General features: G+C 40.9%; 2 protein-coding genes across 4 annotated transcripts in view; one reads left to right on the top strand and one right to left on the bottom strand.

Moving 5' to 3' along the window:
* rac3a (Rac family small GTPase 3a) overlaps nt 1–9,221 on the bottom strand; it is a 12,039-nt gene extending 2,818 nt beyond the window's left edge. The window contains exons 1-5 of the mRNA XM_010905678.5: nt 8,994–9,221; nt 6,496–6,567; nt 5,280–5,397; nt 2,994–3,056; nt 2,645–2,804 (exon numbers count right to left, since the gene is read on the bottom strand). Of these exons, the coding sequence (XP_010903980.1) occupies nt 2,645–2,804; nt 2,994–3,056; nt 5,280–5,397; nt 6,496–6,567; nt 8,994–9,028 (448 nt within the window). The 5' untranslated portion in view covers nt 9,029–9,221. The remainder of the gene's footprint in view (nt 1–2,644; nt 2,805–2,993; nt 3,057–5,279; nt 5,398–6,495; nt 6,568–8,993) is intronic.
* Nucleotides 9,222–28,374: 19,153 nt separating this feature from the next.
* LOC114840343 (gastrula zinc finger protein XlCGF28.1-like) lies at nt 28,375–89,804 on the top strand. Of its 3 annotated transcripts, XM_034295475.1 has the most exons (4): nt 28,375–28,520; nt 37,314–37,539; nt 59,150–59,217; nt 88,246–89,804. In XM_034295475.1, the coding sequence occupies exons 1-4, from the start codon at nt 28,518–28,520 to the stop codon at nt 89,773–89,775; spliced, it is 1,827 nt and encodes a 608-aa protein (XP_034151366.1). In that variant the 5' UTR covers nt 28,375–28,517; the 3' UTR covers nt 89,776–89,804. The 3 variants fall into 3 exon arrangements, with proteins under 3 accessions (XP_034151366.1, XP_034151367.1, XP_028979322.2); XM_034295476.1 differs by lacking the exons at nt 59,150–59,217; nt 88,246–89,804 and adding an exon at nt 40,611–41,915 and having other exon boundaries at nt 28,376–28,520; XM_029123489.2 differs by lacking the exons at nt 28,375–28,520; nt 37,314–37,539; nt 59,150–59,217 and adding exons at nt 73,398–73,490; nt 82,309–82,540 and having other exon boundaries at nt 88,178–89,804.
* Nucleotides 89,805–144,179: the final 54,375 nt, after the last annotated feature.

A 144,179-nucleotide genomic window follows, 5' to 3' on the forward strand; every position in this document is an offset into this window, starting at 1 on the left:
TGTTACCTCCAATTTAGTATTAAGGCCCTGCTTTATCACTGCAACTACTAGAGGACTCTGTAGAGATATGTCTCTTGAAACACATACAATGCCATTCTTTAAAGTATCTTGCTGCTTGCTCAACCAGGTAATCTAGACTGGAATCGATACGTGACGGAAATAACTTACTTTCTGGCCTTCTACAACGAGTTAGTAGAGCGTAATAGAGTCAAGGCAATCCAATTCAGTTACTAACCCCCCAAACTCTGACAGTGCTGAGCAATTACCATTGGGCTACTCAGTATGCCGAAGCTGAACCCTGGTCTCAGTGACACAGCTAACTGTGAGGCTGTGACCTTTATGTCATTCACTGGGCCCAATCAGAGCCATGTGTGGACCCAAGTGCCCAACACAGGATGCAGGAACTACTGTTCAGGTGTTTCATTAAATTGAAACGACAGGCAAGGTTCAGGAAGTGGGCAGGCAAGGGTTCGGTACACAGGACTAAAAGGCGAAGGTACAGACTGACGGTGAGCAGGGAATCAGGTCGTTAAACAGAGAGGGGTTCAGCACCCAGGTACAGACTGACGGTGAGCAGGGAATCAGGTCGTTAAACAGAGAGGGGTTCAGCACCCAGGTACAGACTGACGGTGAGCAGGGAATCAGGTTGTTAAACAGAGAGGGGTTCAGCACACAGGAACTCTGGAACAGGCACTGGGAACACTGAGAATACCAAGAAATGTGGGGACAACTTGGAAGAAACACACAAGACGAACTGGCAACTAGAACAAACAGAAGACAGGTAGGCAGGAATAACGAGGGGACACCTGGTGGTGGGGGGGGGGGGACAGCACAGGTGAACAGAATCAATGTGTTTTCATTTCTAAAAGGTGAAGACGACAGGAACACAAAACCTCAAAACAAAATCTGACAATCTATGATTTAAACACTCAAAGGTTTGCATAACCTTGGAGAATTGGTAATGTATGTACCATTTGTAAAGAAAACATGAATCTTATGGGATTCATATTCAACTGTAGGTTATTATAGAATGGCAAAACCGTTAAACAAAACATGGCAACAAAGACAAAAATGAACTGACCCCTGTTCAAAAGTCTGCATACCCTTAGTTCTTAATACTGTGTATTGCCCCCTTTAGCATCAATGACAGTGTGCAGTCTTTTGTAATAGTTGTCTATGAGGCCCCGCATTCTTGCAGGTGGTATAGCTGCCCATTCTTCTTTGCAAAATGCCTCCAGGTCATGCAAAGTCTTTGGTCGTCTTCTTTCTGGCAACTCGATCATGCAGCTCATTTTTGTTCAAGTACCGTCGTATCCTGCTCCTTAAAACAACCTCAAGGTATTTTTCCAGAGCAGCCTGTATTTCTCCTGAGGTTACCTGTGGGTTTTATTTGTCCACTTCTTAATAAGTGATTGAACAGTACTTACTGGCATTTGCAAGGCTTTTGGATATCTTTTTATATCCCATTCCATCTTTATAAAGTTCCATTACCTTGTTACGCAGGTCTTTTGACAGTTATTTTCTGCTCCCCATGGCTCAGTATCCAGCCTGCTCAGTGCATGCACGTGAGAGCTAACAAACTCATTGACTATTTATACACAGACACTAATTGCAATTTAAAAAGCCACATGTGGGAAATTCATCTTTAATTGCCATTTTAACCTGTGTGTGTCACCTTGTGTGTCTGTAACAAGGACAAACATTCAAGGGTAAACGATGCCCAATTGCCACTAAGGGGCCTAAAGTGTGCCAAGAAAACATCCCCCACACTATTACACCACCACCACCAGCAAGCACAGTGGTAACAAGGCATGATGGATCCATGTTCTCATTCTGTTTACGCCAAATTCTGACTCTACCATCTGAATGTCTCAACAGAAATCGAGACTCCTCAGACCAGCCAACATTCTTCCAGTCTTCAACTGTCCAATTTTGGTGAGCTCATGCAAATTGTAGCCTATTTTTCCTATTTGTATTGGAGATGAGTGGTACCCGGTGGGGTCTTCTGCTGTTGTAACCCATCTGCCTCAAGGTTGTGCGTGTTGTGGCTTCACAAATGCTTTGCTGCATACCTCGGTTGTAACAAGTGGTTATTTCAGTCAAAGTTGCTCCTCTATCAGCTTGAATCAGTCGGCCCATTCTCCTCTGACCTCTAGCATCAACAAGGCATTTTCGCCCACAGGACTGCGTCATACTGGATGTTTTTCCCTTTTCACACCATTCTTTCTAAACCCTAGAAATGGTTGTACGTGAAAATCCCAGTAACTGAGCAGATTGTGAAATACTCAGACCGGCCCGTCTGGCACCAACAACCATGCCACGCTCAAAATTGCTTAAATCACCTTTCTTTCCAATTCTGATATTCAGTTTGGAGTTCAGGAGATTGTCTTGACCAGGACCACACCCCTAAATGCATTGAAGCAACTGCCATGTGATTGGTTGATTAGATCATTGCATTAATGAGAAATTGAACAGGTGTTCCTAATAATCCTTTAGGTGAGTGTATATATACCTTTAATTTGAAACTTTGGGAGTCAAAAGAATGAAAATGTCTTTACTGTCCCAATACTTGTAGGTAGGTGGTACATAAAACACGGTAAGTTATTAGTAAGTGCCCTGGTCCCCTCCCTCCACAGACACCCACCGATCTCCCGCGCCATGGCCAGACCCTGGGGGTAGGTGATGGGGGACAGCTTCTTGTCCCTCAGTCGCTCCACAGTGTCCTTGTCATCCCTCAGGTCCAGCTTGGTGCCCACCAGGATGATGGGGGTGTTGGGGCAGTGGTGGCGTACCTCTGGGTACCACTGTTAAAGGTCACAGAGGGTACAAGGTCATGATGGCCAATGGAGTGTGGTCAACAGAGAGATGCCACAGGAATTTCTTTGTGAACTTGTTTTCAACGTAGTGTGTCATTTGTGTGTGCAATAATATTTGGCCTTAACTCCCCCTCTGCAACAAGTATCGTAGTTCAGTACAGGCTGGGAGACACTCACCTTAGCTCTGACATTCTCAAAGGACGCGGGGCTCACCAATGAGAAACATATCAGGAACACATCCTGAAAGGAAGAACACAAAGAAAACACACCATGCTAAGAAATTACTTACCCACAGCACTCTGTGACACTCACTCTTGTTCAAACACACTGCCTTCTGACACTTGCATTTAAACACACTACACTCAGAAACTCTTTTAAACACACTACACTCAGACACTCTTTTAAACACACTACACTCAGACACTCTTTTAAACACACTACACTCAGACACTCTTTTAAACACACTACACTCAGACACTCTTTTAAACACACTACACTCAGACACTCTTTTAAACACACTACACTCAGTCACTTTAGTTTAAACACACTACACTCAGACACTCTTTTAAACACACTACACTCAGACACTCTTTTAAACACACTACACTCAGACACTATTTTAAACACACTACACTCAGACACTCTTTTAAACACACTACACTCAGACACTCTTTTAAACACACTACACTCAGTCACTTTAGTTTAAACACACTACACTCAGACACTCTTTTAAACACACTACACTCAGACACTCTTTTAAACACACTACACTCAGACACTCTTTTAAACACACTACACTCAGTCACTTTAGTTTAAACACACTACACTCAGACACCCTTAAAACCCTGACTGCACCTATGCTTTGAAACACAATAATTAAAATATGTCCCACTGACCCAAAAGAAAGCTGGACAGTTAGCTGTGAATGCATTATGATTGAGTCATCGCAAGTGTGTGAGAATGTACATTTTTGCACATCACACTTATATTTATCAAACTATATAATTCTACTAACTCTTATACTATGAGGCTTGGAGCCTGCTGGTTCTGTTCTACTTCATCATTAGTATCACCCACCTGCTGTCCCAGGTCTAAATAAGTCCCTGAGGGAAAACTTGGATTGGAACTGGCCTTGAGGTTCAGAGTTTGAGGGCTCCAGGGTGTGATTAGTGATATACACTGGCCTTGTCTCAAGCCTAGTGAAAGCCTCAAAACTATAGGATCACTTGGGGCTAATCTTACCTGCGGTCACTAACTCACCTCAAGCTGTGCTCATGCTGTGTCTTGTTGACCGCCCACGGCTAGTGCTTAGTCTTTAGCGATTGGCCTTGCTCAATCGCTAGACGCTATTCGTGACGTCTGAGCCAATCAGAAAGTTTAAGAAACTGTTAGCAAAAGTCAGCAAGGGAGTCGACAAGGAAAGGGGACTTTGTATTTCATGTGTGCACACATACTACCTATTACAAAGTAATTGCTGCTAAAAATGGCCAGTGGGAATTCGATGATCGTTAATCAGGACTCGTGTGAGAGAGGCGACAATTGCTCTAGTGTCTTGGAGGTCTCAGAGTTCATTAAGATTATGAGGCCTTGAGGCCTGGGGAATCACAATGCATCTCCTGTGCGTGTGGTATGTGCTTACAGCTACAGTCATTTCTATAGACCACCTGACTGTTCCCATCCACTGGCAGTGACGTGTGTGACAATAAAATAGCGCCCCCCCCCCCAACCATTTCCTTTTAGGCCGCAGGCAGAAGTTGTATGTCTAGCCGAGCGTTGCCGCGGAGATAACGACGAAAACACATTGGAATAACAGGAAACTGTGTGGTGAATGACTGAGGCAGAGGGACAGAGAGGGACAGAGAGGGACAGAGAGGGACAGAGAGGGACAGAGAGGGACAGAGAGCACAAGATGGAGGATTTGGATAGACTGGGAATATGATAGAGTGATAGAGTATGACACATTGGAGTGCATTGTGTGTGTGTCTGTATGCAGGGGAATGAAAAGGCAGCTCGTATACACTTCTCAGACATACAACACTGCTCCAGTAATTTGACAAATTCAAAGAAAAGGAGACAGTGAAGAGGTGACATAGTAAAGAGGTGACATAGTAAAGAGGTGACATAGTGAAGAGGGGGAGACAGAGAGAAGAGGAGGTGACAGAGAGAAGAGGTCCCAGAGAACTGAGGAGGGGATAGAGGAGGTGAAAGTGTAAGGAGGAGGTAGAACAACGTGGACACAGAACAATGAGGAGGAGACAGAACAATGAGGAGGAGACAGAACAATGAGGAGGAGACCGAACAATGAGGAGGAGACCAAACAATGAGGAGGAGACCGAACAATGAGGAGGAGACAGCGAGAAGATGAGAAAAAAAGAGAAGCAGAACAATATAAATTAGGAGCAGTAAAGAACACTGTATCCAAGCTCTGTATGTGCCCATAGCCTCAATATCTGTGTCTGTTACCGTCTGAGGATAAGACAGAGGTCTGAGCCGGTCGTAGTCCTCCTGCCCAGCTGTGTCCCACAGGCCCAGGTTCACTGGTTTCCCGTCTACCATCACATTGGCTGAGTAGTTGTCAAACCTGAGAGAACCGGAAGGAGAGGGAATAGACAGGACCTACGTTCAATGATTGGTTGGGGAGTGATACTCAGATAGCTAGCAGCATAAGGTCTGTAACACACAGACTTGTATTAACACTTTTTGAGTCCAAATTTTACTACCCCTAAACCATAATCCTAAAAGTGGCCTTAACCCAATCCTAACCATAAATCTAAACCTAACCTGTAATATTAGCTTTAATTCTAACCATAAATCTCAAAATCACCTTAACCTTATCCCTAAACAAGTAAAGTACTAAACTTAACTGCACTGTTTAGTCTTACAGCTTTTATAGCTTCCTATGATTTTCTATTTCTATTTTCTTATTATATGTTTTATTATTATGCTGCTATTTCATTTCTCTTTTTGATTTATTTTATTATTACATTACTATTTTGATATCTTTTACCAATCGTAATGCAAGTTCTGGTGCTATCAGAGGAATAACCTCTGTGTAAATGTAACAGTCTGCTGATGACGGATAATGCAGGTTCTTGTTCTGCTGTTTAGACATCGATGTAGGTCATTATCTCACAAAAGGACTGACGAGTTTATCCAAGCGCTGGAGCGTTAGGATTAAGATACCAGGGTGGTACAGTAAACAGTTATGGTAACTGTAACTCATTGAGGATGAATATTAAATGCATGTACAGACATGGCATAAATGTCCCCCTGCAGAGAGCCAAGTTAGACATTGATGCAATGATTATCTCACAAAGGGACTGACAGGTTCATCCCAGCATTGGAATGTGAGGATTGAGATACCGGGGTGTTGAAGTTCATGCAGTCCCCCTGGAGACAGCTGAGCTAGAGAATTGTAACAATCTGACTGTTTTAATTCCATAGCATTTTTTATTTTTTTATTTTCACTGTAAAGCACATTGAATTGCTTCTATGTATGAACTGGGCTATATAAACAAACATGCTTGCTTGCCAAGCCTAACATACACCTTTTTCTATGTGAGGATGGATACACAGGTCCTCACCCTCCCTATGGGATGCCCTCCCTTTTTATAACTTCTGGTCTACACCAGTATGGTGATACTTGTATACACAGACACAGTGTTGACATTTTACTCACACTGTAGGGATGTATTCTCCAGGAAAGGCATTGGTCGTGTAGCTGATGAGTAGACATGTCTTACCCACCGCTCTGGAACAGACAAATGAAAAGCATCAGCAGCACTACATCCCAGCAATGGCTGTGAACCAAAACCAATGTGTAGTAGCCAGGACCAATGATGATAAATTCACTTTGGTAACAATCTAGTATGACCTCATTCATGGACAAGGAGACTCTGAGGAACGTGTCTGTGTGTGGCTGGTTCTGTCAGAACCCCTTAGATTTGACAGTACCAGAAAGTAATTCTGACTGGTGAAGAAGGAACATCATTTATTTATTTTTCAACAGATCATGTGCATTTCTTTCTCTTATGTAAATGGCAATAAAAAAGGAAACATTTGTTGTTGTTTATGTTAATTCCATTGCTGTAGAGTCACTAAGTCAAATTTATTTGGCAGCAACCCCCCCAAACCCCCCCCCCACCCGCGGCACAGTGTGTACGTGTGAGTGTGTGCGTTTATGTGTGAGTGTGTGCGTTTATGTGTGAGTGTGTGTGTTTATGTGTGGGAACAGCCGCTTCCCAAGACTTCTGGTGCACTGCCCCCCTAACAATCAGATCCACTCCTATCTTCCATCCTACTGCCTCCCAGAAAGAAGCAGTACAAATATACAGTACGAGCTTAAAAAGGAGAGGAAAAAACATACAGTCCCACACACACAAACTCACACACACACACACACACACACACACACACACACACACACACACACACACACACACACACACACACACACACACTATAGCAGCTGAGATGAGAGTAGGAAGTGTGGATACAGAGATAATGGCTTAAATGTATAGGGGGGTGATAGTAAGACAGGAAAAAGATGAGAGAACATTCTGACAAGCTCAAAAAGACAGGGAAGAAAGAGAAAAAAATTAAGAAAAATAACTATTTGAAGCCCATTTTGTCCTCAACTTTCCCTTAACATATAATGCTGTGGTACAAACAGCTCTTTACTGTTTCAATCTTTAACAAGACCAAGAAACAAGTAGAGTACTCATTACATATAAATGTCCATTGTGGATCATTGAGCAGTATGCTACACAACCTCCCCTCCTCTCAAATAACCCGTTAAGGCCAACACTGGACATAAACAACAGGCTGGCCCAAAACAACTCATCTTTCAAACATGAACATGAACAGTAACAGAATTAAGAGCCACAGAACATGCTGGGATACCCATAATTTAAAGGAATGCTTATTTTTTTACAGTTTTTCTTATTTTTTTTACAGTCTTTTGGAAAACAGACAATTCTTGTGTTTTCTCATTACAAATACTAACTGTAAGTTAATTTATTTGTAATTTCAGCACCATCTTATTTTAATTCTGAAATACAGGAAATAATACGTAAAATGAAAAGCATTTAAATAAACTTTTTTACAGTACATATTTTCTTTAGACCGACAAAGAATTTAAAATCAAACATTGATAAACATCCATATCTGTGTGCCAAAATTCCCCAATGGGTAACAAGATAAGTAGCTTGTTGCCCTGAAAAAAGGAAAACCAGTGGAGCAAAGAAAACAATATAGAGTCAACAATATTTATCTGAGACACATTGTTACACTGTACACAGTTAATAACAAATGTAAATGCCTTCATCAACTGGAATGTTTTGAGTCTTTATTTCTGTAGATTTAGACTGCTGGACCAAGCTAGGAAACCTTGGGTATTAAATGTGATGTAATTTCTGATAGTTTTTTCTTTCCACTTTCGTTTTGCAATCAATAAAATTGACAATAACATTGAAAAATCCCAGTGTTATTACACACACAGAGCAATTAAAGTGTTGTTACACATTTGGAGGAATTTAGTCCGTGACTGATGACGTTGTGTCGAGGGATGTGTGGCAGCGTTTCTACCTCCCTGTTATGGTGGCAGATTGCTGATGTAATATGCACTGGATAAATTACTAGATTTACTAAATGTCCACATCCCTCAGCCATCTGCAGCCTATCTAAAAAGGCTGCAGCACTAAAATAAACATGTATGGTAGGCCCTTATGAAGGGTGTCTTGCAAACCCCTCCACACGCCCCCGTAGGATCTGTGTGTAGGTGTGGAAGCATTACATCATGAAGTGTGTTTATCAGCCAAGATCTCCCAGCTTTATTCCTGCATTAAGAATCCCCAAAACCAATAGTCATTAGCTTATTAAATCACGTTAGTAAGTGAATGCTTTAAATCTAAAAAAAAAAAACTACATAAAAAACCTCCCGTATATGTATTCAAAAGCCGGGGAATCGTATAGGCCTCATTTATGAACTATTGGGAAATTAAAACATGTAATCACAAATTCTAACACAATTAGTTAGTTAAATATTGCCACAGATAAATTAACAAAAACTGACATTAGATAACTGAAAGCCAACCTATTCAGCCGAGACATATTTGCACCAATTGCCCTTTTACAGCGAAAAGCATTTCTAACTTTCAAATACACAAAATGTCTTACCCATCTCCCACCACGACGCATTTGATAGCCTGCATAATGTAGAAAGGTCGGTGTCAAACGGTTGTCTTGATGTAGCAACGCTTAAATATGACAAACCGTTTTTTTATTTCTGATATCGTTAATAGAAGTGGGCTGGTACAGTACAGCCAGCCAGCTTGCAACGAGGCTGTAGCGAGCAAATGTAGTGCCGAATCATGACGGAAGGTCCCGGGAAAAAACGAAAGTTTTTAAAGGAAAAGTCGTCACTTTCTCTAGAAGCGCCGTTGTGAACTTCATCCAAAATAAGCACGCTATTTCCTGTGACTCGTAGGATACGCGAATTTTATCTAAGGGACAAAATAGGCTGCTGGTAGTGCACGATTTGGAAATACCATTCTATATTCATTTTGCATGGCGGGTTGGACGGTTGTCCCATTCTGCCAGATATCTATGTTCATACAAACGACAATGCCAGTGTGTGGACACTGAGACACACAACCTAAATGCTTGAGTTTCATAGATAACAGAAAGGTAAACAGGCTGATGTCATAGAGCCAGTATACATCAGATTGGAGCAATTTGGCAGCCAATTTACCTGGGATCTATCCTAAACCAGCTACAATAGAAACACATCGTAGAAGTTGCATTTTAAGTTTCCTTAATACTATATACATAACGACTGATGCATAGCATAATGCATACAATGACTGCACCTATAAGAATATGTTAACAGAGAAATCCATTTGAAGTGACTGTCAGCTCATGTATTTTTCATGCGAAACATATACCACCATTCCAATACTGCATCAAACACTAAATCCAAAGAAGATGCACGTGTGTGTGAGAATTGAAATCGAGCTGGATGTACTGTAAATGGGCAGACGGTATGTATTCATTTGTCTTGTTATTAATTTCCTATTACTGTCATTTGTGTTGTGGGGTTCATAAAAGGAGGTCATCATCTTCAGGAGAAATTGGTACATATAAACATGTGATACAGCTTGTTTCATAGTAACGATGTATGCAATGTTGTTTTACTGTACATGCTGTTTTTTTTTAATATAAATTACCTGAAGTTTCGTAACATGCACTATAGTCTCTACATCAACTATATATTGGATGAGGGCAAGCCAAATTCATAATTAAAGACAGTCAAACATACCTTCTAACCTTGGGACTGCAGCGTGAGATGGGCTCTAAGGTAAGTTACTCCTTAGATGAGTCCTTTCTAGATTTGAGTAAGAGTATAATAATAATAATATTGTAATAAAATATTGGTCTGACTAGAGTCTGGTTTAGAGGTTGGGATGCTTCAGAATTATGAGAGAGTTTTTAGGTCCCACCTACAAGTCTCCCTCAGCAGTTGTGATCCACTAGTCTCTTTTCCAGTAAGTAATAATATAGGTAATAAGTAATACGTTCTGTTCTTTATTGTGTTAGGAAGAGGTAATGTATTACATCCCTTGTTTTAGGCAGATGCTGCATCAAAATATGGTTTAATTATCCTGCTGTGGTCTCCAGGGTATTACCTGCTACTGTATTTGCAAGTGTTGTACTGTTACTGTCAGAGTATACAGTTAGGTCCGGAGATATTTGGACACTGACACAATTATCATAATTTTGTCTTTGTACACCACCACAATGGATTTGAAATGAAACAACCGAGATGCTATTGAAGTGCAGACTTTCAGCTTAACTTTTGTCTTTAGCAAGTAAAATGCATGCTTGATCAGGTTGAGATCATGTGATTGACTATGTCATTGCATAATATTCCACTTCTTTGCCTTCAAAAGCCCCTTGGTTTCTTTCGCAGTGCTTTGGGTCATTGCCCATCTGTAAAGTGAAGCACTGTCCAATCAACTTAGCTGAATTTCATTGAATCTGAGCAGACAATATATCCCTATACACTCTAGCTGCTTCTGTCTTCTGTTACATCATCAATAAACACTAGTGACTCAGTGCCATTGGAATCCATGCATGTCCATACCATCACACTGCCTCCACCGTGTTTTACAGACGATGTGGTATGAGCCATTCCAAGCCATCTCCATACTTTTTTCTTAGTTTCATACAGGTTGATCTTAGTTTCATCTGTCCAAAGAAGGCTGTTCCAGAACCGGGCTGCCTTTTTTAGGTCTAAGTCTAATCTGGCCTTTCTATTCTTGAGGCTAATGAATGGTTTGCACATTGTGGTGAACCCTCTGTATTTGCTCTTGTGAAGCCTTCTCTTTATGGTAAACTTGGATAAGGAGAGTGTTCTTCACTTGGCTGGATGTTGTGAAGGGATTTTTCTTTACCTTGTAAAGGATCCAACGATCATCCACCACTTGTCTTCTGTGGACGTCCAGGCCTTTGTGTTGCAGAGCACACCAGTGTGTTCTTTTTTTGGTTGCAAAGCACACTCCTAATGTTCCTGCTATCTCTCTGATTTGGATGGCCTGTTTCACTTGCATTGAGAGCTCCTTTGACTGCACATTGTGGGTTCACAGCAACAGCTTCTAAACACGAATGCCACACCTGGAATCAGCTCTAGACTTTTTAATTGCTTAATTGATGATGAAATAACCAAGGAATAGTCCACACTTGTCCATGAAACAGATTTTGAGTTAATTGTCCAATTACGTTTGGTCTTGATAGGAAATGGCCATGAGAAACTTAACACAACACAGATGTGCTGACTAGGATAGATAGGGAGTGATGCCTGTTACTGTAGGGCCCCATTCATTCTGTCCATACATTCTGTCCATACCTCCTGCAAGGAGTTGCCCATGTGACTGACATAGGCTCTATGGATAGGCCCATTGACCATAGGTTGGAACATACTAGTGTCTGTTGTAGGATAAACCTTTCTTATTGGAGGGTATTGGAATGTGTAATGGTTGGTTATGACCACTGGCCACCTTCTATGTATCCTGGTATAAAAGACTGTGTTGCCTCTGTAATTATTGGAGAGAACAATGAAAAAGATGGAAGGTTAACATCATAGCCTCATGCTGAATAAAGATGTCTCTCCCCTGACTTCCGGATACATTTATTTTGCTCATGGATCAAACTTGGACAGAATCAAGAAGTCTCTTGAAAAATAGGGGGCTGCATATTAAAGAACTGTAATTCCTAAATCCTTCTTCCACTTTGGTTGTGAATAGCCCCAAATTAAAGCAGAGAGACTGCACTTATATTCACTATTTAACTGAAACTTGACATTATTTAACTGCAACTATATTTTGGTAAACAGCCAATAAATTATTTCCAGACCTAAACGTATACCCAACTACAGGAGTTATTATGAAAGGCTGGTTGTTTAGCCAGGCATGTCAATGACTAGCCCATTCAAACATTGCTATATCTATGCTGATCTCTCCATCCTTGGTGTCTCTCTCCTGGCCCGCCTCTCCCGGCCCGCCTCTCCCGGCCCGCCTCTCCCGGCTCGCCTTCGGTGTCCAGGAAGACTCCAGTTACGAAGGGACTTGAACTGTGCATACTACACACCTGCTTCCAATTTGATTTAGTTGGGTATTTAGCCAGTAGTTGTGGCAAAGGGTTTTGTCATCGATTCAGTGTTTGTTCTAGGTATCCTCACACTTAACACTAGCGTCTTTAAGGTTTTCAAAGGACAATTTCTCTTTTAACGGTCACATTAGCATTACCATAATTATGATAATGATTCTTAAAATCACAGTGGTCCCATTCCACTGGCCGCTTGCATTGTTTGTTCTAGTTCACGGTCATATTCCTTTGACCGTATTCAATGTTGAGCTTTTTTGTTTGTTGTCTATGCACAGCGGAATCGCACATGTTCAACATTGTGATAATTCCTTTTCGGCTGAAGACTTCTTTTTTTATTTGGACTAATTCATGGATCTTCAACCTTCTCCTCAAGACTATGGGGTGCCGAATGTAAAAGTTTGGTTACACTTTTTAGCTGATACATTTTCAACATTATATCTAAATGTGTCACCAAGTGTAAAGCTAAATATTTAGAAAATATTCAAATTCCCAAGGAAACCACGCCCACTGCAGTGGCTTCAAATCGTGCTGCACCACCCCCACCCCCTCCCTCGCTCCAGAATGCATAAAGAACTAAAATTAAAACAACTTAACTTACCGTTGATGTTGTGGACTGGACCGGGGGAGGTACACCATGGAGTGCAGCCCGCACACCTGCAATGACCACCCGTTCAGTGTCTCCTAGACCTAGAGAAACGGCCATGCCTGCCTTTCACCTAAGTCCTTTGCTTTCACCACAGCGTCCTAGTTGTCAGGGTTCCGCCATCCACCACGCCTCAATCACCCTCATCGGTAACACCGCCCACTCGTTCCTCATCACCAGAATTCTAATCATCCCCACCTGGATCCCATCACCAGCTCACCCTTGATAAACCCCCCTCACCTTTCAGTCATCATCTGGTCTCGTCTCTACATAGACTCTCAGACTCACCTCTTACCTTCCGGACACTTACTGAGATTTCCCGTTCTGATATAGCCTGCTTCCTGATCTTCTTCAACCTTGCTACCGTATGCTTCTGTTCACCATCCGCTTCCCTTGCAAGAAAGGCTTTGATTATCAACCAGCTAAGTCATTTACAACTGTCATCGTTCTGTCTACTCACCATTATCTCTGGTTCCCGATCCATTCTGCAAATAAAACATTTAGCCTCATTTACCTGTCTGATTCCTGTTTCAAACGTGACACTAGTGTGGGGTGGGAGCGGGGGAGGGGGTGCAGTGGGCGTGGTTTCCTTGGGGATTTGAATATTTTCTAAATATTTAGCTTTACACTTGGCGACACATTTAGATATAACATTTAGATTTAACATTTAGATATATATTTAAGATTTAGATTTAATATTTACATTTAACATTGAGATATAAATTTAACATTTAGATTCAACATTTAGATTCAACATTTAGATTTAACATTTAGATTTAACATTTAGATATAACATTTAGATATAAATTCAACATTTCGATTTCGATTTAACATTTCAATATATATTTAACATTTAGATTCAACATTTAGATTTAGATATAACATTTAGATTTAACATTTAACATTTAGATATAATATACACTCACCTAAAGGATTATTAGGAACACCTGTTCAATTTCTCATTAATGCAATTATCAAATCAACCAATCACATGGCAGTTTCTTCAATGCATTTAGGGGTATGGTCCTGGTCAAGACAATCTCCTGAACTCCAAACTGAATGTCAGAATGGGAAAGAAAGGTGATTTAAGCAATTTTGAGCGTGGCATGGTTGTTGGTGCCAGACGGGCCGGTCTGAGTATTTCACAATCTGCTCAGTTACTGGGATTTTCACGTACAACCATTTCTAGGGTTTAGAAAGAATGGTGTGAAAAGGGAAAAACATCCAGTATGCGGCAGTCCTGTGGGCGAAAATGCCTTGTTGATGCTAGAGGTCAGAGGAGAATGGGCTGACTGATTCAAGCTGATAGAAGAGCAACTTTGACTGAAATAACCACTCGTTACAAACAGTTTCTGCTGTTGGTGATTGGATGCTCACTGAAGCCATTTATTCTTTTTTTTTACTTATAGAAGCTGATGTGATTGTCTGCTCTGCTAAAATCATCCAACACTTAATATTTGCTTTCTATCATAACATTTGCAACTGGGTTGCAACACACTTACAGGTAGTTTGAAGAGAGAACATGGGAGTATGGGAGGAGCCAAACTGCAAGGGGTTGAAAGAAAGCCTTTTTGATTATTGTTCAACTTACCCTTTGCCCAAAGTTTAGATCTGTAAAGTATTGGGAATAAAAACAGATTTTCTTTTCAATAATAAGCATTGCTTTGGGACTACTGATTATTACATACCACCATCAGACCAGGATCAAACCAGGATCAAACCAGGCTTAACAAGTTGTGATATATTTTTTAGCTTCAGCTGAATAGGCAATACGCATTTTAATAGGCAAGGAAAATGTATATACAGTGGGGAGAACAAGTATTTGATAACCTGAAAAATAGGCAGTGTTTCCAGAAAATCACATTGTAAGATTTTTTAAATAATGAATTAGAATTTTATTGCATGACATAAGTATTTGATCACCTACCAACCAGTAAGAATTCCAGCTCTCACAGACCTGTTAGTTTTTCTTTAAGAAGCCCTCCTGTTCTCCACTCATTAACTGTATTAACTGCACCTGTTTGAACTTGTTACCTGTATAAAAGACACCTGTCCACACACTCAATCAAACAGACTCCAACCTCTCCACAATGGCAAAGACCAGAGAGCTGTGTAAGGATATCAGGGATAAAATTGTAGACCTGCACAAGGCTGGGATGGGCTACAAGACAATAGGCAAGCAGCTTGGTGAGAAGGCAACAACTGTTGGTGCAATTATTAGAAAATGGAAGAAGGTCAAACCTTGTTATATTATGGGGGACAGGACGACTGCACCGTATTGAGGGGAGGATGGATGGGGCCATGTATCACGAGATCTTGGCCAACAACCTCCTTCCCTCAGTAAGAGCATTGAAGATGGATCGTGGCTGGGTCTTCCAGCATGACAATGACCCGAAACACACAGCCAGGGCAACTAAGGAGTGGCTCCGTAAGAAGCATCTCAAGGTCCTGGAGCGCCCTAGCCAGTCTTCAGATCTGAACCCAATAGAAAATCTTTGGAGAGAGTGTATGGAATGTTGAAAAATGTGCATTGTGTTAAACTGACTGTTTCTTATCAAGTTTACTTCCACCACAAATAGCATCTATGAACTGTATGGCTTTTTCCACTGGCAGTTTGAGCAGCTTATTAGCCAGCTTATTACTAGTATCTGCTAACTTACTAATTGGAATAATCAGAAGAATTTAGCAATTGCTAGCGAGACAGAAGATTAACTTTACACTTCCAAAGCTATTTCATGGAACAACACCGTTTTTCTTTCACTCGTGAATGATATTGATAAAATAAATATCAATATAGGTGACGATAACTGACTTTTTTGTTGAGTGAAAGGACAAGAGAATATTTGAAAATCCCAACACTTTTATTGCCCAAGGGGGAGATCTATACTATATTACCCTAAAAAGCTTACTATAACATTGCAGTCCCCAGGGCAACGACGATGGAGGACGTCCCTCACCGGAACCCAGCTCCGCTCCTCCGGGCCATACCCCTCCCACTCCACGAGGTACTGGAGGCCCCCCGCCCGGCGCCTCGAGTCGATGATGGAACGGCCTCATCTCCTTTTGGAGGCACTCCACACCTGTCTTCCCCGATCTCTGCCATGGGGACGGCGGTGTCTGGTTGGTAAGGCTGAATGGGCGGGCCTCTACCGGGACGTCCTCGGGCAGCCAGCAGGTTGTTGAGATGGATGGATAGGTCTACCAGCTGGACAAAGGAGAGGGTCACGTCCCGACAAGCCAGCTCCCTCCGGACGTCCTCGCGAAGGCTACACCGGTAGTGGTCGATCAGAGCCCGCTCGTTCCACCCCGATCCCGCTGCCAGGGTCCAGAACTCCAGAGCGAAGTCCTGCGCCGATCTCGTCCCCTGCCGTAGGTGGAACAGCCGTTCACCCGCCTCTCTCCCTTCGTGTGGAGAGTCAAACACGGCTCGGAAGCGGCGGATGAAATCGGCGTAGCTGCCCTGGGTGGGTCCCTCAGTGTTCCATTCCAGGCTCACTCCAGGGCTTTCCCGACAGGCAGGAGGAGAACGTGCACAAAGAAGAAGAGGACCAAACTTATCAAATGATATTCGTGCAACACTAGTGGACCATGTTGTGAACCACGGATTGATGCTGAGGGAGGCTGGACTGAGAGTTCAGCCAAATCTTAGTAGATATACAGTGGCATCTGTCATAAGGACTTTTCGACAGGAAAACAGGTAAAAGAAGATCTGTCTACAGTTACAGTAATCAGTCGCTTATTGTTAGCACCATATCAGTACTTGTGACACCCCTTCCTGTGACATTGTACAGTAAGTTACATGTATTATTCTCTACATAGGATTGAGGGTCGGGAACGGCAAGGAGGAAGGGGGCCCATATTCACGCAAGAACAAGAGAGAGAGAGATAATACATATGGTTTTGGCCAATAATGCTATCAGGCTCAGAGAACTACAAGCAAACATTATCGGTGACCAGGCCATTTTCAGTAATGTCCAACAGGTCTCTCAGTCAACACTGGCACGCATCCTGAAAATACATAAGGTTCAAATGAAACAACTTTATCGAGTGCCTTCTGAGCGGAATTCAGAGAGGGTCAAACGGCTGCGGCATGAGTATGTGGAGGTTTGTATTGTTCACTCTAGCACTGTATAATAGACCTATCCTGAACTATACAATCTTGTCTTTCACTGTATTTCAGAGAGTTTTGCAGATGGATGCTAAAGAAATCATATATATTAATGAGGCAGGGTTCAACCTCACAAAAGCAAGAAGGAGAGGCAGAAATATCATTGGCCACGGGCTATAATCAATGTCCCAGGGCAACGTGGGGGTAACATCACCATTTGCACTGTCATTTCACAGCATTGAGTTCTCCTCCGTCATGCCAAAATGGGCCCTTACAACACACCTCACATTCTCGCACCACATCATCACAGCAGGTAATGAAATGCACCAGATACAATACACTGTCATCTGGGACAATGTGTCATTCCACCGCTCTGCTTTGGTCCAGACCTGGTTTCAACACCATCCACAGTTGACAGTACTATACCTTCCACCATACTCTCCATTTCTAAACCCTATCAAAGAGTTTTTCTCTGCATGGCGGTGGAAGGTTTACGATCTCCAGGCTCAGGTACAATATTGTAATTTTTTTCAGATTATTTTTTTATGGATGTTGTTATTTACTGTAATTGTAACCTGTACTGGATACAGTATTTTACGTTTGTCTGTTTGCAGAGCTAACAGTGTTATGCACAGTACTGTAGTAGCATGACAACTGGAACATGTTTTGTTGGGATTCTCCATGTTGACTAATTTGAGTATATGGAGAGAAATAAATGAGATTTTCCTCAGTCTGCAGCATTGGTCTTGTGTAGTGTTTGGTGAACTATTGTATAGTTGCACTTTCTGTGTACTTCATTTACAGTAATCTAATCACTGAGAATTAGACTTGCTAAAAGTGTTTTAGGTTAGCAACAGCAGTGTGTAACTGGTTCAAAAAGTCATATGAAATGTGGGTTTCGTATGGTAACAAAATATTGTTTTTATGAAGTTGTGTATAGTTTTGACAAAGGTGTTCCATTTTGCAAATTATCTGAAGTGTTGTGCTACTTTGGTGTATGGTTGTGCTAATTGTGTGTAGTGTTTTGACAAACCGGGCCCTGTTTTCAAAATTGTGCTTAAGCAATTGAGAAAAACAGTAATGTTGGCGCCGAATGAAGGGATGAGGTCTAGCAAGCTTCTTCTATGGGAGGTCCGTCTAGCAAGCTAGTGTGAGAGTACTCATTTCCTGTTAAAAGACCTCCTGTCCAATCAGGAGGTTCCGTCCTCTGCTAGATAGCTACCTTTTCCGTTAGAAGTTAATGTCAGTGGCCCTCATTTATCATTCTTGCGTAGAAACGGGCGTATATGTTGGCGTAGGATTTTGCTTACACTCCTCTCACCGCCTGATTTATGAAGTTGTGCGTACCTTTAAAATCCAGGTGTACGCAAAACCTGCCCTTGATAAAATGCCACGGCTGAAAAGGATCGTCATTAGAATAACACGCCCCTATATATTCAAGTCTCCGCTTCCCCCACGCCCTCATTTTACGCCATGGACACACAGAAGACGGCAAAAAAGAGAAACTTCTCTGACGTGGAGATTGAGACGATCACCAGGGAGGTAGAAAGAAATAAAATTGTTTTATTTGGCAGTTTAAAAAGCGGAATAAAAGATGATGATGTGATGTGGAGTACCATTCATTCACATTAATAATTGCATGACAATTTGTAATATTTGTCTTATTATTTTATGATATTTATTATTAATAACGTTTATTGTTATTTAGAAGAAGAATGTCGTTATTATTATTATTTCTATTATTATTATTATTACTATTTAAAAGAAGAAGAATGTCATTTTTATTATTTTGTCAGTCTGAATTATATTTTGGTCATTAAAAGCCTTTTATTACTGAACCCAGTCTGTGCGCAACTGCCGGGCCTAACCCTGAAACGTCATGTAAAGCGCACAGGCTCGCATCTGAAGGAATACATATAAATCAAATGCTTTGGTAAAGTCACACAAATTAAACATTGAAGTCCATGTTTTACAAAAATAAACACTGAAGTTTGTAATTATTATGTTGTTGTTTTTTTTACAGTGGGTCATAATATATCATATCTTTTAGTTTGTCAGTGCGTTAGGATTTTTTTTTCTGCGCATTTCCGCACTACCTCAAAACGTGCGTACACAAACCTCCTGAGCTGGCGTAGGATTTGAGAGTGCCGTACGCCAACGTCCATATTGCTAAATCTCAAAGTCACCGTGGTTATGGGTGTACGCCAGGTGTACGCTGGAAATTTAGTGTACGCACTTTTGATAAATGAGGGCCATTGGGTTTCATGATTTGTTGAAGTGTTTTCCTATTTGCCGTTGTGTTTCATGATTTGTTGTTGTGTTTCATGATTTGTCTTTGTGTTTCATGGTTTGTCGTTGTGTTTCATGATTTGTCTTTGTGTTTCATGATTTGTCGTTGTGTTTCATGATTTGTCGTTGTGTTTTACGATTTGTTGAAGTGTTTCATGATTTGTCGTTGTGTTTTATGATTTGTCGTAGTGTTTTATGATTTGTTGTTGTGTTTTATGATTTGTCGTTGTGTTTCATGATTTGTCGTTGTGTTTCATGATTTGTTGTTGTGTTTTATGATTTGTCGTTGTGTTTTATGATTTGTTGTTGTGTTTTATGATTTGTTGTTGTGTTTTATGATTTGTCGTTGTGATTTATGATTTGTTGTTCTGTTTTATGATTTGTCGTTGTGATTTATGATTTGTTGTTGTGTTTTATGATTTGTTGTTGTGATTTATGATTTGTTGTTGTGATTTATGATTTGTTGTTGTGTTTTATGATTTGTTGTTGTGATTTGCACCCCCACCCATAGGCGAAAAATCGAGTTAGAATTTCAAGTTATGTTACAAGTTTAGTTATTTTTAAAATGCACAGAGCAACACTGTGTCATTCTGAACAATTAAATGATTTTGACATGGCACCCGACAACTACGTAGGCTATTGAGAGTTAAGAATATATAAGAAAAACTATAGCCAGACTATACATAACACTGCACACTAGCAGCAGTTTAAAAGAATGTACTGTAAACTAACAGCATTCTGGATACTAGCCTATTATTAAAGATACAGTAGGGATAACAAGTATTTGATACACTGCTGATTTTGCAGGTTTTCCCACTTACAAAGCATGTAGAAGTCTGTAATTTTTATCATAAGTACTCTTCAAATGTCAGTGGCGGAATCTAAAACAAAAATCCAAAAAATCACATTGTATGATTAAGTTATTATTTTGTATTTTATTGCATGACATAAGTATTTGATACATCAGAAAAGCAGAACTTAATATTTGGTACAGAAACCTTTGTTGCAATTACAGAGATCATACGTTTCCTGTAGTTCTTGACCAGGTTTGCACACACTGCAGCAGGGATTTTGGCCCACTCCTCCTTACAGACCTTCGCCAGATCCTTCAGGTTTCGGGGCTGTCACTGGGCAGTACGGACCTTCAGCTCCCTCCAAAGATTTTCTATTGGGTTCAGGTCTGGAGACTGGCTAGGCCACTCCAGAAACTTGAAATGCTTCTTACGGAGCCACTCCTTAGTTGCCCTGGCTGTGTGTTTCGGGTTGTTGTCATGCTGGAAGACCCAGCTACGACCTATCTTCAATACTCTTAATGAGGGAAGGAGGTTGTTGGCCAAGATCTCGCGATACATGGCCCCATCCATCCTCCCCTCAATACGGTGCAGTCGTCCTGTCCCCTTTGCAGAAAAGCATCCCCAAAGAATTATGTTTCCAACTTCATGCTTCACGGTTGGGATGGTGTTCTTGGGGTTGTACTCATCCTTCTTCTTCCTCCAAACACGGCGAGTGGAGTTTAGACCAAAAAGTTCTATTTTTGTCTAATCAGACCACATGACCTTCTCCCATTCCTCCCCTGGATCATCCAGATGGTCATTGTCAAACTTTAGACAGGCCTGGACATGCGCTGCCTTGAGAAGGGCGACCTTGCGTGCGCTGCAAGATTTTAATCCATGACGGCCTAGTGTGTTACTAATGGTTTTCTTTGAGACTTTGGTCCCAGCTCTATTCAGGTCATTGACCAGGTCCTGCAATTCTGGGCTGATCCTTCCTCATGATCATTGATGCCCCACGAGTTGAGATCTTGCATGGAGCCCAAGACCGAGGGAGATTGATCGTCATCTTGAACTTCTTCCATTTTCTAATAATTGCACCAACAGTTGTTGCCTTCTCAACAAGCTGCTTGCCTGTTGTCCTATAGCCCATCAATATTGGTGGTGGTATTGAAATTATAGATAGGCCTATGGCAGTAAGTATGGCAATAATATACATAACAATGTAAACTAGTAGCAACTTTTGAAAGAGTAGGATGGGAAGTATGAACAGTATGGTAGAAGTATTGAATATTATAGACACTTCGTACAGCAGTGATGATGAGTCATCATTCATGATATTAAATGGCACAGTACTAGATACATTTCCACAAATGATGCCACCAACAAAATGGTCCAAGTATGTCAAAAAGTACAACAAAGACTGTACATCAAGTGGTCTGTGATGATGGTAAAGCACTGTGCAGATTCTGAAAAGCAGAATCTATTAGTATCGTTTATAACAAAAAACAAGCATACCATAGCCTACTCTTATATATATAGCCTACTAATAGCAGATACGTATGGTACTAATGTATTTTATGCTCCCCCTTAGTGCTCTTGTCCCCTCGTTTTCCATTTCTCTCATTATCTGCTCCCAGGTGATCAGAGATGAGTGGATGGTGCCTGCCCGGCAACACTGATTGGTTGAATATAACGGTTTCCCTCAACCTAAATTCCACTATTTCTTCCTTTTGACGTCTATGTAGTGGTAGAATGCATTGCCAGTGATATTATATGATTTTGATAAGTAATCAAGCTCTATCGAATCTCAGTGGGCTATTTTCAAAACGTATTCATGGCCTAATTCCATTTCAAACCCCAAATATGCCCCAATTCCATTCAAACTGCCATAATGTAGCACTTACGATGCACTATATAAAGAGCCACGGACGTGGTGTTTTGGGAAATGTAAGTCTGTGGTAACAAAGTCCATCTTATGGCTATGTGGATCGTTAACCGTCGTACGTGATTCTCACTCCTCTCCAGTTGGTAGCGGTAATGCACATTACAATTTTGTTGCGAACTGCAATTTCAAATAGGCTCTGTGCTTTGTATGGACAAACTTCCGCTTTAGCCAGAAGTCGGCATATCAGTTTCAGGTTTACTTAAGGCGATCACCCGTGTTGCCCAAAATGTACGTTTTTAGTAGATGTCTCTAAGACCTGCCTAAAATAAGCATTAGTGATCGAATTGTTGATGCCTGGTCCAACAAGCAAGCGGAACAAGGGATTCAAACTGCTGGCCGGCTATCGGCTAAGCTAGTTAGCGACGTGTTTCTTTTTTAGTGTAGTATTAGGCAGGACAATAGAACACATACAAAGAACACTGGCTGAGCTGGAACGCTAGCGTGTCCCCATAGCAAGTGAATTGAAACAAACCTTCGTTCAGCCTCTTCTAACCTGAATGAAGCTTAAAATTCCATTGCCTCAAAAAAGCACCAAAACAGGTCTCCTCTTTTATTTTACTACTGTAACCTCATTTCAAAACAACTGAAAAATAACAACTGGCATAGGAAGTAAACATCTGGTCCTATATGGTATTAATTGCGCTTAAACCTGCGTAACGCAGTGGAAGTATATAAAAAAATAACGCCTTTTCTGACTATTTCTAGTCTAGCGTTTGAAGTCATTGAATGGAGCAAGCCATACTTTATTAAAAAGAGGACATTCTCCTGATTAAAATGATGCCCCACTTGTACCTTGTACGTACATTATATTTATTTTTTCTCTCCGTGCAACAGCATCACTCATCTTGTTGTGAGTTTAGGTGTTTACTAATGCGGATGAGGACAGGAAGTAAACCGGAAACTGCAATGCCGACTTCTAGACAAAAGCGGAAGTTCGTCACTACGCTGGTGCACAGAGTCTATAATCTCCTGCTCAGACCTGTAGCCCTGCGAAATCGACTTACAGCGTTAGCGAATCTAGGCGTATGTGAACCGCAGAGACGCACAAGTGATGATTGGTTGGACGGTGGGTTTTACAGAGAGTACGGAATTCCGGCCAAATGTGACTTCCTGTATCAACAAAGACGAAACAACACTGGAGACTGGAGGCATGGTTCAAATCGAGTAACATTTATAGTATAGGAGAAATTCTGGGCAAAGAGCCAGCTACTTGCCAGAAAAGGTGGAAGCTGATGAGGGACAAATATGTAAGACTAAAGAAGAAATTGAAGAGTAAAAGTGGAGATGCAGGAGGGGAAAAAAGCACCTTTGTTTTATAATGCTTTCTTGGCTGTCGGAGCACATAAAACACAGTGAAACATTTATTAATTGGCAAATTCATTCTTGATTACTTCTACTACAAAGTTGGCTAACTGGCCAGTAAATATTAAAGATTCGTATTAGCACCACAGGAAACCAAAACAAAACTCGGTACACTTGAGTTATCCCCATGGGGGAACATTTTAGTCACGTTGTCTGAGAAACTAAACTGCAAGTACTAAAAGTGTATACTCCAGTGATTCTGTTGCGTTCATTTTACCAGTTGTTTGTTTGCATGGCTGCGTTAATTAGCTAACTACTCAGTTTAATGTAGTTATATTTAGATCTAGCTATCAATATTGCTGCCAGACATTTTGTGTAAAGCAAGTTTGGCTAGCTAACAATAATAGTGCTATTTCGGCATGCTAGCTAGTTATTCATCCAACATTAAATGCTTAGTAAATGTGTCAACGTGATTTTTCTTCTGATGAGTAAATAGTTTTAGCCGAAAGTGAAATGTGGAGCAGGGACAAGTGCCAGGCAACTTTTAAGCAACTTTTAAGTTATCATCATCTCTTAAAAGTTATACTTTGTTTAGGGACAAGAGTCTTAATAGTGAGGGACAGAATGGTACAGAGAGCCATCAGGGGACATGGAAGAGGAGAGAGTAGACCATAGTGGAACAGAGGATAGGAGACAGCAGAGAGAAGAGATGGAGACAATGATTAAATAAAAAGATTACTTTTATACAACAGTGATATTGTGGCATAGGTTTTAGGTTACTTGAAAGCAGGCATAAACCTGTTTATTTTCAGTAGACATGTACTGCAAGCTTATGTTATGCCCCCTTTCCCCCTTCAGGTTGAGTAGCCCTGTTGAATAGTAACATGTGTTGTCATTGCAGATGGAGTACACCAGCAGCTCATCAATCCTACAGTCATCTGAAACTGACCTGGCCTCAAATGTAACTTCACCTGCTGCATCAGTTGACCCTGAGGCTGAGAACAGACAACCTTTAGAACCTGCCGTGTCTACATACCCAAGACCTGTCCACCAAAAACAACCTAGGGGACTGTTGAGATAAATGTAGTTTAAATAATGCTGATTTAATAACCATGTATTCTTATGTTTTTGTTTTATTAAATTGTATGCTGCAGCCAGGTTAGGGAAATATGATTGAATACAATAACCATAAAAAGTTTACATTACACTCAGCCACACTCACTCAGACTTTACACCTGGCTCAGATAGAGAGACAGGATTAAAACCCCACAATTAACATACAAATGAAACTGCCTCCTATACAGCACAAAGAGACCTTCTGTCTCCAGCCCCCTGATGTTCTAGTCTAGGTTAGGACAATAGAATGTAAATTACTGTAACCTGGTTAAGATTTCACACCTGTATGCAAATAACCTGTTGATCTATGACCGAGAGTGAGAGCATGTCCTTCCTCATTGGATGGCGAAAACCAAGAGATTCGTCCAACATGTCACCATGCCAACGAAGAGCCAACAAGGATGGGTTTTACTCACAAGAGTGAAAAGTATTAAAACCAATGTTCGATCTTTATTCGGGGCGAATATTTTGTGGATGCTCGAGGGTTGAGCAAATATTTGACCGCTGCAGTGTATTTCATATATTTTGACTTATCAATTCATATTAATAAATCTTTGTGCTAAATTTCCATTTGGACCGGATCCTCGTCCTTCTTCAGAAATTCTGGTACACGTAAAATTCTTAACAGGACTCTCCAGATACATCCAGCCTTGACTCCTCTTCATCCTCCTAGAGAGCACCAAAGAAAATGAGGAAGAACAATGACTACGGCCCGACTTAACCTTCTGGATCAGCACAGAAAAGAGGGAAGAGAGACATGCCATGTTCACTTCAGAGTTTGATGATGATATTGCCAGATTTTGTCACACCATAGGTGAACTGATCCGTGAACTGCCACCACATAAAAGGTCTAGCCAAGTTCAAAATCCATCAGATCCATCAAAATCCCTGATGTGGCTAAAGTAATCCTTTTCAAAGTGACTAAATAACTTTTGTGATTTGAGTCAAAATAATTTTCATACTTCATGGATGTTGACTTGAGTTATTTGATTCAATATTGTTTAATTTTATTTATTCTTTGATTTAAAATGCAAAGTAAGTGCTTGTTTGAACAAAATACTGGAGTGCACTTTCTCTGCATTTTAAGTAAGTTATATGTAGTCTGCTCTTTTCACTGTTTGCAATACTTTGTTACACTTACAATTGTAAATACAAATATTTAACAAAATATGTATGTCCATAATTCACTGAGAGCCTTCAGCACCGTATCCTGCCATGACACATGAAAAACCTCCTCAGGTCATTGTGGACTCCCACAGCAGCCTGAGAGGCTCCTCCTGCATCAGCCAAGGTGCCTCCCTCTGTGACTTGTCTTGTACAATCCCTGGCTGTGCCTCGCCCTTGTTCAAAAGAGTCTTTGAAACTAGGTGGTATATTCTTTGTTGCAGGTGTGTTGGCAGCATCTGTATAGGCCAGATAGTTGTCCAGTACATCACAGGCCTTCACAACATGTGTACATTTGTCTGGTAGGAATTCTGACGGTCTGCCTAGAATTCTCCACCTTGTGACCGTCATACCAAATGAGTTCTCAATCACACGTCTGGCCCGTGATTGTACAAAAGAAATGCAGTTTGCGTCTAACCAGAAGTGCAAATAGAGGACAAACTATTTACAAGTATTAAGTATATGTATGTACAAGTAGTATGTATGGATGCGCAATTAATGCAAATGCATTACATATGGCAATTCTAAATGTGCAATTGAAGCAAATAGAAGGCAGAACGTTTTTGAGTATTAAGTATATATTATGTATATAACCCTATTATTAATCTAATATCTGCTTATGATTTAACCTTTAAGATTTAAACCAGAATATCAATTAACAATTGCTAACTTTGAAAGGGCTTCATCAGATTTACATGCAATGGAAAAGCCGCATCTCCAAAGATGACATGGGGATGGTGACTCCTATCTCAGGAATGTTTGCAGGTGGAGGGATAGTGTGGAGAATTTACGTGTATCAGAATCTCTGAAGGAGAGGCTTTGGTCCAAATGAAGATTTAACACAAAGATTTATTAAAATTAGTCAAAATACATGAATTACTCTGCAGCGGGCCTGTAAATAGTTGTTTTAACCCTTAAGTCTTCACATCTATTCACCCAGATCCCCGCTGCTTTATTCCTCTAGCCCCAGGGGCGGTTACTTTTCACTCTCGTGAGTAAAACCCCTCCTTATTGGCTCTTCTTTGGCATGGTGACATGTTGGACGAATCTCGTTGGTTTCTTCGCTGTCCAATGAGGAAGGACATGCTCTAAACTCTGATCCCCTTGGGGTCATTTTTGGTTACAGATCAACAGATTCTTTCATACGATGTGAAATCTTTTACATGGTTACAGGAATTAGCATTCTATTGTCCTAACCTAGTCTAGGACACCAGGGAGTTGGAGACAGAAGGGTTCTTCCTGCTGTATAGGAGGCGGTTTCTTTTGCATGTTAATTGTTGGGTTTTAATCCTATCTCTCTTGAAAAGACAGGTGAAAAGTCAGAGTGAGTGTGAGACAAAAGGCTGTCTTGACCTATTCTTCACAGAGACAAGGTGTGAAAATTACAACAGCATGATGGAGTTTTAAACCTTGATATTCATTGTATTTAATCATAGAAATACATGGTTATTTAATCAGCAGTATTTAAACTTTATTTATCTCAACAATAGCAAATGTCCCCTGAAGCAGGATTGCGTGAAGTGGGTGGCTTTTTGTGTTGTAATAAAGGGTTTCAAGTGATGGAGAAGATTGCTGGAACGATTAACTGACATGCTAAAATATTTTAAACACGTTCGTCCATACTACGCATCTGCTGAACAAGCACACTGTATTCTAGCTAGATAACTATTGTATTGTTTACCGACGATACAGATACTTCTTCTGTGACGTTTTCCTGCTCTACAAGCGAACAAACCAGGTGCCAAGCGTCTTCTCTTTTTCCTTATTCATTTAATTTTACTAGTTCTCTCAAACACGCCATTACAGAAACCGTCTTCCCCGATCTAGCTAGATAGCTACCTATTATATTGTTTACCAACTATACAGTTGCTCTACAAGCGAACAAACCAATAATTTGCCTAGTGCAAAGAAATGTAAAGGCTGTCTACGCAACAACGACGCACAACTATAAATGCTGAGCACGTCTGCGTACAGGGGCACATGCATAGACATATTGGCCCTCATTTATCATTCTTGCGTAGAAACGGGCGTATATGTTGGCGTAAGATTTTGCTTGCACTCCTCTCACCGTTTGATTTATGAAACTGTGCGTACCTTTAGAATCCAGGTGTACGCAATACCTGCCCTTGATAAATGCCGCGGCTGAAAACGATCGTCATTAGAATAACACGCCCCTATATATTCCACGCCCTCAATTTACGCCATGGACACACGGAAGACGGCAAAAAAGAGAAACTTCTCTGACGTGGAGATTGAGACGATCACCATGGAGGTAGAAAGAAACAAAATAGTTTCATTTGGCTGTTTAAAAAGTGGAATAAAAGATGATGTGATGTGGAGTACCATTCATTCACATTAATAATTGCATGACAATTTGTAATATTCGTCTTGCCGTGGCATTTTATCAAGGGCAGGTTTTGCGTACACCTGGATTTTAAAGGTACGCACAGTTTCATAAATCAGGCGATGAGAGGAGTGTAAGCAAAATCTTACGCCAACATATACGCCCGTTTCTACGCAAGAATTATAAATGAGGGCCCAAGAGAGGGAGAGGTTGTATGAAAAGGTTAGAAGGGAGGAAGTGGGATCAGACAATAATTTAAGCAGCAGCAGCAGCAGAGGAATTTGCACGTCTCGGAGCAGTTGGTTTAATAGTTCTCAAGACATCAGTCACTTTTCGTGAATTACGAACGCTATAATGGTAAGTAGTTAAAGAACAGTATTTTTCTTTGTTACTCTGCGTTGTAACCCTTACGTGCACCTCCGTCTTGCTAAAATATTGTTTTTAAGATCAACTTATTTTACAACTTTGATTTATGGAATGTTCCTGTTCTGTGGAGTTAGATATCCGCCAAAAGATTAAGCGTACGTATTGTTAGGATCGTAAGAAAATACATTCGGAAATTTTGTATGGTCGTAATAATGGTCATACGTAAAAGATCAACCGTAAGCGTGAAATTAGATCTGTAAACGCACAAACACCCTTTAGCGACGTTACATTATTACTTTTCGTCTCAATGTATTTCCTTAGAAGTCGTTTTTCTAGGTAGAAACTTTTCTCAATAATCTGGCATCTGCAAAGATATGACCCGAGAGTAGCTCTTCGAAACTGTAAAGCTAGCAACAATAAGTTTGACCGCCTGGCCCAATGCTCTACCAAAGCGTTGTCAACCCTGATTTAAAAGCTTTCGAAAAGCTTTCGATGGTCCGCCGATTTGAGCAGGAGTATGCTGCACAGTGCTCTGGCGTCGTTGCTTCTGCTGCTACGCTACTAGGAGTACGACCGGTCCAAGATGGCGGCCGTATTTCTCGGGCCCAGCATCCAATGCGGCGTCTATTCTTTATAATGTCTATCTTGTCAACCCTGATTTAATGTTCCAAATAAAAGTCCATAGCTGTTTTTTAAGGACTGCATAACGATATTACACCAGTAGTCTAATATTGGTTTAGGCGTTAGGTAAAAATACTTGTGAGAATGACAAAAACACAGTATACCAGTGCATAGGATATCCTTCTGAGCTGCAAAATATAATGAAGTAATGTAGGTCCATATATTCCTTTTTAATATTACACTCTGGCATGTGCTATTTATAATATTCATGGTGGCTATATGTGGCCGGGAACTTCTGTAGTGATTGCATAATATTTTAACACATTCTCATTTTGTAGCAACAAACTAGAGGGATAAAAACAAATTCCCATATAGCAACGCTGTTTGAGTATTTGGGACCACAACAAGTGTGTAGGCCTACACAATAATACCATTTCTATAAGTTTGAGTGATTATTATTACACGTGAAACGTATGCACAAACGAAGAAAAGTTACATGAAAATCAGCTGTTTTTCACACTGCCTCTGTCTTTGAAAATTTCTTTCATACAAAATTAGAACCATATTTAGGTATTAGGAGCACAAACTCTATGGCCAGTCAGGCAAACAATTATTCCATGTCGTTGACGATCGGCAACGTTATATAGAGAACTAATGAAATAGGGGTTAAGTGTCCATTGTCTGTCTCCATCAAAGTATATGAACGACCCAACCCAGTGGCCGGAGGTGTTATTTCCTGATATTTACAACCACCTTACTGAATCTTCAGTTAATGTATTTATGACATCTATCATTTTGTTTTGCTGTATTGGTAGTCTGTCCAATGTGACATTACTGTAAACTAATTAAATCGCTAACATGTTTAGCAAGCTAACTAGCTAGCACCCTGCAACTATAAGGTAGGCTATAACGTAGAGTAGACAATTCTATCCTCACCCCTGTCACATACAGTTCACAAACACATGCAAAAATGTACTGATTATTGATGCATCACGCCAAATATTTCAAGGGAACGCCATGCACCAACCTGACATATATTTTCATCATTTTAATCCCTCTTATGTAGGGATTTACACAGTTAGCAAATTGAGGAATTACAAATTATGATAATTATGGCATAAAACCTCTTCAGGGAAGTGCATTTTCAGAATGTTCTATGTACGGCCTTTTCAATGCAGCATCATGCACTTCTTTGACTTAACATTATAACTGTGTTTGTCACAGACATCAATGTGTTGACTGGACGGGTCCCTTAGTTGACCATTTTCACCCTCTCTGCGGATTACCTGAAGCCACAGATCTCTTCTTTTGCTGTCCTTCACGTCTTTGGGAAGTAAAGGAAAGCGTGAACAGTTTTTTTTCTCTTTCTCTTATTCAACATGCAAAACACAACGCAGCAGCTTTAAGGCATGGTACCAGTAACATTTCCAATTCTGCACCATTGACTTCTACACTTTTACAGTGCTAACTTTCCTCAAAAAGGGGAGTGGTTGTTCGGACAAGAGAAAAGTGACATATAGCTGCTCTCATCTATATGCAGCTGTCCTTAAAAGTTTGCATACCCTGCAGAAATAGTGAGATTCTGGCAGTGATTTTGAAATCACAATCATTCAAAGTTTTTTTTTATTTTACTTAAGGATAGTAATCATATGAAGCCATTTATTATCACAGCTGTGTGGCTCCTTTTTAAATCATAATGATAACAGTAATCACCCAAATTGCCCTGATCAAAAGTTGACATAACCTTGATTTGGCCTTGTTACAGACAAACAAGGTGACACACACAGTTTAAAATAGCTATTAAGTGTGAATTTCCCACACCTGTGGCTTTTTAAATTGCAATTTGTGTTGGTATAAATAATCAGTGAGTTTGTTAGCTCTCACGTTGATGCACTGAGCAGGCGAGATACGGAGCCATGGGGAGCAGAAAAGAACTGTCCAAAGACCTGCGTAACAAGGTAATGGAACTTTATAAAGATGGAAAAGGATGTAAAAAGAGATTCAAATCCGTGCAAATACCAGTCAGTTCTGGCCAAGTTTACCCTCCAGTGGTTACAGCAGAAAAAGGTAAAGGTTCTGGAGTGGCCATCAATCTCCCGACCTTAATATCATCAAGGGAGATCTCAAACGTGCGGTTCATGCTAGACGACCAAAGACTTTGCCTGACCTGGAGGCATTTTGCCAAGACTAATGGGCAGCTATACCACCTGCAAGAATTCAAAGCCTCATAGACAACTATTACAAAAAACGGTGTTAACTTTATAATTATTGGAGAATATGGAAGAACTATGGAAGATCAACATCATGGACTCATGCCAATAAAGATTCTCCCCTGACTACCGGTTTCATGAATTTTGTTCATGGATCAAAAGTGGACAGAATCTAACACATGGTTGGTCTTCATTAATTAATGTAGTAGTTAATGGTAATGATAAACACAGATGAAATCATAGCCTACTGTCCTTCCAATGGCTATGGGCAATACTGACTCCAATGAACGAAATGTCCTTAAATGTAACTCTTCACTGAATGACTCGAAAAGATCATTTGAAATTCCCATCACTATTCCATATATCCAATCGACCCCCACCCTTAAACAAATATTCTTGTCCAGTACTTTATTGTACCTTTCAATACATGAAGGCAGCTATGCATCACTTTCCTCTCGCCTGAACAGCCACGCCCCCTTTTGGGGGAATGCGAGCACTGTAAAAGTCCCATTGCGGGTATAGATGACACTTGGAAATATTCCTGGCACCCTCCATGAGGACCTGCTGTGTTTTGCACATCAAACAAGAAAGAACTCTAGTTTATGCTTTTCTTTTCTTTCCCAATGAGTGACGAACACTAAAATAAATTGTTTATTTTAGTATTTTTTGTCCTTCATAACCACAATTTTTAATAGCTCACTATCGATATGAGCTAAAAAAAGTGTTCCTTTACCTTTCCTCTATTATACAATTATCTGTATAACATTTGCTAACTACAATTTTGTTATTAAAACTCAATTACCTGATTTACATGAACTTTTTTTAATAGCTTCCAATCCAGATGACATGGACTTCTAAAACCACTTGCATTTTGTTCACTGATCTTCCTTGTCAAGGGTATGCCCCTTAGTTTTGCCATTTTCGATTTCAGTAAATTTACAGGTATTGATCTTTCTAAACGCCTTTTTAAAAGCTCACTATCCATATGAGTTAGAGATCTAATAACAAATGTGTAGTGTTCCATTACCTCTCTTCTGGTAGATACACATCTTTTTTTCCAAATTATATATCTGCATTTCATTTTAAAATGACATGCATTATTACCACTCTCACATGAACTATTTTGAATAGCTTCCAATCCTGATGACATGCACCCCTAAAACCACTTGCATTTCTTTACTGACCTTCTTTATATATATATATTCCTTGTCAATAGTATGACACTAAGGTCATAATTGACCTTAGGTCACTAATTGGTTAGTTTCTACCCTCACCTGGTTGTTTTGATCTGAACTGGGAACCAATTTAAAGGAATAACCTGCAGACACTCCACCCTCTGAGGAACCAGTTTGACACCGCTGCTTTAGTGTATTCAGGATATACTTGCACTGAAACCAGACATTTATTTAATTTCATCCATTTATTTGCGTAGTTGGAGCCATTGATCACAGTGCCTCTTACTCTGTGGACCTACTTGCAATGGTTATTTTGCTCCAGTGGTTATTGATAGAATTTGTAAAACACAATTATGTTAACATTCCTCACCTACACATTATTTTCCTGTTGCAGCTTTTGTTAATATTTAATTGTCATATTTGACTTAGTAGTTATAAATGTGAAACTCTGCTCTGGCCGTGGGTTCGAGCCTCGGTCATGCCACTGTCGATTGTGGCCGGGGTGTCTGGTAGGGTGGTGCATATTGGGCTGGTGTCACCTTGGGGGAGGTAATTGGTATAGAGGATTTCCTTGTGCCATCGTGTACCAGCAACGTCTCTGGCGGGGCGCATGCCTCTGACCTGACCATCCATATAAGGTCATGTGAGCGTGCGTTTCCTCCAATGTGTTGGCTCATATTGACTTCATGTTTAAGGGAGGGGGTGTAAAGAACCGGCTGATCAGACAGGTTTCAGAGGAAGCCTGTAGCGATCTACGACTCCACTGACTCTGCAGGGACAGTTCTAGTGGTGGCACATGGTTGTACAGTGGGGTTGGGAGAAAGTGTGAAAATTAAAAAAAAATAATAATTATGTGAAACTCATAACATTATTCTTATTATCAAATCAATCAATCAATCAAAATTTATTTATAAAGCGCTTTTTACAACAGCAGTTGTCACAAAGTGCTTTACAGAGACACCCGGCCTTAAACCCCAAGGAGCAAACAACAGTAGTGTTGAATTTCAGTGGCTAGGAAAAACTCCCTAAGAAGGTCGAATTTTAGGAAGAAACCTAGAGAGGACCCAGGCTCAGAGGGGTGACCAGTCCTCTTCTGGCTGTGCCGGGTGAGATATTAAGAGTCCAATTGGAATAATAAATAAATTTCTCTTGGCTAAATCCAGAGTATATTTGATTTTAGACTAGGTCAGAAGTATGACCAGGTGGACAAGGACAGGAACAGCAACGGTCCCCCCAAACCAGGTAATCCGCAGGTGTGGACCAGGACCTCATCTCCTTCTAAAATTTAAAATTGGAGGAAACTGAGAAAAGTTAGTAGTACATCCCTCATGTCCCCCAGCACAATAATATAGCAGCGTAACACCTTGGAAACTGAGACGGGGGGGTCCGGTGACACTGTGGCCCTACCCGGGGGAGGCCCCGGACAGGGCCCAACAGGCAGGAAATCAATCCAACCACATTGCCAGGCATCAACCAAAGGGACACCCACCAACCGCAACCCCCCTGAATGAGGGCCGAGTATTGCTAGTAGCGTACAGCCCAACTGCACAAGTGCGCAATAGAGAGTCAACAACAAGCCATTGACTCTTCCCCCGAAGGGCATTGGAGGGAGGGCATCCCAGTGGCGACGAGAGCCCACCTGGCAAGACAGCAAGGGTGGACAGTATCAAGCCTACTGGTCACCTTCACGCCCCCGGGCCAGGCTACACCTAATTATAAACCGTGCTGTAGAGATGAGTTTTTAGTAGACACTTGAAAGTTTGCACTGAGTTTGCATTTCTAACCTTAATTGGCAGATCATTCCACAGGAGTGGAGCTCTATGAGAAAAGGCCCTGCCGCCAATTGTTTGTTTAGAAATTCTAGGTACAATTAAAAGGCCTGCGTCTTGCGATCTAAGGTTACGTGTAGGTATATATGGCTGGATCATTTCAGCAAGGTAAGTAGGAGCAAGTCCATGTATTGATTTATAGGTTAAGAGTAAAACCTTAAAATCAGCCCTAACCCTAACAGGCAGCCAATGTAAGGACGCCAGGACAGGAGTAATGTGTTCAAATTTTTTAGTTCTAGTTAGGATTCTAGCAGCTGTGTGCAGCACTAATTTAAGTTTATTTATTAATTTGTCTGGATAACCAGAGATAAGAGCATTGCAGTAATCTAATCTAGAAGTAACGAAAGCATGGATTAATTTTTCTGCATCAGTTTTTGATAGGAAGTTTCAAATTTTTCTAATTCTAGTTTCGAAGATGAAAATAAGCAACTCTTGAGACATATTTTATATGTTCTTCAAAGGAGAGGTCAGGGTCAAGGGTAACGCCAAGGTTTTTTACAGTTTTTTGGGATACGACCATGCAGCCGTATGGTTAGCATATTGTTTATTTCTTTATCCTGATATTTGTCCAGTTACAAACTGTACTGCCTTGCAGTAAAAGTGGGTGACAAGGGTGGTTAATGATATTTATTGTTTTGATTTCTAGCCAAAGATTTATGCAGAGGTCTTAAAGGACAGATGGTTGAATCTGAGGACTTTTACTGTGGACACTACAATGTGTTTCAGTTTACCTCTGCAGTGGGCTGACACAGACCCAATCCAGATGTTTCTGGAGGAAAATGAGAATGGACTCTGTGATTGATGTATAGCGTCAAGTTGGAATTGACTGTGAGGCTTTTAATAGCTCACAGTCCAACTGTTTTCAGATGCTACAACTCTTGCAATTTTGTCCTCTCAGTTGAGATAATGGGAGTTGATGGACCCTAGGAACTTTGTCTAATTCTTCTGTAAGAAATGAATCATCAATGTGAACAGAAGAAGTTGGGAAATGTTCTGATGTCAATATCCACCTCCACTATTTGGTCTGTTTAATTCCAAGTTATTGACTGCAGTAGGTATAAATACCTAATTCTCCAATTGCTTTTCTGTTCAATCAATATTGACACTACAGCTACCTTTGGGGGATTCTATTGTTACGTCGCCTGCACATTATCATTTAAAAATGTTTTAAATTGGGAATGGGAGTATACTGTCACAGTTGAAGGAAGGCAGGACACAAGGAGCAGAGGTATAGCAGGGTAACATCCTTTTAATTGTAACAACAAAACAACAAAAGGAAAGTCAAAGCACAACACAACTGGTCCAAACAACATTTCCTTTTCATCTGGATTGGAAGCTATTAAAAATAGTTAATGTGAATTAGGAAGAAGAGTTGTAATAATGCGTGTAATTGTTAAATAAATTCAAGATCATCAATTAGGAAAATATCAGAGGTGTACCTTTTCAGAACAGAGGTAAAGGAACAGAACACGCTTGTTCTTGGATCTATAACTCATATGGATAGTGAGCTATTAAAAAGAGAGGAATTTACAAAGTGAACAAAATGCAAGTGGTTTTATAGGACAACTTCATCTGGATTGGAAGCTAAAACATTTTATAGAAGGATACATTTATATATAATCACGGAAATGTAAAAGGGTATTAAAAACTTATGTATATGGTTTAACAACCAACATTTAGAAATTGTATAGTTTTGTTTAATTACACAAAACGTGTCTGTACCTATGATTTTCCTTCACATGGGCAGGTATTATTAGGTTGACACCAAATAAAATATATATATTTTCTTTTAGCCACATTGAATCAGTGGTATTGCTGGTCCCTAAAACTACTGATGGTCCCTAAACTTCTGAACAGACATTCGACAGCGTTTTGCAACATTTTGTGCTCTGCTAAACGAAATTTGCTAAACGATAAAATCAAAGGGTGTACCTTACTCTATACTCTAAACCAATTGTATTTAGTCCACTGTGGTCTTTGTATGATTTTTCTGGAAGAGGTATTGACGATCAAACTGTGAATATCAAACATAAAAGCAAATTTACCCCGGAACTTGTAATATTTTGTTGAATTGGTCATTGGTGACTAGTAAACAGTATTCTTGGTATTTCGTTTTGTGAGTAATTATTTAGCATAATACATTTGATGACCATTAGATTTACATTTGATGAATTAGCTTCCACAATAAGCCGAATCTCCTATTGAAAAACGTTCAATAGGAACATTTTAAGTTTTTGAATGGTCATGGAAATCTTGTATTTCATTTGTAAGTTCCTTTGAAATTAAACCAGGGCTCTGATCATTCATCTGGGAATATCGCGCATTCATCCATTGACGTCATACATTCAGTGAGGGGTGATTAGCGCCTGGAAGCTATGGGCTGTTGGCAATTAATGACTTAAAACAGGGTAAAATAACTAACAAAAAACAGGTAAATTGTCTCTAAATAGTTTTCCTTATTTTAGTTTAGAATTCTGACAATGGAAACATTTTATATACATGTATATAAAAGTAATGGAAGGAGGTTTTAGCTTTCAGAATGGATGTTTTACTTTAATTACAAACTCAAACGCCAATTTACATAGACATTTGGCCCTCCTGTTGTTAACTATTGTCAGATTTATCCTAATACATTTCAACTGGGATGCTCTAGCATTCTCTTTTATTTAATTTTATAACAGATAATCAAAAAGGTAAAATTGTCGATTTCTCACAACTGTATTGTTCAATAATGTATATTTGTTGTCACTTTCCAAGGAAATGATCATCTGTGATATAACTGAAAAGTATTTTCCCTTTTCTTGGGTCATGTTAAGGAAAGTGAACCTCATGTAGGACACAGGTCTGTTATGATTGTGATTGTTTGTATTTTTCCCCATTGGGATCATATACATGTTTGTTGGAATAAAATATCAGTCATGGATGGCTCTGATTTTGTCTTTATTATAGCAGAGGGAGGACAAACCCAGCCTGCTGCTCTCCTTCCACACTGAGCCCAAACAAGAGTCACTGGATTCTGATTTCGAAACTCAATGGGCATTGGGGGATTCAGAGATGGCATCAGTAAAGCTGGAGGACAAAAGTCAAAAACTGGGGCTGAATGTTATCATTAAAGATGACAAGGAGAAGAATGTGGTTATCATTAATAATGGAGAGGGAGATTTACTCACTCAAGGTAAGAACTGGTTTAATGATGTCATTGTCAATGTGGTAATTTGTTGTTTTTGGCGGACCACATAAACTGAGCTGGCCTCAAAGAGCGAATGTCACTGCCTGACTGACTGACTACCTCTTGTTAAGTAGGGTAGTGGTTAGAGACGCAGACTCCGGATAAACCCATTCCATCTTCGACTCCTCTCACAGTCAAAACACATTATTCCTTAGGGTTTGTTCAGGACAGCTAAAAATCACTGTGTACAACTTTCAGTAGCTACGTTATAGGAAGCATAAATTAAAACAGTTCTGATGGATATAAAAATGTGTTGAGGATAGTCAAACGCTTCACTGGCAACACAATTTTCTCGTCTTTTCAACAAAACGGTTAGTTCTTGTCACCTATACTGTTGTGCAAAGGCCAAAGCCTGTAACTCTATCTTTGGTTGGGAAGTAGTTATTGTCATATTTGGAACATTTAAAGATCTGCTTCATCTTGTGGACAAATATCTTGAATAAGTTTTTTTTTTGTTGAGAAAATAGTGTGTTGTCTTTGCCGTAACTTCCAAAAGCACTAGAGAATCCAAGGCAGAATCCCGTAACATCAGTTACGGTTCTTTTTCTTTGTCTTGCTGCACTTCGAAACGCTTACATTTAGTTAAAATTTTCTGCCTTTGCTTCGCTGTGCACCAGTGAAGTGAAGTTACTGAGTTACGGTGTCATGCCCAGTATTAATATAAGATTAGGCTACAGCATTAATTGATGGAGGATGGATGGATGGATGGATAGATAGACTGGCAGTGTACAAAAATGTGTTCTTAGTTAACAAGTAACTACTTGACAAAGAAAAACACAGGTCACAATTAAATAGATCACCTATATTTTCTTGTAACCTGCTTAAAATGCATTGCAGTGTTAAATCCACAGCATGGCTTTTGAACATTTCTCGCTGGTGTTCAACACGTTAAATTCATAACATGAGTCGTTCTTGAGTGTCCTAATCTGTCATTCATCCAATTCAGTCCAAAACGAGTGTTGTATCCTTTAATATTTGTTGCGTTAGTAAATCTTGCTCTCGATGAAATGGTTGCAAAACGTTATTTCCCCACATGCAAAACAATTTGGTTTGATCAATGTCATCTGTCTACATTTGTCATTGTAATAAACAATATTTTTTTTTATCATTATACAGATTTAATATAGTGATCCGCAACCAAGTGAGCAATCAAATGGAAGTTGACGCCTTATGCCTTGGCATGACCCCTTTTTTATTTTGCAGACAAGGCAAAGGCAGAGTATATTAACTTGTGAATTAGGGTCAAAGGTCAAATTTGGGCTCAAGATTTTTATGTAGATAAATAACTTTTAATAAAACAGAGAATTGACACATTTTCTGTATTCTGCCTATATTTAATATGCCTGGACAACAAATCAACTTGAAAGTCATTTTTCTCAGTTCTACACTCATTGTAGGGCATTGTATTGATAGATATTGTATCATTGTCATTCATGAATGGCTAATTAGCTGTTATAACGGCCAGTGGCGAAAGAGGATATTTTCAGGATAGACAAACTTTGCTGGCTACAACCGTCAGTAGCTACTTTATTGAGTGTGTTAACATTCGAACGCAAGACCTATTGGTTGCAGGTCCGCATCTCTAACCACTACGCTATTTAACAAGAGGTAGTCAGTCAGTGACAGTCAGTCAGTCAGTGACAGTCAGTCAGTCAGTGACAGTCAGTCAGTCAGTGACATATTTTGAGATACTGGATTTTTGATTTCCATGAGCTACAAGCTGTAATCATCAAGATTGAAACAAAAAAGTATTGAAACGTTTCTGTGTAATTATCCTAGAATATATGAAGTTTGAATTACTGAAAAAATGAACTTTTCCCTTCCATGAACTGCCACCTTAACGTGGTGGAGGGGTTTGAGTACCCGAGTGACCCTAGGAGCTATGTTGTCTGGGACTATATGCCCCTGGTAGGGTCTCCCAAGTCAGTCCGTGACAGTCAGGTCGATATTCCTGTATTTGAACATTTTAATGTTTTGAGATACTGGATTTTTGATTTCCATGAGCTGTAAGCTGTAGTCATCAAGATAAAAAAATAAATAAACAAATAATGAAATGTTTCTTGATGTAACTAATCTAGGATATATTAAGTTGTCACTTTTTCATTTGAATTACTGAAAAAAGTAACTTTTCCACAATATTAAAATTTTGAGATGCACCTGTATATGAAATTGATACAATGTAAATATTTTATCTGCAACTATCTTCCTTGAGCACTAACAAAATGACGTTGGAACCACAATGTACAACGACAGGAGTTAGCACAGGTTTCCCAACCCATTGTGCAGGGCCAATCCCATCAGCCCTTGCCTAAAATTCCTACCAAGTGCAGTACTCTCTAGTGGAACTAAACAAATCTGACTTCAGTACATTACACTCCCGTTTGGCTACATAAGTTGAACGTATAAAAACTGAAGTCTTAGTAATGAAAAGTTTAGCTCTTGGACCTCTCTTCGGTATCAGTATCAGTTATCAGGTATCTGTCATCTTCACTAAATGCATGCCTTGTTTTAATGTTTTTGAGGAAATTATTTTCTACAAATTCAATTCTGGAAAAAATGTCACTGTTTCACTCTAATATTGAGTGTTAGCAGAGGAAGTAGAGGGAAATAATATAGTGGACATGTGTACAACTAGGGGTGCATTCAACAAATTGTCCAGGTTTCTCTTGGCCTCCAGACTGTCAGGGACTCTGAGAAAGCATGTCAATGGCAACATTAAACATATCTATTAAACTTTTTTCTTCCATCAAAATATAACATCCTGGTTTCCACTCTAATCAGCAAATATTTTGCATTTCTTTCTCTAATGGTTGTCATGTCTGCAAGCAGGGCTAATCCCAGGTACACTTAAAGGCTGTCAAAGGGTCTCTTTGCCCCAAAATCACGTAACAATTCAAGTGCCCCAACTGCAATGTTAAGGTCTCTATCACTCCGCTGTGGAATAATGCTAGTTGCTAGAATCCTTGATAATACTGTGTCCCAAAATGTGTCTAAATCCCTTTTCATGTCTGTCACAGATGGGATTCCTGAAGTGGAGACACTTGGAGAGAAACAACAGGAAGACTACAATCATAAGAAGTGTCACCACTGTCCCCACTGTGATAAACATTTCTCATTTCAATCACTGTTAAAAAGACACATTAAGATCCATACTGGAGAGAAGCCTTACTCCTGTTCTGACTGTGGGAAGTGTTTTTCTGTATTAGGTGTCCTTAAAGTTCACCAGCGCATACATACTGGTGATAAGCCTTACTCCTGTTCTGACTGTGGGATGTGTTTTATCTCATCAACTATACTTAATGTACATCAGAGAGTGCATACTGGTGAGAAGCCTTACTCCTGTTCTGACTGTGGGAAGAGTTTCTCTCGACTAGGTGGTCTTAAACTTCACCAGCGCGTACATACTGGTGATAAGCCTTACTCCTGTTCTGACTGTGGGAAGTGTTTTTCTCAAATAGGTAACCTTAACCTTCACCAGCGCATACATACTGGTGAGAAGCCTTACTCCTGTTCTGACTGTGGGAAGAGTTTCTCTCGACTAGGTGGTCTTAAACTTCACCAGCGCGTACATACTGGTGATAAGCCTTACTCCTGTTCTGACTGTGGAAAGTGTTTCTCTCATTTAGGTAGTCTTAAACTTCACCAGCGCGTACATACTGGTGATAAGCCTTACTCCTGTTCTGACTGTGGAAAGTGTTTCTCTCATTTAGGTAGTCTTAAACTTCACCAGCGCGTACATACTGGTGATAAACCTTACTCCTGTTTTGACTGTGGGAAGTGTTACTCTCGATTAAATTACCTTAAAGTTCACCAGCTCATGCATAAAGGTAATAAGCCTTACTCTTGTTCTGACTGTGGGAAGGGTTTTATCTCATCATCAGAACTTACTAGCCATCAGAGAGTGCATACTGGTGAGAAGCCTTACTCATGTTCTGACTGTGGAAAGTTTTTCTCTCAATTAGGTAGTCTTAAAGTTCACCAGCGCATACATACTGGTGATAAGCCTCACTCCTGTTCTGACTGTGGAACGTTTTTCTCTCAATTAGGTAGTCTTAAACGTCACCAGCGCATACATACTGGTGATAAGCCTTACTCCTGTTCTGACTGTGGAAAGTGTTTCTCTCATTTATGTACTCTTAAACGTCATCAGCACATACATACTGGTGATAAGCCTTAATCCTGTTCTGGCTGTGGGAAGTGTTTTATCTCATCATCTAAACTTACTAGACATCAGCGAGTGCACACAGGTGAGAAACCTTTGAGAGAAATTAGTATTTGACTTATTAAAATGCAAATCAATGTATAACTTTTTTGACATGCGTTTTGGGGGATTTTTTTCTCTCACTGTTCAAATAAATCTACCATTAAAATTATAGACTGACCATTTCTTTGTCAGTGGGCAAACGTACAAGAGAAGGGGAAGAAAGGGAAAGAGGAACATAATGGGAGTGGAGAGGAAAGGAAACATGGAGGACATGAAAAGTGGAGAGAGGGAGAGGAAGGGAAGAGCAGAAGGGGAGACAAGGACAGGGAGAGAGGAGGAGTGGAGGGGGGAGGAGAGGGAGGCAGGAGAAGAGTAGAATTTGAAACAAAGAAAGGATCAGGGGAGGTGAAGAAGAGAGGAGAGAGGAGAATATAGAGATGGTGAGAGCAGAGGGTGAGTAAGATGGGAGTTGAGTAGAGGAGGAAAAGAGGAGAGGAGCAAGTATAGAGGAGAGGAGCGAGTATAGAGGAGAGGACAAGAGGAGAGGAGCAAGTATAGAGGAGAGGAAAAGAGGAGAGGAGCAAGTATAGAGGAGAGGAAAAGAGGAGGTGTGTGGAAGAGAATAGGTGACAAAGTAAGGAAGAGAAGAGGAAGAGTAAAGGAGACAGGAGAGGGAGGTAGAGAGGAGAAACTGGATCAGAGGGGACAGAGACACCCTGAAACACAGGAGAAGATGTGTGTGTGTTTTCTGTCCATGTTTCTATCAGTTCCTGTTCACCTCCTGTGCTACATGGTTCTCTTTCTTCATGGTTAGTAGCCAAGTTAACAGGAGGAGGTTCACTAAGTTTCTGTTGTTGGACAGTCAACTGTCACATCAATCCAATGGCTTTGGTGGTCTGTTTAGAAAACTAGTTACCGCACCCTAAGTTATATTATCATTGCTGTTTTAAAACACTTTTATTCTGTCAAATCTGGGACACTGTAATTCAGACTGAGGGAGTAACCTGATGATTAAATAGTCAGTATGAAATCTGATATTGTGATTGGACGGATCCCCAACATCAGCTGATACGTCACTGACCAATGGGGTATGTGAGGAGGTGTTCTTATCGGGTTTCACTCATTTATTGACAGTGTTTACTACAGTGTCCAATTGAACATGACCATGATAAGAGTGAAACATCATGTTGTGTTTGACACAGGGACCATCTGACACAGAGACACTAAGGAGTAATCCTCAACATAAAACCCTGGATAAAGGGGCTCAGTGAATGTGGTGTTGAATGTGTACAGGTGGGTCAGTGTGACAGAGGAGACCCTGTAGAAGGACAGAGTGCCGGCTGGCCAGTCCAGATACACTCCTACTCTGTGGGAATCTGAGGAGGTGACAGGTATGTAAGTTGGCTTATTATTGTGCCTTACAATACGGTAACCATCACAGTTTAGACTCCAGGACTTGTCATTGTGTCCAAGACAACAGTCAAGACCCAAACCTCTCCTGTTGATTCCTTTATATGTCACTCCTATATCAGCCCCTCCCCCACCACACTCTACCTCTCAGTAACAGCGTCCAGACAGACCCTCTCTACACAACACCTGTGGCCACTTCTCAAATCTCTCTGGGTGATCAGGATACGGCTGCTCCTCTCTCCTCCATGTCACCTTTCTGTTCTCCTCAGACAGAGAGAGGAGTCTGTTTACTGTGTTTGGGTCCAGTGTGAGATCACATACATCTGATGGATGAGACCAAGACAATATTACACATCATCATCATTCATATTATACACACACATGCATGTTTTATTTCTTTATTATTAAATACTGGATGTTAAGACACTCAGATAAAACACAGAGAAACACACACAAGCTGTATATGTGTTCTGTATAATAAATCACTTACATTTCTTCAGTCCTGATTTCAACTTCCACTCTCCACCATGATCCATACTGTGGAAGAAACAGAGGAGCAGACTGTCATTCAGTGACACACAATCTGTCTAAAACACACACACACCTGCAACACAAACAGACACACATTATACACCATCTTTGCATCACCTCTCTACCTTGTCTACATACCCCAAACCCTAATTTACAAACAACTGGGTGATGATCACTACCTACTGTAGTCTCCTGATGCACCTCCCACTCTCACCGTCCTGCCAGCACAGCAGACACCAGCTTCAGATCCAGACACGATTCTGTCACAACATCAATCCTAGTACCCCTCCCATCCAAACTCCTTAAACTCCTGCCCATTAGCCACCAAACTCCTTGCATTCCATTGAAGCACCACCAACACCGTCCTAAGCCTGCACACTCACCCTCCCTTCACTTCTTGTCCCTTTCAACACCTCATGAATCATTGCCCCGGTAACTTCAGAAATACAAAGAAACTCCCTAGCAGCACGTACCACTAGATCTATTCACCCAGACTTTTTCTTAACCTGCTCACTAACATTCATTACACTACAGATGAACGCCAAGAAGCCAATCCTGTCCACTACCAACGTATCTTTACCCACCAGACATTCATGCTTACACGTCTCTGACAACACTACCTGACACCTCTCTACCATCACTTCTGACACCAACCCCCCACCGTGTTCCTTCTCCCCACTCTCACCTGACCCCACCCACCCACTCTCACCTGACCCCATCCCACCCACCCACTCACCTGACCCCATCCTACACACCCACTCTCACCTGACCCCACCCACTCTCACCTGACCCCATCCCACCCACCCACTCACCTGACCCCATCCTACACACCCACTCTCACCTGACCCCACCCACCAACCCACTCTCACCTGACCCCATCCCACCCACTCTGACTGCATACGTGACCTTGTTCATGACTCTATACCGCTGAGCCTCTGCTGCCTGCACCTGCACCCTACACCCACCAAATGCAGCACTGTGTTCCCCACTGCAGTTACAACACTTCACTTTATCCCCTTCCCCACATTTTCCATTCTCATGTGGACCCCCGCATCTTGCACATCTACACAGCATCCATATTAGGACCATTATCATTCCTCCCCAGAAACTCTGTTCTTCCTCCTCCTCAGTCATCAGTCCTCCCCCGGTCAAACCTCACCCCTCCCTTGGTCAAGAATCCGCTCTCACCTTATCAAACATCACCCGTTTAAGCTTCAGCCCTCCCTTGTCAATCGTCAGTCCTCCCCTGGTCAATCGTCAGTCCTCCCCTGGTCAATCGTCAGTCCTCCCCTGGTCAATCGTCAGTCCTCCCCTGGTCAATCGTCAGTCCTCCCTTGGTCAATCAGCAGTCCTCCCCTGGTCAATCGTCAGTCCTCCCCTGGTCAATCGTCAGTCCTCCCCTGGTCAATCGTCAGTCCTCCCCTGGTCAATCGTCAGTCCTCCCTTGGTCAATCAGCAGTCCTCCCCTGGTCAATCTTCAGCCCTCCCCTAGTCAATCGTCAGTCCTCCCCTGGTCAATCGTCAGCCCTCCCTTGTCAATCGTCAGTCCTCCCCTGGTCAATCGTCAGTCCTCCCCTGGTCAATCATCAGCCCTCCCCTAGTCAATCGTCAGTCCTCCCTTGGTCAATCGTCAGTCCTCCCCTGGTCAAACATCAGCCCTCCCTTTGTCAATCGTCAATCCTACCGTTGTCAATTGTCAGCCCTCCTCCAGTCAAACATCAGCAATCCCCTTAGTAAAGTACAGAAGAGGTGCTAGCTTGTCTAAGGTAAGATCAATTTGAAAAGTATATTTTTGCGCTTCATAATCACCAAATGTCACCTTTATTGAAATACTGTTATGCACTTGCTTAGCTAGATTCATTATTTTCAGTTAAGCTGTTCTGCTAAATAATTGACTACGCCACTGAATCTAGCTAAGCAAAATGTAAACATGTCTGTATGTTTAAAAGGACATTTGCCCTTCTTGAGAGCCCTAGTCATTGCCAGCCCTAAAGAAAGCAAGTCTGCCTTGGGCCATTGTTCTTCAGATCTTATTTTGGCCCTCTGTGAGATTGCTTTGAACGTTCTCAAAGGGCGCATCCCACTCAGCCAGGAACAATTAAAAAAACTAAAGAGGCAAAAGCCAGTCGTCAAGCTATTTGACCATAAAAGGACCAGTATTAAAAAAAAGAGGCGTGCCATACATCAGACGGGCGGTTTCCTCCTACCCCTACTAAGCGTCGCCCTCCCTTTCCTCAGAAGCCTAATCGCCCCCAGGAGTGCAGCTAATGTCTAACAAAATGAATTCAGTGCCTCAACATCAGCTGGATAAACTTAAGCAACAAGGTCCTGAAACTGTTAGACAAACGGCTGAAAGGGATCTGGATACGGATATGAAGGATGTATTGAACATGAAAGGAATGAACCCTTAAGACAAGGCAAAGAAATACTCTCAACTCTTACAAAGGTATTTGTCTTTGTTGAAACAAGATGAAAATAACACGGGACACATGATCCTCTCCCAATCAGAAACGGAGGCTACAGAACCTCTTGTTCCAGAGAGCTTAGAGGATTAAACCATAGATGAGGATGCTGTTATGAGTGACATGCTCCAGCATACTCCAGCGCGTAGCCAGAAATATGTTTATATACATTATGAATTAAATAAAGGGTTCAAAAGGGTTCATTACTTCTTAAATCATCACAATATTGGGATATGACATCTTCATATGAAAGCCCCCTGGCTCTTCGACAAAGACAGAAAATACAATGATAACCACAGGTTGTAGAAAATTCATCCTGTACTTGTTTAGTGCTGTAATATATCTTGAATCAATTTCTGATTAAAAATTGCTTTATAGATATGGGAAAATGAGAAATTCCCAGTGGAAACACGTTGTGATTTTTCTGCCTTCTTCCTCTTCTAAAGTCACAGTGGGCCAGTGTTCCCCAGACATGTACAGTGAGGAAAAACATGATTTGATCCTCTGCTGATTTTGTACTTTTGCCCACTGACAAAGAAATTTCACTGAAATGTCACTGATAGTTTTAATGGTAGGTTTATTTGAACAGTGAGAGACAGAATAACAACAAAACTATCCAGAATAATGCATGTCAAAAATTGTATAAATTGATTGGCATTTTAATGAGTGAAATAAGTATTCGACTCCTCCGCAAAACATGACTTAGTACTTGGTGGAAAAAACCTTTTTGTCAATCACAGAGGTCAGACGTTTCTTTGTAGTTGCCACCAGGTTTGCACACATCTCAGGAGAGATTTTGTCCCAGTCCTCTTTGCAGATCTTCTCCAAGTCATTAAGGTTTCGAGGCTTACGTTTGGCAACTCAAACCTTCAGCTCCCACCACAGATTTTCTATGGGATTAAGTTCTGGAGACTGGCTAGGCCACTCCAGGACCTTAATGTGCTTCATCTTCAGCCACTCCTTCATTGCCTTGGCCGTGTGTTTTGGCTCATTGCCATGCTGGAATACCCATCCACGACCAATTTTCAATGCCCTGGGAGAGGGAATGAGGTTCTCACCCAAGATTTGACGGTACATGGCCGTTTTGGTCTCATCTGCCCGCAACACTTTCACCCAGTTCTCCTCTGAATCATTCAGATGTTCACTGGCAACCTTCAGACGGGCCTGTACATGTGCTTTCTTGAGCAGGAGGACCTCGCAGGCGCTGCAGGATTTCTCTTTGGACAGCTTCTTGGTCTTGGTCATGGTGGAGAGTTTGGAATCTGTGATGGTAATACCATTGATCAGAACATTTAAAGGAGTCAGTACAGAGACAAAATGCTCTTGGCACATTTAAAAGTGTATTTGTAAATAGGGAGACGTGTCAAACGCTTACAGAATAATCATCTGAGGAGTCTCTAAAGCATTTGGAAATACATTAGATACTTATAGAGGATTGGGTGGGGATAAGAATCTGCATGGTCATACCATAAAAACAACACATGTTCCTTATCCATCCTACCCCCTGTAGTGTATCTTCCTCTATCCCGTCCTAAAACCCATTGTTCTGCATCTACACCCATCCTGCCAAAGATTTACATTTCCTCAGCACCTCATACTCCCTTTACCACAACACAACCCATATTATTTTGCTTATCTAAACATGGGGACTCAATACTTTAATCAATAAGAATACATCAGTTCAAGAAATCTCCCTGACAAATCTGATTTACTGAATGCTTCTGTGGACAGGTTCTTTTTATACAGGAAACACATTGGCCCTCATTTATCAAAAGTGCGTACACCAAATGTCCAGCGTACACCTAGCGTACACCCAAAACCACGGTGACTTTGCGATTTATCAATATAGACGTTGGCGTATGGCACTCTCAAATCCTACGCCAGCTCAGGAGGTGGTGTACGCACGTTTTGAGTTAGTGCGGAAATGCGCAGGAAAAAAATCCTAACGCACTGTCAAACTAAAAGATATGATATATTATGACCCATTGTAAAACAAACAACATAATAATTACAAACTTCAGTGTTTATTTTTGTGCAACATGGACTTCAATGTTTAATTTGTGTGACTTTACCAAAGCATTTGTTTTATATGTATTCCTTCAGATGCGAGCCTGTGCGCTTTACATGACGTTTCAGGGTTAGGCCCGGCAGTTGCGCACGGACTGGGTTCAGTAATAAAAGGCTTTTAATGACCAAAATATAATTCAGACTGACAAAATAATAAAAATGACATTCTTCTTTTAAATAATAATAAGAATATAAATAATAACGACATTCTTCTTCTTCGTATAACAGTAAACGTCACTAATAATAAATATCAAAATAATAAGACGAATATTACAAATTGTCATGCAATTATTAATGTGAATGAATGGTACTCCACATCACATAATCTTTTTTTCCGCTTTTTAAACTGCCAAATAAAACACTTTTAATTATTTCTACCTCCCTGGTGATCGTCTCAATCTCCACGTCAGAAAAGTATCTCTTTTTTGCCGTCTTCCGTGTGTCCATGGCGTAAAATGAGGGCGTGGGGGAAGCGGAGACTTGAATATATAGGGGTGTGTTATTCTAATGACGATCGTTTTCAGCCGCGGCATTTATCAAGGGAAGGTATTGCGTACACCTGGATTCTAAAGGTATGCACATCTTCATAAATCAGACGGTGAGAGGAGTGTAAGCAAAATCTTACGCCAACATATACGCCCGTTTCTACGCAAGAATGATAAATGAGGGCCATTGAGATTAGGAGCACTCCCTTTAAGAGTGTGCTCCTAATCTCAGCTTGTTACCTGTATAAAAGACACCTGGGAGCCAGAAATCTCTTTGATTGAGAGGGGATCAAATACTTATTTCACTCATTAAAATGCAAATCAATTTATAACATTTTTGACATGGAGTTTTCTGGATTTTTTTGTGGTTATTCTATCTCTCACTGTTCAAATTAACCATACCATTAAAATTATAAACTGATCATTTCTTTGTCAGTGGGCAAATGTACAAAATCAGAGGGGGATCAAATAAATGTTTCCCTCGCTGCATGGATCCCCTTTCTAGCTTGAAATATTAAGAGCCTGCACTCGCCATAGCACCATGTTGACAGTCAGTGGTTAATTGCATTCTCTCTCCTTGCCTCAGGAAAACCCATTGGAGATTAGATGTGGCTTGTTTAGGGGCTTTAGGCAATGTGTTTGTAAAGGAATTTTGCTGATATTACAGGTGCTAGTCATAAAATTAGGATATCATCAAAAAGTTGATTTATTTCAGTAATTCCATTCAAAAAGTGAAACTTGTATATTATATTTATTCATTACACACAGACAAATGTATGCAGATGATACGGTTATTTATTTTCATACCAAGACCAAACAACAGGCTGCAACTAAATTAAACAAAGTACTGGTGCATGTCTCTACCTGGCTAAAAATGTCAGATCTACATCTTAACATTACCAAAACAGTCTGTATGTTATTTTCTAAGAGGTCCACAAGTGTACAACAAGTTGGTGTTTTTATAGAAGGAGAAGAAATCATGGTAGTGTCCAATTTTAAATACCTTGGTATTATTCTAGACTCAAATTTAACTTTTAAAAAGCATGTTAAAAAAGTGGCTAATACCATCAGATATAATATGGCTAACTTCAGACACATTAGGCCATATTTAACAACAGAGGCAGCCAAACTATTAATGCATGCCATGATTTTTTCACACATATCATACTGTTTCACAAGCTGGTCCCAAGCAAACATCACAACTCTTAAACAAATAGAAACTCTTTATAAGCAAACTTTAAAAATATTAGATCGAAAACCTATCAGTCATCACCATTGCAATATTATTACTAAATACAACTTATTCAATTTTAACAGTTTTTTTACATTATCTAGAAGCCTGCCTCATTTTTAAAATGTTCCACTGGGTGAATTTGTACAACAGAAGAACAGCAGTGGTAGGGCAACTAGGGCAGCTACCAGGGGAGACTGTGTTGTACAGTATAGGCGAAGTAAGTTTAGCCAAACAGTCTTCTCCGTACCGGCCTCAAATTATTGGAACTGTCTCCCTACTGAACTCAGAGAGATCCCCAGCTACCTATCGTTTAAATTTAAAAACATTAAAATTGCACTCATCAATAGTAGGTACTGCCCATCTTTGTATTCTACTTATTATTAGCTAGCTAGTTTCTTAATTTGTCTGGTGTTTTTCATGTATTTTATTTGTGTATCATGATGTTGTGTTGACCTGCCAAGGGACTACAGATGAAAAATAGCTTCTAAGCTAACTCTGGCGCATTTACATTTAAATAAAAAAATATAAAATAAAAAATATCATGTAAAGGCAAGCAGTCGGTTCATCAGGAGCTGTCTGATGGCTGCGGCATCCGCCTGAGCGTAAACATATTTTTCACTGGTGAAATCCAAAACCTAGAAAAGGTTGAAATTGTAAGTCATGTTAGCCTGGCTTCAGAAAGGCAATAAAAGAATGTGTGTGCCAGAGCCAGACGCGTCTCAAATGTAATGATATGCAAATGAAAGAGAGTAGCGGCACCTTTTTCCCCCCACTTCAAGCATTGATTAAGACCAATACAAAAAAAATATTTGTAGAAATGTTGGCAAACTGAAACGTATGAACATGAAATGTATGAGCATGTACAGCACTCAATACTTTGTTGGGGCTCCTTTTGCCTGAATTACTGCAGCAATGCGGTGTGGCATGCAGTCGATCAGTCTGTGGCACTGCTCAGGTGTTAAGAGAGCCCAGGTTGCTCTGATAGTGGCCTTCAGCTCTTCTGCATTATTGGGTCTGGCGTATCGCATCTTCCTCTTTACAATACCCCATAGATTTTCTATAGGGTTAAGGTCAGGAGAGTTTGCTGGCCAATTAAGAACAGGGATACTGATGGGAAATTGGCATGAGAAACTTAACACAACACAGATGTGCTGACTAACTCTGAAAGAAGGACCATAGACAGGACGTGTTGCCTGTTACTGATGGGCCCCACACATCCTGTCCATACATTCTGTCCATTCCTCCTGCTAGGAGTTGCCCATGTGACTGACATAGGCTATATGGATAGGTCCATTGACCATAGGTTGGAACATACCATACAAGGGTCTGTTGTAGGATAAACCTTTCTTATTGGAGGGTATTGGAATGTGTAATGGTTGGTTATGACCACTGGCCACCTCCTATGTATTCTGGCATAAAGACAGTGTTGCCTCTGTAATTATGGAGAGAGAAATGAGAAATGGAAGGACAACATCATAGACTCATGCTGAATAAAGATGGCTCTCCCCTGACTTCTGGTTGCATTTATTTTGTTCATGGATCAAACTTGGACAGAATCTAACAGCATGGTGCCGTGAGCTGGACAGATGGATTTGCACTCTGAATGGTGAGTCAAACCACTCTAAAAGAACAAGTCAGTTAAATCAGCATGAGTATCCAGATGAACACATCTGGAACAATAAAAAGACCTAGAAATTTTGGTTTTTAGGCAATGGAAACCTGTGGTGAGGACACGCAAGACTTACGTTGACACTGAAAGATGTGTTCTTAGTCTTAGTCCAGAGATACCACAGAAGAAGATAAATCTTCGTTAAGTCATCTATAAGTCCTTGCTAAATCTTCCTTGTTGTGATGGGAAGTACTTACTGGACTGAGTAGTAAGTGACACATGTGTAAAGTCCTAATATAGGCCCCTCCATAGTGCAAAGCTTCGGTATTCATCTAGAAGTCCTTGTTATTTGGATTGCAGGTTGACGCGTATGTAGTAATAATTTAAATCTTGTACAAGTAAGGGGAAGAAAAAGACGTCTTTAAACAACGTGGTAAATACAGGGACTGCAGCCCTCCCGTTGTAATTTAGAAAATGGTGAAATCCTTGGCCTATGAGATCAAAAAGAGTTTGAAAATAGATGGCTGTCACCAAGAGATAATTCAAAAATATGCCATTGTTCCAGAAGAAGATTTTTTTTGATATACAGAACATATGGGAATAAATTCAAAGAATGCCTGATGAATTACAAAAAACACAGTGGTCGTTGATTGTGTTATCAGAAATTGAAAAATGGAATGATAAATTCCTCAAAGATAGAATGAGAAAGAATGTGTTTGGGCGTCGGCTGAACAAATGGCTGAACTGGATAAGTTGGAAAAAGGAACTGGAAACGTTGAAAGCAGGAACAGCATCTAAAGAAACTCAAAGCCCATTGATAAAGAAACCAGGATCATGTCACTATTGTGGAATCATTGGACATTGGCAGGATGAGTGTCGCAAGAAGAAGAAGAACCAAAGGAAAAGGACAGGATGCACAGACAGTTGGAACATGAGACATTCTACCCACATTCTGATCAGCAGCAAGGAAAGATCTCCCATGTATGGAATTCAGGAATCAAAGACAGAAGATTTCCTGGTGATACCGGGAACTGACGTGAGCTTATAATCATTGATTAAGAGTTTTAAATATGTTTACAAAAATGTATCGAAACAAAATATTGAGTAGAGCTGGAACTTATCAAGGAAATCTGATCACTTCCCTTGATAATGACCATGCTTATTCAAGTTAATATTAATTCGAAAGCACTTTGATGGTATATAGCATGTTTTAATAAGCATTGGAAATAGCTTGTTTTGTTCTGTCATGCTGGAACATGTTTTAATAGGTATTCAAGGAATAGCCTGTTTTGTTGTGTTTTGTCATGTTCACTATGTAAATTTAAATCAAACGTATTTATTGCATTGATGATAATGTTTAAAACCGTAAGGATCTCACTACAGGCTTTAACACGTGGGTACATCTAACCCTAGTGATAAATTAGAAATTGGTACAATGATGATTTCGTAATCTGGTAAAATAGTCTCATGGTTTTCTTACAAAAGGTTAAAATATTGTGTGTTCTCTCTCCTTAATATTATATCAGTGATAGAATGAAGAATCCACATGGTGATAATCTTTAACGTTAAGAAGACACGCTGTGTCCCATGAAGACTGAATATGAATCCAAAACAGCCATAGCCTTTATGGGTTTCCACCAAGTTGGAATGTGTGTGTGTTCTCTCTCTCTCTGCCTTGTCAAAGGACAACTGGTGAGAGGGAAACAACACACATAGGGTAATCATTTTTTGAAGTAGACACATGGCTTTCCATGTGCACTGAATTTGATTCTAATGTATGTTAAACATGGTTTTAGACAAAAGATTGAGATTAAAGTCTCAAATTATGACAAAAAGGGTGAAAAACTCCCTTTTGGCAGTTATCCCCTACATTACAATTTTATTTTGAATGTTGAATTGGCTTTGGTTAATTAGGAACATTTTAATTTGTTAGTTTTTTGTGTTTCTCTTACAACTAAGATGACATTTGTGTTTTATAGAACAAGTTAGATACTAAAAAGTTGACTGACTAAAATGGTCCCTTGGTTCAGAGAGCAGCACAGGGGGGAGGAGTGCTTGAGCCAACACCCCCACACACCCCCACACACCCCCCACACACCCCCACACACCCCCACACACCCCCACACACCCCCACACACCCCCACACCCTGGGATAGCGAGAGTAACATAGGCTTACTTGGGTGGTCATGTCTGTTTTTGGTTTAGTCATAATTTTCACCAATGTTTTGGAATGTCCACCAGAATGTTAAGTTATTGTATAGATATGACAAGCATATTTTTACAAACTGCACACAAAACTAGAGATGGGTAGGACAGTAAATCTGAACCTTCACTTAACAAAGGAAGTTGAAAGAATAACATATGTTGCGTCTGAGGACCATGTACGGATTTTTAATATGTGGAAACCAAAATTTCATATACATTTTTAATAATCCATTTGGCCTTTATTTATGGCTAACCATGAGTGGGTGAAGCCAAGGGCTCCAGGAAGGGGGGCAGACCCCTAGGATGACCCCAAACAACCTCTCCCATGTCACGTCCTGGCTGTGCCCCTAGCCATCTCTGCGCTGGGCTCGGGGCATAGCCAGGACAGGACAGGAGGTGGCATCTAGCCACCTCCAATCCTTTTGGTCTCCCCAATTGGAAGCCGGTGTCGGTCGTTGCCTCCAATTGGGGACCCTATTTAAGTTCCCTGTTTGAGCCAGGGTGTGTGGTTCATTTTGGTTTTGTACTGCTGAAGATTACCCACGTCACTGGTTGCTGCGTTGCGTTGCGTTTCGTTTCGTTTCCTTTTTTATTTCATTAAACATGGATTATCTACCTTACCTATACTCTGCGCCTGTGTCCTTCTCCTACCACGACCGTGACAGAATGAACCACCAAAAGGAGACACGGCAGAGATGGACAGTAGGGGAACTCCTCTGTTGGCCGGATAGCAACACAGAGGAGGAGGAGAACCCCTACCGTCCCCCTGCGGCACACCGGGCCAACACAGCGTCCACCCAGGAGGAGACGTCGACGGAAGAGACGAAATCAATCCTCCAGGTGTCCGCCCCAAGAATTTCTTGGGGGGGTGCTGTGGGGGCAAGCTGAGGACCCTGAGGCGTGGCCGCCATCCCCGGAGGGGTGGAAGGAAGAGACCTTGCCACTTATGCCCAAGTGCGGGGTGTCCAGGTGCCCCAGCCCTGTCCGGTGCCAGCCCCTAGACACCGGGTGTTTTCAGCGCCCCCCGCTGCCCAGTGGCCACAGCCGCCAGCTCCTCCCGCTGCCCAGTGGACGCAGTCGACAGCTCCTCCTTTCGGCTCCTGTCCCTCCGCCGGCTCTCCCGTCTCCTGGCCCTCTGCCTCCCCGGCCTGTCCCTGCGGCTCTGCCTCCCCGGCCTGTGCCGGCAGCTCCGGGTGCTGAGCCTCTGCCTGCACGGATTCGTCGTCCGGGTCTTGCGGCCGGGAGCCCGCGCTTTTGGGGAGGGGGGTACTGTCACGTCCTGGGTATGCCCCTAGCCATCTCTGCGCTGGGCTCGGGGCATAGCCAGGACAGGACAGGAGGTGGCATCTAGCCACCTCCAATCCTTTTGGTCTCCCCAATTGGAGGCAGGTGTCGGGTTGTTGCCTCCAATTGGGGACCCTATTTAAGTTCCCTGTTTGAGCCAGGGTGTGTGTTTCATTTTGGTTTTGTACTGCTGAAGATTACCCGCGTCACTGGTTGCTACCTTTTGTTTTGTTTTGTTGGAGTACTTTTTTATTTTGTTAAACATGGATTATCTACCTTACCTATACTCTGCGCCTGTGTCCTTCTCCTACCACGACCGTGACATCCCATTAAATCAAGGTAGCCTATTTCTAGGGGTTAAAGTTGAGTGTTCAGACTGGTCTCAACTGTGGTAATTTCCTCAATGTAAGCAAATTCAGTTTTGGGACGATCAAACATTGAGTAGAGGTTAGAGACATTTTCTACTCAATAGCTTTAACATTGAAATGCATGACTTTTGACCAAAAGTCATCCTCCATTGTTGATGACAGAGTCATTTTAATGTCAATAGAACCACAGACGTGGTCAAATATAAGTTGTGATTTAGTCTTTGGCTGACCACCACTATTTGGAATAAAAATGAATCAAAGTTGGAGAATTTTACTTAAATGCAGAAGGTTAATCAAGACATTGTTTGTCACAAGGTAGTTTGGTCGTTGACTTTGAAAATGCTAAATTTGGGTGCTGTAGATATGCTAATACAATCGCCCTGGTGGTTGCAGTAGGTATACCACTGGAACTTGGGCTGGAGTTTTTCTCTCCAACAACTTAGTTGCACAGCTTATCCCCTAGTGGGCAAACTAATTTAGTTAGGCATTGGCCAAGAAACTTCAGGGTATTCTAAATTCATGATAGCTATTTAAAGAATTTGAGAGCTGTTTAGCTCTGTAAGACAAATGTGTCACTGGGTTACATGGTTTATAATTCCTTCGCACAAGACTGTGTTGCCCATTGATGTCGTTGTGTTAGTGAATGTTTGTGTTTTTAAAATGTTCACCTTGTTGTTTTTGATGAATATACAGTATGCAACTCCATAGTGAATGGATTCTAGATCCATCCCTGTAACCAGTTCTGTATTTTTACATGTCCATCCCAAAATGATGGCCAGTATGGGTTCAGGATGGCGCCTCCTGTGGCCATATTCGCCATGATTCTGCTTTCACTCATGGTGTCGCTTTCCATTGACTTAATGAAGTGAAAGCAGGGGGGATGTATGATATGATAACTGATTATGATTGGAAAGAGTTGAGCTTAGGGCTCAAAGCAAATCAAATTGGTACTTAAAAGGAGTTACATGAACATTTGTTATTTTTTCTGTTTGCATAGTTATAATGGTGCATTTGAATCTGCTATGTTTAACATATTCTATTCTTAGGATTTGTTTTAATTGTTTATTTGGAAACTGTTTGTTTGACGTAAGGTCTAACATTTTTATGGTGGAATAGCATAGATGTAACCATTTTTTATTTTGGCTAAGCATGCGCTGGGACGGTTTGCAGCCGAGTGTGAAGCGGTGGGGATGAGAATCAGTACCTCCAAATCCGAGGCCATGGTCCTCAGTCGGAAAAGGGTGGCTTGCCCACTTCAGGTTGGTGGAGAGTGCCTGCCTCAAGTGGAGGAGTTTAAGTATCTAGGGGTCTTGTTCATGAGTGAGGGAAGGATGGAACGGGAGATTGACAGACGGATCGGTGCAGCTTCTGCAGTAATGCAGTCAATGTATCGGTCTTTCGTGGTGAAGAAAGAGCTGAGCCGCAAGGCGAAGCTCTCGATTTACCGGTCAATCTACGTTCCTACTCTCACCTGTGGTCATGAGCTTTGGGTCATGACCGAAAGGACAAGATCCCGGATACATGCGGAAATACATGCCGAAATGAGCTTTCTCCGCAGGGTGGCTGGGCAATCCCTTAGAGATCACCCGGGAGGAGCTCAGAGTAGAGCCGCCACATCGAGAGGGGTCAGCTGAGGTGGCTTGGGCATCTGTTTCGGATGCCTCTGGTACGCCTTCCTGGGAAGGTTTTCCGGTCCGGTCCCACCGGGAGGAGACCCTGGGGAAGACCTAGGACACGCTGGAGGGACTATGTCTCCCGGCTGGCCTGGGAACGCCTCGGTGTCCCCCCGGAAGAGCTAGAGGAAGTGTCTAGGGAGAGGGAAGTCTGGGCATCCCTGCTTAGACTGCTGCCCCCGCGACCTGGCCCCGGATGAAGCGGAAGATGTATGTATGTATGTATCTAATTTTGAGATGCACCTGTATATGAAATTGATACAATGTAAATATTTTATCTGCAACTACATACTTGAGCCCTAACCTGGGAACTATAATAATTAATAATATTTACCAAACAAAATAGGCGTTGGAACCACAATGTACAATGACAGGAGTTAGCACAGGTTTCCCACCCCATTGTGCAGGGGCAATCCCATCAGCCCTTGCCTAAAATTCCTACCAAGGGCAGTACTCTCTAGTGGAACTAAACAAATCTGACTTCAGTACATTACAGTCCCGTTTGGCTACATAAGTTGAACGGATAAAAACTAAAGCAGTAGTAATGAAAAGTTTAGCTCTTGGACCTCTCTTCGGTATCAGAAACTGGATCCAGAAATGGAAGTGGGTCTACCTTGGAAGACTGAGAATGTGTTGCTTTCTGCTATCTGTTCGTGTGAGAGCAACAAACACACTTTGACCCACAAAAATACAATTAATTGTAAAGTACAAACGGCTGGCGCATTTGCTTAAACAACGTCTGGTCAATTATGGAGAGATCACTGAACAATTATAATTAATCTAGAGATAAAAATAAGTAAACTAATGCATGCCTTGTTTTAATGTTTTTGAGGAAAAAGAAATCTACAAATTTAATTCTGTAAATTATTTCACTGTTTCACTCTAATATTGAGTGTTAGCAGAGGAAGTAGAGGGAAGTAATATAGTGGACATGTGTATATGTGTATAGTGGACAATTCTAGTAGAAGCAATGGTATTAAAGTAGTAAGGGGAGACACTTAATTAGAAATGACAGGAATAGTATTTTATAATGGGAACAGGAGAGAGGAGGAAGTTTAAGATAGGAAAGTAAAGGGTCTGTTTAAGGTGTATGATGAAAGAAAAGGTTCAACATTTTATACAGTCATAGACAGATTATAAAACAATGGGCCCCTGGGCACAGCACCTTCAAAGCCTGAACACCACCAACGGCAAATTAAGCCAATAGCTTAATTATCGCCTTTACTTGCATCCCAACAGGATTTACATTGCATTCACTCTTTTGTAGACAACACGATTTATCTGTATCCAGGAAACGGGATTTACAACATAGAACTTACACACTCAAAGCAAACAGCTCATTCACGAAATCTCAGTTAAATCACAGCTAATACTTCAGCATACATAATTAAATTGTCTTACCTTATGATGCTTTTGTTCCTGGCTTCACTGCTTGCAAAATCATTCATGATGTCAATCATAGTCCAATGTTTTTATAAAAAACTTTCAAGAGCCATAAGAGAAAGTAGCCTGAAGACCATTTTGGCTCGGGGGCCACATCAAGATTGTGAAATTTAATGAAGGGCCACATTTGTTTTGTACTTTGTGGATCATAAATTATTTGCAGGGCAACAAAAAAAAGCAGCATGTCCCTAAAGTCTAAATTATATATATTCAGATTCTGATGTATGAGAATGGGCTGGTTAGTTGTTTTACTTTCCCTCAAAACTTTTTTACTATTTTATCTATTTGAAACTTTTGTCTTCCATCAAAATATAAAATCCTGCTTTCCACTCTAATCAGTAAATATTTTGCATTTAATTCTCTAATGGTTGTCATGTCTGCACGCATGGCTAATCCCAGGTACACTTAAAGGCTTTGTCGCAAAGCTGTCAAATGTTCTCCAAAATCTTGTAACGATTCAAGTGCCCCAACTGCAATGTTAAGGTCTCTATCACTCCGCTGTGGAATAATGCTAGTTGCTAGAATCCTTGATAATACTGTGTCCCAAAATGTGTCTAAATCCCTTTTCATATCTGTCACAGATGGGATTCCTGAAGTGGAGACACTTGGAGAGAAACAACAGGAAGACTACAATCATAAGAAGTCTCACATTTCTATCAATGTTAAAAAACACATTAAGATACATACTGGAGAGAAGCCTTACTCCTGTTCTGACTGTGGAAAGTGTTTCTCTCGATTAGGTCACCTTAAAATTCACCAGTGCATACATACTGGTGATAAGCCTTACTCCTGTTCTGACTGTGGGAAATGTTTCCCTCGAAAGTATTGGCTTAAAGCTCACCAACACACACATACTTTTAGGGAAAAAACTATTTGATCCCCTGCTGATTTTATGTTTTCCCACTGCCAAAGAAATTATCAGTCTATAATTTTAATGGTAGATTTATTTGAACAGTGAGAGACAGAATAACAACAAACAAATGCAGAAAAACGCATGTCCACAGAATTTGGACATGCGTCCAAATGTTTAAATGCATAGAGGAGTGTGGGAGAGGGGATCTGGGTTTTGTCCTAGGGGGCATTCTTGTTTGGCCACGAGTAATTTTAGGGTTAATCATCTACCTATCAGTAGGTTGCTCAGATGCTTTAATTCCCCCTTAAGGGTTAAGAAAGTTAACCACATGAGGGAAGACACCATGTCCCTTGTGTCAAGCCCAGGACATGTGATAGAACACAGGGTGTGTGTTTGGTTGACATGGGACAGAGGGGCAGCATCTTACCACACCCCTTTTTCCCTCCTTATATACTGATGCATTTCCTATACTGATTTAGAGATTATTCATTGTAACTTTGTAACCTGTGTATTCTCTCCTTGCAAGAATAAAACTGTTTATTGTGCATTTGAGTTTTCCTCTGTCTTACCTACCATTTTCGTAAATAGTTTGGACTTTAGAAATTGCCATCACAGTTGGTGACATGAAAGGGGAAAAAGTAGGAGGGGTTGGGTTGTTTGGATCACTTTATACTGCATGTGTGTTTCTTAATTTTTTTAATCCTTCTATATTTGCATAGATTCTATTTGTCGGTATGAACTATTGCCTGAAAGCTTGTGTTAAAAAAATTACTTCTGTGTTCTGTGTTGTTATTGTGTGTTTGTGTGTTCTGATCCAACCTTTTGATACCTAGGGCACGAAATTGGCTTTAATCACTTTGATATTCATTTAATGTATGAACTGCCTAAATAAAGTTTGATACTGTGTTACCAGAATAGACAGCACAATTATCTAAGATCTAGTAGGGCTAAAATATTATGTGGCACAGTGTATTCCATAAATTGTCTAGATGGCATTTCATTATCAGATTGATCAATAATCTGATATTATTAGCTGTGTTACAGCTTTGAAATAGTTTTTTTCTGTTTCACTTGTATTGAATTGTATTTTGTTTTATGTAGAAGATTACTTGAGATTATTGATGAATGTATGCTTTGTTAGATGTTTACACTGCATTCACAATTATTAGGCACATTGTTCAACAATAAAAGAAATCTTGAGAAATACAATCACAATGCTTTATGTCAATTCAAAATATCATTGAACCTCAGTGAGTCATTGAACAGTGAACAGTGAGTTTTGATCTTTTTCAGGGGAATATATAAGGGTGCACAATTATTAGGCAACAAATGGTGGGCATAATTATTAAGCAACTAAATTACAAAAATAACTTCTCCCAACTCACTTCTTTATTGTAAAATGTTAAAGTATAACAAATAAGTAACACAAAATGACAATTAAAATGTGTGTCTTTTCAAAAATAGAACAGTAAACATGCATTTCATGATATGGAAGTTGAATATGATCTCCATTAGCTGATGCACAAACTACACTATCTGTGGTCCACACTAAAAATAACAGCTTGGCAAAACAAGAAAATAGATGAACACAGAATTACAAATAGTAGGACTGTACAGTATTTACACATTCCTATATTGTTACTCTCCTGACAGTGTTAACACATTTACTATCACTACAGTAAATGTCAGCAATGCACATTTAGATTTTGAAATCTGCTTTTTTCTATGTTTTAAAAATATGAGCTGGAAGGGAGTCCAATTCTACCTTTGTACAGCAATGTTTGTTGTTTGGAGTTGGTTCGCATGTCTGGTGGAGTATGTGTATGTTGAAGCTTAACATGAGTTAACTGTGTTTTTCAATACAGGTATGTTTCTTACAATTCCAAGTCATGCTTTTAGCCTGTCCTCAACTTTTCAAATTTCAACATTTGTCCTTTGAAGGGCAAGCTGCCCTGCTCTGACCCCAGCTGTAACTATCCTAGTTTTGTCTTTGTAGCCTGACCAAACCACCGGGCAATAATCCATTTGTGATAATCTTAGTCTGCAGGACCTGTTTGGTCAGGTGTGATGTTGAAAACGGAGAGCGTCTCCTAACTACTGACATGTTCCCTCCATCTTTACAACCAGTGAATTATTAAGTCATGACCAGAACAGTTTAGAGTTCAAGCTTTGTTTCCTATACTTGCTCAACTGTAACATTGATTCAACTGAGGTCTTGAACTCTTGTTCCAAATTCAATGCTCTTAGTCTTACGATATGTTCAGGACAGGTTTGTTATCTTGTACGACATCTGAACTCTATTCAACATAATCCTCAATGAATGATCATTCAAAATACATACTCTTAATTTACAGCATTTGTCTCACTTGGATAACAAAAACAATTCCAAAAGTCATCCATTTAGCAGAGAGATAGCGACCACTTATATTGGTCTGTGATACTGAAGTTCAGAACCCATAACGTCATGTATCGCATGTTATTGTGTAGTCCATCCATCTTCTTCCACTTGACCTCTGTGATTGACAACAAGGGTCTTGCCACCAATCAGTCATGTTTTGCGGAGGGGTCAAATACAAATTTCTCTCAAAGGTTTCTCACCTGTGTGCACTCGCTGATGTCTAGTAAGTTTAGATGATGAGATAAAACACTTCCCACAGTCAGAACAGGAGTAGGTCTTATCACCAGTATGTATGTGCTGGTGAAGTTTAAGACTACTTAAATAAGAGAAACATTTCCCACAGTCAGAACAGGAGTAAGGCTTCACACCAGTATGTATGCGCTGGTGAAGTATAAGACTACGTAATTGAGAGAAACACTTTCCACAGTCAGAACAGGAGTAAGGCTTCTCACCAGTATGTATGTGCTGGTGAAGTTTACGACTACTTAAAAGAGAGAAATATTTTCCACAGTCAGGACAGGAGTAAGGCTTCACACCAGTATGTATGCGCTGGTGAAGTATAAGACTACGTAATTGAGAGAAACACTTTCCACAGTCAGAACAGGAGTAAGGCTTCACACCAGTATGTATGCGCTGGTGAAGTTTAAGGCTACCTAATTGAGAGAAACACTTTCCACAGTCAGAACAGGAGTAAGGCTTCTCTCCAGTATGTATGCGCTGGTGAAGTTTAAGATTACCTAATTTAGAGAAACACTTTCCACAGTCAGGACAGGAGTAAGGCTTATCACCAGTATGTATGCGCTGGTGAAGTTTAAGATTACCTAAATGAGAGAAACACTTTCCACAGTCAGGACAGGAGTAAGGCTTATCACCAGTATGTATGCGCTGGTGAAGATTAAGATGACCTAATTGAGAGAAACACTTTCCACAGTCAGAACAGGAGTAAGGCTTCTCTCCAGTATGGATCTTAATGTGTTTTTTTAACAGTGATAGAGATGAGAACTGTTTTTCACAGTGGGGACAGTGGTGACACTTCTTATAATTGTAGTCTTCCTGTTGTTTCTCTCCAAGTGTCTCCACTTCAGGAATCCCATCTGTGACAGATATGAAAAGGGATTTAGACACATTTTGGGACACAGTATTATCAAGGATTCTAGCAACTAGCATTATTCCACAGCGGAGTGATAGAGACCTTAACATTGCAGTTGGGGCACTTGAATCGTTACGTGATTTTGGGGCAAAGAGACCCTTTGACAGCCTTTAAGTGTACCTGGGATTAGCCCTGCGTGCAGACATGACAACCATTAGAGAAAGTAATGTAAAATATTTGCTGATTAGAGTGGAAAGCAGGGTGTTATATATTTTTTTAAATAGATATGTTTAATGTTGCCATTGACATGCTTTCTCAGAGTCCCTGACAGTCTGGAGGCCAAGAGAAACCTGGACAATTTGTTAAATGCACTCCTAATTGTACACATGTCCATTATATTATTTCCCTCTACTTCCTCTGCTTACACTCAATATTAGAGTTGAATTGAATTTGTAGAAAATAATTTCCTCAAAAACATTAAAACAAGGCATGCATTTAGTGAAGATGACAGATACCTGGTAACTGATACTGATACCGAAGAGAGGTCCAAGAGCTAAACTTTTCATTACTACGACGTCAGTTTTTATACGTTCAACTTATGTAGCCAAACGGGAGTGTAATGTACTGAAGTCAGATTTGTTTAGTTCCACTAGAGAGTACTGCACTTTGTAGGAATTTAAGGCAAGGGCTGATGGGATTGGCCCAGCACAATGGGTTGGGAAACCTGTGCTAACTCCTGTCGTTGTACATTGTGGTTCCAACGTCATTTTGTTAGTGCTCAAGGAAGATAGTTGCAGATCAAATATTTACATTGTATCAATTTCATATACAGGTGCATCTCAAAATTAGAATATTGTGGAAAAGTTCATTTTTTCAGTAATTCAAATGAAAAAGTGACAACTTAATATATTGTAGAATAGTTACACCAAGAAACATTTCATTCCTTTTTTTTTTTAATCTTGATGACTACAGCTTACAGCTCGTGGAAATCAAAAATCCAGAATCTCAAAATATTTAAATGTTCTAATACAGAAATGTCGACCTGACTGTCACTGACTGACTACCCCATGTTAAATAGCGTAGTGGTTAGAGATGCGGAACTGCAACCAATAGGTCTCGCGTTCGAATGTTAACACAGTCAATAAAGTAGCTACTGACGGTTGTAGCCAGCGAAGTTTGTCTATTCTGAAAATATCCTCTTTCGTCACTGGCCGTTATAACAGCTAATTAGCCATTCATGAATGACAATGATACAATATCTATCAATACAATGCCCTACAATGGCAAAAGCCCGTAACTTGCCAGAGTGTAGAACTGAGAAAAATGACTTTCAAGTTGATTTGTTGTCCCGGCATATTAAATATAGGCAGAATATAGAAAATGTGGCAATTCTTTGTTTTTATAAAGTTTTTTATCTACATAAAAATCTTGAGCCCAAACTTTACCTTTGACCCTAATTCATAAGTTAATATACTCTGCCATTGCCTTGTCTGCAAAAGAAATCTGTATAATGATAAAAAATGTATTGTTTATTAAAATGACAAATGTAGACAGATGACATTGATCAAACCAAATTGTTTTGTATGTGGGGAAATAACGTTTTGCATGTGGGAGGATAACGTTTTGCAACCATTTCATCGAGAGCAAGGTTTACTAACACAACAAATATTAAAGGATACAACACTCGTTTTGGACTGAATTGGATGAATAACAGATTAGGACACTTAAGAACGACTCATGTTATGGATTTAACGTGTTGAACACCAGCGAGAAATGTTCAAAAGCCATGCTGTGGATTTAACACTGCAATGCATTTTAAGCAGGTTACAAGAAATCATAGGTGATCTATTTAATTGTGACCTGTGTTTTTCTTTATCAAGTAGTTACTTGTTAGCTAAGAACAAATGTTTGTACATTGCCAGTCTATCCATCCATCCATCCTCCATCAATTAATGCTGTAGCCTAATCTTATATTAATACTGGGCATGACACCGTAACTCAGTAACTACACTTCACTGATGCACAGCGAAACAAAGGCAGAATACTTTAACTCAATTTAAGCGTTTCGGAGTGCAGCAAAACAAAGAAAAAGAACCGTAACTGATGTTAAGGGATTCTGCCTTGGATTCTCTAGCGCTTTTGGAAGTTACAGCAAAGACAACACACTATTTTCTCCGAAAAAACGCAAAATGTACTCAAGATATTTGTCCACATGATGAAGCAGATCTTTAAATGTTCCAAATATGACAATAACTATTTTCCGACCAAAGATAGAGTTACAGGCTTTTGCCTTTGCACAACAGTATAGGTGACAAGAACTAACAGTTTGTTAAAAGACAAGAGAATCGTGTTGCCAGTGAAACGTTTGACTATCCTCAACACATTTTTATATCCATCAGAACTGTTTTAATTTATGCTTCCTATTACGTAGCTACTGAAGGTTGTACACTGTGATTTTTAGCTGTCCTGAACAAACCCTAAAGAATAATGTATTTGACTGTGAGAGGAGTCGAAGATGGAATCGGTTGATCCGGAGTCAGTGTCTCTAACCACTACGCTACTTAACAAGGCGTAGTCAGTCAGTCAGGCAGTGACATTCGCTCTTTGAGGCCAGCTCAGTTTACGTGGTCCGCCAAAAACAACAAATTACCACATTAACAATGACATCATTAAACCAGTTCTTACCTTGAGTGAGTAAATCTCCCTCTCCATTATTAATGATAACCACATTCTTCTCCTTGTCATCTTTAATGATAACATTCAGCCCCAGTTTTTGACTTTTGTCCTCCAGCTTTACTGATGCCATCTCTGAATCCCCCAATGCCCATTGAGTTTCGAAATCAGAATCCAGTGACTCTTGTTTGGGCTCAGTGTGGAAGGAGAGCAGCAGGCTGGGTTTGTCCTCCCTCTGCTATAATAAAGACAAAATCAGAGCCATCCATGACTGATATTTTATTCCAACAAACATGTATATGATCCCAATCGGGAAAAATACAAACAATCGCGATCAAAACAGACTTGGGCCCTACATGAGGTTAACTTTCCTTAACCTGACCCAAGAAAAGGGAAAATACTTTTCAGTTATATCACAGAAGATCATTTCCTTGGAAAGTGACAACAAATACACATTATTGAACAATACAGTTGGGAGAAATCGACAATTTTACCTTTTTGATTATCTGTTACAAAATTAATTAAAAGAGAATGCTAGAGCATCCCAGTTGAAATGTATTAAGATAAATCTGACAATAGTTAACAACAGGAAGGCCAAATGCCTCCAAAAATTGGCGTTTGAGTTTGTAATTAAAGTAAAACATCCATTCTGAAAGCTAAAACCTCCTTCCCTTACTTTTATATAAATGTATATAAAATGTTTCCATTGTCAGAATTCTAAACTAAAAAAAGGAAAACTATTTAGAGACACTATACCTGATTTTTGTTAGTTTTTTTTACCCTGTTTTAAGTCATGAATTGCCAACAGCCCATAGCTTCCAGGCGCTAATCACCCCTCACTGAATGTATAACGTCAATGGATGAATGCGCGATAATCCCAGATGAATGATCAGAGCCCTGGTTTAATTTCAAAGGAACTTACAAATGAAATACAAGATTTCCGTGACCATTCAAAAACTTAAAACGTTCCTATTGAATATTTTTCAATAGGATATTCGGCTTATTGTGGAAGCTGTATGTAAATGTAAATCTAATGTTCATCAAATGTATTATGCTAAATAATTACTCACAAAACGAAATACCAAGGACACTGTTTACTAATCACCAATGACCAATTCAACAAAAATATTACAAGTTCCGGGGTAAATTTGGTTTTATGTTTGATATTCACAGTTTGATTGTCAATACCTCTTCCAAGAAAATCGTACAAAGACCACAGTGGACTATATACAGTTGGTTTAGAGTATAGAGTAAGGTACACCCTTTAGCAGAGCACAAAATGTTGCAAAACGCTGTCGAATGTCTGTTCAGTAGTTTAGGGACCATCATGAATTTCTAAATATATGTTGGTTGTTAAACCATATACATTACAGTTTTTAATACCCTTTTACATTTCCATGATTATATCAGAATTTATCCTTCTATAAAATGTTTTAGCTTCCAATCCAGATGAAGTGGTCCTATAAAACCACTTGCATTTTGTTCACTGACCTTCCTTGTCAACAATACGCCCCTTAGATTTGCCATATCTAATTTCGGTTAATGTATTGGTTTTGAAGGATAAATTCCTCTCTTTTTAAATAGCTCACTATCCATATGAGTTAGTGATCCAAGAACAAGTGTGCTGTGTTCCTTTACCTCCCATCTGAAAAGGTACACCACTGATATTTTCCTAATTGATGATCTTGAATTTATTTAACAATTACATGCATTATTACAACTCTTCTTCCTAATTCACATTAACTATTTTTAATAGCTTCCAATACAGATGAAATGGAAATCTTGTTTGGGCCAGTTGTGTTGTGCATTAGTTTGCGGTTTGACTTTCCTTTTGTTGTTTTGTTGTTACAATTAAAAGGATGTTACCCTGCTATACCTCTGCTCCTCGTGTCCTGCCTTCCTTCAACTGTGACAGTATACTCCCATTGCCAATTTAAAACATTATTAATTGTTAACGTGCAGGCGACGTAACAATAGAATCCCCCAAAGGTAGCTGTAGTGTCAATATTGATTGAACAGAAAAGCAATTGGAGAATTAGGAATTTATACCTACTGCAGTACCTACTGACACTCGGGTGAAGAGAGGGGCGGAGCTGTCAACTGATCACCACCTGGTGGTGAGTTGGATCCGATGGCGGGGGAGGAAGCTGGACAGACTCGGCAGGCCCAAGCGTACTGTAAGGGTCTGCTGGGAACGTCTGGCTGAGTCTCCTGTCAGAGAGATCTTTAACTCCCACCTCCGGCAGAGCTTCGACTGGATCCCGAGGGAGGCTGGAGATATTGAGTCCGAGTGGACCATGTTCTCCACCGCCATTGTCGAAGCGGCCGCTCGGAGCTGTGGCCGTAAGGTCTCCGGTGCCTGTCGAGGTGGCAATCCCCGAACCCGGTGGTGGACACCGGAAGTAAGGGATGCCATCAAGCTGAAGAAGGAGTCCTATCAGGCCTGGTTGCCTTGTGGGACTCCAGAGGCAGCTGACGGGTACCGACAGGCCAAGCGGGCTGCAGCCCGGGTGGTTGTGGAGGCAAAAACTCGGGCCTGGGAGGAATTCGGTGAGGCCATGGAGAAGGACTATCGGCTGGCCTCGAAGAGATTCTGGCAAACCATCCGGCGCCTCAGGAGAGGGAAACAGTGCCCTACCAACGCTGTTTACAGTAGAGGTGGGCAGCTGTTGACCTCAACTGAGGATGTATTCGGGCGGTGGAAGGAGTACTTCGAGGATCTCCTCAATCCCGCTGTCACTTCTTCCATTGAGGAAGCAGAGGATGAGGGCTCAGAGGTGGACTCGTCCATCACCCGGGCTGAAATCACTGAGGTGGTCAAGAAACTCCTCGGTGGCAAGGCTCCGGGGGTGGATGAGATCCGCCCTGAGTACCTCAAGTCTCTGGATGTTGTGGGGCTGTCTTGGTTGACACGCCTGTGCAACATTGCGTGGCGGTCGGGGACAGTGCCTCTGGGATGGCAGACCGGGGTGGTGGTCCCTCTTTTTAAGAAGGGGGACCGGAGGGTGTGTTCCAACTATAGGGGGATCACACTTCTCAGCCTCCCCGGGAAAGTCTATGCCAGGGTTCTGGAGAGGAGAATACGGCCGATAGAAGAACCTCGGATTCAGGAGGAACAGTGTGGTTTTCGTCCGGGCCGTGGAACACTGGACCAGCTCTATACCCTCTACGGGGTGTTGGAGGGTTCATGGGAGTTTGCCCAACCAATCCACATGTGTTTTGTGGATTTGGAGAAGGCATTCGACTGTGTCCCTCGCGGCATCCTGTGGAGGGTGCTTGGGGAATATGGGGTCCTGGGTCCTTTGCTAAGGGCTGTCAGGTCCCTATACAACCGAAGCAGGAGCTTGGTCCGCATTGCCGGCAGTAAGTCAGACTTGTTCCCAGTGCATGTTGGACTCCGGCAGGGCTGCCCTTTGTCACCGGTTCTGTTCGTAATTTTTATGGACAGAATTTCTAGGCGCAGCCAGGGGCTGGAGGGTGTCAGGTTTGGGGACCACACAATTTCGTCTCTGCTCTTTGCAGATGATGTTGTCGTGTTGGCCCCTTCTAACCAGGACCTTCAGCATGCGCTGGGACGGTTTGCAGCCGAGTGTGAAGCGGTGGGGATGAAAATCAGTACCTCCAAATCCGAGGCCATGGTCCTCAGTCGGAAAAGGGTGGCTTGCCCACTTCAGGTTGGTGGAGAGTGCCTGCCTCAAGTGGAGGAGTTTAAGTATCTAGGGGTCTTGTTCACGAGTGAGGGAAGGATGGAACGGGAGATTGACAGACGGATCGGTGCAGCTTCTGCAGTAATGCAGTCGATGTATCGGTCTGTCGTGGTGAAGAAAGAGCTGAGCCGCAAGGCGAAGCTCTCGATTTACCAGTCAATCTACGTTCCTACTCTCACCTATGGTCATGAGCTTTGGGTCATGACCGAAAGGACAAGATCCCGGATACAGGCGGCCGAAATGAGCTTTCTCCGCAGGGTGGCCGGGCGATCCCTTAGACATAGGGTGAGAAGCTCGGTCACCCGGGAGGAGCTCAGAGTAGAGCCGCTGCTCCTCCACATCGAGAGGGGTCAGCTGAGGTGGCTTGGGCATCTTTTTCGGATGCCTCCGGAACGCCTTCCTGGGAAGGTGTTCCGGTCCCGTCCCACCGGAAGGAGACCCCAGGGAAGACCTAGGACACGCTGGAGGGATTATGTCTGGTTTTCAAACAAGTTTATTATTTAGTTCAGCGGTATGTGCTCACCTACTGGTTCAGCCAAGATCACTTGGAGCTCCTATTTAATTCAATCAGAGCGTCAGGTAGGGTTGGTGTTCTTTTAATTACAATTTTGAAAATATTCCTAATGAATATCTTTATGTCTTGTGAGTAATGTATGTATTGTGTGCCTGTTTTCCATATAAGGAGGCTGGAATAACAATCCATCGGCACTTCCAGGCCATCTTCCGCCGCCTGATGGTTCGTTGTGGTGTCTCACCTGTGTAAAGCACTATATAAATATAATGTATTTTTAAAAATGTATCATTTTAATAAGGTGCTGAGTGCTGCAGAGAGGGTGATCCGCCAAGCTTCACCAATGCCAGGTGTCGACAGTCACAGACATCGTCCGGGAGGAACGGAGGATGTTTTTCTGCTTGGGGAACACATTGAGGAGACTCAGTTTGGCATCGACAACCATCATTCTGACTTGTTGTCATTGGTTGTGTCTGTGTTTCTCAAAATAAGGCTGCACCACATTACCAAACTCACCTCTCTTGAACTGCAGAAAGGGAGCATGAGGAAGAACTGTCCTCTTTCAGGGGTTTTAGAGCGTGTGCATGTGTGTGGTTCCACGACAATTCAAGACTTTAATCCTAAATTCCAGCATCCCAAAACTAATTCTAAGCTTTATATCTGTACTTTAACCTTACTCATCACACATAGTATCTTTATGTCATATCTATCATTCTGACAAGATTAACACTGAAACTGAAAGCAATGGCTTAAAACTGCCTGAAAACAGTGGTCTGTCACATTTTATGTGAATACTGCTGTAAGTGTTGGTGGGTCTGTAAATACCTCTGTTTGTTTGTGTTTCATGAACTCTAGCCTCATGGTGTGTGTCTCCAGGAATCCAAATGTTGGTCTCCTTTGCCTTACACTGTGTTTGTGAGCTTGTGTATAATGAAGTTTCTTTACAATGGCCCTAATTTATCAAAAGTGCGTACACCAAATTTCCAGCGTACACCTGGCATACACCCAAAACCACGGTGACTTTGAGATTTATCAATATGGACGTTGGCGTACGGCACTCTCAAATCCTACGCCAGCTCAGGAGGTGGTGTACGCACGTTTTCAGTTCGTGCGGAAATGCGCAGGAAAGAAAATCCTAACGCACTGTCAAACTAAAAGATATGATATATTATGACCCATTGTAAAAAAAAACAACAACATAATAATTACAAACTTCAGTGTTTATTTTTGTGCAACATGGACTTCAATGTTTAATTTGTGTGACTCTACCAAAGCATTTGATATATATGTATTCCTTCAGATGGGAGCCTGTGCGTTTACATGACGTTTCAGGGTTAGGCCCGGCAGTTGCGCACGGACTGGGTTCAGTAATAAAAGGCTTTTAATGACCAAAATAATAAAAATGACATTCTTCTTTTAAATAATAATAATAATAATAGAAATAATAATAATAATGACATTCTTCTTCTAAAAAACAATAAACGTCATTAATAATACATATCATAAAATAATAAGACGAATATTACAAATTGTCTTGCAATTATTAATGTGAATGAATGGTACTCCACATCACATCATCATCTTTTATTCCGCTTTTTAAACTGCCAAATAAAACAATTGTATTCCTTTCTACCTCCCTGGTGATCGTCTCAATCTCCAAAGTTTCTCTTTTTTGCCGTCTTCCGTGTGTCTATGGCGTAAAATGAGGGCGTGGGGGAAGCGGAGACTTGAATATATAGGGGCGTGTTATTCTAATGACGATCGTTTTCAGCCGCGGCATTTATCAAGGGCAGGTATTGCGTACACCTGGATTTTAAAGGTACGCACAGCTTCATAAATCAGGCAGTGAGAGGAGTGTAAGCAAAATATTCAGGGCCAGTAGGCAGTAGCGGTCGATGCGGCGTCTACTCTTTATTATGTCTATGGCTGTAATACCTATTGAGCTCCCTTGCTCCTCTTACTGGCCATTGGTGGATACTACACTTTGTCGGCTGGCGGGTGCCTGGGCTCATAATCTAAGGTAGCAACTGCTTCAGATCTAATGGCGCTTTTCCACTGCATGGTACCGGCTCGACACTCGCTTCGCCCCGCTCAAATGAGCATCAGCAGGTATGCAATTACTTAGACCATACATATGGTTTTGTTAGTACATGAATGTGCGACTCATACGCTCGATTTCAAATCTACTAATAAACACATGAAAACATAAATTACATGTCATCAGTTAAACAAACAACAAAAAAGATAAATATTTTTTGAATTGGTTAGCTATGTTACGATGAAGGCTAAAATTGTCATAATTAGACAAATTACAATACAGAAACAGGATTTAATGTTTTACACTTTCTGAACAAATATTTTTAACCACGAGTGGAAAAGGTTTTGCTTTTGATGGGTAGGTGCCAGAAATATTTGCTATCCTTGTTGGGTTTCATGAGTTGAAACCCAGGTGAACAACGGTAAGACATAAGTAGCCTGCTTGTTAAAGGAAATGTGTGAGGTAAACCTATGGTGAATTGACAACTCATACACGCTATCCGCTAGTGTGTTATTGTGACATAGAACAATTGGCTACAATTAGAATGTTTGGAACGCGTTCAGAAGTAGAGATGGTGCCACAGCGCCAATAGAATAGGAAGAGCCAGGGTGAAAACAGACCCATAATTAGGCCTGTTCTGGGTATTTCTTCTAAACTACAGCAAGCAGCTTGAATATTAGGTAATGTTATGAAACTGGCCTCCATGACAACTACGATATACTGTACGTTTCACCCGGTAAAAGAGTTGTTAAAATGTTTCTGTCCAACCTAGTTGGAGGTGCACAGCAGGGAACGCAGTGTATTTACAACGCAGAGTATTTTTTATCGAACGGAACAAAGTATCGCATCGCATCGGATCATCTTCCGCTTAATCCGGGGCCGGGTCGCGGGGGCAGCAGTCTAAGCAGGGATGCCCAGACTTCCCTCTCCCCAGACACTTCCTCCAGCTCTTCCGGGGGGACACCGAGGCGTTCCCAGGCCAGCCGGGAGACATAGTCCCTCCAGCGTGTCCTAGGTCTTCCCCGGGGTCTCTTCCCGGTGGGACGGGACCGGAACACCTTCCCAGGAAGGCGTTCCGGAGGCATCCGAAACAGATGCCCAAGCCACCTCAGCTGACCCCTCTCGATGTGGAGGAGCAGCGGCTCTACTCTGAGCTCCTCCCGGGTGACCGAGCTTCTCACCCTATCTCTAAGGGATCGCCCAGCCACCCTGCGGAGAAAGCTCATTTCGGCCGCCTGTATCCGGGATCTTGTCCTTTCGGTCATGACCCAAAGCTCATGACCATAGGTGAGAGTAGGAACGTAGATTGACCGGAACAAAGTAATGAACAAAAAAATACTGTTCTTTAACCACTTACCATTTTAGCGAAAATTATTCGTATTTCACGAAAAGGTCCTGATGTCTTAAACTAAACCAAATGCATCAACATTATGTCGGGTAGGCTACTCATGCAAATTGTTCGTAGGCCATGAGCTGCCTCACGCTCCGGTACGGTAGGTGGCGGTATGCACCTTCAATGGAGGCGATCAGCCAACAATTTAAGAGAAGAGGAAGAAGAATTTGCACTTGTATGTATCGGAGCAGTTGGTTTAATAGTTTAAGACATAAGGAACTTTCCTGAATTACAAATATAGATCAATTTCGCCAAAATGGTAAGTGGTTAAAGAACAGTTTTCTTTGTTACTCTGTGTTGTAACCCTTCCCTGCTGTGCACCTCCGTCTAGCTAAAATATTGTTTTTAAGACCAACTTATTTTACAACTTTGATTTATGAAATGGTCATGTTCTGTGGAGTTAGATATCTGCCAAAAGATTAAGCGTACGTATTGTTTGGATCGTAAGAAAATACATTCGTAAATTGGTATGGTAATAAAGGTCATACGTTAAACATGAACCGTAAGCGTGGAATTAGATCTGTGAACGCACAAACACCCTTTAACGACATTACATTCTTAAATTTCGTCTCAATGTATTTCCTTATAAGTCGTTTTTCTACGTACACACTTTTGTCAGTAATCTGGCATCTGCATAGAGATGACCCGAAAGTAGCTATTTGAAACTGTAAAACTAGCAACAATAAGTTTGACCGCATGGCCCAGTACTCTACCAGAGCGCTGTCAACCCTGATTTTATGTTCAAAATAAGTCCATAGCTGTTTTTTTAAGAATGCATAACGATATTACACCAGTAGTTGGTTTAGGCGTTAGGTAAAAATACTCGTGAGAATGACAAGAACACAGTATACCAGTGCATAGGATATCCTTCTGAGCTGCAAAATATAATGAAGAGATTTAGGTCTAGATATTCCTTTAAATATTACAGTCTGGCATGTGCTATTTAATAGCTGTTCTGTATATATTATTCATGGTGGCTGTATGTGGCTGGGAATTTCTGTAGTGATTGCATTATATTTTAACACTTTCTCATTTTGCAGCAACAACCTAGAGGGATAAAAACAAATTCCCATAAAGCAACGCTGTTTGAGTATTTGGGACCACAACAAGTGTGTAGGCCTACACAACAATACAATTTCTATAATTTTGAATGATTATTATTACACATGAAACGTATGCACAAACAAAGAACAGTTACATGAAAATCAGCTTTTACAATTAAGAGACTTTTAAATAGAAATCTTGCAGGATACCCATTTCCGGTTTCCCTGATTTCCTGTTGTTCACACTGCCTCTGTCTTTGACAATTTCTTTCATACAAAATTAGAACTATATTTAGGTATTAGGAGCACAAACTATGTCCAGTCAGGCAAACAATTATTCCATGTCGTTGACGATCTGCAACGTTATATAGAGAACTAATGAAATAGGGGTTTAGTGTCCATTGTCTGTATAACGTACAGTAGACAATGATTCCATCGTCACCCCTGTCACATACAGTTCACAAACGTATGCACAAATGTACTGATTATTGATGCATCCCACCAAATAATTCAAGGGAACGCCGTGCACCAACCTGACGTTGATTTACATCCTCTCATATAGGGATTTACACTGCTAGCAAATTGAGGAATTACAAATTATGATGTGAAATCTCTTCAGGGAAGTGCATTTTCAGAATGTTCTATGTACGGCCTTTTCAATGCAGCATCATGCACTTCTTTGACTTAACATTATAACTGTGTTTGTCACAGACATCAATGTGTTGACTGAACAGGTCCCATAGTTGACCATTTTCACCCTCTCTGCGGATGACCTGAAGCCACAGATCTCTTCTTTTGCTGTCCTTCATGTCTTTGGTATGTAAAGGAAAGCATTAACTAGGGTTTTTTCTCTTATTCAACATGCAAAACACAACACAGCAGCTTTATGGGATGGTACCAGTAACATTTCCAATTTGCGCCATTGACTGGAGAATGGTTGTTCGGACAAGAGAAAAGTTACGTATAGCTGCTCTCTTCTATATGCAGCTGTGCTCAAAAGTTTGCATACCCTGCAGAAATAGTGAAATTCTGGCAGTGATTTTGAAATCACAATCATGCAAAGTGTTTTTAAAATTTACTTTAGGATAGTGATCATATGAAGCAATTTATTACAGACACACCTGGTGACACACACAGTTTAAAATGGGTATTAAGTGGGAATTTCCCACACCTGTGGCATTTTAAATAGCAATCTTTGTCGGTATAAATAATGATTTTCTTAGCACTCACGTTGATGAACTGAGCAGGCGAGATACGGAGCCATGGGGAGCAGAAAAGAACTGTCCAAAGACCTGCGTAACAAGGTAATGGAACTTTATAAAGATGGAAAAGGATATAAAAAGATATCCAAAGCCTTGCAAATACCAGTCAGTTCTGTTCAGTCACTTTTTAAGAAGTGCAAAATTAAGGCATGTCTTTCAACCAAGCCACAGTCAGATAGACCAAGAAAGATTTCAGCCAAAAATCTTCATGCTAGACGACCAAAGACTTTGCCTGACCTGGAGGCATTTTGCCAAGAGGAATGGGCAGCTATACCACCTGCAATAATTCAAAGCCTCATAGACAACTATTACAAAAGACGCCCTCCTAACTATTACTGACTGCCTCCTATGTGTCCTTGCATAAAAGAATGTGTTATCTTTATAATTATTGGACGACATGTAAGAACTATTGAAGATCAACATCATGGACTCATGCAAATAAAGATTCTCCCCTGAATCATGGCCTACTGTCCTTCCAATAGCTATGGGCAATACTGACTCCAATGAACGAAATGTCTTGAAATATAACTCTTCACTGAATGACTCAAAGATCAGTTGAAATTCCCATGACTATTCCATATATCCAATCGACCCCCACCCTTAAACAAATGTTCTTGTCCAGTACTTTTCTGTACCTTTCAATACATGAGGGCAGCTATACATCACTTTCCTCTCGCCTGAACGGCCACGCCCCCTTTTGGGGGAATGCGAGCACTGTAAAAGTCCCAGTGCGGGTATAGACGACACTTGGAAATATTACTAGCACCCTCCCTGAGATCCTGCTGTGTTTTGCACATCAACCAAGAAAGAACTCTAGTTTATGCTTTTCTTTCCCAAAGAGTGAAGAACACTAAAATAAAATTTAAAAAAATTGTATTTTTTTGTCCTTCTCAACCACAATTTTTAATTGCTCACTATCGATAGGAGCAAAAAAAACGTGTTCCTTTACCTTTCCTCTATTATACAATTATCTGTATAACATTTGCTAACTACAATTTTGTTATTAAAACTCAATTACCTAATTCACATGAACTCTTTTTTGAATAGCTTCCAATCCTGATGACATGCACCCCTAAAACCACTTGCATTTCTTTACTGACCTTTTTTATATATATATATTTCTTGTCAATAGTATGCCCTTTAGTTTTGCCATTTTAAATTTCAGTGATTTTATCAGAATATATCCTTTTCTACAATCCTTTTTTAATTGCTCACTATCCATATGAGCTAGAGATCTACAAACAAGTTTGGTGTGTATTTTTTCCCTCTGACTCTCACTGGTACACCTTTTAATTGTTATACCAAATTTCCTGCCATGTTACCTTTTTGAATTGTTTTAACTTTTAGATTTTTTGTGTGTAAATTGTTTTCATTCTTTATTGCAGAGATGTCAAACAGGTTCCACGGAGGGCCAATTGTCTGCAGGTTTTCACTCTCACCTTGTACTTGATTGATTAATTAGGTTACTAATTGGTTAGTTTCTACCCTCACTTGGTTGTTTAGATCTGAACTGGGAACCAATTTAAAGGAAAAACCTGCTGACACTCAGCCCTCAGTGGATCCAGTTTGACACCGCTGATTTAGTGTCTTCAGGATATACTTGCACTGAAACCAGACATTTATTTAATTTCATCCTTTTATTTGCCTAGTTGGAGCCATTGATCACACTGCCTCTTACTCTGTGGACCTACTTGCAATGATTATTTTGCTCCAGTGGTTATTGATAGAATTAGTAGAACACAATTATGTTAACATTCCTCACCTACAAATTATTTTCCTGTTGCAGCTTTTGTTAATATTTCATTGTCAAATTTGACTTAGTAGTTCTAAATGTTAAACCCAGCTCTGGCCGTGGGTTCGAACCCTGGTCATGCCACTGTCGATTGTGGCTGGGGTGTCTGGTGCATATTGGGCTGGTGTCACCTTGGGGGAGGTAATCGGTATAGAGGATTTCCTTGTGCCATTGTGTACCAGCAACGTCTCTGGCGGGGCGCGTGCCTCTGACCTGACCATCCATATAAGATAATGTGAGCGAGTGTTTCCTCCAATGTGTTGGCTCATATTGACTTCATGTTTAAGGGTGGGGGTGTAAAGAACCGGCTGATCAGACAGGTTTCAGAGGAAGCCTGTAGCGATCTACGACTCCACTGACTCTGCAGGGACAGTTCTAGTGGTGGCACATGGTTGTACAGTGGGGTTGGGTAAAATGTGAAGAGAAAAAAACCTCATAAAATTCTTATTAGCATATTGTTTATTTCTTTATTCTGATATTTGTCCAGTTACAAACTGTACTGCCTTGAAATTGTTCTGATTTCTAGCCAAAGATTTATGCAGAGGTCTGAAAGGATAGAAGGTTGAATCTGAGGACCCTTACTGTGGACACTACAATGTGTTTCAGTTTACCTCTGCAGTGGGCAGACACAGACCCAATCCAGATGTTTCTGGAGGAAAATGAGAATGGACTCTGTGATTGATGTATAGCGTCAAGTTGGAATTGACTGTGAGGCTTTTAATAGCTCACAGTCCAACTGTTTTCAGATGCTACAACTCTTGCAATTTTGTCCTCTCAGTTGAGATAATGGGAGTTGATGGACCCTAGCAACTTTGTCTAATTCTTCTGTAAGAAATGAATCATCAATGTGAACAGAAGAAGTTGGGAAATGTTCTGATGTCAATATCCACCTCCACTATTTGGTCTGTTTAATTCCAAGTTATTGACTGCAGTAGGTATAAATACCTAATTCTCCAATTGCTTTTCTGTTCAATCAATATTGACACTACAGCTACCTGTGGGGGATTCTATTATTACGTTGCCTGCACATTATCATTTAAAAATGTTTTAAATATGGAATGGGAGTATACTGTCACAGTTGAAGGAAGGCAGGACACGAGGAGCAGAGGTATAGCAGGGTAACATCCTTTTAATTGTAACAACAAAACAACAGAAGGAAAGAGGTACAGAGAGGTAAAGGAACGCAACACTTGTTCTTGGATCTCTAACTCCTATGGATAGTGAGCTATTAAAAAGAGAGGAATTTATCCTTCAAAACCAATAAATTTACCGAAATTAGAAATGGCAAATTTAGGGGGCGTATTCTTAAAAAGGAAGGTCGGTGAACAAAATGGAAGTGGTTTTATAGGTCCATGTCATCTGGATTGGAAGCTAAAACATTGTATAGAAGGATCAATTCTGATATAATCACCGAAATGTAAAAAGGCAAATCTAATGGTCAGTGACCAACATACAAGTGGTTGTAGGAGTATATGTCACCTCTATAGGAATCTAAAAAAAAATGTAATGTATACTGTTTAACAACCAACATATATGTAGAAAATGTATAGTTTTGTTTAATAACACAAAACGTGTCTGTACAAATGATTTTCCTTCACATGGGCAGGTATTATTAAGTGGACACAAAATCAAATATATTTTTTTTGTCACATTGGCCCTCATTTATCAAAAGTGCGTACACCAAATTTCCAGGGTACACCCAAAACCATGGTGACTTTGAGATTTATCAATATAGACGTTGGCGTACGGCACTCTCAAATCCTACGCCAGCTCAGGAGGTGGTGTACGCACGTTTTGAGTTAGTGAGGAAATGCGCAGAAAAAAAAATCCTAATGCACTGACTAACTAAAAGATATGATATATTATGACCCACTGTAAAAAAAATAACAACATAATTACAAACTTCAGTGTTTATTTTTGTGCATCATGGACTTCAAGGTTTCATTTGTGTGACTTCACCAAAGCATTTGATTTATATGTATTCCTTCAGATGCGAGCCTGTGCGTTTAGATGACGTTTCAGGGTTAGGCCCGGCAGTTGCGCACGGACTGGGTTCAGTAATAAAAGGCCTTTAATGACAAAATATAATTCAGACTGACAAAATAATAAAAATTACATTCTTCTTTTTTTAAATAATAATAGAAATAATAATAATAACGACATTCTTCTTCTAAATAACAATAAACGTCATTAATAATAAATATCATGAAATAATAAGACGAATATTACAAATTGTCATGCAATTATTAATGTGAATGAATGGTACTCCACATCACATCTTTTATTCCGCTTTTTAAACTGCCAAATGAAACAATTTTATTTCTACATCCCTGGTGATCGTCTCAATCTCCACGTCAGAGAAGTTTCTCTTTTTTGCCGTCTTCCGTGTGTCCATGGCGTAATATGAGGGCGTGGGGGAAGCGGAGACTTGAATATATAGGGGCGTGTTATTCTAATGACGATCGTTTTCAGCCGCTGCATTTATCAAGGGCAGGTATTGCGTACACCTGGATTTTAAAGGTACGCACAGCTTCATAAATCAGGCGGTGAGAGGAGTGTAAGCAAAATCTTACGCCAACATATACGCCCGTTTCTACGCAAGAATGATAAATGAGGGCCATTGAATCAGTGGTATTGCACTTTCATGATGGTCCCTATACTACTGAACAGACATCCGACAGCGTTTTGCAACGTTTTGGGTTCTGCTAAACAAAAAGTTTGATTTACGATAAAGTCAAAGGGTTTACCTTACTCTATACCCTAAACCAATTGTATTTAGTCCACTGTGGTCTTTGTACGATTTTTCTGGAAGAGGTATTGACGATCAAACACTGAATATAAAACATAAAACCAAATTTAACCCGGTACTTGTAATATTTTTGTTGAATTGGTCATTGGTGATTAGTAAACAGTATCCTTGGTATTTCGTTTTGTGAGTAATTATTTAGCATAATACATTTGATGACCATTAGATTAACATTTGATGAATTAGCTTCCACAATAAGCCGAATCTCCTATTGAAAAACCTTCAATAGGAACATTTTAAGTTTTTGAATGGTCACAGAAATCTTGTATTTCATTTGTAAGTTCCTTTGAAATTCAACCGGGGCTCTGATCATTCATCTGGGATTATCATGGGATCATCCATTGACATCATGCATTCAGTGAGGGGTGATTAGCGCTTGGAAGCTATGGGTTGTTTGGCGATTTTATGTCTTGAAACATGGTATGAAATAAACTGGTAAATCGTCTCTAAATAGTTTTCCTATTTTTAGTTTAGAATTCTGACAATGGAAACATTTTATATACATTTATATAAAAGTAATGGAAGGAGGTTGTAGCTTTCAGAATGGAAGTTTTACTTTAATTACAAACTCAAACACCAATTTACATAGACATTTGGCCCTCCTGGTGTTAATTATTGTCTGATTTATCCTAATACATTTCAACCGGGATGCTTTGGCATTCTTAATTAAATTTATAACAGATATTCAAACAGGTAAAATTGTCAATTTCTCCCAACTGTAATGTTCAATAATGTGTATTTGTTGTCACTTTCCAAGGAAATGATAATCCGTGATATAACTGAAAAGTAGTTTCTGTTTTCTTGGGTCAGGTTAAGGAAAGTGCACCTCATGTAGGACACAGGTCTGTTATGATCGTGATTGTTTTTATTTTTCCTCATTGTGATCATATTTTATTCCAACAAAAATGTACACTCACCTAAAGGATTATTAGGAACACCTGTTCAATTTCTCATTAATGCAATTATCTAATCAACCAATCACATGGCAGTTTCTTCAATGCATTTAGGGGTTTGGTCCTGGTCAAGACAATCTCCTGAACTCCAAACTGAATGTCAGGATGGGAAAGAAAGGTGATTTAAGCAATTTTGAGCATGGCATGGTTGTTGGTGCCAGACGGCCCGGTCTGAGTATTTCACAATCTGCTCAATTACTGGGATTTTCACGCACAAGCATTTCTAGGGTTTACAAAGAATGGTGTGAAAAGGGGAAAAACATCCAGTATGAGGCAGTCCTGTGGGCGAAAATGCCTTCTTGATGCTAGAGGTCAGAGGAGAATGGGCCGACTGATTGAAGCTGATAGAAGAGCAACTTTGACTGAAATAACCACTCGTTACAACAGAGTTATGCAGCAAAGCATTTGTGAAGCCTCAACACGCACAACCTTGAGGCGGATGGGCTACAACAGCAGAAGACCCCACCGGGTACCACTCATCTCCACTACAAATAGGAAAAAGAGGCCACAATTTGCACGAGCTCACCAAAATTGGACAGTTGAAGACTGGAAGAATGTTGCCTGTTCTGAGGAGTCTAGATTTCTGTTGAGACATTCAGATGGTAGAGTCAGAATTTGGCATAAATAGAACGAGAACATGGATCCATCATGCCTTGTTACCACTGTGCAGGCTGGTGGTGGTGGTGTAATGGTGTGGGGGATGTTTTCTTGGCACACTTTAGGCCCCTTAGTGCCAATTGGGCATCGTTTAAATGCCACGGCCTACCTGAGCATTGTTTCTGACCATGTCCATCCCTTTATACCCACCATGTACCCATCCTCTGATGGCTACTTCCAGCAGGATAATGCACCATGTCACAAAGCTCGAATCATTTCAAATTGGATTCTTGAACATGACAATGAGTTCACTGTACAGAAATGGCCCCCACAGTCACCAGATCTCAACCCAATAGAGCATCTTTGGGATGTGGTGGAACAGGAGCTTCGTGCGCTGGATCTGCATCCCACAAATCTCCATCAACTGCAAGATGCTTTCCTATCAATATGGGCCAACATTTCTAAAGAATGCTTTCAGCACCTTGTTAAATCAATGCCACGTAGAATTAAGGCAGTTCTGAAGGCGAAAAGGGGTCAAACACAGTATTAGTATGGTGTTCCTAATAATCCTTTTGGGTGAATGTATATCAGTCATGGATGGCTCTGAATTTGTCTTTATTTTAGCAGAGGGAGGACAAACACAGCCTCATACTCTCCTTCCACACTGAGCCCAAACAAGAGTCACTGGATTCTGATTGTGAAGCTCAATGGGCATTGGGGGATTCAGAGATGGCATCAGTAAAGCTGGAGGACAAAAGTCAAAAACTGGGGCTGAATGTTACCATTAAAGATGAGGAGGAGGAGAAGAAGAATATGGTTATCATTAATAATGGAGAAGGAGATTTACTCACTCAAGGTAAGAACTGGTTTAATGTTGTCATTGTTAATGTGGTAATTTGTTGTTTTTGACGGACCACATAAACTGAGCTGGCCTCAAAGAGCGAATGTCACTGCCTGACTGACTGACTACCCCTTGTTAAGTAGGGATAGGGGTTAGAGACGCAGACTCCGGATCAACCGATTCCATCTTTGACTCCTGTCACAGTCAAACACATTATTCCTTAGGGTTTGTTCAGGACAGCCAAAAATGTCACGGTGTACAACCTTCAGTAGCTACGTTATAAGAAGCGTAAATTTAAAACAGTTCTGATGGATATAAAAATTGTTCAGGATAGTCAAACGCTTCACTGGCAACACAATTCTCTCGTCTTTTAACAAAACGGTTAGCTCTTGTCACCTATACTGTTGTGCAGTAAACAGGCAAAAGCCTGTAACTCTATCTTTGGTCGGAAATTAGTTATCATTTTTGGAACATTTAAAGATCTGCTTCATCATGTGGACAAATTTCTTGTGTACGTTTGGTGGTTATTTTGGAGAAAATAGTGTGTTGTCTTTGCCGTAACTTCCAAAAGCTCTAGAGAATCCAAGGCAGAATCCCGTAACATCAGTTACGGTTCTTTTTCTTTGTTTTGCTGCACTCCGAAACGCTTAAATTGAGTTAAAGTATTCTGCCTTTGTTTTGCTGTGCATCAGTGAAGTTACTGAGTTACGGTGTATTAATATAAGATTAGGCTACAACATAAATTGATGGAGGATGGATGGATAGACTGGCAATGTACAAACATTTGTTCTTAGCTAACAAGTAACTACTTGACAAACAAAACCAACTGCTTGGCTAACTACTTGACAAACAAAAACACAGGTCACAATTAAATAGGTCACCTATATTTTCTTTTAACCTGCTTGAAATGTATTGCAGTGTTAAATCCACAACATGACCTTTTAACATTTCTCGCTGGCGTTCAACACGTTAAATTCATAACATGAGTCGTTCTTGAGTATCCTAATCTGGCATTCATCCAATTCAGTCCAAAACACCAGTGTTGTATCCTTTAATATTTGTTGCGTTCGTAAACCTTGCTCTCTATGAAATGGTTGCAAAACGTTATCCTCCCACATGCAAAACAATTTGGTTTGATCAATGTCATCCGTCTACATTTGTCATTTTAATAAACAATAATTTTTTTATTATTATACAGATTTAATATAGTGATCCGCAACCAAGTGAGCAATCAAATGGAAGTTGACGCCTTTTGCCTTGGCATGACCCATTTTTTATTTTGCAGACAAGGCATAGGCAGAGTACATTAACTTCTGAATGAGGGTCAAAGGTCAAGTTTGGGCTCAAGATTTTTATGTAGATAACGTTTTGTTAAAAAAACAAAGAATTGCCACATTTTCTATATTCTGCCTACATTTAATTTGCCTGGACAACAAAACAACTTGAAAGTCATTTTTCTGAGTTCTGCCCTAAGGCGAGTTAAGGTCTTTTGCCATTGTAGGGCATTATATTGATAAATATTGTATCCATGTCATTCATGAATGGCTAATTTGCTGTTAAAACGGCCAGTGGCGAAAGAGGATTTGTTCAGGATAGACAAACTTCGCTGGCTACAACCGTCAGTAGCCACTTTATAGGAAGCCAAACATTTTAATGTTTACTGTTATATTACAACTATTTCTGGTGGATTTTCAAATGATGTATTAATATTTGTTCAGGATGGACAAAACCTTTGCTGGTTACATGATTCTACTGTCTTTTCACTTGACGAACCAGAAAAAGAACCAGGCAAGCCTAGTTAAGCCGCCCGCAATTAAAAGTGATGAATTTTGATGCCCTGGATTCAAACCCAGGTGTCCCATGTGAGTGGATGTGTCTTTAACCACAACACCACAGTGCTTTATGGTTGCCCACTGTCAGTATAGAAGCTCGATATTAGATCATTTTGTCATGCATTATCATCGCTCCAAGTTTGCATATTTTGCTACACACCATTAACCACTGTGTTGAACTGACTAAAGTTTCTTGTTAAGTTCACCTCCACCACAAATAGCATCTATGAAATATATGGCTTTAGCCCCTGGCCGTTTTAACAGCTTATTAGCCAGTAACAGGCTTACTACTGTCTAACTTACTACTTGAACACAGTAAAAGCTATTTCATGGCACAAAAAAACGTTAGTTTTTCTTTGGTTCGTGAATGACATTGATACAATAACTATCGATATAGGTGAAGATGCTTAAGTTTTTGTCAAGAGAAGTGACGAGAGAATCGTGGAGACCCCTAATATTTTACTGCCCAAGGGTTTTTGAATCAATCACGGATGCGTACTTCGGAAATCCAACAGACATAGTTGCAATATAAACACGTTTTTTTCTTCCTATAACGTAGCTACTGAAGCTTGTAGACAGAGGTTTTTGTCTATCCTGACCCAAAAAGCATGCACAGATGTGTACTCCCAAAATGCACCAGAAGTTGACACAATATAACCGTGAACAGTTTTATTTAAGGCTTACTACATAGCTGCGGAAGGTTGTAGCCAGCAAAGTTTTTATCTATCCAGAACAAATCCTTACGTACAATTTGCTTTGACTGTGATGAGATTTGAACGCGAGACCTATTGGTTGCAGGTCCGCATCTCTAACCACTACGCTATTTAACAAGGGGTAGTCAGTCAGTGACAGTCAGGTCGACATTTCTGTATTTGAACATGTTAATATACTGGATTTTTGATTTCCATGAGCTGTAAGCTGTAGTCATCAAGATTGGGAAAAAAAATAAGTAGATTTTAAATTTAATGGCATCAACACATCTCAGAAAAGTTGGGACAAGGCCATGTTTACCAATGTGTGGCATCCCCTCTTCTTTTTATAACCGACTGCAAACGTCTGGGGACTGAGGAGACAAGTTGCTCAAGTTTATGAATAGGAATGTTGTCCCATTCTTGTCAAATACAGGCTTCTAGTTGTTCAACTGTCTTTGGTCTTCTTTGTCGCACCTTCCTCTTTATGATACGCCAAATGTTTTCTATGGGTGAAAGATCTGGACTGCAGGCTGGCCATTTCAGTACCCGGATCCTTCTTCTATGCAGCCATAACATTTTAATTGATGCAGTATGTGGTCTGGCATTGTCATGTTGGAAAATGCAAGGTCTTCCCTGAAAGAGACAACGTCTGGATGGGAGCATATGTTGTTCTAGAACTTGGATATAACTCAGCATTGATGGTGCCTTTCCAGATGTGTAGGCTACCCATGCCACATGCACTCATGCAACCCCATACCATCAAAGATGCAGGCTTCTGAACTGAGCGCAGGCTTCCTTATCTGCACATTTAACTTTTCCGGCCTCTTATTGCTACCTGTCCCAACTTTTTTGGATTGTGTAGGTCTCATGAAATCCAAAATGAGCCAATATTTGGCATGACATTACAAAATGTCTCACTTTCTACATTCGATATGTTATCTGTATTCTGTTGTGAATTAAATATAAGTTTATAAGATTTGTAAATTATTCCATTCCTTTTTTACTTTGGGTTTGTATTAAGTTTTCACTTTTTCATTTGAATTATTGAAACAATGAACTTTTCCACAATATTCTAATTTTGAGATGCACCTGCATATGATATTCATACAATGTAAATATTTTATCTGCCACTATCTTCCTTGAGCACTAACCTGGGAACAGTAATAAATAATATTTACCAAACAAAATAGGCGTTGGAACCACAATGGACAACGACAGGAGTTTGCACAGGTTTCCCAACACATTGTGCAGGGGCAATCCCATTAGCCCTTGCCTAAAATTCCTACCAAGGGCAGTACTCTCTAGTGGAACTAAACAAATCTGACTTCAGTACATTCCACTCCCGATTGGCTACATACGTTAAAAGTATTAAAACTAAAGCAGTAGTAATGAAAAGTTTAGCTCTTGGACCTCTCTTCGGTATCAGAAACTGGATCCAGAAATGGAAGTGGGTCTACCTTGGAAGACTGAGAATGTGTTGCTTTCAGCTATCTGTTCATGTGAGAGCAACTAAAACAAATATTGTTAATTTAAAAGTACAAACTCAAAGTTTGACGCGCATTTGCTTAAATAATAGCTGGTCAATTATGGAGAGATCACTGAACAATTATCATGAATCTAGAGATAAAAAAAGTAATCTAAAACATCTGTCATCCTGACTAAATGCATGCCTTGTTTTAATGTTTTTGAGAAAATTATTTTCTACAAATTCAATTCTGTAAATTATTTCTCTGTTACACTCTAATATTGAGTGTTAGCAGAGGAAGTAGAGGGAAATAATATAGTGGACATGTGTACAGCTAGGAAGAGGTGATGTTATAACTTTATTAATAAAGGGTGAGAATTCTAGTAGAAGTAATGGTATAAAGTAGTAAGGGGAGACACTTAATTAGAAATGACAGAAATAGTATTTTATAATGAGAACAGGAGAGAGGAGGAAGTTTTGAATAGGAAAGTAAAGGGTCTGTTTAAGGTGTATGATGAAAGAAAAGTTTCAACATTATAGACAGATTATAAAACAATGGGCCCCTGGGCACAGCACCTTCAAAGCCTGAACACCACCAACAGCAAATTAAGCCAATAGCTTAATTATCGCCTTTACTTGCATCCCAACAGGATTTACACTGCATTCACTCTATTGTAGACAACACAATTTATCTGTATGCTGGGAATGGGATTTACAACATAGAACTTACACACTCAAAGCAAACAGCTCATTCATGAAATCTCAGTTAAATCACAGCTAATACTTCAGCAATAAATAATTAAATTGTCTTACCTTATGATGCATTTGTTCCTGGCTTCGCTACTTGCAAAATCATTCACGATGTCATCAAAGTCCAATGATTTTAGAAGTTCACTCTCAATAGCCATAAGAGAAAATAGCCTGAAGACCTTTTTTGGCTCGAATGGCCACATCAAGATTGTGAAATTTAGTGAAGGGACACATTTGTTTTGTAATTTGTGGATCAAAAATTATTTAGAGGCCAAAACGGCAATAATGAAAACATTAAGCAGCATGTCCCTTATGTCTAAATAATATAAATTCAGATGTATGACAATGGGCTGGTGAGTTGTTTTACTTTCCCTGAAAACTATTTTACTACCGGATGGAATTGTTTCACAGGACCTAATTTGCCCACCCCTGGCCTAAACTGTCATCTGGGAATGCAGATAACCAAATGTGGGCCTTCTCAATCATTCAGGCCTTGGATTTGGATTCTGCACCGAGGAGTACATTAAACAAATTGTCCAGGTTTCTCCTGGCCTCCGGACTGTCAGGGACTCTGAGAAAGCATATCAATGGCAACATTAAACGTTTCTATTTGAAACTTTCTTCTTCCATCAAAATATAAAATCCTGCTCTCCACTCTAATCAGCAAATATTTTGCATTTCTTTCTCTAATCGTTGTCATGTCTGCACGCATGGCTAATCCCAGGTACACTTAAAGGCTTTGTCTCAAAGCTGTCAAGGGTTCTCTTTGCCCCAAAATCACATAACGATTCAAGTGCCCCAACTGCAATGTTAAGGTCTCTATCACTCCGCTGTGGAATAATGCTAGTTGCTAGAATCCTTGATAATACTGTGTCCCAAAATGTGTCTAAATCCCTTTTCATATCTGTCACAGATGGGATTCCTGAAGTGGAGACACTTGGAGAGAAACAACAGGAAGACTACAATCATAAGAAGTGTCACCACTGTCCCCACTGTGAAAAACATTTCTCATTTCCATCACTGTTAAAAAAACACATTAAGATCCATACTGGAGAGAAGCCTTACTCCTGTTCTGACTGTGGAAAGTGTTTCTCTCAATTAGGTCATCTTAAACTTCACCAGTGCATACATACTGGTGAGAAGCCTTACTCCTGTTCTGACTGTGGAAAGTGTTTCTCTCATTTAGGTAATCTTAAACTTCACCAGCGCATACATACTGGTGATAAGCCTTACTCCTGTTCTGACTGTGGAAAGTGTTTCTCTAAATTAGGTCATCTTAAACTTCACCAGCGCATACATACTGGTGATAAGCCTTACTCCTGTCCTGACTGTGGAAAGTGTTTCTCTAAATTAGGTAATCTTAAACTTCACCAGCGCATACATACTGGTGATAAGCCTTACTCCTGTTCTGACTGTGGAAAGTGTTTCTCTCAATTAGGTCATCTTAAACTTCACCTGCGCATACATACTGGTGAGAAGCCTTACTCCTGTTCTGACTGTGGAAAGTGTTTCTCTCATTTAGGTAATCTTAAACTTCACCAGCGCATACATACTGGTGATAAGCCTTACTCCTGTCCTGACTGTGGAAAGTGTTTCTCTAAATTAGGTAATCTTAAACTTCACCAGCGCATACATACTGGTGATAAGCCTTACTCCTGTTCTGACTGTGGAAAGTGTTTCTCTCAATTAGGTCATCTTAAACTTCACCAGCGCATACATACTGGTGAGAAGCCTTACTCCTGTTCTGACTGTGGAAAGTGTTTCTCTCATTTAGGTAATCTTAAACTTCACCAGCGCATACATACTGGTGATAAGCCTTACTCCTGTCCTGACTGTGGAAAGTGTTTCTCTAAATTAGGTCATCTTAAACTTCACCAGCGCATACATACTGGAGAGAAGCCTTACTCCTGTTCTGACTGTGGAAAGTGTTTCTCTCAATTAGGTAGCCTTAAACTTCACCAGCGCATACATACTGGTGTGAAGCCTTACTCCTGTCCTGACTGTGGAAAATATTTCTCTCTTTTAAGTAGTCTTAAACTTCACCAGCACATACATACTGGTGAGAAGCCTTACTCCTGTTCTGACTGTGGAAAGTGTTTCTCTCAATTACGTAGTCTTATACTTCACCAGCGCATACATACTGGTGTGAAGCCTTACTCCTGTTCTGACTGTGGGAAATGTTTCTCTCATTTAAGTAGTCTTAAACTTCACCAGCACATACATACTGGTGAGAAGCCTTACTCCTGTTCTGACTGTGGGAAGTGTTTTATCTCATCATCTCTACTTACTAGACATCAGAGAGTGCATATTGGTGAGAAGCCTTACTCCTGTTCATACTGTGGGAAGTGTTTTATCTCATCATCTCTACTTACTAGACATCAGAGACTGCATACTGGTGAGAATCTGTACTCCTGTTCTTACTGTGGGAAGTGTTTTACGACTTCATTTTCACTTACTAGACATCAGCGAGTGCACACAGGTGAGAAACCTTTGAGAGAAATAAGTATTTGACCCCTCCGCAAAACATGACTTAGTACTTGGTAGCAAAACCCTTGTTGGCAATCACAGAGGTCAGACGTTTCTTTGTAGTTGGCCACCAGGTTTGCACACATCTCAGGAGGGATTTTGTCCCAGTCCTCTTTGCAGATCTTCTCCAAGTCATTAAGGTTTCGAGGCTTACGTTTGGCAACTCTAACCTTCAGCTCCCTCCACAGATTTTCTATAGGATTAAGGTCTGGAGACTGGCTGGACCACTCCAGGACCTTAATGTGCTTCTTCTTGAGCCACTCTTTCGTAGCCTTGGCCGTGTGTTTTGGGTCATTGTCATGCTGGAATATCCATCCACGACCCATTTTCAATGCCCTGGGAGAGGGAATTAGGTTCTCACCCAATATTTGACGGTACATTGGCCCGTCCATCGTCCCTTTGATGTAGTGAAGTTGTCCTGTCCCCTTAGCAGAACCCCCTCCTGTCCCAACTTTTTTGGAATGTGTAGCTCTCATGAATTTCAAAATGAGCCAATATTTGGCATGACATTACAAAATGTCTCACTTTCAACATTCGATATGTTATCTATATTCTATTGTGAATTAAATATAAGTTTATAAGATTTGTAAATTATACCATTCCTTTTTTACTCAATTTGTACAGTGTCCCAACTTTTTTGGAATCGGGTTTGTATATAGAACATCATCAATGTAGTCAGTCAATAAATATAGTGTGTGTGCATGCGTAGCAGGAATGATAATGAACTGAAAAAGAGGGGTTGATCTGTGGACATCAGAGGGTTGAAATGCGGATTCATTTTAATGGTTTATATACCTGGATGTAGGACTGCAACGATTATTAGTCCAAGTTGACTCTTTTTCGTCTTGTATAACTTTTAAACTGACATTGTAATACACTAGAATGTAACTTCCTGTACGTAAAATCATTTAATGATGTCAGTCAATAAATATACTGTAAATATAAGAGGGTTTGTGTGTGTGTCTACGTGTGTGTTTGTGTGTGTGTGTGTGTGTGTGTGTGTGTGTGTGTGGGGGGATGGCTCCCATTCCCAGGATCCACCTTAACCATGGGTAGGACTTCAAGTCAGCAGATGTTTGTATTTCCTTTTGTTGTGTTATTGTCCTATTTACTGTTGTGTTGTCAGTACTCACCTAAGAGTCTCCAGTCTACATTGTGGATCCAGGTTTTGTTCTGTTTGGTTTTGATTTTGCTTTTTTTCGGCGTCCCAGTCCGCCACCCAGAGTTCATTTTTTAATCTAATCAGAGGGGATCCTGTGATGGTAATTCCATCGATAGGAACTCTTAAAGGAGTAAGTACAGAGACAAAATTCTCTTCGCACAATTAGAAATGTATTTGCAAATAGAGAGACACGTCACACGCTTACAGGATAATCATCTGAGGAGTCTCTGAAATAGATACAAGAACAGTCCGTATTTATCACAGTTAAAAGGGGTGTGGTAAGTTGCTGCCCAGCTGTCCTATGTCAATAAAACACATTCCCTTTTTTCTGTCAATACCTAGGATTTAACCAAGGGGCAGGCTGTCCTCCCCCACATGGGTAACCTCTTCACCCCCATAAGAGGTCTTACATCATCTGGACAAACAATAAATAGACTCTGGTGGGTTATACAGATAGGCAGGTTTACAAGCAACCCTATAATCTGCTGATACCAGTCAATAATGACCCTAAACACCAGTTCCCCCTCTCCTACATTCCTTTTCTTATCTAAACATAGAGACTAAGTACCCTTATGTAGTAAACCATTTATACATGTATAGGACCAAGTATACATCAGTTCAAGAATTTCCATAACAATCCTTCAGCAAAGCAGAGAGTCGCTTCACTCTTGTATCCTTCAGGTAATTGTTACTCAGATCCAGTTCTTTCAGATGTGAGGGGTTTGACTTAAGAGCTGAGTCCAGAGAAGCACAGCCTTCCTCAGTGATTTCACAACCTGACAGTCTAGAGAGAGATTATTATGATGTTACAAACAGAACAATAGTTCAAAATAACATTAGAATATCTTCTATATATTACATCATTGTCATGTCAACTCTACTTTAGGGCATACTATTAAAACTGACATGGTAATACATCACACTAGAATGTAACTTCCTGTAGATTTAAGAAGAGAGTTTTTGTGTGTGTACATAAAGGGCAGTTCTGCAGGTTTTGATCACTGGCAGCAACCCCAGAAGATCTTTCTGTGATATGGATTATTTCTTTAGGTCAAACACATCTATCTCCTCTTCTGAACTCAGTAACACAAAGGCCAGAGCTGACCACTGTGCAGGTGAAAGTTCTTCTTCAGAGACTGATGGCAATTTAATCGATCAGCACTCTTAAAGGAGGAAGTACAGAGACAAAATCCTCTTGGCATAATTAAATTTATTTGCAAATAGAGAGACGCGTCAAACCCTTACAAACATAATCATCCGAGGACTCTCTAACTTAATACATGAACAGTTGGTATTTATAGAGGAAAAAGGGGTGTGGTAAGTTGCTAGCCATCTGTCTTGTGTCACATAGGTTTTACCTAAAGGGAGGGCTGCCCCCCCCACCTTATCCTTCCTGCCATAATGTTAACTGTTGAGTTTACCTAAACAAGCCAATTGCTCCTACTTCCCCCCCAAGGGCCACATTCCTAAGGAACAAAAGGACTGACACTCTTCTTGGTCTAGGCAGGAAAACATGGTCAAAGTACCTAATAATCCTCTGATATTATACAGACACGTGTATCACAATCCAAGTAAAGATTTACATACCAGCCAAGGGAAAGACAGACATTTCCCAAATGTACCTTAGTTCAAAATGTCCATAACAATCCATCCTCTTGATACCAAATCAACCCTTGGTATCAATCCTTAAACAGGTTACTCATTAGGATGTAGACTGCAACAAAACAGTACTCTTTTACATGACCCAGTCAATATCATTACCCGAATGATTAGAGAACGGAACAAATCTGAAATGTCTGGATCCTCATTTAAATGCTTCTAGACCATTATCTTTGTATTAACTCCAAGATTACACATTTTCATTATGCAGAATTATAACAGTACAGCAAAACCTTTTATGTCAAAATCATTGGTCAAAGGAAATGAATTAAAGTGACACATATATTGACCGTTTGTAGCAGCGACACGTGGGTGTTTAAACACCCATCACTGAATACATCCTTCAACTTGTCACTGGTACAAAGTCCTCTCATGCCAATTACTCAATTCACTGAAAAGTCCTCTCATTGTTCCAATTAAATGTACTTCCAAAGTGTTCACAAATGTTCTGCTCCTCCAAATGTCGGACAGTCAGTTATGAACCATTTCTTGGCAGACCCTTGTAACAGAACGTGAAAGTCAGATGTATATTCCAAGGTGTTGTCCTTCATAGCTCAAATGCAGGATACCATGACACAGCTCTAGTTGTCTCCATTCTAGCTGCTTTATCAGCCAGGTCAGGAGAATCTGTGTGTTCTCCTTTGTGAATGCCAAGATGACCAGTTTTATCTAAGGGCTCTATAGGTGCAGGCCGGGTCGGAAGTGATGGTTACTAGCACCAGAAAATCTCTGGGCTCCAACCAGTCCTATATCGCTGAATCACTTTCAAGTGTCCTGTACCTGTCAGTGAATTCTCCTTGAGAAGATTAGTTGCAACTGCACAGTACACAATCAGAAATATGTCCCTGCACCTTTTTACCCACTTATTCCATAATGCATGAGATTAATTTGATTACTTCCCATGTCTGGCCTTATTTAGTGTTGACCCACATACCCCCACCCATGTCTGGCCTTATTTAGTGTTGACCCACATACCCCCACCCATGTCTGGCCTTATTTAGTGTTGACCCACATACCCCCACCCATGTCTGGCCTCGTTTAGTGTTGACCCACATACCCCCACCCATGTCTGGCCTTGTTTAGTGTTGACCCAGAATACCCCCACCCATGTCTGGCCTTATTTAGTGTTGACCCAGAATACCCCCACCCATGTCTGGGCTTATTTAGTGTTGACCCAGAATACCCCCACCCATGTCTGGGCTTATTTAGTGTTGACCCACATACCCCCACCCATGTCTGGCCTTATTTAGTGTTGACCCACATACCCCCACCCATGTCTGGCCTTATTTAGTGTTGACCCATATGCCCCCACCCATGTCTGGCCTTATTTAGTGTTGACCCACATACCCCCACCCATGTCTGGCCTTATTTAGTGTTGACCCACACACCCCCACCCATGTCTGGCCTTATTTAGTGTTGACCCACACACCCCCACCCATGTCTGGCCTTATTTAGTGTTGACCCACACACCCCCACCCATGTCTGGCCTTATTTAGTGTTGACCCACACACCCCCACCCATGTCTGGCCTTATTTAGTGTTGACCCACATACCCCCACCCATGTCTGGCCTTATTTAGTGTTGACCCATATACCCCCACCCATGTCTGGCCTTATTTAGTGTTGACCCATATGCCCCCACCCATGTCTGGCCTTATTTAGTGTTGACCCACATACCCCCACCCATGTCTGGCCTTATTTAGTGTTGACCCACATACCCCCACCCATGTCTGGCCTTCCTACTGCTATACTGGTGATGACACTCCTACAACAATCCAAACTTTGCACACTGCTCTAATGAATCCTGTAAACCCAGATGGCCTGTGCAATATGGTGGTGTTAACCAGACTGTCACTCTTAGACATGGCAGACAAGCTGATGTGACGTACATAATTGAAAGGCATTATGTGGTAGTGATTCGGTACATGCTAATCCAGCACTAGAACACTAGACCAGGGGAGTCCAAACAGTTCCATGGAGGGCTGAGTGTCTGCAGGTTTTTGGTTTTTCCTATAAATTGGTTCCCAGTTCACACCTAAACAACCAGGTGAGGGTAGAAACTAACCAATTAGTAACCTAATTAATCAATCAAGTACAAGGAGAGAGAGAACACCTGCCGACACATGGCCCTCCGTGGAATAGTTTGGACACTCCTGCTCCAGAGATAATACACTAATCTGGAGTCATCATCAGTGATTATGACTCATGAAGGGAATACAGTCAACATGCGGCCATAACACGCCTTTATGTACTAGGATCATGTTACGCTGCTGTGAAAAAGTATTTGTTTTCAGATTTCTATGTTTTTGTCACACTTCAAAGACAACCATATATATAATAAAGAGAATCTGAGTGAACAAAAAACAATTGTATGTTTTTTTTATGAACGTAGTATGGCTGCTAACCTCTTAGGGGACTACTGTACTAACCTCTTAGGGGACTACTAACCTCTTAGGGGACCATTGTACTAACCTCTTAGGGGACTACTGTACTATCCTCTTAGGGGGCTACTAACCTCTTAAGGGGCTACTATTCTCTTAGGGGGAAAGGGCAAACGTAGCTACAGTGAGGGCAAAAAGTATTTGATCCCCTGCTTGGTATGTGACATTGTACGTTTGCCCGCTGACAAAGAAATGATCAGTCTGTCATTTTAATGGTAGGTTCATTTGAACAGTGAGAGACAGAATAACAACAAAAAGGTCAGAAAAAGAGTGTTGTCAAAAATTTTATGAATTGATTTGCATTTTATTGAGGGAAATAGAAAGATATCTGGCTCCCAGGTGTCTTTTATACAGGTAACGAGCTGATATTAGGAGCACACTCTTACAGTTTTTTCTGAATGCTTAAGCGCTAATCGTGATTCTTGTAGCACAATTTCTAAAACTATTAATACGTATAGCAAAACCACTCACTGAGTTTGCAAAAGTAAAAGCACAAAGACTGCTTTGCACTCAGTTTGCAATTTTGTAACACACACTTTGCAAAACTGTAGGCACAATTCACTGCACAACACTCTTTTTGCAGAACTTTAAACACAACTCACTGCTTACACTCAATCACCAAATTTCCACCACACTCCTAGCAAAATTATACACATGTATGGCTATCATTAACACCATTTTGCCAACTGTCTGTTACACTTTCACATGTGAAAACTGTTTTAGATAATTAGTTCACTTTGCAATCAGCCTAAGCACTATAAATAAGCCACAGGTAAGCTGTCTGTGTGGAGTACAATGGAAGGAGCAGTAAGAGTGAGAAGAGTGAGAATCAGAGGAGGCCGAGGAGGCCGAGGGAGAGGACGTGGAGGTGAAGAAGCGAGAGTGTTAGAGGAAGTTAGAGGAAGAGGACAAGGAGGAGCAAGAAGAGGATGAGGAGGGGAAAGAGGAAGGGAAAGAAGAGTATGAAACAGAATAACTGATGACATCAGAGCTACAATAGTGGACCATGTCATCAACCATGGGATGACCCTGAGGGACGCTGGCCAACGGGTTCAGCCTAATTTGAGCCGCTACACTGTGGCAAGCATCATTAGGACATTTCGAAATGAGAATCGGTAAGTACTTTGTAGCACTGCCATACTCTAATGAGAAACACAACAGTACCATACATGCAAAAATACTGAAATTGTTACTTTACAGAATTGCTAGACGTCCAGATGTTGGGGGCAGAGGAAGAATGTTCACTCCAGAGCAAGAGACCCATATAGTGAACATGGTGATTGCCAATAATGCAATAAGACTGCGCAAAATACAGCAGCGCATAATTGATAATGACACCATCTTTCAAAATATACACAGTGTAAGCATTTCTGCACTAAGTCGTGTACTTGCGCGCCACAGAATGAGAATGAAGCAAATTTACAGAGTTCCTTTCGAGAGAAACACAGAACGTATAAAGCAACTGCGATATGACTATGTGCAGGTAAGCTATAGTGTCATTGGTTCTGAATTTGGAAGTGCATACTGTAGTGCTGTGCATGGGCCTGATGTGTTGCATTTGTTTTGTCTTGTCCAGAGAGTGATGGAACTAGAAGCAGATGCCATGGGACATGAGCTACTTTATGTAGATGAGGCCGGTTTTAACCTCAGTAAAACCAGGAGACGTGGCAGGAACATTATTGGACAACGTGCCATCATCAATGTCCCAGGACAACGTGGTGGTAACATAACCATGTGTGCAGCTTTAAGCCTAAATGGTGTTGTTCACCATCATGCAACCATAGGCCCATACAACACTGCACACATTATTGCATTCCTGGACACCTTACATGACATGCTCACTGTTCAGAGACCAGAGCAGACCCGATATGTCATCATATGGGACAATGTTAGTTTCCATAGGGCTGCTTTGGTCCGCAACTGGTTTACAGACCACCCATTCTTCATGGCACTCAACCTCCCTCCATACTCTCCATTCTTAAATCCCATCGAGGAGTTCTTCTCTGCCTGGCCCTGGAAAGTGTACGACCGTCATCCTCATCAACAGGTAGCCCTTTTACAGGCATTGGAGGAGGCATGTGGAGATATTGACCAGGCATCATGTCAGGCCTGGATACGGCATTCAAGGAGATATTTTCCCCGGTGCCTTGGACTGGAGGATATCGCATGCGATGTGGACGAAATTTTGTGGCCTGACCCAGAAAGACGACATGATGTAGGCTGATTGTCTTTTACTTTTATTTATTTTTGTGAAATTACTATTTTGTGTTCTGACTTTGTCTTGGTTTTGATGAGTGTGAATAAACACCAATACTTGAAGTTTGGATCCTTGTATGTTTACATGACACTATGACAAAGGTATGACTTCAAATTGACATCTGTACACAGAGAAAGCAAAAGCCAGATGTGTTTTGTATTCATACCATCAGTGTGTAGTTGGCACATTGTGTGCTTTGTAGATGATGGCTTGTGTTTACTGTTTGATACGAAAACACAATTTTTACAAAGGTGTGAAGAGTTAATCTAGCTGTGTTCGCTTTTGGAAAAGAACTACAATGTTTTGATAATTGGGTGAAAGGTTTTCTTGTTTGTGTGTAGAGTTTTGCAAAAATAGCAAATAGTTACAAAAAAAGGGAGTGCTGTGAATCTCAGCTTGTTGCCTGTATAAAAGACACCTGTCCATGGAAGAAATCAATCAATCAGATTCCAAATTCTCCACCATGGCCAAGACCAAAGAGTTGTCCAAGGATGTCATGGACAAGATTGTAGACCTACACAAGGCTGGAATGGGCTACAAGACCAACCCCAAGCAGCTTGGTGAGAAGGTGACAGCAGTTGGTGCGATTATTCGCAAATGGAAGAAACACAAAAGAACTGTTAATCTCCCTCGGTCCGGGGCTCCATACCAGATCTCCCCTTGTGGAGTTACAAAGATCATGAGAACGGTGAGGAATCAGCCCAGAACTACACGGGAGGATCTTGTCAATGATCTCAAGGCAGCTGGGACCATAGTCACCAAGAAAACAATTGGTAACACACTATGCCGTAAAGGTCTGAAATCCTGTAGCACATGCAAGGTACCCCTGCTCAAGAAAGCACAGGTACATGCCCGTCTTAATTTTGCCAATGAACATCTCAATGATTCAGAGGAGAACTGGGTGAAAGTGTTGTGGTCAGATGAGACCAAAATCGAGCTCTTTGGCATCAACTCAACTTGCCATGTTTGGAGGAGGAGGAATGCTGCTGATAAATGTGGGTGGGTCTATGCATCACTATATTGTTTAGCTGGTCTAGATGTCTGACAAATGTGGGTGGGTCTATGCATCACTATATTGTTTAGCTGGTCTAGATATCTGATAAATGGGGGTGGGTTTATGCATCACTATATTGTTTAGCTGGTCTAGATGTCTGATAAATGTGGGTGGGTCTATGCATCACTATATTGTTTAGCTGGTCTAGATGTCTGATAAATGTGGGTGGGTCTATGCATCACTATAATGTTTAGCTGGTCTAGATGTCTGATAAATGTGGGTGGGTCTATGCATCACTATATTGTTTAGCTGGTCTAGATGTCTGATAAATGTGGGTGGGTTTATGCATCACTATATTGTTTAGCTGGTCTAGATGTCTGATAAATGTGGGTGGGTTTATGCATCACTATATTGATTAGCTGGTCTAGGTGTCTGATAAATGTGGGTGGGTCTATGCATCACTATATTGTTTAGCTGGTCTAGATGTCTGATAAATGTGGGTGGGTCTATGCATCACTATATTGTTTAGCTGGTCTAGGTGTCTGATAAATGTGGGTGGGTCTATGCATCACTATATTGTTTAGCTGGTCTAGATGTCTGATAAATGTGGGTGGGTCTATGCATCACTATATTGTTTAGCTGGTCTAGGTGTCTGATAAATGTGGGTGGGTCTATGCATCACTATATTGTTTAGCTGGTCTAGGTGTCTGATAAATGTGGGTGGGTCTATGCATCACTATATTGTTTAGCTGGTCTAGGTGTCTGATAAATGTGGGTGGGTCTATGCATCACTATATTGTTTAGCTGGTCTAGATGTCTGATAAATGTGGGTGGGTTTATGCATCACTATATTGTTTAGCTGGTCTAGGTGTCTGATAAATGTGGGTGGGTCTATGCATCACTATATTGTTTAGCTGGTCTAGATGTCTGATAAATGTGGGTGGGTCTATGTATCACCTTATTGTTTAAAGTCACTGCTAAACATTTGTTGGCAAGGGATACAGCCCCACACACAACCTTTGAGCTCTGAGCATCTTAAAAGGTGCTAAACAAATGCAGGTTTATTATACATGATGGTGACCCATAAACCACTTAAATTGGGACTTTGGCCTTCAGCTATCATTGGTTTAAACATCAGCATTAACATTTTTTCTAAAGATTTACTTGAAACAGGAATGGTGACCATGGTGTGGGAGGGAGGCTGGGAGAATAAGTTGAAGGATAGTTCAGTAACAGAAAGTGGACACTCCTGATCAGCTGTTGGGTGGCATGTTTGAAAGACATCCTTGTACATGTCAAATCTTACTTGATCAAATCTCTCAAACTGCATCCAATGTTCCATGATAGAGAGACTGTGATGGCAATTTCTAAAATCCAAATAGTTCTATGAAAATGGTAGGTAAGACATTAGAAATCAATTGCGCAATAAACAGTTTTAATAACTTGCAAGGAGAGAATACGCAGGTTACAAAGTAACAGTGAATAGTCTCTAAATAAAACATAATTTCGACAGAATTTATTACATAGAAAAAGGGGTGTGGTAAGATGCTGCCATCTGTCTCATGTCAATCAAACACATTCCCTTTGTTCTATCACACACGTCAAATGCTATCTTCCCCCACCTTATCCTTCCTGCCATAAGTTACTTCTTCAATTCTAAGAGTTCCAACCGAACCCGAACAGACAATAGATGTCCTGATGAGTTATACAGATGAGGAGAGTAACCCTTTCATCAGCTGATACCAGTCAATGATGCCCCCTATGCAAATACCAGATCCCCCACATTCCTCTACCTATCTAAACAGTGGGACTCAGTCCTTTACTCAGTAAGAATGCATCAGGCTTCAGAAACTTCCCCAACAGAGACCCAGTTCCTTTTCCCTGGTTGTGCCTCATCTGTCACTGTAGGCAGGTTCTGTCAGAGTCAATGCAGCTAGAGGTCTTTGGGTTCTAAACCATCTAATCATCCTCCCTTTCTCTCCTTCACACATGTTGTAGTTTGTTTGTATGTATATACCCTGGAGTTTATTGGGGATGTGGATCCCTCAAGAGCTGGGGTCCAGGAGCACCTGGTAGCCTGTGAACCATAGTTGCAAGAGGCCTACCTGCCAAACGTAACTGTGTGTGTGTGTGTGTGTGATTGGGTGGTGGTGTAGGCCCTGGGTCTGAGCATTAATCATTATCCTACACATCTTGTCATTAATTCCATTATATGATCAGCTACACACATATACTTTGGTTGCCAGCACCTTTTTGTCATTAGTATGGTCCGGCAGTCAGAGAATATAACACACCACTATGTTTATGAAAACACAGTAAACTTTATTAGTAACATTCATAGGACAACGTGAGCATCAGATCAGGGGAGTCCCACACTGAGACCAGATACAGAGGGATTTAAGTTTCCCCTTTTCTATCCCATGTTGATATATATTTCCAAACTACTATAGTTATTTTTGCAAAACACAGGACAATATGAGGAAGGATTTATAATGTACATGACTCGCCAAATGACGAGACCCTCCCCCGGGGTCTGAGCGTATGGCACCGTGCCAACCAGGCTATGTTGTAGCGAAGCCTCCGGGGAATGTTGACACAGGTGCCACCCAGGCTATGTTGCGAGCCAGGAACACTCTGTAACAGCTCTAAAGAGCACCAACACACAGCCAGGGAGCAGTCTGGAGCCCTCCTAACACCCACTGCCCTATCCGCCCCCCTTCCATGCCAGAAGGCGTCTCTCCCTCCTCCATCCATCTTCACCTCCGGCAGCCCCACATGACAATGAACGGCAACCACCTCCCCCCAAATTAAGTGAAAATCTGTCAAATGTAATTCAAGACAATTGCTTGGTTAGTTCTCAGCTATTCGGTCCGCCCCCTCAACTCCCGCTTGACTCCTGTCTCGCTCCTGTCTCCCAGAGTCCCAAACAGACATCATCAGCAGGAGCAGTCAATTCATCTAAAAGGGCATGACATCATTTCCCTTAACAAGTTCATTATAACATGTTTAATGAACTTGGTTGTTCATGAATAGATTTGAATTGTTGATCATTTTGAAAATTAAAGTTTAGTTTTGAGAAATAAAATTTAACTCCTTTCTCTTGATTTGAATATCTGACTGATCATAATACTGCTGAGTTAGCTGCATTGCAGAATACCACAACGTATCCTTGGTACAGTGTACTGTTCCCACAAGCCAATGTCACTAGATAATTTACTAGACAGTCCCTTCACCTGTCCCACTAGATAATTTACTAGACAGTCCCTTCACCTGTCCCACTAGATAATTTACTAGACAGTCCCTTCACCTGTCCCACTAGATAATTTACTAGACAGTCCCTTCACCTGTCCCTATAGATAATTTACTAGACAGTCCCTTCACCTGTCCCACTAGATAATTTACTAGACAGTCCCTTCACCTGTCCCATTAGATAATTTACTAGACAGTCCCTTCACCTGTCCCATTAGATAATTTACTAGACAGTCCCTTCACCTGTCCCACTAGATAATTTACTAGACAGTCCCTTCACCTGTCCCATTAGATAATTTACTAGACAGTCCCTTCACCTGTCCCAATAGATAATTTACTAGACAGTCCCTTCACCTGTCCCAATAGATAATTTACTAGACAGTCCCTTCACCTGTCCCACTAGATAATTTACTAGACAGTCCCTTCACCTGTCCCACTAGATAATTTACTAGACAGTCCCTTCACCTGTCCCACTAGATAATTTACTAGACAGTCCCTTCACCTGTCCCACTAGATAATTTACTAGACAGTCCCTTCACCTGTCCCACTAGATAATTTACTAGACAGTCCCTTCACCTGTCCCACTAGATAATTTACTAGACAGTCCCTTCACCTGTCCCTATAGATAATTTACTAGACAGCCCCTTCACCTGTCCCACTAGATAATTTACTAGACAGTCCCTTCACCAGTCCCACTAGATAATTTACTAGACAGTCCCTTCACCTGTCCCACTAGATAATTTACTAGACAGTCCCTTCACCTGTCCCATTAGATAATTTACTAGACAGTCCCTTCACCTGTCCCATTAGATAATTTACTAAACAGTCCCTTCACCTGTCCCACTAGATAATTTACTAGACAGTCCCTTCACCTGTCCCACTAGATAATTTACTAGACAGTCCCTTCACCTGTCCCACTAGATAATTTACTAGACAGTCCCTTCACCTGTCCCATTAGATAATTTACTAGACAGTCCCTTCACCTGTCCCAATAGATAATTTACTAGACAGTCCCTTCACCTGTCCCACTAGATAATTTACTTGACAGTCCCTTCACCTGTCCCACTAGATAATTTACTAGACAGTCCCTTCACCTGTCCCACTAGATAATTTACTAGACAGTCCCTTCACCTGTCCCACTAGATAATTTACTAGACAGTCCCTTCACCTGTCCCTATAGATAATTTACTAGACAGCCCCTTCACCTGTCCCACTAGATAATTTACTAGACAGTCCCTTCACCAGTCCCACTAGATAATTTACTAGACAGTCCCTTCACCTGTCCCACTAGATAATTTACTAGACAGTCCCTTCACCTGTCCCATTAGATAATTTACTAGACAGTCCCTTCACCTGTCCCATTAGATAATTTACTAGACAGTCCCTTCACCTGTCCCACTAGATAATTTACTAGACAGTCCCTTCACCTGTCCCACTAGATAATTTACTAGACAGTCCCTTCACCTGTCCCACTAGATAATTTACTAGACAGTCCCTTCACCTGTCCCATTAGATAATTTACTAGACAGTCCCTTCACCTGTCCCAATAGATAATTTACTAGACAGTCCCTTCACCTGTCCCACTAGATAATTTACTAGACAGTCCCTTCACCTGTCCCACTAGATAATTTACTAGACAGTCCCTTCACCTGTCCCACTAGATAATTTACTAGACAGTCCCTTCACCTGTCCCACTAGATAATTTACTAGACAGTCCCTTCACCTGTCCCACTAGATAATTTACTAGACAGTCCCTTCACCTGTCCCATTAGATAATTTACTAGACAGTCCCTTCACCTGTCCCATTAGATAATTTACTAGACAGTCCCTTCACCTGTCCCACTAGATAATTTACTAGACAGTCCCTTCACCTGTCCCACTAGATAATTTACTAGACAGTCCCTTCACCTGTCCCACTAGATAATTTACTAGACAGTCCCTTCACCTGTCCCATTAGATAATTTACTAGACAGTCCCTTCACCTGTCCCAATATATAATTTACTAGACAGTCCCTTCACCTGTCCCACTAGATAATTTACTAGACAGTCCCTTCACCTGTCCCACTAGATAATTTACTAGACAGTCCCTTCACCTGTCCCACTAGATAATTTACTAGACAGTCCCTTCACCTGTCCCACTAGATAATTTACTAGACAGTCCCTTCACCTGTCCCATTACATAATTTACTAGACAGTCCCTTCACCTGTCCCATTAGATAATTTACTAGACAGTCCCTTCACCTGTCCCACTAGATAATTTACTAGACAGTCCCTTCACCTGTCCCACTAGATAATTTACTAGACAGTCCCTTCACCTGTCCCACTAGATAATTTACTAGACAGTCCCTTCACCTGTCCCACTAGATCATTTACTAGACAGTCCCTTCACCTGTCCCATTAGATAATTTACTAGACAGTCCCTTCACCTGTCCCACTAGATAATTTACTAGACAGTCCCTTCACCTGTCCCACTAGATACTTTACTTATTCAGGGAACACCATCATCCTCTCAGAGAAGAGTCCAGATCCAAAACACCCAGACACCCCATCACCTCTTGGTCAACCTGCTCCAGATCCAGAGCACACCTTGTTTACAGAGGAAAAGGAAAAGAGGAGCAGAGGGGAAGACAAGTAGAGGAAGAGAGGAGAGGAGTAGAAGGGGTGAGGAAAGGGGGAGTAGAGAAAGAAAGGTAGAGGAAAAGAAGACAAGAGGAAGTGAAAAGAATAGGAAGAGAGGAGCAGAGGGAGAGACGAGGAGAAGGGGAGGAAAGGGAAAGAGGAATATAGGAGGAGAGGACAAGAAAGGAAACATGGAGGACAGGAAAAGTGGAGAGAGGGAGAGGAAGGGAAGAGCAGAAGGGGAGACAAGGACAGGGAGAGAGGAGGAGTGGAGGGGGGAGGAGAGGGAGGCAGGAGAAGAATAGAATTTGAAACAGAGAAAGGATCAGGGGAGGTGAGGAAGAGAGGAGAATATAGAGATGGTGAGAGCAGAGGGTGAGTAAGATGGGAGTTGAGTAGAGGAGGACAAGATGAGAGGAGCAACGATAGAGGAGAGGAAAAGAAGAGAGGACAAGAGGAGAGGAAAAGAGGAGAGGAGCAAGTATAGAGGAGAGGACAAGAGGAGAGAAAAAGAGGAGGTGTGTGGAAGAGAATTGGTGACAAAGTAAGGAAGAGAAGAGGAAGAGTAAAGGAGACAGGAGAGGGAGGTAGAGAGGAGACACTGGATCAGAGGGGACAGAGACACCCTGAAACACAGGAGAAGATGTGTGTGTGTTTTCTGTCCATGTTTCTATCAGTTCCTGTTCACCTCCTGTGCTACATGGTTCTGTTTCTTCATGGTTAGTAGACAAGTTAACAGGAGGAGGTTCACTAAGTTTCTGTTGTTGGACGGTCAACTGTCACATCAATCCAATGGCTTTGGTGGTCTGTGTTTAGAAAACTAGTTACCGCACCCTATCCACACACACACACACACACACACACACACACACAGTTAAATTATCATTGCTGTTTTAAAACACTTATTCTGTCAAATCTGGGACACTGTAATTCAGACTGAGGGAGTAACCTGATGATTAAATAGTCAGTATGAAATCTGATATTGTGATTGGACGGATCCCCAACATCAGCTGATATGTCGCTGACCAATGGGGTATGTGAGGAGGTGTTCTTATCGGGTTTCACTAATGTATTGTCAGTGTTTTACTACAGTGTCCTATTGAACATGACCATGATAAGAGTGAAACATCATGTTGTGTTTGACACAGGGACCATCTGACACAGAGACACTAAGGAGTAATCCTCAACATAAAACCCTGGATAGAGGGGCTCAGTGAATGTGGTGTTGAATGTCTACAGGTGGGTCAGTGTGACAGAGGAGACCCTGTACAAGGACAGAGTGCCGGCTGGCCAGTCCAGATACACTCCTACTCTGTGGGAATCTGAGGAGGTGACAGGTATGTAAGTTGGTTTATTATTGTGCCTTACATTACGGTAACCATCACAGTTTAGACTCCAGGACTTGTCATTGTGTCCAAGACAACAGTCAAGACCCAAACCTCTCCTGTTGATTCCTTTATATGTCACTCCTATATCAGCCCCTCCCCCACCCCACTCTACCTCTCAGTAACAGCGTCCAGACAGACCCTCTCTACACAACACCTGTGGCCAGTCCTCAAATCTCTCTGGGTGATCAGGATACGGCTGCTCCTCTCTCCTCCATGTCACCTTTCTGTTCTCCTCAGACAGAGAGAGGAGTCTGTTTACTGTGTTTGGGTCCAGTGTGAGATCACAGACATCTGATGGATGAGACCAAGACAATATTACACATCATCATTCCTATTATACACACACATGCATGTTTTATTTCTTTATTATTATATACTGGATATTAAGACACTCAGATAAAACACAGAGAAACACACACAAACAAACATCTGTCAGCTATTAAAACCTGGATGCAACACAACTTCCTCAAACTCAACAGCGATAAAACAGAATTCCTCCTCATAGGCTCCAAATCCACACTCAGCAAAACCAATAACCCCACTCTCACCATCGACGGCACCATTGTCTCCCCATCTCCCCAGGCCCGCAACCTTGGTGTTATCTTTGATTCTACCCTCTCCCTTGAGCCTAACATCCATCAAGTCATTAAAACATCCTTCTTTCACCTCCGCAACATTGCCAAAATCAGACCCTCTCTCACACCCACCGCTGCTGAAAGACTCATTCACGCCTTCATCTCCTCCCGACTGGACTACTGCAACTCACTCCTCCTCGGCATCAGCTCTACCAACATCAACCGACTCCAACTGGTCCAAAACGCAGCAGCCCGACTCATTACCCGCTCCAAATCCTGGCACCACATCACTCCAGTCCTAAGACAACTTCACTGGCTTCCTATCTCCCACCAGATCACCTACAAAATCCTGGTCCTCACCTACAAAGCCCTCCACCATCTGGCCCCCTCATACCTCACTGACCTCCTCTCCCCATACCAACCCTCACGGTCCCTCAGATCCTCCTCAGCTGGTCTCCTCTCCATCCGTAAATCCCACCTCCGCAGTTTTGGGGACAGAGCCTTCTCCAGGGCGGCTCCCAGTCTCTGGAACTCCCTCCCCCAAGAGATCCACACCTCTGAGTCCCTCACAATCTTCCAGTCCCACCTCAAGACGCATCTCTTCACCTCTGCCTATCCGTAGCCCCCCTCCCTTCTCACCTGTGTCTAATCTTGTCTTGTTTTGTTTGTTTTGTTTTGTTCTGTTTTTATCTACCTGCATTGTAAAGTGACTTTGAGTCCGAGAAAAGCGCTATAAAAATAAAATGTATTATTATTATGTGAACACACACACAAGCTGTATATGTGTTCTGTATAATAAATCACTTACATTTCTTCAGTCCTGATTTCAACTTCCACTCTCCACCATGATCCATACTGTGGAGGAAACAGAGGAGCAGACTGTCATTCAGTGACACACAATCTGTCTAAAACACACACACACCTGCAACACAAACAGACACACATTATACACCATCTTTGCATCACCTCTCTACCTTGTCTACATACCCCAAACCCTAATTTACAAACAACTGGGTGATGATCACTACCTACTGTAGTCTCCTGATGCACCTCCCACTCTCACCGTCCTGCCAGCACAGCAGACACCAGCTTCAGATCCAGACACGATTCTGTCACAACATCAATCCTAGTACCCCTCCCATCCAAACTCCTTAAACTCCTGCCCATTAGCCACCAAACTCTTAGCATTCCATTGAAGCACCACCAACACCGTCCTAAGCCTGCACACTCACCCTCCCTTCACTTCTTGTCCCTTTCAACACCTCATGAATCATTGCCCCGGTAACTTCAGAAATACAAAGAAACTCCCTAGCAGCACGTACCACTAGATCTATTCACCCAGACTTTTTCTTAACCTGCTCACTAACATTCATTACAGTACAGATCAACGCCAAGAAATGCTCGTTTTAGGACCCAAGAAACAAAGAGAGTTGTTAGTAGATTTCTCACTGTGAACCTCGACGGCTGCATGGTCATATCCCAAAAAACTGTAAAAAAAAAACTTTGCCGTTACCCTTGACCCTGACCTCTCCTTTGAAGAAAATATAAAATATGTTTCAAGAGTTGCTTATTTTCATCTTAGAAACATTGCAAAAATGTGAAACTTTCTATCAAAAACTGATGGAGAAAAATTCATCTAGGCTTTCGTTACTTCTAGACTAGATTACTGCTATGCTCTTCTCTCTGGTTATCCAGACAAATTAATAAATAAACTTCAATTAGTGCTGCACACGGCTGCTAGATTTCTAACTAGAACAAAAAAATTACTCCTGTCCTAGCGTCCTGACACTGGCTGCCTGTTAGGGTTAGGGCTGATTTTAAGGTTTTACTCTTAACCTATAAATCAATACATGGACTTGCTCCTACTTACCTTGCTGAAATGATCCAGCCATACATACTTACAAGTAACGTACGATCGCAAGATTCAGGCCATTTAATTGTACCTAGAATTTCTAAACAAACAGCTGGCGGCAGGGCCTTTTCTCATAGAGCTCCACTACTGTGGAATGATCTGCCAATTAAGGTTGGAAATGCAAACTCAGTGCAAACTTTTAAAAACCCATCTCTACAGCATGGTTTATGATTAGGTGTAACCTGGCCCGGGGGCGTGAAGGTGACCAGAAGGCTTGATACTCTCCACCCTTGCTGTCATGCCAGGTGGGCTCTCGTCGCCACTGTGATGGCCTCCCTCCAATGCCTTTTGGGGGAAGATTCACTGGCTTGTTGTCGTCTCTCTGTTGTGCACTTGTGCAATTGGGCTGTACTCTGCTGGCAATACTCAGCCCTCATTCAGGGGGGTTGCGGTTGGTGGGTGTCCCTTTGGTTGATGCCTGGCAATGTGGGTGGATTGATTTCCTGTCCGGGGCCTCCCCCGGGTAGGGCCACAGTGTCACCGGACCCCCCCATCTCAGTTCCAAGGTGTTATGCTGCTATATTATTGTGCTGGGGGATATGAGGAATGCCCTTCTAACTTTTCTCAGTCTCCTCCAGTTCTAAATTTAGGAGGAGATGAGGTCCTGGTCCACACCTGCGGAGTACCTGGTTTGGAGGGCCCGTTGCTGTCCCTGTCCTTGTCCACCTGGTCATACTTTTGAACTAGTCTAAAATCAAATAGCCCAGAGAAATGTATTAATTATTCCAATTGGACTCTTAATATCTCACCCGGCACAGCCAGAAGAAGACTTTTCACCCCTCTGAGCCTGGGTCCTCTCTAGGTTTCTTCCTAAAATTCGGCCTTCTTAGGGAGTTTTTCCTAGCCACTGAAATTCAACACTACTGTTGTTTGCTCCTCGGGGTTTAAGGCCGGGTGTCTCTGTAAAGCACTTTTTGATAACTGCTGTTGTATAAAGGGCTTTATAAATACATTTGATTGATTGAGCAGGGGGACCTTGCAGGCCCTGCAGGATTTCTCTTTGGACAGCTTTTTGGTCATGGTCATGGTGGAGAGTTTGGAATCTGTGATGGTAATACCATCAATCAGAACATTTAAAGGAGTCCGTACAGAGACAAAATGCTCTTGTGACAAAAATCTGCAAGTCATACCATAAAAACAACACATGTTCCTTATCCATCCTACCCCCTGTTGTGTATCTTCCTCTATCCTGTCCTAAAACCCATTGATCTGCATCTACCCTCATCCTGCTAAAAATGTACGTTTACCTCAGCACATCATACTCCCTTTACCACAACACAACCCACATTCCTTTTCTTATCTAAACATGGGGACTCAATACTTTAATCAATAAGAATACATCAGTTCAAGAAATCTCCCTGACAAATCTGATTGATTGATTGCTTCTGTGGACAAGTTCTTTTTATACAGGAAACACATTGAGATTTGGAGCACTCCCTTTAAGAGTCAGCTCGTTACCTGTATAAAAGACACCTGGAAGCCAGAAATCGTTTTGATTGAGAGGGGATCAAATACTTATTTCACTCATTAAAATGCAAATCAATTTATACAATTCTTGTCATGGAGTTATCTGGATTTTTTTGTGGTTATTGTCTCTCACTTTTCAAATAAACCTACCATTAAAATTATAAACTGATCATTTCTTTGTCAGTGGGCAAATGTACAAAATCAGAGGGGGATCAAATAAATGTTTCCCTCACTGCATGGATCCCCTTTCTAGCTTGAAATATTAAGAGGCTGCACTCGCCATAGCACCATGTTGACAGTCCGTGGTTAATTGCATTCTCTCTCCTTGCCTCAGGAAAACCCATTGGAGATTAGATGTGGTTTGTTTAGGGGCTTTAGGCAATGTGTTTGTAAAGGAATTTTGCTGATATTACAGGTGGTGGTCATAAAATTAGAATATCATCAAAAAGTTGATTTATTTCAGTAATTCCATTCAAAAAGTGAAACTTGTATATTATTTTTATTCATTACACACAGACTGATAACGTAACGTTACATAAACTACACTACCCAGAGGGCAATAAGTGACATACTAAAGATCTTGCCTTCATGAGAAAGGTGAAATGCAATCATGGAAAAAAGACCACCTTACCATAGCTAAATGATGTCTCTGGCAACAAATGAAAGAGAGAGACCCTGCTTTAAAGAGGGCTCTAAAATCAGGATATAGTAGCGACCGGCTCATCTTCACAACTCCGAAATAAGGTATTAAGGAATTTAAGAAAGTCTAAGGCAGAGTTCTTTATCACATCTATTAATGAAGCTCATGGAAATGGAAAACTTATTTGGAGAAATCTTAATAAATTAATTGGTAGGAATAAAGAACAAAACATAACTTTACCTGAACTGAAAGTGAATGGAATCCTGACCCAAGATACTGATAGGATAGCAAGTATATTTAATGATTTCTTTATAAATTCAGTCAGGGAGCTGGCTCAAAGTATCCTGACTGAAACTATACCATCTCTTCCCATTGATAAAGCTAAACCAATTTTTAAAATAAAGGAAATATCTGAATCAGAGGTTATAAAAATGATAACCTCGCTAGAAAATTCAAAAGCTAGGGATTCACATGGTTTTGATACCGCATTTTCTAAATTACACAGGGACGCACTTGCTTGCCCAATTGCACATCTGATCAACCTGTCAGGCAAAGTATTTTTCCAAGCTCTTGGAAAACAGCAGATCTCCGATCTATAAGTCCGGTGATAAAAGAATGGTGTCAAATTATAGACCCATTAGTATTCTATCAGTAATATCCAAGGTGACAGAAAAATGGGTAGCAGAACAGCTGAAAAAACATCTAAACTTGGGCCACACTCCTTTACACCCAATGCAATTTGGATTTCTCACAAACCACTCTACAGAGACAGCAAACTGTTTCCTCCTTGAAAACATCAAGTCAAAACTAGATGAAGGTGTTTTTGGACCTCAAGAAGGCTTTCGAGACTGTGAATCACCAGATACTTTTATCAAAATTATCCTTTTTTAATTTCTCAGATGAGGCCATGAAATGGATGGAGTCATATTTAACTAATAGGAAACAGACCGTACATATTGGTAATTCTTATTCTCTTTACCCCGACTGTAAAATTGGTGTACCCCAGGGGTCAGTATTGGGCCCTATCTTGTTTAGCTTGTACATTAATGACTTGCCTACAGTTTGTCAATCTGTTAATATACAAATGTATGCAGATGATATGGTTATTTATTTGCATACCAAGACCAAACAACAGGCTGCAACTAAATTAAACAAAGTACTGGTGCATGTCACTACCTGGCTAAAAATGTCAGATCTACATCTTAATGGGATGTCACGGTCGTGGTAGGAGAAGGACACAGGCGCAGAGTATAGGTAAGGTATATAATCCATGTTTAATGAAATAAAAAAGGACTCCAACAAAACAAAACAAAACAAAAGGCAGCAACCAGTGACGTGGGTAATCTTCAGCAGTACAAAACCAAAATGAACCACACACCCTGGCTCAAACAGGGAACTTAAATAGGGTCCCCAATTGGAGGCAACGACCGACACCTGCCTCCAATTAGGGAGACTAAAAGGATTGGAGGTGACAGAGGCTCCTGGGCAGCGGGGAGCGCTGGCTGTGATGGCTGCGGCTCCTGGGCAGCGCAGGGCGCTGGCTGGGGCTCCTGGGCAGCGCGGGGCGCTGAAAACACCCGGTGTCTAGGGGCTGGCACCGGACAGGGCTGGGGCACCTGGACCGTCCCGCACATGGGCATAAGTGGCAAGGTCTCTTCCTTCCACCCCTCCGGGGATGGCGGCCACGCCTCAGGGTCCTCAGCTTGCCCCCACAGCACCCCCCCAAGAAATTCTTGGGGCGGACACCTGGAGGATTGATTTCGTCTCTTCCGTCGACGTCTCCTCCTGGGTGGACGCTGTGTTGGCCCGGTGGGCCGCAGGGGACGGTAGGGGTTCTCCTCCTCCTCTGTGTTGCTATCCGGCCAACAGAGGAGTTCCCCTACTGTCCATCTCTGCCGTGTCTCCTTTTGGTGGTTCATTCTGTCACGGTCGTGGTAGGAGAAGGACACAGGCGCAGAGTATAGGTAAGATAGATAATCCATGTTTAATGAAATAAAAAAGGAAACGAAACGCAACGCAACGCAACGCAGCAACCAGTGACGTGGGTAATCTTCAGCAGTACAAAACCAAAATGAACCACACACCCTGGCTCAAACAGGGAACTTAAATAGGGTCCCCAATTGGATGCAACGACCGACACCGGCTTCCAATTGGGGAGACCAAAAGGATTGGAGGTGGCTAGATGCCACCTCCTGTCCTCTCCTGGCTATGCCCCGAGCCCAGTGCAGAGATGGCTAGGGGCACAGCCAGGACGTGACATGGGAGAGGTTGTTTGGGGTCATCCTAGGGGTCTGCCCCTGTTCCTGGAGCCCTTGGCTTCACCCACTCATGGCTAGCCATAAATAAAGGCCAAATTGATTATTTAAAATGTATATGAAATTTAGGTTTCCGTGTACGGTCTGAGTAGCAACATATGTTATTCTTTCAACTTTCAGCCTATTCCTTTGTTAAGTGAAGGTTCAGATTTACTGTCCTACCCATCTCTAGTTTTGTGTGCAGTTTGTAAAAATATGCTTGTCATATCTATACAATAACTTAACATTCTGGTGGACATTCCAAAACATTGGTGAAAATTATGACTAAACCAAAAACAGACATGACCACCCAAGTAAGCCTATGTTACTCTCGCTATCCCAGGGTGTGGGGGTGTGTGGGGGTGTGTGGGGGTGTGTGGGGGTGTGTGGGGGTGTGTGGGGGTGTGTGGGGGTGTGTGGGGGTGTGTGGGGGTGTTGGCTCAAGCACTCCTCCCCCCTGTGCTGCTCTCTGAACCAAGGGACCATTTTAGTCAGTCAACTTTTTAGTATCTAACTTGTTCTATAAAACACAAATGTCATCTTAGTTGTAAGAGAAACACAAAAAACTAACAAATTAAAATGTTCCTAATTAACCAAAGCCAATTCAACATTCAAAATAAAATTGTAATGTAGGGGATAAACTCCCTTTTGGCAGTTTTCACCCTTTTTGTCATAATTTGAGACTTTAATCTCAATCTTTTGTCTAAAACCAATGTTTAACATACATTAGAATCAAATTCAGTGCACATGGAAAGCCATGTGTCTACTTCAAAAAATGATTACCATATGTGTGTTGTTTCCCTCTCACCAGTTGTCCTGTGACAAGGCAGAGAGAGAGAGAGAACACACACACATTCCAACTTGGTGGAAACCCATAAAGGCCTATGGCTGTTTTGGATTCATATTCAGTCTTCATGGGACACAGCGTGTCTTCTGAACATTAAAGATTATCACCATGTGGATTCTTCATTCTATCACTGATATAATATTAAGGAGAGTGAACACACAATATTTTAACCTTTTGTAAGAAAACCATGAGACTATTTTACCAGATTACGAAATCATCATTGTACCAATTTCTAATTTATCACTAGGGTTAGATGTACCCACGTGTTAAAGCCTGTAGTGAGATCCTTACGGTTTTAAACATTATCATCAATGCAATAAATACGTTTGATTTAAATTTACATAGTGAACATGACAAAACACAACAAAACAGGCTATTCCTTGAATACCTATTAAAACATGTTCAAGCATGACAGAACAAAACAGGCTATTTCCAATGCTTATTAAAACATGCTATATACCATCAAAGAATTAATATTAACTTGAATAAGCATGGTCATTATCAAGGGAAGTGATCAGATTTCCTTGATAAGTTCCAGCTCTACTCAATATTTTGGTTCGATACATTTTTGTAAACATATTTAAAACTCTTAATCAATGATTATAAGCTCACGTCAGTTCCCGGTATCACCAGGAAATCCTCTGTCTTTGATTCCTGAATTCCATACATGGGAGATCTTTCCTTGCTGCTGATCGGATTGTGGGTATAATGTCTCATGTTCCAACTGTCTGTGCATCCTGTCCTTTTCCTTTGGTTCTTCTTCTTCTTCTTGCGACACTCATCCTGCCAATGTCCAATAATTCCACAATAGTGACATGATCCTGGTTTCTTCTTCAATGGGCTTTGAGTTTCTTTAGATGCTGTTCCTGCTTTCAACATTTCCAGTTCCTTTTTCCAACTTATCCAGTTCAGCCATTTGTAAAGCCGACGCCCAAACACATTCTTTCTCATTCTATCTTTGAGGAATTTATAATTCCATTTTTCAATTTCTGATAACACAACATTTAACAAACACAGGACCATAATGCAGATTTCACGAGTTGTTCATTAAGAGAATGCAGCACATACAGCATAACCCCATACTAACACAAATACTATAGTTTATTTTTTTTAACCAACGTTGCCTATTATTAAACATTTCTGCCAATGTGTGGAAAACAATCTTGCGTTGATCTCTGTAGTACAATTTCAAAAGACTCCTTTACGAATGTTTTAATTACCTTAAATAACCTATCCTTACCTGTCAATGATTCGCCGTTGTTCATGCAAATTTATACGCGACCTTGCTGGTAACTTTGTAACGTTTTGCCTTATAATGCAACTTAGAAGTTAATGCTGACGTAAACAACCATTTTTATTACAAAAGTCACCATTGCTCATACATACACTTGTTTTTATTTATAACAATTTTCGAAATGTGGTTGGCCCTGGGCCATGGAAGCTCCTTCAAAATAATAGCATTGCTCATGCGATGTTAGCTTGCTGTAATGCTGTGTTGGACAACAAACCGTGAGACACGGGATGGTTTCTAACCTGCATATACTACAGTTTGTATTAGTGGTTATTTAAGGAACATTACTACTGGGCAGATATAACATTGAAGCCCATCTCTTGTTAAAATGAATGTTGGGAAGAAAACTATCCAAAATCGTAAGTCCCTCCCCATCCTCTTCTTTATATCATACAGAAAAAACATGTCTCTCACGTGTAACTCTGTGCTTGTGGAAAAACACCATGTTACAACCACATTGTAAAACATGGAAGTTTACATCTGTACCACAAGGCATTGGAACCCTGGCCCCCTTTTGTTTAACACCAAACAACCTACCGCTGACACAACACTTATTTACTGCCTGGGAATTTAACATTCCGGAACCCTAAGCCCCATTTTTTAATTAACATTCCGGAACCCTAAGCCCCATTTGTTAATCATCAAACATAACCCACCTGTTATAACACTAGTCTGGTTTGCTCATCAGGCGTTGTAAAACATCAAACACTGACACATCAATCATAATAATCATAAATCACAAAGTCACCGGACATGCATACGTCACTCCTGAAGTCCCACCCTAACATACGTCATACCAGAAGTCCCACCCTAACATACGTCACTCCTGAAGTCCCACCCAACAAACCGGATGTCCCGTCCACCTGTCACATCAATATGGAAGTCCCGCCCCCCAGGGCCATAAATCACCATTCTGACACATTATACCCTACACTAACTACTTCTGTATCTGGTTTCAGTGTGGGATGTTCTATGGAGGGGGATGTCCTATGAATGTTACTAATAAAGTTTACTGTGTTTAACTAAACATTGCGGTGTGTTATAATCTCTGACTGCCGGACCATAACAATGACAAAAAGGTGCTGCCATCTCTTACATTAACCGGTAATCCAGTAACCTGCTCGTTGAGTCTTAAGAAGTACAACTGCACTACTAGCAGAATGAAACATTTGATGCAAAATGTGTCGCAGCCTTTTGCAGCAAACATATAAGTCCTTTCCTTTCTCGCAGAAAATAACAGATCTCAGAACATCTCCTAGGTCACGTTCAAAAAATAGAACATTGACTAGAGCAACCAAAGTATATGTGTGTAGCTGATCATATAATGGAATTAATGACAAGATGTGTAGGATAATGATTAATGCTCAGACCCAGGGCCTACACCACCACCCAATCACACACACACACACACAGTTACATTTGGCAGGTAGGCCTCTTGCAACTATGGTTCACAGGCTACCAGGGGCTCCTGGACCCCAGCTCTTGAGGGATCCACATCCCCGATAAACTCCAGGGTAAATACATACGAACAAACTACAACATGTGTGAAGGAGAGATTGGGAGGATGATTAGATGGTTTAGAACCCAAAGACCTCTAGCTGCATTGACTCTGACAGAACCTGCCTACAGTGACAGATGAGGCACAACCAGGGAAAAGGAACTGGGTCTCTCTATCATGGAACATTGGATGCAGTTTGAGTGAATTGATCAAGAAAGATTTGACATGTACAAGGATGTCTTTCAAACATGCCACCCAACAGCTGATCAGGAGTGTCCACTTTCTGTTACTGAACTATCCTTCAACTTATTCTCCCAGCCTCCCTCCCACACCATGGTCACCATTCAAGTAAATCTTTTGAAAAAATGTTAATGGTGATGTTTAAACCAATTATAGGTGAAGGCCAAAGTCCCAATTTAAGTGGTTTATGGGTCACCATCATGTATAATAAACCTGCATTTGTTTAGCACCTTTTAAGATGCTCAGAGATCAAAGGTTGTGTGTGGGGCTGTATCCCTTGCCAACAAATGTTTAGCAGTGACTTTAAACAAGACCACCTAGACCAGCTAAACAATATAGTGATGCATAGACCCACCCACATTTATCAGACACCTAGACCAGCTAAACAATATAGTGATGCATAGACCCACCCACATTTATCAGACACCTAGACCAGCTAAACAATATAGTGATGCATAGACCCACCCACATTTATCAGACATCTAGACCAGCTAAACAATATAGTGATGCATAGACCCACCCACATTTATCAGACACCTAGACCAGCTAAACAATATAGTGATGCATAGACCCACCCACATTTATCAGACATCTAGACCAGCTAAACAATATAGTGATGCATAGACCCACCCACATTTATCAGACATCTAGTCCAGCTAAACAATATAGTGATGCATAGACCCACCCACATTTATCAGACATCTAGACCAGCTAAACAATATAGTGATGCATAGACCCACCCACATTTATCAGCAGCATTCCTCCTCCTCCAAACATGGCAAGTTGAGTTGATGCCAAAGAGCTCGATTTTGGTCTCATCTGACCACAACACTTTCACCCAGTTCTCCTCTGAATCATTGAGATGTTCATTGGCAAAATTAAGACGGGCATGTACCTGTGCTTTCTTGAGCAGGGGTACCTTGCAAGTGCTACAGGATTTCAGACCTTTACGGCATAGTGTGTTACCAATTGTTTTCTTGGTGACTATGGTCCCAGCTGCCTTGAGATCATTGACAAGATCCTCCCGTGTAGTTCTGGGCTGATTCCTCACCGTTCTCATGATCTTTGTAACTCCACAAGGGGAGATCTGGTATGGAGCCCCGGACCGAGGGAGATTAACAGTTCTTTTGTGTTTCTTCCATTTGCGAATAACCGCACCAACTGCTGTCACCTTCTCACCAAGCTGCTTGGGGTTGGTCTTGTAGCCCATTCCAGCCTTGTGTAGGTCTACAATCTTGTCCATGACATCCTTGGACAACTCTTTGGTCTTGGCCATGGTGGAGAATTTGGAATCTGATTGATTGATTTCTTCCATGGACAGGTATCTTTTATACAGGCAACAAGCTGAGATTCACAGCACTCCCTTTACAGTTTTTTCTGATTGCTCAAGCACATTTTTTGTAACTATTGGCTATTTTTGCAAAACTCTACACACAAACAAGAAAACCTTTCACCCAATTATCAAAACATTGTAGTTCTCTTGCAAAAGCGAACACAGCTAGATTAACTCTTCACACCTTCGTAAAAATTGTGTTTTCGTATCAAACAGTAAACACAAGCCATCATCTACTAAGGACACAATGTGCCAACTACACACTGATGGTATGAATACAAAACACATCTGGCTTTTGCTTTCTCTGTGTACAGATGTCAATTTGAGGTCATACTTTTGTCATAGTGTCATGTAAACATACAAGGATCCAAACTTCAAGTATTGGTGTTTATTCACACTCATCCAAACCAAGACAAAGTCAGAACACAAAATAGTAATTTCACAAAAATAAATAAAAGTAAAAGACAATCAGCCTACATCATGTCGTCTTTCTGGGTCAGGCCACAAAATTTCGTCCACATCGCATGCGATATCCTCCAGTCCAAGGCACCGGGGAAAATATCTCCTTGAATGCCGTATCCAGGCCTGACATGATGCCTGGTCAATATCTCCACATGCCTCCTCCAATGCCTGTAAAGGGCTACCTGTTGATGAGGATGACGGTCGTACACTTTCCAGCGCCAGGCAGAGAAGAACTCCTCGATGGGATTTAAGAATGGAGAGTATGGAGGGAGGTTGAGTGCCATGAAGAATGGGTGGTCTGTAAACCAGTTGCGGACCAAAGCAGCCTTATGGAAACTAACATTGTCCCATATGATGACATATCGGGTCTGCTCTGGTCTCTGAACAGTGAGCATGTCATGTAAGGTGTCCAGGAATGCAATAATGTGTGCAGTGTTGTATGGGCCTATGGTTGCATGATGGTGAACAACACCATTTAGGCTTAAAGCTGCACACATGGTTTTGTTACCACCACGTTGTCCTGGGACATTGATGATGGCACGTTGTCCAATAATGTTCCTGCCACGTCTCCTGGTTTTACTGAGGTTAAAACCGGCCTCATCTACAAAAAGTAGCACATGTCCCATGGCATCTGCTTCTAGTTCCATCACTCTCTGGACAAGACAAAACAAATGCAACACATCAGGCCCATGCACAGCACTACAGTATGCACTTCCAAATTCAGAACCAATGACACTATAGCTCACCTGCACATAGTCATATCGCAGTTGCTTTACACGTTCTGTGTTTCTCTCGAAAGGAACTCTGTAAATTTGCTTCATTCTCATTCTGTGGCGCGCAAGTACACGACTTAGTGCAGAAATGCTTACACTGTGTATATTTTAAAAGATGGTGCCATTATCAATTATGCGCTGCTGTATTTTGCGCAGTCTTATTGCATTATTGGCAATCACCATGTTCACTATATGGGTCTCTTGCTCTGGAGTGAACATTCTTCCTCTGCCCCCAACATCTGGACATCTAGCAATTCTGTAAAGTAACAATTTCAGTATTTTTGCATGTATGGTACTGTTGTGTTTCTCATTAGAGTATGGCAGTGCTACAAAGTACTTACCGATTCTCATTTGGAAATGTCCTAATGATGCTTGCCACAGTGTAGCGGCTCAAATTAGGCTGAACCCGTTGGCCAGCGTCCCTCAGGGTCATCCCATGGTTGATGACATGGTCCACTATTGTAGCTCTGATGTCATCAGTTATTCTGTTTCATACTCTTCTTTCCCTTCCTCTTTCCCCTCCTCATCCTCTTCTTGCTCCTCCTTGTCCTCTTCCTCTAACTTCCTCTAACACTCTCGCTTCTTCACCTCCACGTCCTCTCCCTCGGCCTCCTCGGCCTCCTCTGATTCTCACTCTTCTCACTCTTACTGCTCCTTCCATTGTACTCCACACAGACAGCTTACCTGTGGCTTATTTATAGTGCTTAGGCTGATTGCAAAGTGAACTAATTATCTAAAACAGTTTTCACATGTGAAAGTGTAACAGACAGTTGGCAAAATGGTGTTAATGATAGCCATACATGTGTATAATTTTGCTAGGAGTGTGGTGGAAATTTGGTGATTGAGTGTAAGCAGTGAGTTGTGTTTAAAGTTCTGCAAAAAGAGTGTTGTGCAGTGAATTGTGCCTACAGTTTTGCAAAGTGTGTGTTACAAAATTGCAAACTGAGTGCAAAGCAGTCTTTGTGCTTTTACTTTTGCAAACTCAGTGAGTGGTTTTGCTATACGTATTAATAGTTTTAGAAATTGTGCTACAAGAATCACGATTAGCGCTTAAGCATTCAGAAAAAACTGTAAGAGTGTGCTCCTAATATCAGCTCGTTACCTGTATAAAAGACACCTGGGAGCCAGATATCTTTCTATTTCCCTCAATAAAATGCAAATCAATTCATAAAATTTTTGACAACACTCTTTTTCTGACCTTTTTGTTGTTATTCTGTCTTTCACTGTTCAAATGAACCTACATTAAAATTATAGACTGATAATTATTTTGTCAGCGGGCAAACGTACAAAGTCACATACAAAGCAGGGGATCAAATACGTTTTTCCCTCACTGTAGCTACTTTTGCCCTTTCCCCCTAAGAGAATACTAGCCCCTTAAGAGGTTAGTAGCCCCCTAAGAGGTTAGTACAATGGTCCCCTAAGAGGTTAGTACAATGGTCCCCTAAGAGGTTAGTAGTCCCCTAAGAGGTTAGTAGTCCCCTAAGAGGTTAGCAGTCATACTACGTTCATAAAAAAAACATACAATTGTTTTTTGTTCACTCAGATTCTCTTTATTAAATATATGGTTGTTTTTGAAGTGTGACAAAAACATAGAAATCTGAAAACAAATACTTTTTCACAGCAGCGTAACATGATCCTAGCACATAAAGGCGTGTTATGGCCGCATGTAGACTGTATTCCCTTCATGAGTCATAATCACTGATGATGACTCCAGATTAGTGTATTATCTCTGGAGCAGGAGTGTCCAAACTATTCCACGGAGGGCCATGTGTCGGCAGGTGTTCTCTCTCTCCTTGTACTTGATTGATTAATTAGGTTACTAATTGGTTAGTTTCTACCCTCACCTGGTTGTTTAGGTGTGAACTGGGAACCAATTTATAGGAAAAACCAAAAACCTGCAGACACTCAGCCCTCCATGGAACTGTTTGGACTCCTCTGATCTAGTTTTCTAGTGCTGGATTAGCATGTACCGAATCACTACCACATAATGCCTTTCAATTATGTACGTCACATCAGCTTGTCTGCCATGTCTAAGAGTGACAGTCTGATTAACACCACCATATTGCACAGGCCATCTGGGTTTACAGGATTCATTAGAGCAGTGTGCAAAGTTTGGATTGTTGTAGGAGTGTCATCACCAGTATAGCAGTAGGAAGGCCAGACATGGGTGGGGGTATGTGGGTCAAAACTAAATAAGGCCAGACATGGGTGGGGGCATATGGGTCAACACTAAATAAGGCCAGACATGGGTGGGGGTATATGGGTCAACACTAAATAAGGCCAGACATGGGTGGGGGTATGTGGGTCAACACTAAATAAGGCCAGACATGGGTGGGGGTATGTGGGTCAACACTAAATAAGGCCAGACATGGGTGGGGGTATGTGGGTCAACACTAAATAAGGCCAGACATGGGTGGGGGTATGTGGGTCAACACTAAATAAGGCCAGACATGGGTGGGGGTATGTGGGTCAACACTAAATAAGGCCAGACATGGGTGGGGGTATGTGGGTCAACACTAAATAAGGCCAGACATGGGTGGGGGTATGTGGGTCAACACTAAATAAGGCCAGACATGGGTGGGGGTATGTGGGTCAACACTAAATAAGGCCAGACATGGGTGGGGGTATGTGGGTCAACACTAAATAAGGCCAGACATGGGTGGGGGTATGTGGGTCAACACTAAATAAGGCCAGACATGGGTGGGGGTATGTGGGTCAACACTAAATAAGGCCAGACATGGGTGGGGGTATGTGGGTCAACACTAAATGAGGCCAGACATGGGTGGGGGTATGTGGGTCAACACTAAATAAGGCCAGACATGGGTGGGGGTATGTGGGTCAACACTAAATAAGGCCAGACATGGGTGGGGGTATGTGGGTCAACGCTAAATAAGGCCAGACATGGGTGGGGGTATGTGGGTCAACACTAAATGAGGCCAGACATGGGTGGGGGTATGTGGGTCAACACCAAATGAGGCCAGACATGGGTGGGGGTGTGTGGGTCAACACTAAATAAGGCCAGACATGGGTGGGGGTATGTGGGTCAACACTAAATAAGGCCAGACATGGGTGGGGGTATGTGGATCAACACTAAATAAGGCCAGACATGGGTGGGGGTGTGTGGGTCAACACTAAATGAGGCCAGACATGGGTGGGGGTATGTGGGTCAACACTAAATAAGGCCAGACATGGGTGGGGGTATATGGGTCAACACTAAATAAGGCCAGACATGGGTGGGGGTATGTGGGTCAACACTAAATAAGGCCAGACATGGGTGGGGGTATGTGGGTCAACACTAATTAAGGCCAGACATGGGTGGGGGTATGTGGGTCAACACTAAATAAGGCCAGACATGGGTGGGGGTATGTGGGTCAACACTAAATGAGGCCAGACATGGGTGGGGGTATGTGGGTCAACACTAAATAAGGCCAGACATGGGTGGGGGTATGTGGGTCAACACTAAATAAGGCCAGACATGGGTGGGGGTATGTGGGTCAACACTAAATAAGGCCAGACATGGGTGGGGGTATGTGGGTCAACACTAAATGAGGCCAGACATGGGTGGGGGTATGTGGGTCAACACTTAATAAGGCCAGACATGGGTGGGGGTATGTGGGTCAACACCAAATGAGGCCAGACATGGGTGGGGGTGTGTGGGTCAACACTAAATAAGGCCAGACATGGGTGGGGGTATGTGGGTCAACACTAAATAAGGCCAGACATGGGTGGGGGTATGTGGGTCAACACTAAATAAGGCCAGACATGGGTGGGGGTGTGTGGGTCAACACTAAATGAGGCCAGACATGGGTGGGGGTATGTGGGTCAACACTAAATAAGGCCAGACATGGGTGGGGGTATATGGGTCAACACTAAATAAGGCCAGACATGGGTGGGGGTATGTGGGTCAACACTAAATAAGGCCAGACATGGGTGGGGGTATGTGGGTCAACACTAATTAAGGCCAGACATGGGTGGGTAGCGCCATTTTTACCCTGTCGAACCACTTATGATATTAACAGATATCAGGAAAACCATTCTTATTTACAGAGCCAAATCAAATGTACATATTTATTAACTAGTGAACTGCATGAATATCACTGGATACGATTACAAGGAACAATGTCCTGACTTCCTGAACTTTGCCAGGTTGAACAAGTCCTTTAATTCATTCTTTGACATCAGTCTCCCACTGGTCTCCTGAGCCCTGATCCCTCCATCCCTCTTCTCCTGAGCCCTGATCCCTCCATCCCTCTTCTCCTGAGCCCTGATCCTTCCATCCCTCTTCTCCTGAGCCCTGATCCTTCCATCCCTCTTCTCCTGAACCCTGATCCCTCCATCCCTCTTCTCCTGAGCCCTGATCCCTCCATCCCTCTTCTCCTGAGCCCTGATCCCTCCATCCCTCTTCTCCTGAGCCCTGATCCCTCCATCCCTCTTCTCCTGAGCCCTGATCCCTCCATCCCTCTTCTCCTGAGCCCTGATCCCTCCAACCCTCTTCTCCTGATCCCTGATCCCTCCATCCCTCTTGTGAAAAGTACTTAGCAGAAGCCTCAGTCACCATGTTAACAACCCTCTCAATATGTGGCAAGGCCAGTTGAGCACCTCCATGGGGGTGTTGATTAAGTTTTTCATCAACTCTGAAACACCTACTGACGGCTCTGACACACCTTCTGACCACATGTTTAAGTCACCGATGCTGGAAGCATCACAATTAATGTCAGGTGTCCATCTGGTTCTGACAGAGGAGTCCCCCAGCTGAGTTGTCTGGGTCCCCATCTCCCAGACAAGGTACACTACTGTACCTTAAACAAATCCCTCCTGTAAAACACACTACTGCACCTTAAACAAATCCATCCTATAAAACACACTACTGGACCTTAAACAAATCTATCCTATAAAACACACTACTGCACCTTAAACAAATCCATCCTATAAAACACACTACTGCACCTTAAACAAATCTATCCTATAAAACACACTACTGCACCTTAAACAAATCTATCCTATAAAACACACTACTGTACCTTAAACAAATCCATCCTATAAAACACACTATTGCACCTTAAACAAATCTATCCAATAAAACACACTACCACACCTTAAACAAATCCCTCCTATAAAACACACTACTGGACCTTAAACAAATCCATCCTATAAAACACACTACTGCACCTTAAACAAATCCCTCCTATAAAACACACTACTGCACCTTAAACAAATCCCTCCTATAAAACACACTACTGGACCTTAAACAAATCCATCCTATAAAACACACTACTGTACCTTAAACAAATCCATCCTATAAAACACACTACTGGACCTTAAACAAATCCATCCTATAAAACACACTACTGGACCTTAAACAAATCCATCCTATAAAACACACTACTGGACCTTAAACAAATCCATCCTATAAAACACACTACTGCACCTTAAACAAATCCATCCTGTAAAACTGTTGTGGAAATTCTTGAACTGATGTATACTTGGTCCTATACATGTATAAATGGGTTACTAGTTAAAGGACTGAGTCCCCATGTTTGGATAAGAAAAGGAATGTGTTAGAGAGGAATCTGGTATTTGCCTAGGGGGCATCCTTGACCGGCACCAGCTGATAAGAGGGTTACTTGTAAATCAGTTAAATCTGTATAACCCTTTAGTGTCTATCTGTTGTTTATCCAGACATTGTGACTCCTCAAGTGTTGAGAAGGTTACCCATGTGGGGGAGGACAGCCTGTCCCTTGTGTGAAGTCCAGGATATGTGATGGAACAAGGGGAATGTGTTTTATTGACAAGACAGATGGGCAGCATCTTACCACACCCCTTTTTCCACTATAAGTACTGATGACTGTTCATGTATTAAGTTAGTCTCGTCGGATGATTATGTTTGTAAGCATTTTACTCATCTCTGTATTTGTAAATAAACTTAATTATGCCAAGATTATTTTGTCTCTGTACTTCCTCCTTTAAGAGTGCTGATCGATGAAATTGCCATCACAGTCTCTGAAGAAGAACTTTCACCTGCACAGTGGTCAGCTCTGGCCTTTGTGTTACTGAGTTCAGAAGAGGAGATAGATGTGTTCGACCTGAAAAAATAATCCATATCACAGAAAGATCTTCTGGGGTTGCTGCCAGTGATCAAAACCTGCAGAACTGCCCTGTATGTACACACACACCAAAACTCTCTTCTTAAATCTACAGGAAGTTACATTCTAGTGTGATGTATTACCATGTCAGTTTTAATAGTATGCCCTAAAGTAGAGTTGACATGACAATGATGTAATATATAGAAGATATTCTAATGTTATTTTGAACTATTGTTCTGTTTGTAACATCATGATAATCTCTCTCTAGACTGTCAGGTTGTGAAATCACTGAGGAAGGCTGTGCTTCTCTGGTCTCAGCTCTTAAGTCAAACCCCTCACATCTGAAAGAACTGGATCTGAGTAACAATGACCTGAAGGATACATGAGTGAAGTGACTCTCTGCTTTGCTGAAGGATTGTTGTGGAAATTCTTGAACTGATGTATACTTGGTCCTATACATGTATAAATGGGTTACTAGATAAGGGTACTTAGTCTCTATGTTTAGATAAGAAAAGGAATGTAGGAGAGGGGGAACTGGTTTTTAGGGTCATTATTGACTGGTATCAGCCGATTATAGGGTTGCTTGTAAACCTGTACAACCCACCAGAGTCTATTTATTGTTTGTCCAGATGATGTAAGACCTCTTATTGGGGTGAAGAGGTTACCCATGTGGGGGAGGATAGCCTGCCCCTTGGTTAAATCCTAGGTATTGACAGAAAAAAGGGAATGTGTTTTATTGACATAGGACAGCTGGGCAGCAACTTACCACACCCCTTTTAACTGTAACAAATACAGACTGTTCATGTATCTACTTCAGAGACTTCTCAGATGATTATCCTGTAAGCGTTTGATGCTTCTCTCTATTTGCAAATACATTGCTAATTGTGCGAAGAGAATTTTGTCTCTGTACTTACTCCTTTAAGAGTTCCTATCGATGAATAGATTGAATAATGAACTCTGGGTGGCGGACTGGGATGAAGAAAGTCAAAAGCAAACAGAACAAAACCTGGATCCACAATGTAGACTGGAGACTCTTAGGTGAGTACTGACAACACAACAGTAAATATGACAATAACACAACAAAAGGAAATACAAACATCTGCTGACATGAAGTCCTACCCATAGTTAAGGTGGATCCTGGGAATGGGAGCCATCCCCCCACACACAAACACACACGTAGACACACACACACAAACCCTCTTATAATTACAGTATATTTAGAGTTGCCAAACATAAGCCTCGAAACCTTAATGACTTGGAGAAGATCTTCAAAGAGGAGTGGGACAAAATCCCTCTTGAGATGTGTGCAAACCTGGTGGCCAACTACAAGAAACGTCTGACCTCTGTGATTGACAAAAAGGTTTTTGTTACCAAGTACTAATTCATGTTTTGTGGAGGGGTCGAATACTTATTTCTCTCAAAGGTTTCTCACCTGTGTGCACTCGCTGATGTCTAGTAAGTGAAAATTATGTCGTAAAACACTTCCCACAGTCAGAACAGGAGTAAGGCTTCTCACCAGTATGCAGTCTCTGATGTCTAGTAAGTAGAGATGATGAGATAAAACACTTCCCACAGTAAGAACAGGAGTAAGAATTCTCACCAGTATGTATGTGCTGGTGAAGTTTAAGACTACTTAAATGAGAGAAACGTTTCCCACAGTCAGAACAGGAGTAAGGCTTCTCACCAGTATGTATGCGCAGGTGAAGTATAAGACTACTTAAATGAGAGAAACACTTTCCACAGTCAGAACAGGAGTAAGGCATCTCACAAGTATGTATGCGCTGGTGAAGTTTAAGATGACCTAATTTAGTGAAACACTTTCCACAGTCAGGACAGGAGTAAGGCTTCACACCAGTATGTATGCGCTGGTGAAGTTTAGGATTACCTAGATGAGAGAAACACTTTCCACAGTCAGGACAGGAGTAAAGCTTCTCTCCAGTATGTATGCGCTGGTGAACCTTAAGGTCACCTAACCCAGAGAAACACTTCCCACAGTCAGAACAGGAGTAAGGCTTCTCTCCAGTATGGAACTTAATATGTTTTTTTAACAGTGATGGAAATGAGAAATGTTTTTCACAGTGGGGACAGTGGTGAGACTTCTTATGATTGTAGTCTTCTTGTTGTTTCTCTTCAAGTGTCTCCACTTCAGGAATCCCATCTGTGACAGACATGAAAAGGGATTTAGACACATTTTGGGACACAGTATTATCAAGGATTCTAGCAACTAGCATTATTCCACAGCGGAGTGATAGAGACCTTAACATTGTAGTTGGGGCACTTGAATCGTTACGTGATTTTGGGGCAAAGAGAACCTTTGACAGCTTTGAGACAAAGCCTTTAAGTGTACCTGGGATTAGCCATGCGTGCAGACATGAAAACGATTAGAGAAAGAAATGCAAAATATTTGATGATTAGAGTGGAGAGCAGGATTTTGTATTTTGATGGAAGAAGAAATTTTCAAATAGATACGTTTAATGTTGCCATTGATATGCTTTCTCAGAGTCCCTGACAGTCTGGAGGCCAAGAGAAACCTGGACAATTTGTTTAATGTACTCCTCGGTGCAGAATCCAAATCCAAGGCCTGAGTGATTGAGAAGGCCCACATTTGGTTATCTGCATTCCCAGATGACAGTTTAGGCCAGGGGTGGTCAAATTAAGTCCTGTGAAACAATTCCATCCGGTAGTAAAATAGTTTTGAGGGAAAGTAAAACAACTCACCAGCCCATTGTCATACATCTGAACTTATATTATTTAGACATAAGGGACATGCTGCTTAATGTTTTCATTATTGCCGTTTTGGCCTCTAAATAATTTTTTATCCACAAATTACAAAACAAATGTGTCCCTTCACTAAATATCACAATCTTGATGTGGCCATCGAGCCAAAAAAGGTCTTCAGGCTATTTTCTCTTATGGCTATTGAGAGTGAACTTATAAAATCATTGGACTTTGATGACATCGTGAATGATTTTGCAAATAGCGAAGCCAGGAACAAATGCATCATAAGGTAAGACAATTTAATTATTTATGCTGTAATATTAGCTGTGATTTAAATGAGATTTCGTGAATAAGCTGTTTGCTTTGAGTGTGTAAGTTCTATGTTGTAAATCCCGTTCCCAGCATACAGATAAATTGTGTTGTCTACAATAGAGTGAATGCAGTGTAAATCCTGTTGGGATGCAAGTAAAGGCGATAATTAAGCTATTGGCGTTGGTGGTGTTCAGGCTTTGAAGGTGCTGTGCCCAGGGGCCCATTGTTTAATAATCTGTCTATAATGTTGAAACTTTTCTTTCATCATACACCTTAAACAGACCCTTTACTTTCCTATTCAAAACTTCATCCTCTCTCCTGTTCTCATTATAAAATACTATTTCTGTCATTTCTAATAAAGTGTCTCTTACTACTTTATACCATTGCTTCTACTAGAATTCTCACCCTTTATTAATAAAGTTATAACATCACCTCTTCCTCGTTGTACACATGTCCACTATATTATTTCCCTCTACTTCCTCTGCTAACACTCAATATTAGAGTGTAACAGAGAAATATTTTACAGAATTGAATTTGTAGAAAATAATTTTCTCAAAAACATTAAAACAAGGCGTGCATTTAGTCAGGTTGACAGATGTTTTAGATTACTTTTTTATCTTTAGATTAATGATAATTGTTCAGTGATCTCTCCATAATTGCCCAGCTATTATTTAAGCAAATGCGCATCAAACTTTGAGTTTGTACTTTACAATTAACAGTATTTGTTTTTTTTGCTCTCACATGAACAGATAGCTGAAAGCAACACATTCTCAGTCTTCCAAGGTAGACCCACTTCCATTTCTGGATCCAGTTTCTGATACAGAAGAGAGGTCCAAGAGCTAAACTTTTTATTACTACTGCTTTAGTTTTTATACTTTTAACTTATGTAGCCAAACGGGAGTGGAATGTACTGAAGTCAGATTAGTTTAGTTCCACTAGAGAGTACTGCACTTGGTAGGAATTTTAGGCAAGGGCTGATGGGATTGCCCCTGCACAATGGGTTGGGAAACCTGTGCTAACTCCTGTCGTTGTACATTGTGGTTCCAACGCCATTGTGTTAGTGCTCAAGGAAGATAGTTGCAGATAAAATATTTACATCGTATCAATTTCATATACAGGTGCATCTCAAAATTAGAAAATTATGGAAAACATTGCATTCCTTTTTTTTTTTTTTTTATCTTGATGACTACAGCTTACAGCTCATGGAAATCAAAAATCCAGTATCTCAAAATATTAAAATGTTCAAATACAGGAATGTCGACCTGACTGTCACTGACTGACTACCTCTTGTTAAATAGCGTAGTGGTTAGAGATTTCAAGTTGTTTTGTTGTCCAGGCATATTAAATATAGGCAGAATATAGAAAATGTGGCAATTCTTTGTTTTTTTAACAAAGTTATTTATCTACATAAAAATCTTGAGCCCAAACTTGACCTTTGACCCTCATTCTGAAGTTAATATACTCTGCCTTTGCCTTGTCTGCAAAATAAAAAAGGGGTCATGCCAAGGCTTAAGGCATCAACTTCCATTTGATTGCTCACTTGGTTGCGGATCACTATATTAAATCTGTATAATGATAAAACATTTATTGTTTATTACAATGACAAATGTAGACAGATGACATTGATCAAACCAAATTGTTTTGCATGTGGGAGGATAACGTTTTGCATGTGGGAGGAAAACGTTTTGCAACCATTTCATCGAGAGCAAGATTTACTAACGCAACGAATATTAAAGGATACAACACTCGTTTTGGACTGAATTGGATGAATAACAGATTAGGACACTCAAGAAGGACGACTCATGTTATGAATTTAACGTGTTGAACACTAGCGAGAAATGTTCAAAAGCCATGCTGTGGATTTAACACTGCAATGCATTTTAAGCAGGTTACAAGAAATCATAGGTGATCTATTTAATTGTGACCTGTGGTTTTCTTTGTCTAGTAGTTACTTGTTAGCTAAGAACACATTTTTGTACATTGCCAGTCTATCCATCCATCCATCCTCCATCAATTAATGCTGTAGCCTAATCTTATATTAATACTGGGCATGACACCAGAACTCAGTAACTACACTTCACTGATGCACAGCGAAACAAAGGCAGAATACTTAAACTCAATTTAAGCGTTTCGGAGTGCAGCAAGACAAAGAAAAAGAACCGTAACTGATGTTACGGGGTTCTGCCTGGGATTCTCTAGCGCTTTTGGAAGTTACGGCAAAGACAAAACACTATTTTCTAAAAGAAGAAAACACAAAACTCAAAATATTTGTCCACATGATGAAGCAGATCTTTAAATGTTTCAAAAATAACAATAACTATTTTCCGACCAAAGATAGAGTTACGTGCTTTTGCCTGTATACTGCACAACAGTATAGGCGACAAGAGCTAACCGTTTGTTAAAAGACGAGAGAATTGTGTTGCCAGTGAAGCGTTTGACTATCCTGAACAATTTTTATATCCATCAGAACTGTTTTAATTTACGCTTCCTATAACGTAGCTACTGAAGGATGTACACAGTGACATTTTTGGCTGTCCTGAACAAACTCTAAGGAATAATGTGTTTGACTGTGACAGGAGTCCAAGATGGAATTGGTATATCCGGAGTCTGCGTCTCTAACCAATACCCTACTTAACAAGGGGTAGTCAGTCAGTCAGGCAGTGACATTCGCTCTTTGAGGCAAGCTCAGTTTACGAGGTCCGTCAAAAACAACAAATTACCACATTGACAATGACAACATTGAAACAGTTCTTACCTTGAGTGAGTAAATCTCCTTCTCCATCATTAATGATCACCACATTCTTCTTCTCCTCCTCATCTTTAATGGTAACATTCAGCCCCAGTTTTTGACTTTTGTCCTCCAGCTTTACTGATGCCATCTCTGAATCCCCCAATGCCCATTGAGCTTCACAATCAGAATCCAGTGACTCTTGTTTGGGCTCAGTGTGGAAGGAGAGTAGGAGGCTGTGTTTGTCCTCCGTCTGCTAAAATAAAGACAAAATCAGAGCCATCCATGACTGATATACACTCACCTAAAGGATTATTAGGAACACCATACTAATACTGTGTTTGACCCCCTTTCGCCTTCAGAACTGCCTTAATTCTACGTGGCATTGATTTAACAAGGTGCTGAAAGCATTCTTTAGAAATGTTGGCCCATATTGATAGGATAGCATCTTGCAGTTGATGGAGATTTGTGGGATGCACATCCAGGGCACGAAGCTCCCGTTCCACCACATCCCAAAGATGCTCTATTGGGTTGAGATCTGGTGACTGTGGGGGCCATTTCAGTACAGTGAACTCATTGTCATGTTCAAGAATCCAATTTGAAATGATTCGAGCTTTGTGACATGGTGCATTATCCCGCTGGAAGTAGCCATTAGAGGATGGGTACATGGTGGTCATAAAGGGATGGACATGGTCAGAAACAATGCTCAGGTAGGCGGTGGCATTTAAACAATGCCCAATTGGCACTAAGGGGCCTAAAGTGTGCCAAGAAAATTTCCCCCACACCATTACACCACCACCACCAGCCTGCACAGTGGTAACAAGGCATGATGGATCCATGTTCTCATTCTGTTTACGCCAAATTCTGACTCTACCATCTGAATGTCTCAACAGAAATCGAGACTCCTCAGACCAGGCAACATTCTTCCAGTCTTCAACTGTCCAATTTTGGTGAGTTCGTGCAAATGTAACCTCTTTTTCCTTTTTGTAGTGGAAATGAGTGGTACCCGGTGGGGTCTTCTGCTGTTGTAGCCCATCCTCTTCAAGGTTGTGCGTGTTGTGGCTTCACAAATGCTTTGCTGCATAACTCGGTTGTAACAAGTGGTTATTTCAGTCAAAGTTGCTCTTCTATCAGCTTGAATCAGTCGGCCCATTCTCCTCTGACCTCTAGCATCAACAAGGCATTTTCGCCCACAGGACTGCCTCATACTGGATGTTTTTCCCTTTTCACACCATACTTTGTAAACCCTAGAAATGCTTGTACGTGAAAATCCCAGTTATTTAGCAGATTGTGAAATACTCAGACCGGGCCGTCTGGCACCAACAACCATGCCACGCTCAAAATTGCTTAAATCACCTTTCTTTCCCATTCTGACATTCAGTTTGGAGTTCAGGAGATTGTCTTGACCAGGACCACACCCCTAAATGCATTGAAGAAACTGCCATGTGGTTGATTAGATAATTGCATTAATGAGAAATTGAACAGGTGTTCGTAATAATCCTTTAGGTGAGTACATGTTTGTTGGAATAAAATGTGATCACAATGGGGAAAAATAAAAACAATCACGATCATAACAGACCTGTGTCCTACATGAGGTGCACTTTCCTTAACCTGACCCAAGAAATGGGAAACTACTTTTCAGTTATATCCCGGATTATCATTTCCTTGGAAAGTGACAACAAATACACATTATTGAACAATACAGTTGTAAAATTAATTAAAAGAGAATTCTAGAGCATCCCAGTTGAAATGTATTAGGATAAATCTGACAATAGTTAACACCAGGAGGGCCAAATGTCTACGTAAATTGGCGTTTGAATTTGTAATTAATGTAAAACTTCCATTCTGAAAGCTACAACCTTCTTCCATTACTTTTGTATAAATGTATATAAAATGTTTCCATTGTCAGAATTCTAAACTAAAAAAAGGAAAACTATTTAGAGACGATTTACCAGTTTTTTTATACCCTGTTTTAAGACCTAAAATCGCCAAACAACCCTTAGCTTCCAAGCGCTAATCACCCCTCACTGAATGCATGACGTCAATGGATGATCCCATGATAATCCCAGATGAATGATCAGAGCCCCGGTTGAATTTCAAAGGAACTTACAAATGAAATACAAGATTTCCGTGACCATTCAAAAACTTAAAATGTTCCTATTGAAGGTTTTTCAATAGGAGATTCGGCTTATTGTGGAAGATTATTCATCAAATGTAAATCTAATGGTCATCAAATGTATTATGCTAAATAATTACTCACAAAACAAAATACCAAGGATACTGTTTACTAGTCACCAATGACCAATTCAACAAAAATATTACAAGTACCAGGTTAAATTTGGTTTTATGTTTGATATTCAGTGTTTGATCGTCAATACCTCTTCCAGAAAAATCGTACAAAGACCACAGTGGACTAAATACAATTGGTTTAGGGTATAGAGTAAGGTAAACCCTTTGACTTTAATGTAAATCAAAATTTTCGTTTAGCAGAGCCCAAAATGTTGCAAAACGCTGTCAAATGCCTGTTCAGTAGTTTAGGGACCATCATGAAAGTGCAATACCACTGATTCAATGTGACTAAAAAAATATTTTATTTTGTGTCAACCTAATAATACCTGCCCATGTGAAGGAAAATCATAGGTACAGACACGTTGTGTTATTAAACAAAACTATAAATGTTTTACATATATGTTGGTTGTTAAACCGTATACATTACATTTTTTAATAGATTCCTATAGAGGTGACATATACACCTACAACCACTTGTATCTTGGTCACTGACCTTTAGATTTGTCCTTTTACATTTCGGTGATTATATCAGAATTGATCCTTCTATACAATGTTTTAGCTTCCAATCCAGATGACATGGACCTCTAAAACCACTTGCATTTTGTTCACTGACCTTCCTTGTCAAGAATACTCCCCCTAGATTTGCCATTTCTAATTTAGGTAAATGTATTGGTTTTGAAGGATAAATTCCTCTCTTTTTAATAGCTCACTATCCCTATGAGTTAGAGATCCAAGAACAAGTGTGTTGTGTTCCTTTACCTCTCTTCACCTCTTTCCTTTTGATGTTTTGTTGTTACAATTAAAAGGATGTTACCCTGCTATACCTCTGCTCCTTGTGTCCTGCCTTCCTTCAACTGTGACAGTATACTCCCATTTCCAATTTAAAACATTTTTAAATGATAATGTGCAGGCAACATAATAATAGAATCCCCCAAAGGTTGCTGTAGTGTCAATATTGATTGAGCAGAAAAGCAATTGGAGAATTAGGTATTTATACCTACTGCAGTCAAAATAAATTGGAATTAAACACAGACCAAATAGTGGAGTTGGATATTGACATCAGAACATTTCCCAACTTCTTCTCTTCACATTGATGAGTCATTTCTTACAGCAAAATTAGACGAAGTACCTAGGGTCCATCAACTCCCATAATCTCAAGTGAAAGGACAAAATTGGAAAACAGTTGGACTGTGAGCTATTAAAAGCCTCACAGTCAATTCCAAATTGACTCTATACATCAATCACAGAGTCCATTCTCATTTTCCTCCAGAAACATCTGGATTGGGTCTGTGTCTGCCCACTGCAGAGGTAAACTGAAACACATTGTAGTGTCCACAGTAAGGGTCCTAAGATTCAACCTTCTATCCTTCAAGACCTCTGCATAAATCTTTGGCTAGAAATCGGAACAATAAATATAATTACTGAACATTCCCACCCTTGTCACCCACTTTTACTGCAAGCCAGTACAGTTTGTAACTGGACAAATTTCAGAATAAAAAAATAAACAATATGCTAATAAGAATTATGTTTTGAGTTTCACATATTTATTATTTTCTTTTAAAATGTTCACATTTTACCCAATCCCACTGTACAACCATGTGCCACCACTAGAACTGTCCCTGCAGAGTCAGTGGAGTCGTAGATCACTACAGGCTTCCTCTGAAACCTGTCTGATCAGCCGGTTCTTTATACCCCCTCCCTTAAACATGAATTTAATGTGAGCCAACACATTGGAGGAAACGCTTGCTCACATTACCTTATATGGATGGTCAGGTCAGAGGCATGCGCCCCGCCAGAGACGTTGCTGGTACACGATGGCACAAGGAAATCCTCTATACCGATTACCTCCCCCAAGGAGACACCAGCCCAATATGCACCAGACCCCCCGGGCGCGATCGGCAGTGGCATGACCGGGGCTCGAACCCACGGCCAGAGCAGAGTTTCACATTTATAACTACTAAGTCGAATTTGACAATTAAATATTAACAAAAGCTGCAACAGGAAAATAATTTGTAGGTGAGAAATGTTAACATAATTGTGTTTTACTAATTCTATCAATAAGCACTGGAGCAAAATAATCATTGCAAGTAGGTCCACAGAGTAAGAGGAACGGTGATCAATGGCTCCAACTACGCAAATAAATGGATGAAATTAAATAAATGTCTGGTTTCAGTGCAAGCATATCCTGAATACACTAAAGCAGCTATGTCAAACTGGTTCCACTGAGGGCGGAGTGTCTGCAGGTTTTTCCTTTAAATTGGTTCAATTCAGATCTAAACAACCAGGTGAGGGTAGAAACTAACCAATTAGAGACTTAATTAATCAATCAAGTACAAGGTGAGAGTGAAAATCTGCAGACAATCGGCCCTCCGTGGAATCTGTTTGACACCTCTGCACTAAAGAATGAAAACAATTTACACACAAAAAAGTAAAACAATTCAAAAATGTAACATGGCAGGAAATTTGGTATAACAATTAAAAGGTGTACCAGTGAGAGTCAGGGGGGAAAAAACACACCACACTTGTTTGTAGATCTCTAGCTCATATGGATAGTGAGCTATTAAAAAAGGATTGTAGAAAAGGATATATTCTGATAAAATCACTGAAATGTAAAATGACAAAACTAAGGGGCATACTATTTACAAGGAATATATATATATATAGAAGGTCAGTAAAGAAATGCAAGTGGTTTTAGGGGTGCATGTCATCAGGATTGGAAGCTATTCAAAATAGTTTGTGAGAGTGGTAATAATGCATGTAATTTTAAAATGAAATGCAGATATAAAATTTGGAAAAAAAGATGTGTATCTACCAGGAGAGGTAATGGAACTGTTGTGGAAATTTCTTATACAATGTATTCTGATTGTATAAAGGACTGAGTCCCACTGTTAAGATAGGTACAGGAATGTGTGGGACCTGGTATTTGCATAGGGGACATCTATTGTCTGTCCAGATGGAGATCAATGGGTTTTAGGACAGGATAGGAGAAGATACAGCAAGGGGGCAGTAAGGCCAGTTGGCCCCTTTGGGTAAACATTATTGCAGGAAGGATAAGGTGGGGGAAGATAGCATTTGACGTGTGTGATAGAACAAAGGGAAAGGTGTTTGATTGACATGAAACAGATGGCAGCATCTTACCACACCCCTTCTTCCTATGTAATAAATACTGTCGAAATGATGTTTTTATTTAGAAACTATCCACCGTTACTTTGTAACCTGTATACTTTCTCCTTGCAAGCAAGATTAAAACCGTTTATTGCGTAATTGATTTCTCTTGTCTTACCTACCATTTTCATAGAACTTTGGAATTTTAGAAATTGCCATCACAATTTGGGGGCACGTCCGAGATCCTAATCCTGATCGGTTTCGAGTCCTTTCCTAACAGGTTAACCGTGCACGGCCAGAGAAAGCTCTGGAATTCTAGTATCGTCCAGAAAAGGCTTATCCTTTGACGGGCTGAGAAAGAGTGCCTGACGGGAGCTGTGACTCGTGCTTGATCAGTACAGGTTTCCTGCGGAAATTGAATTTGGGGGTAAGAACGCAATTCGGTTTAAAAACTTTAAGTTGGACTTTATAGTTTAAAATCTGCAGTAAAAGGTTGGACCTTTTTAAAATCTCATTTGTGGGCTGACGAGCTTGACTTCGCTTTCTGGTTGGTTGAGTATAAATTAGATTTACTGGGTAAATCTGAAACATGGGGACGTGCGACAGTAAATCTTTGCCGGTCTCTCGTGTTTACGCTGGACCGGCAAAAATTATCACTGACGTATATGGTGTTTGGACATGTGAACAATGTTTCTTTGAGCGTTATTAGGTTTTCCGGCGACTGGCTTTTTCATTCGGTGATGGATGCGCGGCCTGTCGGGCTGATTGGAGGTAGATGGCCGTGGTAACGTATGAAAAGTTGTTTGGAAAGCGTAGGCTACGGTGTGTAGACAGTGTGGAGTATATTGATCTGTGTTGTAGTTTTTTTTTTGCTCAGGTTAGATGGCTCGTTCTCCTCTGATCGCCCGTCACCCCACCCCGCGGAGTTCAGCTGGACCGATAGGTGGGTCTCTTTGAAGGCCCGATCGGGACACTGCATCGTTGGAGTCATAACGCGGCCAAGCTCTGTGGACTTTTTCGTTGTGAACGTGGAAATGCTGTGGGCCGCTGGAGGCCGTTTTCTGCTCCGCTTTGGAAGTGTTGAGCATGTCTACGAGTTTCAAGAAAAGTTCCAAAAGTGGGGAGTTGTACACACCAGGTGTACACACCCGTAATCTCTTTGGCCTTGCCGCGAGTGATTCAACCGGAACACGCAGGAACGCTGAACCGCCTGAGGGAGGGGTGCGGACGGTCAGACAGGGGACCAGAGGGAGCATCAACCGGTGAGATTGTTCCTTAATACAGTTTTCATATGCTTTAGTAAACAATGTGGTTGTTTTTGTAAGTCAGATTTGATGGTTTTGTAGAAATTGATAGATGGATTTGAGTAAGTATGGTGACTAGAAGTTTTTTTTGAGTATTGCAGTCAGGGCGGCTGTAGTTAGAAACATGTCGTTTTTGTTCCATGTCCTGACACCAATTCCCGTGCAGCAGTTGGACTGCGTGATGGAGTATAGCGTGCTCCTGTATGTGTGTTTGTGAAGTGTGGTGTTTTGGTTAATAGCGACTGTAGTTAGGCCTGACAACCATTCCTATGCTGCTAACCTATTGCGTTGCGATTAGTGCTGGATTATAAGCGGTTGGACTGCTTGAACGTCTGCAATTTAGGTTGGACTTAAATATGCAATTGAGATTGGATCTCATACTTTCCTGTAAATTGCCGCAATTGTTGGTCAGCTTATGGTTTGGATCAGTATGCTACAGAAGTTGTATATGCACGCGCCACATGTGTTTGTTCTGTTTGTGGTCATCATCTAGTAAATGCATTTGTCCATTTTGGTATTCCCTGTGCACGAGGGATCCGATTGGCTGCATTGAGTATTCCTTGATAGAATATTGGATCTCGTTTACCGAGGTTGGTGTTAACTTGGAAGTATTTGTAATCGCAATGTTTCTTCTTGTTTGGTGTGCGTTTGGGCGAACGCTTACATTGCGTTGTTAACATGGTTATTATGCGAGGCCTACTCTTTTGGCTTTTCCCTTTGTGCTGAAATTGTGTTGAAATTGAAGTTGCCTGATGGCTTGCACACGTGGGAGTGTTAGCCTGCTAACTTAGGAGTTTAAGAAAATAATGGCATAAATATAATTAGAGGGATAGCTTAGAAATTGGTATAATGATGATTCTGTGATTTGGTAAAATATGGTCCTGTGGTTTCGTAATGAGGGGTTAAAATAGTGTTTTCTCTCTCCTTGTATGGAGTGGGATGCAGACGATAGCAAAAGTTTTTAGTATTAAGGTAACATGCTGTTTTCCATGAAGACTGGATTCAGCCAATATAGTCATAGCCTGCAAAAGAGTGTAAAATGACTACGGTCCGTTTATTCCCCAAATAGCCAAAGCCAGTTTATTCCCCGTTTAAATAAACCCGTAAAATTAGACGTCCTATTTTAAATGCTAAATTGAGTTTGGTTAAATAGTGTTTTCTAACGATAACTGGGATAATACTTGTGTTTTTAAAACCAACGCATGATACTTGTTCATGGAATGTATATTCTGGAATGGTACATTAGTGAACAAATAGGGTATTGATGTAAAGGTGTTTAAGGCTACATTGAGTTTCCTTTGGATTTCTCATTGTACCTTGATTATAGTGACGTCATAAATCTGTTTTCTGCCTGGATTGCCATTCTTAAGAGTTTCTTAATTTCCACCATAATGTTGAGTTGTTGTATAGATACTGATAAGCACATTTTTACAAACTGCGAAAATATTAGATAGGTTGGACACTAAATCTAGAATCTTCAGTTAACGAACGATGTAGGCTAAAATGAGAGGATGGTCTGGGGACCATAAAGGAACATTTGGCCTTGCTAATGGCTTACCATATATGTGTTGAGCTCAGAGCTTCAGGAAGGGTGGGCAGGTCCACTGGGATGGCTTCCGCCACCCTTAACATTATATCAAGGTAGCATATTACTAAGGGTTAAATTCGAGTGTTCAGCCTGTTCTCACACGTGGTAATTTTACCAACACATGTTCAGTTTTGGGATGATAAAACATTAAGTGAAAGCTGAATAAGTTTTCCTTTTGGTTGCTTTAATGTTTACATTTATGATTTCGAATCAAATTGTAGTAAGGGTGGAGACCTTGAGTCATCCAACATTGTTAACTGCTAGAACAAATTCGATGTCTTTGCATGAGATATGCATAGAAGTAGCGATTTTGGGTGACCGCCACTATTTTGAATGACGTAGACTTACATCTAAAATTGAGAAAATTCCCTAGAGTTTAGGAGGTAAATTGAGTCATGATGTTTGTTGGTCTCAAATTAGTTTGGCCATTGCCTGTGTAGATGCACATTTTGATATGTTAATTTGGGAGTTCCTTCACACGAGCAACCGTATGTGTGGTACAGTTTTTTTTAATTTCCTTTAAGGATGTTTTTCTTATTTTCGGTTGTTTTGGTTGGATATTCAGTTTGCGACGTTTACTGGATGTATGTTAGATTCCTCCCAACTATCGATTTTCTTTTTAATTTCGGTCCTGTAATGGTTCTGCTTTCAAGCTTGAAGTCATTTTCTGTCTTGAAAGCAAGGGGGGGATTGTATGAAATGATTATCTATAGTGGAAAAGAGTTGAACTTAGAGTTCAAATGAAAAAGAGTTGAACTTAGAGTTCAAAGCAAATTAAATAGGTACTTAAAGAAGTTACGTGAATAATCTAGTTTGTCAAATTGGGTTTTTGAAATGTATGTTTTATGTGGAATCTAACATGGTTTATGGTTGAGTAGAATAATATTTGATTAGAAGTAATCATATTAATCTTATGCACTATGGAATAAGTGGGTAGAAACGTGCAGGGAGCACATTTTGTTATTCCTTACATGTTTACAAAATGTTGCCATGTTTTAATTGATATTGAGAAAATAATTCTGCATGAAGTGATATTTCGGGAAAACCAAGTTGAGAAGTCTAAATTGCATAAAGAGAGGTACAGACCCCCTGGAGCACTCCACTCACTGACACAAAAAACAGTTTGAGATGGATTTTAACTTGTTTGGACTCTTTAGAAGAGAAACAGACATTATCAAAATTGGGTATTCTAATACTAATTTAAGTTCAGTCCTAGTAAGCAATGATTGGAAAGTTAATGGTTAACAGAGGTTTCTTTGAGGTGAATGATGAGGAAAAAAGTTTGTTTTACTATTGTCAATGCCTGGGGTGTTTCAAGATAACAACAGTGTCCCTTAGTGATAAGGTGACAATCCTCCAAGACCAGGGTCTGTTATCCTTAGGTTAGTAGACCACCCCCCACTCCAGGGAGAGCCCTGTGGTGGTAAAGGAGTAAAAAGGGGGGGTCATGATTTATGACAGGATTTCAGAGTGTTTTTGATGTGCTAGGATAATAAGAAGAGACTTGGAGAAGTTCACACTAAGTTTCATCTTGTAGAGAAATTAGGCTAAATAACAGTTATGTTAGCTGACCTTCAAGATGGTGTGAAATGTTTGATTTGAAATGATGTATTTGATCCTATATGTGAAACAATGGGTGAATTTGATTGTAGTTCCGATACAACACAATCAGATGTAAATCATATAGGTGAACTGAGAATTGTTCATGAACTGCTCTTAGAGAGTGGTAGCAAACTATCTTAACTGATGAGTTTTTGGAACAGTAATAAGAAATGTGAAATTGTGTTCTTCTGTTCTTTGTGTTGGTTGTTACACCAACTATAGAAAAGGTTGGAATTGTTATTTTGCTACACTAGCAGAACAGAAGCACCAGAGATGTTAATGTTTTAACGATACTGTTATTGATTTCAACTGTTCTAATCTATTTGGAGAGAAGAAGTAGAGAGATATTGGAAATATAGGGTTTGAGTGTTTGGTAGTGTGTGGTTCAAATGTATCAGCGAGATGCAACAAGCTAACGTGATGGACATATGTGATGATGTACTGTGCAGTTGGAACTAATCTTCTCAAGGATAATTCACACATTCAGATACAGAACACTTGAAAGCGATTCGGCAACAGAGGACTTGCTGGAGCCCAGAGAGAGACTGAGCTTGGCTTAAAAGGACAACTGTGAGGTGGCTGAGGTGAGATAGATCTCACAGACACACAGACAAACTGTCCTACAGCTGAGAGAGGAGTCGACTCTGGAGCGCTGCACGTCTAGGTGCCGCACGTCTACAGGATGCTGAGTTCCTGTGAGCTGGACTGACTCGAGTCCTGATGATTCTGCAATGTGATGGAGAAGGCAACCTCCGACCGAGAGGATGGAGGCGTAGGAAAGATCTACTGCACAACATCATGCTACGCTGATTGGGTCCATACCAGGTACATCTCATCTGCTGTCCAGGTAGCTGAGAGAGGAACCTGGGGTCGACGACACGCTACAGGAGAATGTCAGTGTTTAAAGGGTTAGACGCAGTGAATTGAAGTCACTGAGGGAAAAGTGAATTTTCTGGTGCTAGTAACCAGTCACTTTCTACATGGCCTTTAGCTCTAGAACCTTTAGCTAAAACTGGTCATCTTGGAGTTCACAAGGGAGAACACAGATTCTCCTGGCCTGGCTGAGAAAGCAGCTAGAATGGAGACAACAAGAGCTGTGTCTGCATTTGAGCTATGAAGGACAACACCTTGGAATATACATCTGACTTTTTCATTCTGTTACATCGACCTGTCAAAGAAATGGTTCATAACTGACTGTCTGACGTTTGAAGGAGCAGAACATTTGTGATGACTTTGGAAGAACATCCAAATGGAACCACGGAGAGGACTTTTCAGTGAATCGAGCAGTTGGCATGAGAGGACTTTGTAACAGTGATAAATTGAAGGATGCATTCAGTGATAGGTGTTTATGATGATTTTAACATAAAAGTTTTGCTGTACTATGTTATGATTCTGTATGATGACAATGTGTGATCTTGGATTTTGTACGGAAGGTAATCATCTAGAAGAATGTAAAGGAGGATTCAGACATTTCAGATTTGCTAAGTTCTCTAATCACTAAGGATAATAATATTGACTGGGTCATGTTGTTAAAGAGTACTGTTTTGTTGCAGTCTACATCCTAATGAGTGAACTGTTTAAGGTTTGATACCAAGGTTTGACATGGTATCAAGAGGATGGATTGTTGTGGAAATTTCTTATACAATGTATTCTGATTGTATAAAGGACTGAGTCCCACTGTTAAGATAGGTACAGGAATGTGTGGGACCTGGTATTTGCATAGGGGACATCTATTGTCTGTCCAGATGGAGATCAATGGGTTTTAGGACAGGATAGGAGAAGATACAGCAAGGGGGCAGTAAGGCCAGTTGGCCCCTTTGGGTAAACATTATTGCAGGAAGGATAAGGTGGGGGAAGATAGCATTTGACGTGTGTGATAGAACAAAGGGAAAGGTGTTTGATTGACATGAAACAGATGGCAGCATCTTACCACACCCCTTCTTCCTATGTAATAAATACTGTCGAAATGATGTTTTTATTTAGAAACTATCCACCGTTACTTTGTAACCTGTATACTTTCTCCTTGCAAGCAAGATTAAAACCGTTTATTGCGTAATTGATTTCTCTTGTCTTACCTACCATTTTCATAGAACTTTGGAATTTTAGAAATTGCCATCACAGAACACAACACATTTGTTATTAGATCTCTAACTCATATGGATAGTGAGCTTTTAAAAAGGTGTTAAATACCTGTAAATTTACTGAAATCGAAAATGGCAAAACTAAGGGGCATACCCTTGACAAGGAAGGTCAGTGAACAAAATGCAAGTGGTTTTAGAAGTCCATGTCATCTGGATTGGAAGCTATTAAAAATAATTCATGTAAATTAGGTAATTGAGTTTTAATAACAAAATTGTAGTTAGCAAATGTTATATAGATAATTGTATAAAAGAGGAAAGGTAAAGGAACACACTTTTTTATTTTTTAGCTCATATCGATAGTGAGCAATTAAAAATTGTGGTTGAGAAGGACAAAAAATACTAAAATAAACAATTTATTTCAGTGTTCTTCACTCTTTGGGAAAGAAAAGAAAAGCATAAACTAGAGTTCTTTCTTGTTTGATGTGCAAAACACAGCAGGTTCTCAGGGAGGGTGCTAGTAATATTTCCAAGTGTCGTCTATACCCGCACTGGGACTTTTACAGCACTCGCATTCCCTCAAAAGGGGGCGTTGCCGTTCAGGCGAGAGGAAAGTGATGTATAGTTGCCCTCATGTATTGAAAGGTACAGAAAAGTACTGGACAAGAACATTTGTTTAAGGGTGGGGGTCGATTGGATATATGGAATAGTCATGGGAATTTCAACTGATCTTTGAGTCATATTTCAAGACATTTCGTTCATTGGAGTCAGTATTGCCCATAGCCATTGGAAGGACAGTAGGCCATGATTCAGGGGAGAATCTTTATTTGCATGAGTCCATGATGTTGATCTTCCATAGTTCTTACATGTCGTCCAATAATTATTAAGTTAACACATTCTTTTATGCAAGGACACATAGGAGGCGGTCTGTAATAGTTAGGAGGGCGTCTTTTGTAATAGGTGTCTATGAGGCTTTGAATTATTGCAGGTGGTATAGCTGCCCATTCCTCTTGGCAAAATGCCTCCAGGTCAGGCAAAGTCTTTGGTCGTCTAGCATGAAGATTTTTGGCTGAAATCTTTCTTGGTCTACCTGACTGTGGCTTGGTTTAAAGAGATGCCTGAATTTTGCACTTCTAAAAAGTGACTGAACAGAACTGACTGGTATTTGCAAGGCTTTGGATATCTTTTTATATCCTTTTCCATCTTTATAAAGTTCCATTACCTTGTTACGCAGGTCTTTGGACAGTTATTTTCTGCTCCCCATGTTCCGTATCTTGCCTGCTCAGTGCATCAACGTGAGATCTAACGAACTCATTATTTATACCGACAAAAATTGCTATTTAAAACGCCACAGGTGTGGGAAATTCCCACTTAATATCCATTTTAAACTGTGTGTGTCACCAGGTGTGTCTGTATTAAATGGCTTCATATGATCACTATCCTAAAGTAAATTTTAAAAACACTTTGCATGATTGTGATTTCA

This window comes from Esox lucius, chromosome 11, assembly GCF_011004845.1.
Source record: "Esox lucius isolate fEsoLuc1 chromosome 11, fEsoLuc1.pri, whole genome shotgun sequence".
Classification (NCBI taxonomy): Eukaryota; Metazoa; Chordata; class Actinopteri; order Esociformes; family Esocidae; genus Esox; species Esox lucius.

What these genes read in the sequence shown, in the direction of transcription:
- LOC114840343 (XM_029123489.2), top strand. An exon ending in AGGAGATTTACTCACTCAAG is followed by an intron (nt 82,541 to 88,177) that starts GTAAGAACTGGT and finishes TATCTGTCACAG; the next exon opens with ATGGGATTCCTGAAGTGGAG.